This window comes from Anastrepha obliqua, chromosome 4, assembly GCF_027943255.1.
Source record: "Anastrepha obliqua isolate idAnaObli1 chromosome 4, idAnaObli1_1.0, whole genome shotgun sequence".
Classification (NCBI taxonomy): Eukaryota; Metazoa; Arthropoda; class Insecta; order Diptera; family Tephritidae; genus Anastrepha; species Anastrepha obliqua.
This window is the reverse complement of record NC_072895.1, coordinates 9353478-9476488: the sequence shown is the minus strand read 5'-3', so window position 1 is coordinate 9476488 and position 123011 is coordinate 9353478. Positions and strand designations below refer to the sequence as shown.

The 123011-nt window shown below is 38.1% G+C and overlaps 6 protein-coding genes across 8 annotated transcripts; 4 read left to right on the top strand and 2 right to left on the bottom strand.

Moving 5' to 3' along the window:
* Positions 1 to 10233: 10233 nt before the first annotated feature.
* LOC129245518 (TGF-beta receptor type-1) lies at positions 10234 to 67098 on the bottom strand. 3 transcript variants are annotated; one of them, XM_054883717.1, is made up of 8 exons: positions 66121 to 67098; positions 65745 to 66065; positions 51012 to 51126; positions 50594 to 50787; positions 18815 to 19042; positions 18500 to 18733; positions 11598 to 12121; positions 10234 to 11532 (listed from the first exon to the last, which is right to left on the bottom strand). In XM_054883717.1, the coding sequence occupies exons 1-8, from the start codon at positions 66296 to 66298 to the stop codon at positions 11350 to 11352; spliced, it is 1977 nt and encodes a 658-aa protein (XP_054739692.1). In that variant the 5' UTR covers positions 66299 to 67098; the 3' UTR covers positions 10234 to 11349. The 3 variants fall into 3 exon arrangements, with proteins under 3 accessions (XP_054739692.1, XP_054739693.1, XP_054739694.1); XM_054883718.1 differs by lacking the exon at positions 50594 to 50787 and adding an exon at positions 46224 to 46366 and having other exon boundaries at positions 66121 to 67097; XM_054883719.1 differs by lacking the exon at positions 50594 to 50787 and adding an exon at positions 38777 to 38916 and having other exon boundaries at positions 66121 to 67097.
* A 6261-nt stretch (positions 67099 to 73359) lies between these two features.
* LOC129245117 (mitochondrial import receptor subunit TOM7 homolog) lies at positions 73360 to 73953 on the bottom strand. The gene is made up of 2 exons (XM_054883105.1): positions 73724 to 73953; positions 73360 to 73580 (listed from the first exon to the last, which is right to left on the bottom strand). Exons 1-2 carry the CDS (start codon positions 73821 to 73823, stop codon positions 73516 to 73518), a joined length of 165 nt encoding a protein of 54 aa, XP_054739080.1. The 5' UTR covers positions 73824 to 73953; the 3' UTR covers positions 73360 to 73515.
* Positions 73954 to 75339: 1386 nt separating this feature from the next.
* LOC129244431 (uncharacterized) lies at positions 75340 to 93390 on the top strand. The gene is made up of 3 exons (XM_054882053.1): positions 75340 to 75480; positions 75931 to 76045; positions 91551 to 93390. The coding sequence occupies exons 2-3, from the start codon at positions 75995 to 75997 to the stop codon at positions 91731 to 91733; spliced, it is 234 nt and encodes a 77-aa protein (XP_054738028.1). The 5' UTR covers positions 75340 to 75480; positions 75931 to 75994; the 3' UTR covers positions 91734 to 93390.
* Positions 77921 to 79730, top strand: LOC129244430 (uncharacterized). The gene has a single exon (XM_054882052.1). The coding sequence runs from the start codon at positions 78090 to 78092 to the stop codon at positions 79245 to 79247; it is 1158 nt and encodes a 385-aa protein (XP_054738027.1). The 5' UTR covers positions 77921 to 78089; the 3' UTR covers positions 79248 to 79730.
* A 2043-nt stretch (positions 93391 to 95433) lies between the features above and the next one.
* Positions 95434 to 96147, top strand: LOC129246147 (uncharacterized). Its single transcript, XM_054884717.1, has 2 exons — positions 95434 to 95766; positions 95823 to 96147. Exons 1-2 carry the CDS (start codon positions 95541 to 95543, stop codon positions 96044 to 96046), a joined length of 450 nt encoding a protein of 149 aa, XP_054740692.1. The 5' UTR covers positions 95434 to 95540; the 3' UTR covers positions 96047 to 96147.
* A 7217-nt stretch (positions 96148 to 103364) lies between these two features.
* LOC129244741 (dymeclin) lies at positions 103365 to 108669 on the top strand. The gene is made up of 7 exons (XM_054882550.1): positions 103365 to 103841; positions 103934 to 104368; positions 104433 to 104537; positions 104600 to 105230; positions 105299 to 105796; positions 105886 to 106008; positions 108208 to 108669. The coding sequence occupies exons 1-7, from the start codon at positions 103699 to 103701 to the stop codon at positions 108355 to 108357; spliced, it is 2085 nt and encodes a 694-aa protein (XP_054738525.1). The 5' UTR covers positions 103365 to 103698; the 3' UTR covers positions 108358 to 108669.
* The last annotated feature ends 14342 nt before the right edge of the window (positions 108670 to 123011 follow it).

Sequence of the window (123011 nt, the reverse complement as noted above, 5' to 3'; positions counted from 1 at the left end):
TCGGATAGCGACCGGTTGCCTCCTGCTGTCCCCTCTTCAACACCTTCACAACGAGGGACAGCTGCTCCCTGTAATGGAGCACAATAAACTGCTCAGCAAGCAGTTCCTGTTAGAGTGCTACGGCAGGTTGCACCCTTGCAAACACTTGCTTGAGCTAGAGCCGCCTCCTAGGCACGTCAGGAGAAACATAATAAATTACGCCGACGAGATCCAGAAAAAAACTAACAGACATTTACTGGACTAAACAGTGTTTAGAGAGACAATAAACGGCATTCATCGGGAGACCATCACCACCTTCTTAAACTCCCGACCACCGAATGCCGTAATCGGAGTTCAACCACCACCTACAGCAGATAAAGAGCTCCAGCTCAATTACGTTCTGGATACTGTAGCAGGTTAAACTCTTACTTATTCAGAATCGCCCCCAACATACCAAACACATGTCCGTCATGTGAAGGCACCCCGCACGACACTAACCACCTTTTCACATGCCCTTTAAAGCCGACTCATCTAACACCCCTCTCCCTCTGCACACAACCCGTCGAAACAGCATGTTTCCTGGGTCTACCTTTAGATGAGCTAGACGAAGACGACCGGTGATATGCCCTAACTGGCGAAGTTTCTCTTACTTTAAACAAACAATATCCGATGAGGCGACGGTTGGAGTGTTTGAGAGAAAGATTCTGCGGAAAATGTTTGATCTTTGCAAGTTAGTGACGGCGAACAACGCAGACGATGGAACGATGAGCTGTATGAGCTTTACGACGACATAGACTTGGTGCAGCGAATAAAGATCCAGCGGCTACGTTGGCTGGGTGATGTCGTCCGAATGGATACAAACGCTCCGGCTCTGAAAGTATTCGATGCGGTACCAGCTGGTGGCAACAGAGGAAGAGGAAGGTCTCCTCTGCGTTGGAAGGATCAGGTGGAGGACTTGGCTTCACTTGGTGTGTCCAATTGGCGCCGGTTAGCACGAGAAAGAAACGACTGGCGCGCTTTGTTAAACTCGGCCGAAATCGCGTAAGCGGTTATCGTCCCAATTAAGAAGAAGTTGCGTGAGTTAGCTGAGATCGAAAAGGCATCAAAAAAGAAAAGTTTTGACTATATATTGCATGAGCATTTGACTATAAGAAAGCTCTGTTCAAAGTAGGTGTCGCGTTTGCTTACTGTTACTCACAACGCACCGTGTCACAAGTCAATCAAAACAATGGCAATGCTACATGAATTGAACTTTGAATTGTTCCCACATCCACCGAATGCACCAGATTGCATTCCCAGCGACTGCAAATATGCTAGCCGGTAAGAAATTTCGCTCGAATGAAGAAGTTATCGCTGAAACTGAGGCAAATTTGCCTATTTTGAGGCAAAAGATAAATCGTTCTACAAAAGTGGTATTGAAATGTTAAAGCGGCACTGGAATGATTATTGTGGTTCTTGATGGAAATTACGTTAATGAATAAAAACTAATTTTGAACAAAAAACACCTGTTTTCTCTGTTGGTCCCAGAACATTTCGGCCCATATGTTATTTATTATTTTGACCGCAGCTCACTGACATTGATTAATAAGACTTTTCGATTTTTTTTCTTTTTGATTTTTTTATTTAAAGTGCCAGTAAAAACGCCACTTAACACTAACATTAGACTCTTTTATCATTTATCTTCAATATAATCAGTTGCCTTTGCATACAATTTTTTAATTGATTTTTACATACACTTTTAATCGTTTCCCTTTAGTTGTGTTTGTTTTTTTCCTGGTTTTTTGTCACATTTTACACCGCCGACATTCTCGGCTGTATACGTATAGCATTGTTTCTTTTATTTTCTTTAACGGAAATAATTAGGTATGCAATTTTTGTGTTATTTACCTAGCAAAAATTTATGCACAAACACTTTTTTACCTGCGTACATTTTGTCAATTAATTAATATATAATTTTTATTAATGTAGTAGAAATCTTAAAACAAAATTCCCTTATTTTAAGTTGTTAAAAAAATGCATTTTAGCAGTTTGAATTCTAACAACCATATTTTTTCGCGCTATTTCTTTACACGTAGCTACACTTACAACTGTTTTTAGTAAGAAAAATTACAAAATAAAAACGACTTTTTTTTGAATAGAGCTAGCAAAGAATTTAAGAGAATAGTATCAAGTTTTACTCCATAAGTAAATTAAGGGGGTATTCTGGTCTAGAAATTTGAAAAAATCGATATTTTTTTGCATATTTTCAAAGTTTAGACCTTCAAAAATATTCCCTTCAACGGATTTTTCAAAATTCGAATTACTTTCGGAGATACAGCGGATTTTGTGACGTGACGTCTAAGCCGGCCGAGTGGAGCGAAACGCACAATGAACGACAGATGTTACCGGACGACTTGAGGACTCGTTCTTTCCAGAAAATCTGTTGTATCCCACACAACCTTTATTTATTGTATACATATATATATACTTTATACTTCTATAATATATACCTGGAAATATATCGCCGATTAATCCAGAGCGAGTACTAAATATTATGATCTAAGTCATTCTATTGGAATTGTTGCTTAAACTTCAAGCGCGATTTTCTCAAAACTACTTTTCTTGAGATGTTCGTCATGATATTCCAAGTTCTACTTGACCGATCGCTTTGAAGTTTGATAAGAATTTTTTATTATACCATACATCTGTCTATCGCGCCTGCCTCGGATTTTGAAAAATTTAAGTTTGAAGTATTTTTAAAAAATTGGAAAAAAAGACGGTAAACAAATTTTCTTCGTTTCAAGTTGACGCCATTTTGTGATTTTTTTTATATTTTTTCTTTGATTTGGCGTAATCCGATAGCGACTTCCTAACTAATGAAGAAAGGAAAAAGAAGGTGCTGTTTCACCACGATAACGCACCAGCACATTCATCCGAAGTTGTCGTTATGAATTGCCAGGCACGCCTCATATTCGCCTGATCGGGCTCCCTGCGACTTTTTCCTGTTGCCTAAAATGAAGAATTGGTTCGCGGCAAAGAAAAAATTTAGTTCAAACGATAAAGTCATCGCCGAGACAGAGGCGTATTTTGGAGAGTTCGACAAATCCTTTTTTTTTTTTTTGAAGAATTTTTTTTGTAATTTGTTTGTTTTAGATCACTACAAGGGTTGGAATCATGTCAACCATGGAGCACCGTTTTTTATGTAGCCCCCACTCCGCCGGCCTGTAATTCCACGATTTTTTTTTTATCAATTTTTTTTTTATACTTTTCCAATATTAATAAAAAACCATAAAAAAATGGATAGTAAAAAAATATGTTCCATTCTTTTTTTATCTTAGTTTTAAAAATACCTAAAACTAAGGCGTCTAGACCAGAATACACCCTTTAGATACAAAGAAAATTCGGTAACTCATAAGCACCAAAACACGAAGTGAATTTCACATAGTTGCCTTTTTTACAATATTTTCAAACTATTTGATATTCGCGTGTTATTTAGCTTGCGAGACCGTGCACATTATTTCTTTATATGTACAGTGGAGCAATTATTGTAACATTGAAAAACTTTTTTTTTTATTTCAAAAGCATTAGAGAGGTCAGTGAAAGTCATAAAGTCATTTATAGCACAAATCAACAACAAAGATGCGGTTATATTTTCAACAAAAGGGAAAATATATTACAACATATTTTTATGCACAATGGCAATGGATTATTTCAAAAACATAAATAAACACACTTTTCATTGCTATCCTATTTTTGTGTATCGTTTTTAGAAAACACACACAAACATAAAACCGAATACAATAAAAACACGGAATGCACACACACACAATATTTGTAGTTGTAACAACAAACACACAGACATGCACAAAAATGCAGGCTTAAAACTGAATTAAATTAATTAAACCTAAGTATTTTTTTCATTATCGTAATTTACAAGCCTTAAACGATTGAAATCTGCAAAGGATCTTAAATCAACTTAATAAAATAGAATAGTTGGTATTAAGTTTAGGAATACAAATTAATAACAACATACTTAAAAGTAAAGGATGATGATGTTCACGCGATAAAAACATTTTTATTTTTACAGTTATACATATACAACAAAATAGGTGACAAGTTGTTTGTGTAGGATTTAATTTATATTTGTTAGCATGCCTAAATGTAATAGGAGTTTGATGTTCTTAGTACAAATTTTAGCGTTTTTTATTAGTGTTTTTGTTTTTCCTGTTTTTTTTATTTTTTTTTTTGTTTTTTTTTTGTTTTTTATTTATTTTGTTTTTTTTTTTTGCGGCCAAAGAAATAGATTATTAGCGTTTCAAAAAATTATGCTACCACATTTTCTTCTTCTTATTTTAGATATCCAAAAAAGTGTATATAAGGAATTTTTTACCCAAAGCGTTCAAGCAAAATTTGTGCACAAAATTGAAGTTAGTAGTTTACATTAATTTTCCATAATAAGTTCAAGAAACTGGTAAAAAAAAAAGAAACAAAAAATTTAGCAACGAATTTAGGATTTGAAATTTCACTTTAAACCTTTTGCATCATTCGACGGAATAATCTGCGCGAACAAAAACTCTCTCGCATCACAAAGAGCAATATGGTACGAGCGAACAAAAACTCTCTCTTAACATCAAGAACGGAGTGATCCGCGCGAAGGAAAACTCTCTCTTAACAACAAGAACGAAATAATCCGCGCGAACGAAAGCTGTCTTTCATCACCGAGAGCAAAATAATCCGCGCGAACAAAAACTCTCTCTTAACACCAAGAACGGAGTGATCCGCGTGAAGGAAAACTATCTCTTAACACCAAAAACGAAATAATCCGCGCGAAAGAAAACTCTCTCTTAACACCAAGAACTCTCTGTTAACACCAAGAACGGAATAAACCACAATAAATTATTTGTTTGTTAAAGTTTGAGTAAAATAAATAATTTTGGTAATCCTGTAACATTCTTTTCCAAGAGAACAAACAGTAAAAGTCTTGCCGAGCCAAAGTATTTTGAGTACATCGCGCGTTTCGAGCGGTGATGCAAAAAGGTTAAGTAAAAGTTAAGATTTTTTTTCAGCAGCGTTTCGGTAGGTAAGTGGTAAAATTTTTAATGGATTCAATATTTCGTGTATATATAATTATATGTATTGCTTTTACTATGTAGTTGTGGCTTGGAATTACTTTTACAGAGTTCGTTTGTTGTTTTTTTTACATACAAAACTACTATTGCATTTCTTTACATACGGATATGTCTGTCATGTTATATATTGATAGTTGTTGTTGTTTTTTTTTTTTTCAAATGAAGCTTTTGTCAAGTGCAGAACTAAATGAATTACTTAAACAAATAGAAAACAGAAAATGCTTGCACTTCTATCACAACACTTATTGGTCAATGAAGCATTTAACGGGCCATTCTAGTTGAAGCTGCTGAAATTTATATTTTCGCTGTGAATAAAAAATTAAATAAACGAAAGCGCTGTTTGTTGCATTGATTTCATTTTCGCCGCACTAACATTGAGGCCAAACGCCCTTTCTCATCCGCCGATTGTGTGGTGGATGTTAGCAGAACTATGCGAATGTATAATGTGGCCAATCACTGACAACACTGACATAGGAGTACTTTATGACAGTAGCTGAAATTACATTGAGCAACTAACTTTGAGTGTCCTGCATCTGCTAGAGCAAGTCTACGAATTTTGGGTTCCGATATCATGAGAATGCGTAATATTCGTTCTCCCAAACTGGAGGATGATTTCAGATTTGCCAAAGAATCTGGAAAATTCTCACAGGAGTCGGAAAATTCTCTCTGTCTCTATGCTATCTCATCTCTTTCTTTCTGTTACTCCTCGCCCTTCCTCCTTTACTATCTTCCCGTTATTGCTTTCCAGAGCTTTGAATACAATGGGCTTTTTAGCCTGAGTGTTTTAGGAGTTACCAATTTCTAGTACTCTTGGCTCGCCTTTTTCAAATTTCAGTTTCAATTTAATTGAGAGGTGAATGGAATTTGAAAGGTCATACCAAATTTTATGATTTATAGAAATAGAAATCCCGTAGCAAGCAAACCAAAAACATGCCGTTTTGAAGGAATCAAAATAAATAGGAACGTGAAAAGATTTTAGAGATGTGTCCAAAATCAGACCGTTAACGGCAACTCAGCGAATTTGAAAGAAACTGTTGTTTTTTACGAAAAAACCGCGATTGTGTCGCTGATATACGAAAAAAATCGACACAGTTTCCGCTCATGTGGCTTCTTTGCCGTCTGAACAACGATGAAGAGGACGATTTGTGATTGCGTGTGAAATGAGAGGGCCGAATTTCACGGCGAAAAGATTTTTACAGGTGTGGTATGGCCAATATCAGACCGTTAACTGGCTCTCAGCGAATTTAAAAGAATCAGCTGGTGGGCTGACGTAACCTGTGAAATGACGGGCAGAAATCGGCTGCCGCGCACAGTAAAAATATTTATAGAAGACCTCTTTTTTCGCCAAAACTTAGCAAGTGGCGAATAGATGAAGCAAATGAATATATGTCGCCAACGCGGGAAGCGGCAGCTGCCTTCAATTACATGTGCTGGTAAGGAATGTGCGGCCTAATGAGCTATAGCCATACTCGCTAGTGACGAATCTTACTCGATTACCTTGTTGTTGTTTTCGCATGCAAATTTTTCGTTAAGTTAATCGAGCATAGAGATAGCGAGCGGGGAAGTGGCGAATAGAAGAGGCCTAGAGATGTGCTCTTTAACAGACCGTTATTCCACTCTGCGCGAATTAGACAGAAATTTACAAAAAAAAACTGAGAATGTGTTGGTGATATACGAAAAAAATCAACCAATGACACTTCGTTACCAACTGAACAATGACGACTGATTAGACGAGCATTTGAAATGATCGTGTAGAATACGGCTGCCGAATCTCTCAAGTGACGTGACAGCCGAAGTTCGCCTCACAATTTTCTTTTTCACTATAGTTAAAGAGCAAACCTTGTAAATCTATCATCCTAGGGTGCCGAGGGCCCTGCGAAGTGCCAGCCGAAGTTGCTCACGCAATTTTGCGTTTTCACCATAGCTAATGGCCTAACCTTGCAAATCTAGCATCTTTGACAGACTCCATGTGACGTGGCAGCCAAAGTTACTCGCACAATTTTGCGTTGATTCATCTTAGCTGCTAGCTAGACCTGGTAATCTATTATCCTTGGATATGAAATTTCGAAAATCCAACAACACGAGTTGCCCGAGTTGAATTGAGGTTATCGCAATGACCCCTCTTATGTAAAGGGTTTCCCAATAACAGGTGTTAGGTGTTAAACAGGAGAGATAATTGACGATTTTTTATGGCCGGAATTGGATGGTATTAATCTGGACAACTTTTATTTTCAACAAGACGGCGCAACTTGCCACACAAGCAACGAAACCATTGATCTTTTACGGGAAAAGTTTCCGGACCGCGTTATCTCTCGAGGAGGGTATCATAATTGCCCACCGAGATCTTGTGATTTAACACCCTGTGACTTTTTTCTTTGGGGTCACGTGAAAGAGGTCTGCACCAACAGCCCAGGGTCGATTCAAGACCTCAAAGATGGAATTCGTGAGGCTATCTGGACAATAACCTCTTTATAATGAAATGAACAACACCTCTATAACCTCTTTATAATGAAATGAACAACACCTCTATAACCTCTTTATAATGAAATGAACATCCGATCATTTATATTAAAAAATAGCATTTTCTTTGAATATCAAAATAACACCCCTTATTGAATAACCCTTTAGATGCATTTGTCTAAATGGCGGCGGCATTTACTGTTTACTTCTTGGTTTGTTGCTTTTTATCGACTTTTTTCTTAACATTTGGCTCATGCAAGAATTCTTTCATAGGTGTGGTAGGTAGTAAAATACGTCGTGGTGAATTTCATGTGGAAGCAACAATGAGCAAAGAGCGGATGGGAAATAATAAGTAGCGGACGCATTATGAGTAAAAGTTTGAGACATGCAATGAAGTTGTTAAAAAAATGAATAATGATGACCACGCAAATAAGACAGCCTACCAACGCAAAAAACATGGCTTCAAATGCATGCGACCGAAACATTTTTGAACGGCAAATATATTTACCATACGACTTTATTGAACTATTTTATAGCAATTCTTCCTGCACTTGCATGAGCTTCACATATTTTTGCTATTATTTATTGTTATGCTTGCGTTTTTGTAAACCATTTCATGCTAATTTAGAAAAAAAAAAACATGTAAGTTTATATGTATTTACATTATATTTACATTAAACTAACTATAACAAACACAAAATTGCATTTACTTGTGCTTTGCAAACGTAAGGAAAAAGCAAGAAATGCTAATTTCTGTGGCGTGCAACATTTCGTAGCTAAGGTGAATATTCGCTTTATTTATTTGCACACATCAACAAAGCATATGAATCAACAAGAGATATTCTTTTTTATGTACATACATTAAGACTGGCAATTCCTGAGTTTTTTTTAGTTTTTATTATTAAAAAGTGTCTTTATATAGTTGTTGTTTTTTGCTTTTTTTTTTGATTTATTTCTTTTGTTGTTTTCGTTTGTCTTAATATTATTTTCTAAAAATGGCAAAACTTTAACGCGAGTACGAAATAGGTTAAAAACAAGGAAAGAACTTTTTAAATAAGTTACAAAAAAAAAATATTAATAAGTATTTTCTTCACCCAAAAATTGTGCTAAAAATGTATTAATTAACATTATATGGCGGTTTTCACTGTAACTGTTGCTATGTATCAGTCTTTGGTCAGAGTCTTTTTTGTATTTGTTGCTAGATGTGTTCGTTGTGATCTACTAAATGCAGAAAATTTCCTATGTTTCTTATTCGCTGCCGCATTGAACACCAACGTAAATATGTATGTACGTATATGCCAACACTAGGCGCGTAAATTTGTCAGTTTTAGATATTCTCAGAGCTGCAAGTAAATTTGGATGTTACTTAAATTGCTTAGTTGACGGCAGTTGCGAATGCTTCGTAGGCAATCGAATAGGTTAAATGGCGCTTAAGCATGAAGAGTTACTAAATTTTTTTTATTTATTGAGAAAAACATTTTGCTATCCATAAAATTAAAAAAATTTTGCATTCAAACAGTTTTATTTGTACAATAGAAAGTTGAATTCTTTGGGGGGGAACGCCACTGTGAAAATTCAAAAAAATCGATTTTTTTTTTGCATAAATTGTTAGTATAACAACTCAAGAAAATGTGGTAAAAATTTTAAAGCGAAATTCGCTTTATTCCCGATTCTATGTGCACTTAAGTGAGCGCCCGTCGGTTCGGCTACGTAGCGCTTACGATACGATGCTTTATTTCAAACGCATTTTGCTCGAAACGACTATTTTTGATACAGGGGCAACGATATTTCGAAGACTAATGAACCGATTTTAATTTTCTTTTTTTCAAAATTTTTGTTATCGCATTGGCCATCGTACGTAGCCGATTTTCAAAATTTTGAAAATAACTATTTTTTTGGGTCTGTCGAAAATCAAAAAAAAATGGTGAAAAACACACATCGCAAATCAAATCACCACCATTTTGTCAAAAAAAAAAAAAAACGGCTACGTACAACGTTAGCCACGATTGTGTAGATTAATAACAATTTTGGTTTTTTGCTTTCAGATGATTATTCATTGCTGTATCGCTGCCACCAGATGACGTCATTTTTTTTAACTCGTTACGTTTATTTACATAAATTTGTCACTTTTCAATATTTTTTTATAAAAATTTACATCAACATAGTTTCTTCTTTCTTTCATAGCGTTACAACGCGGGTTGCGTCAAAGCTTTCTTCAAAATGCTCCTCCAAAGCGGTCTATCTTGAGCTGTTGCTTCGTAGTTACGTATTCCCAGCTTCTTAGGATCGTGTTCCACTGCGTCTATCCAACGGTTCCTCGGTCTTCCTTTGGCCTTCACGCCCATTAGCTTTCCTGTCAAGGCTTTCTTCACGGTACAGTCAACAGACATACGGATCACATGACCTAGCCATCTTATCCGCTGCGCTCTAACAAAACGCACAGCTGTCTCGTTCTGAGTTAGATTCTGACTATCAACATAGTTTAATACATCTATAATAAATTGCGTTTTGTCCGATCCTCGAATAATCATTCCTACTTACAAAAAAAAAATTCCCAAAAATCGATTATTTTTTGACCCGCTACAATGGCGTTCCCCCTTAACAGTTTTCCGATTTGTAGGAGCTTTAAATTGCAATTTCGAAAAATATTTAAAGATTCAGTATTTTTGTTTTTCTTGTTCACTCCTCTCGGGTGCATAGCATTGGTTTCGTTAATCTATTTTGATTTCTGACAGGGTAGGTGGTTAGCTTGCCGCTTCGAAGATTCACTAAACATTCGTAAAATTTCCATAGAAATTCCAGCTTAAAAAGCGCATGGTTTATTTTTATTTTCACGACAAAACTAATCAGCATTAATTATTTTCAATATTTTTTTGCAATACTCATAAAAATATCTGTACTTCCTAAAAATACAAGCATATTTGCTTCCTCCTTACGTTTACTCTTGTTCTTTGCTTGATTCTTGGTTTAAAGCCGTGTTGTAGTAGTAAGCCGGTAAAGCAATAAACATTTAAAAGCAAATTCTAAAGTTTTCGAAAATTAAACGACAGTTATGCGCAAACTTAAAATCTATAATAGCTAATCTCAAGATTGTTTGCATTTCTAAATTACGTATTTACATTAGTTATTTCGCACTGCATTCACATTCACAACTATTCCCTACACTTCATCAAGGTCTCTCGCTCCGCTCTTGCGGCATCTTGCTTTTCTATACACATACATATATACATGCACACAACATAGCTTAGAATTAATTTTAAATATGTAATTATTTTTCTGTTTATCATCCGCCTGTAGAGCTGATGCGTTTAATTAGTTACAATCGGCTTGCTTGTGTTGTTCACTTCACTTACGCCTAATACACATTTTACATTACTCTCTCACTTAGACAAGTTATTACAAATTATAGTTTAAAATTACAAATACAACTTTTAGTGCGTTAATAGAATGCTCTGCATCAATTATAACAGCTTTATAAATTTCTCTGTTTACCATATTTTTTCTGTTTTTTTATATTTTTTGTTTTATGTTTGTTTTTGTTTTTTTTTTTTTTGCATTAGGTATTTTAAGGTATACTCTTCTCTTTAGGTAATTTTTCCAGGCCTCTTCTACTCAATCTTTTCTCATCTTTTAGTAAATCTTCTTAAAGTTCAGTAGAAAAGTGAATAGGAGAGATATAGAGAAGGCGACAATACGCACAGTTCAATACTTGCTATGCTACAGCCTTCCCCATCGACGACTTAAATAGTTATATTTATACCCGTTGGTTTCAAGCCAAATTGGCTGTGTACTACAACTACAATCAGTTCTTCACTTTATCTTCAACTGTTATATTGGCCAAAGTCTTTTTTATGCGCAACGCCGTCAGACGTGCTACAGGATTCGGATACCAGCACTCCTTCATCACCTTCGCCATGCCGTGCAATACTTCGGAAGCATGCCAGCGATTTGGTATGTTTGGGCGCATTTTATCGATGCAAACCACCTGCAAGACAAGTTCGTTAGTCTTATGTATGTATGTGTAAATGTATAAATGTGTATTCGCCTTACCTTCTTCATCTCCTCAATACTCGGATCAGGTTGCACAACATCATAGTATGGCAACTGATATTCATCGTATATCATGCCAATGTTGCACCGGCGCGCAATCTCCCACAATATCAAGCCGAAAGCATACACATCGGCGCGCTTATATGAATCGAAATGTTGCGCATTCATACTCTCGTCTAATACTTCAGGTGCCATATAACGCTTGGTGCCGACACGATGCGTGGAAGGTATATCGACGGAATCATTCTTTTCCACATGGCGTACAGCCAAACCGAGGTCGCCTATCGCACAGCTGAGATTGGATTTAACGAGAATATTTTTTGATTTGAGGTCACGATGCGCAATCGCCGGTTTACCGCGTGTACCCACAATATCCATGTGTAGGTGAGCTAAGCCAGTTGCGATTGATAACGCCATATTGAGCATAGTTTTCGTATCCACAGTGTGCGTGGTGAGGTAATCGAATAATGAACCATTTTCGTGGTAGTCAGTGACTAGCCAAAGTTGCGTCCAGGTGCCATTATCTGTAAGCGAAAACAAAAATCAGTTGCTCATGAAGAAATAAATGTGCAACGTAAGTGAATTATTTTCAGTTGAAAAAGAAAAGAATTTCTGCTATACTTTAAACTTAAAAAGTAAATGAGACCGAGACCTTTAGTTTTCCAATGCTCTATAAATTTCATTTTTTTATTAAAGTTCGCAAATTATACAGGGCCCGCCATCTATCGTTACGGATTTGAACTAGGTATTATTTGAAGAATGGTAACACTTAGCTGTCATCTGATTTGACAGAAAATTAGTTTTATTCTTCCGCTGAACGAAAATGGTTGTGTATACGCTCAAAGAACGCTGGGAAATATTGCGACATTACTTTGAAAATCATGGTAATGTTGCAGAATGTGTACGAAAATTACGTACAGCAATGGGAAGAAGAAAAGCACCATCTCGGCGGGTATGTTAACAAGCAAAATTGCCGCATTTGGGGCTCAGAAAACCCGCACGCACTCGAAGAAAAGCCGATACATTCACAACGAGTCACTGTTTGGTGCGGATTTTGGTCGAGAGGCATCATTGGTCCAGTGGTGGCCGTAACCGTCAATGGAGAGCGTTACCGGGCCATGTTGAACGAATTTTTGTTCCGAGAAATTGAAGAGGATGACATGGACGACATTTGGTTCCAACAAGATGGCGCTACTTGCCACAGCGAATGCTACGATCAATCTTTTGCACACTGTCTTCGAAGATCGCATTATCAGCCGAAATTCTGATATCGTTTGGCCGCCTCGGAGCTGCGATTTGACGCTGTTGGATTATTATCTTTGGGGTGCCGTCAAAGACCAGTGTTATGCCAACAAACCAGCAACAATTGATGCACTGAAGACCAACATACGCGATGTCATAGCTGAAATACAGCCGCATACAATCGAAAATGTATTGAAAAATTGGACCGATCGTATGGGATGGTGCATGGCTAGCCGAGGCAGCCATATGAATGAAGCTGTGTTCCATCATTAATATAAAAACAGTTTGGAAAAATATTGAGTAGTTTCTTTTTTATATTATTATATTATTATATTAATAGCATTTTTATTTCCGTAAAGTTATATGGCGGACCCTGTATTTGTAAAATATTTGGATCGGAAGGAAACGTATAAAGAATACCAAAGTATAGATAACAAATTATTTATTGAGCATTTTTATGTGGAGTGCACTACTTATGCTACAGGTGAGAAAGCACAGGACCTAGAAGTTGGCAGCCCTAACCTCAATAGAAATCACTATTGAATGTTATTTCAATTTTGAGATTTTTCTTGAGATTTCATTTAGCCAAAGCTGCAATTAGTGGTGCCGTAGGCAACCACCATAGCCGTAACCATAGCTATACCCGCAACAGTATTTGTCGATTAGTCGTGGCGTAACTATAAACAGCTCATATTAAAGTAGAGTTAATGACGACATTTGTATTTTGTCATAAAAACATGGACAATTTTCCACACAATTAATTCCAAGTCAATTAATTTTTCGTCGCTCCTTTCTTGTATTCAAATTTTATCGCAAATATCAAAACAAATGAAAGCGTTTTCATTAAAGGTGGTGGCACTAGACCAACAACAATGTTCTGTACGTTTGATTGTCAAAGTAAAGTATTGGGAAACTAGAATACAAAAAATGAATTCGCCTTGTTTCTTTCTGAGCTGACAGCCACATGGACATGGCGAAAGAAAAAAAAAACAAATCAGCTGGTTTATCAATACCACCTTTAATAGATTCGCCTTGAAACAAATGTAAAGTATTTCACAGCTGCTTACGGTTACGGGGAAAACTAAAATTCAATAGATACATACGGCTCCGGCAATGATTGTGGCGTTTTGGTGTGGCACCTATAATCGTTTACAGTGATGTCCATAAGTTAGATCAGCACAGCTGATTGCTATGGTTACTTACGGTTATGGTTAAGGTAGAACTGTAGAAATCTCAAAAAATTGATTTTTTTTTATAAGCTTAAAAAACTCTTTGAACCTTTTAAAATACAGAACAAAAAGTTTTATACGTTACCGAAGTTTATTTCATAAATATTTTAAGCTTTTAACCAAGCGTTAGTGACTGCTACCTAACGACTTCTCCAAATTTCCAAACTTTAAACGCGTTTTTCTCAAAACACGTTTTCTGAAATTGGCACGCAGCATAACTCAAACAATTTTAAATATTTTTAATCAGGTTTTTCACTACGTCTGTATAATAACCTTCTTAAGAGAAGAGCGTAGGGGATTTTCGATAGATTAATTTAAACGATTGTTATAATTATTTAAGTGCCGTTTTTTTAGTCCAAAATAGAGTTTTTTCCTTCAAATGCTTGCTAATTCCACAAAAATAAATATTTTTTAAATCCCCTACGTGTTTCTCTAGCTATTCTTATCTAAATTAAGAAAAAAAATGTTTCTTTGTTCCAGATTAAAATTTGCACCCTCTGTGCTGCGTGCCGCGGAGCTCCTTCAAGAGAAAGCACATTACAAAAATGTCTCCAATGCCGCCATTTTGTAAAATTTTTCGATAAAACTTTGTAGTTTTATATTTTAGTATATAAGTAATAACTTCCCAAATCAGAGTGATTGTTTCCCCTTTCCTTCTATACAAAAAAATTCTTTAAAAATCGTGTTTATTTTACGCGTGTACAGTGGTGTTACCCCTTAAGGAATCCTCAGGCATTAGTGCTCGCGGTACTACACCTTTTCCAACAGTATGTCAGAAAGCGTCAAATGTGCAATACTTTAGAATAGTAAATTATACTTCAGAAGCTGTAAAATGTTTTTCAGAATTGAAATTGTATTTCAAAAAATGTTAAATATACTTCATTTATCTTATTTATTTTCATTCGATTGTGATTTGTTACGCCTAAAGCAATTATTTTGATTTTTAAGACATTTACTTGAACTACAAGGAAATCTTAGAAATGGAGGTGCAAGATAAATGCCTGAACTGACAAATCAGCACGAAGCAAAAGGGTGTAGTTCGCGCCCATTATGAAATCTAGATTTTGTCCGCTTTGCAGATAAGTTATTGCTGACAAATGGACAATCAACAATTCTGAAATACAATTTACGGTTTCTGAAGTACCATTGACTATTGCGAAGTACAATTTACAGTAACCGAAGTACATTTGACGCTTTCTGAAATACTCTTGGAAAGGGTGTAGTTATTGAAAGAGTTATTTTTCGCACAAATTAATAAAACAGAATTCTATTGTATTATAAAGGGTGGTTAAGTTTCAAGGGCCGGTGTTGATTTTGAATAAAATACAATTTTTTTAGGAAATTATTGTCATTATTGAGGCCTCGGCGGCCTCGGCGGCACACCTCCATCCGATGGTCCAAGTTTTCGATGACGCTGAGGCATAATTGAGGTTCTATGCCGTTAATGTGCCGAATTATCTCATCCTTTAGCTCTTGAATTGTTGCTGGCTTTTCGTTCAAATAACCCCAAAGAAAGAAGTCCAACGGTGTAGTTGACGTTTAGGTGTGGTTCACATTCAACATCGGCCCTTGAAATTTAACCACCCTTTATATGATTTCTATTACTGGCTTGAATACCTAACTTGTCATTAGAGCAATGAAAAACAGTCGCTTCTGAATGATTAGTGACAATTTGATTGCCCCCAGTGCTCAAAGAAAAAAATAGCCTTAGCCTCATCTTGTCATCCATCAGGCATACACTGGATCCAACGGAATATAGACCGGACCGTTCACACGACGCTCAATTCTACACTTAAGTCCGGGTTTTTATCCGGTCAAAGACTGTATCTCCCTCCAGCAGCATTCCCTAACCATTTATGGGGGATGTCAATGTTGTAGCGACAACAACAACGGATATACATACAAGCCTTAAGCGACATTCATGAGGAGTCCATTACCACTAATATGAACCCCCTGCATGCGGTTATCAGAGTCCAATAACCATCCATTTGTAGACGAAGCGTTTTAGCTGACATATAAGTCCTAGAATTGGCAGCGTCGTGCCCAACATACACATGCCCGACATGCGCAGCTACCCCGCATGGATCTGAACTAACAAACTATTCACTAAGCGGGCGAGCCTAATAATCAGGGGTGTCCCTCTCTTTGATCGCCCCTCGTCGAAGTACTACGTTCGCAAGGCCTGCCGTTAAATGAGATAGAGTGCGACGATTTTTACCTGCTATAACAACAACAAGACTAGGTTACGTTAGGTTAGCCGGGTTGCTTGTCTAAGACAAGACACTCGGTGGCCTCAAAGAACATTGCGATGCCTGGGGTTGATTTCCATCCCCTAACTAAGTTGCTTAAATCAGAAGAAGGACTAGTTGTCCACCCAGTGAGACATTTTCCAAATTTCCCAGGTCTTCAAAGAAATAATCGCCAAGATATTTGACACGGTTTCTTTGAAGTGCAGGACATTCACAGAGGAGCTGTTATACCGACTTAATTTCCTCTTCGTCAGAAGAAGTCATTGTGAGGTACACCCATTCTACTGGCTAGGATGCCAATAATGCAGTGGCCCGTTATGACAACTGTGAGGGACGCTCTTAGTTGATCTGTTGAGTCCAAGCAGACATTTTTTTCTTTTAAGATTCAGTTTTGGCAAGAGCGCTTTAGCAACTCACAGGAAGACTAAATACGAAAATTAAAATATTTTCTCTTTTTCGTAATATTTTTTCTATCCTTCACCATGATCCAAACCACTCCCTTTTTGTCCACAGACATGAGGAATAAACCACGTGACCAACATTTTTTAACACTCAAAACTAGCTATACGAGGAAATCAGCTGTTAACAATTAACTGAACATTCAAAATGGCCGAACTCCTCGGCATGAGTGAGAGACAAGAGTACCAACATATCGCTACAAAAAAATCGAAATTCGAGTATACGCAACCTGCGAAAATTCCAAATTCGCGATACTTTTTGAACACACCTCGTAAATGTATTCAAAACTCATAATTTCGAAGTAAAAATTGCTGGAATGAAAAAGGAAAATTGAAAAAAAAAACATTTCGTGGCCCATCAAAGCGAAAATTGTGAAAATAAAGGACACCCATTTTGTGTAAAATTTTTGCGTAAATGGTTTAAAACTGTTATATGGTCGATCTTTAGTTCCGCGGCGATGCTATGAACACTAACAAACGGGTCAAGCACGATTATTTCTCCGATTTTATCGACAATTTCGACATTATCGATATTTTCTTTAACATAAAAAATGAATGAATGGACTCTACTAAACGAAAATTGCACGTAATCAGCTTTTACAGTATGGGCAACATAAACTTCTTCTTCTTAATTGGCGCGATAACCGCTTACGCGATTTTGGCCAAGTTTAACAAAGCGCGCCAGTCGAGTTTAACAAAAGCGCCAAGTCCTTCTCCACCTGATCTTTCCAACACAGAGGAGGCTTTCCAACACGATGGTACCGCATCGAATACTTTCAAAGCCGGAGCGTTTGTATCCATTCGGACGATATAACCCAGCCAACGTAGCCGCTGGATCTTTATTCGCTGCGCTATGTCTATGTCGTCGTAAAGCTCATACAGCTCATCGTTCCATCGTCTGCGTTGTTCGCCGTCACTAACTCGCAAAGGTCCAAAAATCTTCCGCAGAATCTTTCTCTCAAACACTCCAAGCGACGCTTCATCGGATATTGCCTTCGTCCACGCTTCTGCGCCATACATTAGGACGGGCATAATAAGAGTCTTGTAGAGTGTTAGTTTTGTTCGTTGAGAGAGGACTTTACTACTCAATTGCCTACTTTGTCCAAAGTAGCACTTGCTGGCAAGAAAGATTCTGCGTTGGATTTCGAGGCTGACATTGTTATCGGTGTTAATGCTGGTTCCTTTACAACCTCGAAATTATAACTGTCAACAGTGACGTGGATGCCGATACGCGAGTGCGCCGACCATTCGTTTTGCTTCTTTATCCAGTTTGGAGAAGGCAGAACTAACTGCGCGGTTGTTAAGGCCGATGATGTCGATATCATCGGCATACGCCAACAATTGTACGCTCTTATAAAACATTGTGCCTGAGCGATTAAGTTCTGCGGCAACATAAACTCCATTCACAATTTCAGCGGCTTGGCTAGCATTTTCGCCTTTATCAAAAAAACTGTCTACCGAATCTTCTCTTTGTTGGCTTCCATTGTCAACACCCCGTAACTCAAAAGTGAATGGAACGTTTCTTCCACAAAACAAAGCAAACGATTTTTTTAGTGTGAAATGTCACCTTGACCACGAATATAAACTTTAAATTTTTTGATCGCTACTTTTTGAAATATCGATCACTACAGCCATCTACCGTCATCTAAATGTTGAATTTCTTTTTCCCCAAACTATTAAATTTCAAATATTTGTTTCGGTTGAAATTTATCTTCATTTCTTACCCTTGTTATCGGCCGCTATGAAACCCAAAATATTCTCATGACGCAACATCACAGTCTGATAGATTTCCGCCTCCCTAAACCAGGAACACTCTTCGCGGCTGGAGAAGATTTTTACCGCCACATTTTCACCACGCCAACGGCCGCGCCATACCTCACCAAAACGACCCTTGCCAATGACATGGCACAGCTGTATCTGACGAGCTATTGAGCGCTGCACCAGCAGTGGTAGACCGGCTGAAAACGAAGAAAAGGACAAAAAGTGATTACAAGTGAAAGGAAAAACAAATAACACAGTACACAAAAGCAGTTACTCACCCGAGCCGGAGCCAGAGGTGGTCATCTCAATAATATCTTGGATAGTGTTGCCATTTAAAATAGGATCGCAAACAGAATCATCTGGCGGGAAGGTGCGTCCATTGCTATTGCGTTTGCGACGCTGCCAGAAGCACAGCGACATTAGTACTGACAGGCATATGAAGAGCGTAGCGCCGAAAATGATGGCCACCAATACCCATTTGTTTAGAGGCTCCTCCGGCAAGAAATCTAAATTAAGCGCATTCGCCAAGCGATAAGAAAATGTGAAGTATGTGAATACATTTTTATGTATGAGTGATTTGAAAAAACGACATTTATAGTTTAAAAATTAATTGGGGCATTATTTTCCAAAGTTTCAAAGAGCCGTGCAAAGCGATAAATGTGAGATGCGTGCGTGAAGTAAGCTTCTGCTACATTTATTTACATATATACACAAGCATTTAGGAAGATGGTGAAGGGATTAAAACAACAATAAAATGCATGCAAAAGGGTGCACGTGAGTGATTATTTACAAAATAAAACACAGATACAATGACATAGCCAAAATGTGCACATACAAAAAGTGCGATCATACAAAAAAATAAGTAGTGAAAACCCTTTACCTGGTTGAATATTTCCGATCGTTCCATATTAAAAACTATTTTACATACCATTGCGTACTCGCAGCAGGGTCGTCAGCATTTAATGCTGCTTTTCTAGCGTTGCCAATAAAAGGTGTTCTATTAGAAACAATTGCTAGCAATAGCAACAACACTATGCGGCAAACCAAACTCGTCGGCTCGGTTATCAAGTGAAACCAAGCGCAAGTGATGAGGGTCTTAGGTTAGTGACTTTTTCGAGTTTAGCAGAAATAAATCTAACATCACCACCGACGTTTTTTACTGAAAACTTCCAATTTTAAGTATTTATTTAAAAAAACAAATTAACAAAATTCAATCATATTGGCCTACAGCGCCATTTAGCGCAGTGCTAATAAAAAGCACAACTCAGAAATGAATTCCTCGTACCAAAAACGGGTATATAGCATTTTCTGAGAATATTTTTTAAAAACTTAGCCTACTTATTGCCTATGTAGTGTGCCAGGATACATGTAAGGATATCATTTAGGATACCATTAGGGGGTTAGGGGTAGTCAGAATTTTCAAATAATTGGATTTCTTTTTGCATTTTCTTAAAGCAAAGAGTGGTTAAGTTTCAAGGGCCGGTGTTGATTTGAATAAAATACAATTTTTTAGGAAATTATTGTCATTTCTCTTTATTATATTAATATTGGTATGACTCAATTACGTATGAGAAAAAATATTGCCCAAATGGCCGCCGGCACACCTCCATCCGATGGTCCAAATTTTCGATGAAGCTGAGGCATAATTGAGGTTCTATGCCGTTAATGTGCCGAATTATCTCATCCTTTAGGTCTTGAATTGTTGCTGGCTTATCGACGTACACCTTTTCTTTCAAATAACCCCAAAGAAAGAAGTCCAACGGTGTAGTTGACGTTTAGGTGTGGTTCACATTCAACATCGGCCCTTGAAATTTAACCACCCTTTATAGTATCTTTAAAATGGTGTGTGAAAGTTGAAGTGAATCCGACAAATACTTTTCGAGTTATCCAACAATTAACAAAGGGCGCTCGGACGCTCCGGAGCGTTCGAGAGCTAATGGCTAGCAGCAGGTAAATAAATCGATAGCAAAACTGTAAATGCGTTTTTCTCAAAACTATGTTTTTTGAGCTAGTCATCACTGTAATTTAAAAACCGCTTGGTAGATTTCAATAAAAATTATACTCCTTTTGAAAAACAACAAAAACTCGTGCCTAATCGAAGGATTTTTTTTTTCAAAAATTTCGATTTTTTTTTTTTTTACATTTAATTGTCGGTTTTTTCTCGAAAATCTGAAAAATATTTTCTGAGGCCACCATATTGTTAATTTTGGAAAATAAGTTTCGATCAGGCACAAGATTATCGATTAATAAAACTAATTTCTCTTTTCCGATTGATTTTAGATGAATCTCCAAGGACTTGTGATGATCACCGCAAGGGATTTCTGGAGTAGCGGACTCCACACAAACACCGATAACTTTTACAATTATTAATCTTTTTTTTTTCATTTTGCTAAAGCCAAGTCGAAATATGATGCATTAAGGCTATGTTTTTATTTTTGTAAAATAAAGCAATTGACTAGGAAAGAAAAATTTATTGAAAATCATCATTTTTTCGGGCCTCTGCCTACCCCTAACCCCTTAAACTATTGACAACAAAAACCACCACTTCCGATTGGTTTCGCTCAATACAGACTTTGGCTGTCGCACTGTGCAATGGGCATCTAAAAGATTTGTTTATTTCCACTCTCGAATTCATAAATTATATCGTTTGATATTGAAAAAATTTATATTTTTGTAAGCAAGAATCGTTCACTTCACCTTCTGGTGCAAACAATATTAACAATACACCAACAAAAAAAGTATTATTTTCTAAACAAAAAAAATTAATTCGAAGCCTTTTTTTCATTCACAATGAGCTCGATGATTCGAAATTTGGTCTTGTCTCAAAAAATTTGTTAAATTAGTATCTCATCCGATTAACTTTCTTCCCCCATAATCATCCATATGAACAACCAAGCCATATTAAAATATGTTAAGCGCCAAAATACTCAAAACACGGCTGGGGTGGGGCGTGCAAGTTAGCTAAGCTGGTGATGCGGTTGTTGAGTGAGCTTGATCAAGAAAGGCGAAGAAAAGAGCGTTTTCGACAACATAAGATAGAGGAGGCTAATAGCTATGACGCCCGAGCCTGTATTCATTCAGAGACAGAAAACCAGTGGAGGTTGAATAGAGATGAACTGACGACAATCACAGATGACTGAGTGTATCACTCACAACTAAATCATATAGTGACAAGACGGTATTGGTCATGACATTACCGTATTTTCGGTGCTCCTTTTGCAGCCACCTACCGTGGAAGCATTGGGATACTATCTTCAATGTATTACCGCCATACGTCCCAAGCAGACCGCCTGGACGCAGGTTTCTATTGTGATCAATAGACACAATCACGGCTCCAACTCGATGGAACGCAAACAGGCAGTCCCGTGGAATGGAATAAGCCGAAGAGGGAAGGTTTGACGGTACCAATTGAATATTTCTGACATTTTTATCCTCCCCTCCAAATAAAAACAAATAAAACAAAAATAAAAAATAAGCGAATATACACCGATCCTCTATCGTAGATACTACATTACATGACAATACTCGTACATCTTTTTTAGTGCTTTTACTAGCAAGCCAAAATCAGAGGCATCAGATTGACTTAGGAATATTCTGTTCTTCGCTTATACCTCGAACAAACCAGCGCTGGGTGAAGGTCGGTGTGAGTAAGTAGATGAAGAAAACCGGGGGACACAGTTCCAACCCGAAGTATTTGTTTTATGGTTTATTTTACGGTAGTTCATTTGTACCTCTAATCTGTAAGATTTAACCATAGACTCAAATAAAATATAAGAAAAAACTATACAAACAGACTGAAGATTCGCTAACCGTTTCGAAGAAATTAAGGATGACAAAAAAAACATAACTTTGAAAGAACAAATCTGTTTGAAAGTTTTTTTCCTATTTACTCGCACTTATTTCTTTTTTTTTAAGGCGCGAAGCATGCTCTCTCCAAAAAAAAAGTCAACTTAGGACCAATTTACAAGATAACTTTTCACACTGGGTGAAAAGTCATGCGTGTCGAGCTTGGTGGCAAAAAATTTAGAGAAGTCAATGGGAGAGGCACGCACGGTCAGCGATATCGAAGGCTTTTTTTGACATTTTGCGTTCATCGTATTTAAATTTCCGTATTTTTATTCAAATGCACTTTGAGCTCGCATTCGAACGAACGAATGGCCAAAGAAAATTATTCGCTTAAATGTCAGAAATACGAAAGGAAAGTCGCAAGCAAAGACATCGTGTAAATGCACGAAGATTTTTGAAGACTTATTTAAAAGAGAATGTAAAAAAAACGCAGGATGAAAAGTCATCGTGTCAATAAGCCATGCTACATCTGGTTCGTTGCGGTTTGAATATTACTTAATGCTTTAAGTGTTGGAGCTCAAATCCAACCCCTAATATGGGTTTGGGGATATTTTTTGTCTTGTGGTGTTTGTAATGGGAACAGAAACTTGACACACTACTCAAAAAATTTTCAACTTTTGAGTTCACCTGGGGTCGTACTTTGTGATAGTTATTCCATGGTAAAGGTGTGTAAGTCCTTATTAGGAGGGCATAATCAAAAGAGATTTAAGCATCTCATAAGACTCCCTTAAGATAAAGTGAGAATGTTCACTGGCATTCTTGCAGGCCAAGCAGCGATCTACGCAGGCTCCTTTCGTTTCAGCGACCAATCCCCGGACACTCCAACACATCTTCTTCTCGAATGCGATGCCATAGCTAGAAAAGAGAGTAGACATCACGACACATATGCCCAGCCCAATCCTAAATTCACTGAGGCAACTGGTTTGGATGAGGTACTGTGATGAGTAGACCTTAAATTCAAAATAAAAACCTCTCCATTTTTCATTGCACTTGATTTTCTCACAACTCAGTTCCCAGATAAAAAGCCAAGTCTAAAATCGCGATTTTCTTACAAACTACGATTTTCTTACTAACTCTGACTTGCATTAATGTTTTTATTGAGACGGCAATGTTATCTTTGGTACAACTGGCTTTCCTCATGAATCGAAATTCAAAAGCATCTCTCGTGAGATAGAGATCACGTAATAGAGATCTGCCAGCATAGTGGCCTTCCCTTTTCTTCGCTAACGCATTTCGTTTGCAGCGACATCTTTATGAATGGATTCTTCGTGTTCGTCATTAATTCAATCCATATTTTCGAGGAAAAAGCTCAAATGTAAGTGAAAAAAACATTGTGTTTGAAAGACATATGGCATCACATTTCATAATAGCAGCCCAACAACAATATTGATTTTTCGCGAAAGCCTGCTAATTTTTAGTTACCAAGAAAAATATGACGTTAATAAAATCGTTTCAGACTTTTTTAACTCAAATTAGAAATCACATACAAATAAATTAAAAAAAAAATATTTGAAAAATCTAAAAAGAACTCAGTGATGCCATTTTACGAGTTACGAATTTGCATCGTAGAGATGTGTTGCCTTTTCCACAGAATCCAGAAAAATCGTGCTACGATTGATTCAGGCCGTACACCTCGTTTTGATTTTTCAGAGAACCTAAGAAAAAATAGCATGGACGTCATTATTACATGGCCCTTTTTTTCTTTTTTCGGATTCCCTTTTAATTTTCTTTAAACCTACCCGACTTCCGAAGAAATCTGAGTAGATCTTGTGGTGCCAAGGAGCCAAGGTGGTCGCTACTTAACATATCAGTGCCAAAGACCTCAAGCCTGATTCGAGCGAAGGCCGAGCAGACGCACAGAATGTGGTCCGCAGTCTTATCCTCCTCCACCCACATGCTGGGCAGAGTCCACTGTCTAAGATGCTCACGTTTTCCATGTACTTTGCCCATAGAAAGTGCCCCGTCATCAGTCCAATCAGCTGTCTATACTGTCTTCTGCTTAGTGACAGGAGGAACATCAGTTTTGTCCATCTGCAGACTCTCTCAGCCTGCCAAGCTCGCTTGTGGGTTGGAGTAATCCGTTTGCTAACTGTGGCTTTGATAATTGCAGAAGGGAATGGCATAATTCTGGCTAAAGAGTCAGAGATCTGATTACCCGCGATACCCACATCTCCGCCTGAAACGCAGATGCATGCATTCCAAGGGCGAAGTGTAGTTTAGTCCCGCTTGATTCCACGTAGTGAAAGTGCGAGAACAGTGTTTGCCAGGCTAATTTTCTGAAATTCAGTTCACCATGAAATTTGTTTTATTTTCTTATATTTATTTCATAAATTTGTTTCTTGGACCCATCAGTCAAATTTGTACAACACCTTAAACATCACCCTTTAGGAGCCCACGACGACCTAGCTGGATTTCTTGCAGCACAGTCAAAAAATGCTAAACAACACCTTTCGATTAAGTCAGAATGTAGACTTTACCGATTTTGGCAAAAATATATTTCAGCATAAGCTATTAAACTAAAGAATGCGGCACTTTTTGTTTGAATAGAACAGTATTTTTCAACTATCCGCATTTTAATAATCGAACGAAAGGAGATGTCATCTGAGATCCTGAAAGAGTCACTATCACTATTCAGGAATCATGACTTCCAACGAACGGAATTTGGCTATCATTTATTGTTCATCCAAATGACGCACTGGATTGTCTGAACTGTCATCCCGGAATTTGGCTATTATTCGTTGCACTCTTCAATGACGTATTAAACTGTCTGAATTGTCATCTTGGTATCTTGTTATTATTCGTTACATTTACCAATTTTATATCAGATTGCCTTGCCTTGTTATCATTCATTGCACCCTCCAGTGACGTACCAATTTGGCTGAACTGTCATCCTGGAATTTGGTTATCAGTTATTCCTCTCCCAAAATGACACACTAGGCTGTCTGAACTGTCATCCTGGAAATTGATTATCATTTATTGTTCTTCCCAATGACGCACTAGGCTGTCTGAACTGTCATCCTGGAATTTGGTTATCATTTATTGTTCTCCCTAATGACGCACTAGATTGTCTGAACTGTCATCCCGGAATCTTTTTGTCATACGTTGCACTCCTGAATGACGTACTAGATTGTCTGCACAGTCATCCTGAAGTTTGGTTATCATTCATTGAACCCTCCATTGGCGTACCAATTTGTCTGAACTGTCATCCTGGAATTTGGTTACCCTTCATTGCGCCTAAAATAAGTTTAAATATGACGAGTGAATCACGTAGCTTAAGTGTCATCTGTCATAAGTTCGCATGATGCTAGATAAATAGTAAACAAAATGGCAAAAGGTGAAAACACCAGATTCCGGTGCACGGTATTTCAGTCACCTGAGGCAATGATTCACCAAGGTATGCGCATATCAAAACATGAGAAGCTGAATAGGCTGACATTTTGATTGAGTGCATGCAAATGCTTTGAACTTGGCCAGTATATCTGAATTCCTACGCTCTGGTATGTGAATGTAGAAGTTGAAAATTGAAAATTGAAAACATATTGTAAATATAAAATACCTACGTAGGCAAAGAAATATAATATGCGCTGTATGCATGTGTCTATATGAAAGATTTACCGAGGAGAATGAGCGATTTAGAAGGAATAATTAAGACGTCCCCATCCACTAATGTATGTAGGCCGATAGTGTGGAACGCATGGTGGTTGACACTTTTATTGTTTCCAAACAGCCAGACTGCTCCTCGTCATAGGCACAAACCGACTTACTTACCACCGGCTGTTTCACGTGACGCTTTCGCCCAGACAGCCTTGTAGACAGTTTTAGAAAGGGGTGCCGTCGCAGTCGCCGCGGCCAACGCATTCGCCATTGAGGCGCACTTAAGGCACAGCAAAAGATGTCTGCTCCACTTGCTGAAGTTGTTGAGCAACAACAAAAGCGACAAATGCGATGGCGGCGACACACCATTGATGGTTTTAAACACACCACAACAGCGGCAACAACAACAGCCGGCACATACTTAGTACAACGACAGCACTCCTTTTTAAATAAAACAGTGTCTGACTTCTTTATCCGTCAAGCCAAATAGCCGGTTGGTAAGCGGAAAAAATTGCTGACGAACTGTCTGCTGAAAGTAGAAAAGAGGGAAAGAAGCGAGCGAGTGCAGTGTGAAAGGAAAGCGCAAACACTCACAAGCACAGCAAAGTTCATTAGAATTTTAAAAAGGCGAGAAATAAGCAACAAACAACATTACAAACAAGTCTATGAAGTGAATTGAAAAGGCGCCAGAGCACTATTTGAAGAAGCAGCTGAGCGCCATCCACCAACGCGCATACATGGGTAGGAAGAGTTGGGGTTAGGAGAAAGCACAGCTGATGAATGAAGAAATGAAGCGGCGCGTCATGAAAAACGTCCGCAAATATACTAGAGGAATTGATGGAAGAGGAAAACGCACTGGAATTGGAATGAAGTGCAACACGAAGGAAGCCTTACAAAAATCCAGGTGGCATCAAGTTGTGTGCGTGCATATGTGTGTTGACTGCCTTTGAGGGCTTTTATATAATTTGCTGTTTGTTGAGCTCTTTTGAGGAATGACGTGCACAGCAGACAGAAATGATGACTGATAGAAAGGAAAATATTTGTGGATGAAAAGGTCAGCAGTCGACTGTCAACTGTTAGCTGTCACCTACCACCTGACAGCTATCAGCTGTAATTCATAACACCTGTTTTTCCATATATTTTTTTAGGAATATTCCATACAAAAGATAATCAGATTGAATATGCTTATTTCAATAAGGTTCTTTGACAGATCACGCGTGACTACTGTCAAACTAAACACCATATTTTTTCAGTATTCATTGACATTTCATCGTTACGAAGATCGACGCTCTGTGAAAAGTGTTCATCGCGCGCTGAGGCCTACTTATGGTATACATAGACGTTCAGCGATGAGACCCATTTTCGGCTTAATGGCTATGTCAAGAAGCAAAGTTGCCGTATTTGGGTTGAAGAGCCCCCGAAGCCATTCAAGAACAGTCATTACATCCGTTGACAACAAAACGTTTGGTGCGGCCTATGGGCTGCAGGAATCATCGGTCCATATCTCTTCAAAGACGAGGCTGGTTTCAATGTAACAGTGAATGGCGAACGTTATCCCGTTATCTCCATAGCATCTGCCAACACGGTTCCAAAAAGACGGCGCTATTCGCCATACAGCCCGTGAGACAATAGATTTATTGTGTAGTCGTTTCGGTGAGCAATTTATCTCTCGTCTCGGACCAGTGGATTGACCACCAAGATCGTATGATATCACACCTTTAGACGTTTATTTGTGGGGGTACGTAAAGTCTTAATGATATGTGGATAAACCAGCTTCGATTGAGGCATTGGATGTCAACATTACTAAAGTTATTCACGAGATACCAAAATTGGTGTTTACGGATGGCCGAGTTGTGGCGCAGTTGCGGTCAACATTTGAAAGGGATTATCTTTGAAAAATAAATGTCATGTCTTTAAAAAATAAATGGCATGCCTTTAAAAAACAATTCATAAAGATTTCCTATTAATTTGAATTTTCGTTATTGTATTCGACACCTTTAAATTGATCACCAAAATGGCATAATCCAGCATCCTTCGATCTTCTCGTATCGCAAGCTTAACGGCATTATTGGTGTAACTAAAAATGCTATTGCAGAGCCTGTATACTCATGGAACTTTGAACATACATAGCAAAAAAAAATGGTTCTTATCAAAAACACTTAGTCATCATATTTCGGTATTGTAGTGCTTTCCTTAGCAACAATATTACAGAGTAAGCATTGCAAAAATTTAGAAAACATCATTACATTTGAACAAAGAAATATTTGTTTTCCCTTTACACTTCCACATTTAATCAGAAGTAAAATATACAACTATTTAATAATAGGCACTTTTAGTTAAAAAAATACATTTATATAGTAAATAGTCAACTTTATTGCTTTGCTGATGAATTCACTACACGCCCAACAATCGGTCTGATAAGCGCGATCAGGCTAGGGGGACTTTCTTTGTTATCGCCCGCTTGAACGTCACAGCAAAATCCAATGCAATGATAAGTGAACCATTAAATATTATTGGAGTAGAAAAGGTGGTGGTAGTAGTAGCAGTAGTAGTAGAGGTAGTAGTAGTACAGTCTCAACTAGACAGATTAAGCAACTGAAAGTTTTACGAAGAGTTAGCACAAAAGATATTCTAGAAGATGTATGAGTAAGAGTGTGCGTTCGCATGTCTGTACATACATATGTACATACCGTAGTAGTAGTCGTCGATGACCATACGTGTGGAATATTTATTTATAAATAATTTATTTGATATTGATTTAGATTTGTGAACGAGACAAGTGACACTTTAGTGAGGTTAATCACTAGACGAAGGAGCTTAGACTTCTCATAGAACAAAAGCAAAAAATAAACAACATGAAATATGTCCATATGCACTACAAATTTCAATATAATGACTGACAAATTTTAATATAATAACTAACTTTAAAAACATGTGCATATTAATTAAAAAAAAAAAAACAAATAACTGAATACTGCAAATAGAAGAGGCAGCAATACAATGAAAAATATGCACATATTTTTGCAAATAGTAAAAATAATAAACACTACGTCGAAAACTATAGCTCAGGGACTTATTTACAAGCTGTGTCATTTTATTTGTTTCTCAGTTAATTTTATTAATCTTTTTATGCAAATATGTTATAGTTCATTCTCCTACAAAAACCATATACAGCTGCGAGCTTTTTAATTGGAGTGCATACTCCAAGTTTCTCGAAATGTTCATAAAAACTGTTTGGTCTACGAAATCAGTATTTTTATATTCATACTTTTTTTATCACAACCTAAAGAACAGTTGCTGGCATACAGCAATTATTCAGTTTAGTGGATATTTTAATAAAAAAATACATATTTTTGGTTGTTGTTCTTGGAGATAAAGTTTCGGTCTGCAGCAATCATACTGTCTGCCCCACATACACACATACAATTTATAAATGAGAAAAATATGATTTGCAACAAAACAAGGCTTTGGAGCTATAGAGCTTTTAAAATTTAAAAACGTAAGCAAATTTTTTAATAAAAAAACTAGATTTTCACGATTTTTTACAACAACAAAAATTATTTTACAAATTATATTTTATAAAACGAATTATATTAAATTATAAATATTTTATGAAACAATTTTATCTTGTAAAAAAACTTTTGTAAAACGAAATATCTTATAAAAACATTTCACAAAAAATATTTCTAAAATAAAAAAATATTTTGCAAACACCCCATTCTGTAAAAAAAAACATTATATACAAACAAACATTTTATAAAAATATTTTACACAAAATAATTCACAAAAAAAATTTTTATAAAAAACTTCATAAAAACATTTCAAATTATTTTGTAAAAACTCCCATTTTGTAAAAAACAAAAACATTTTATAAAACCAAAAATTTTATAAAAATATTTTGTACAAAATACTTCATAAAAAAAAATTTTATAAAAAATTTCATAAAAAAATTTCAAATTATTTTGTAAACCCCTCATTTTGTAAAAAAAATCATTTTATAAAAATATTTTTTACAAAATAATTCATAAAAAAAATTTTTATAAAACACTTTTCATAAAAAAATTTCAAATTATTTTGTAAAAACCCCCAATTAAAAAAAAATCATTTTATAATATAAATCCATATATTTTATAAAAACATTTTACACAAACTTATTCATAAAACAAAATGTTTATAAAAAACTTTTCATAAAAAAAATGTATAAAAAATAATACCTTTGGTTGGTTGGTTGGTTTAAGGGTGACCCCGCGTCGGAGTGCCACATAGACCGCAAATTGGGTCCGTTGTGTTGTCATAGAGCTCATTATTTTATATGATTTCCCCACCTAACCGAGATTTTTATTATAGATTTTGGTCCAAAATATTAATTCGTTTCGAGAATTTGATGAGAGATTCGATTTTCAGGTCCGAGAGTACTGAAAGATTGTCAATTGTTGGAGAGTCTAGAAGAGCGACTTCTGGCTAGACCGGGACAACTGCACATCAAATGCCTGCTCGATACTTCCTCATCTTCGTCCTCGCAGTATCTGCACAGGTCGTTTTGAGGAACCCCAAGCCGACGTGCGTGTGCGCCCAAAAGGCAGTGGCCGGTGATAAGAGATATTATATGCCTTAGTTCATGTTTCGAAAAACTCATAAGGGTTTTTGTCTGTTTCCGATGGTAGGGTGGCCAGATTTGTCTGGTCGTAATGCAAGTAGTTCCCACTCGCCACCTCCGATCAGCAATTCTCGATCAATAATCATTTCACATGTTGAGAGCGGAAAGTGGATTGTGGGTAAGCTACCAACATTTGATTGCGCAGCTCCAGCTCTTGCGAGCTCATCAGCTTTGCAGTTACCTTCGAATCCACTGTTACCCGGTATCCAGATAACTTGGACAGAATTCTGAACACTTATCTCGTTAAGAGACAGAATCGAACCACATCTGAGTGGGTATAAGAGGAGGTGAGTGCTCGAACGGCCGCTTGACTGTCGGTGAAAAAGCGGATATCCTCTAGTGATATTCTATTTTCTAAGAGAGTTTTCGCAGCATACCAGATAGCGCATACTTCCGCTTGGAATACACTACAGTAGTCGGGTAATCTAAATAATAGATTGATGTGAGGGGAATTGGAAAAGATTCCAAATCCCACTTTACCGTCTTTTTTTGAACCATCTGTATATATAATCAGAGGGCCATCGATTTCGGTAAGATTTGTCTTCCATTCTTCCCTAGTTGGGAGTGAACAGGAGAATAGCAAGGGTTATTTGGTTAAAAAATATAATTTTGATTCAATTTTGTTTTTTTAAATTAATTATGTATTTTGTAAAAAAATATTCTGTAAAAAAAAAATTATTTTGTAAAAGAAAATTTTGTTAAAAAACATTATTTTGTAAAAAAATATTTTCTAAGAAAAAAAATATTTTGTAAAAACCATATATTTTCTAAAAAAAAAATATTTTGTAAAAACAATATATTGTGTTAGCTATTTAAAAAGAAACCGGTTTTGTAAAAATAATATTTTACAAAAACATTTTATAAGAGATTTTTATAAAAAACGTATTTTGTAAAACGACATTTTTTGCAAAAACAAATATTTTGTAAAACAAAAAAAAAATTACTTTGACGATTATATTGCAGTGAAAGCAAGAAAACGCTCGTATGTCATTAATTGAATATTTTAGCTTTACACACAGCATTTCGCTGTCGGTTTTTGCGATAAAAATATGCTAATTTGCAGGAAACAGGTCCAAAACAAATTCTTTTTTTCGTGCCAATTTTTTACAAAATTTTAATCGTGAAATAAAAATATCTGATTTCCGAGTTCAGTGACACAAAACCACCTCTTGTCGATAAGCATCTCTTGTCGATAAGGCAGTGATGGTATAAATATTAAACATTTATAAACAAATATATTCCTAAGTTTATATTTCCCTTGGGCCACTGTAGAAATTTCGAAAGATTCGATTGTTTTTTTTTTTCTTTTGGTTTTCTTAAAAAAATCTTTAACACACCTCGTAGGATTAAACTGTGAAAATCATCTAAATATGTACTTCTATTTTAAAAGTTAGTGCAGTCCCCTCTCAATCCGATTTGTGCGGTAATTTTAAACGCGTTTTCCCCGAAACTACATTTTCAAGTCGGCCGTACTCTTAACTTCTTGACACATTGACGTGAAATTTTAATTATATATTCACAATTATATTCTGCTTGAGACGGATTGTTCAGTATATTAAATTGCTTTTTTATAAAAAAAACTTTCATACGAGTTTTTTTTTTAGAAAATTATGATCTTTAAAAAAAACCGAGACATTAATAAATTCCCATGTATATAGTATGTTTACCTCTATAGCTATTCACACGTACTTTATAATCGAAAGAAACGTTTGTTTCGTTCATTGTAAATTGAAAATATCACGTGAGCTTATTCCAGTTATTCCCAAAATATAAAGTTGGTATAATATGCAGCTGGTTTTCCGAATGTTTTGGGCTGCATAAGTGACAGTTTCAACTCAAGTAGAAAACCAAAGTTATGCCCACAGACACGATTGCCTATCTATCACTTTACAAGGCATTTCCAAAGCGAAACTACGTTTTTTTGATATTTTTACTGGAGTGCCCAGCAAAACACTTGGCTCAAGATTACTAAGACTATCATCCTTCATTGAAAAGAATTGACAAAACGCATGTGCGCCCAAAAATTTCTCCGTAATAGCAAAACAAAAAGTCAAACAGCTGAGTAGAATTGAGCTTTTCTTGTTCTTTTCTCGTATCAAATTGATATACAACATTTTCGCAGGGTGTACGGCAATATGAAATTTTTCCTTATAATGAGATGACAATTTTTTCGAGAAAAGAAAACACTAATTGTTGTGCAAGTACGTGAGTACCAAGGCACACTGAGTAGAGTAAAAACAACAAAATCAATGTATTTTGTTTTTGCTTTTAATCTATAGAAGGTTAGAATTTATAACCAAAGATTGACTGCGACAATTTAGAGACCAAATAAATAGGAAACAAGCAAAACAGCTACCACCTGTTCAATGTGGGCTTGGTAAAGTATGCACTTATGTTGCTGCTATGGCTTCAATAAGTCACAATGTAAAAATTTAGAATAACAGCATTCTCACATGCGTTTTTTTTTTTTTACAGAGTATTTTTACTGAATTTTCTAACATCGAGTTTTCGCGTGAAACATTTTTAGGTTTTCGAGTTCAGCGATAGGGTGTTTAAAGTTTTTTTCTTACAATTCCCGCTCTAAGGGTAGCGAGTGCGCCTGAACCCTAAGCTTTAAATACAAAATTAATGAACCGCAAAAGCAGGTGTTATTTTGAATAGCCCGCTATTTCGGTAGATGTCACTTTTGAAGCTGTCATTTTTTGGTATTCCACAAGTAGAAACTACGTCATTAAGAAAAATGGAGCAATACACTCTTAAACAACGCATTAGAATTAATAAGATTCACTATAAAAATGATGAAAATTTGGCAGAGACAGTTCGTAAAACTCGAGCATTTTTGGGTCACCTTGTCGGGCCGTAATGTAGAAATTGGTGAAGAATAAAACCCGTGCACGTCGCTCAAGAACAGCCGAAAATCGAAACTATTGGGTCTTAAACCTTATAAAGTCCAGTTAACACAAGAACTCAAGCCAGCCGATCATTGAAATGCATGAAAATGATCCGGAATTCCATCGAAGAATCAACTTGAGTGATGAGGCCCATTCCAACTCGGTGGCTTCGTCAACAAGCAAAATTGTCGGATCTGGGCCTCAAAAAATCCAAGAGTTATTGTTGAAAAGTCTCTCTATCCTCAGCGTGTGACTTTTTTGTGCAGTTTATGGTTCGACGGAGTCATTGGACCATACTTTTTCGAAAATGAAGCTGGAGCAACAGTTACGGTGAATGAATTGCGCTATCGAGAGATGATTAACGATTTTTTATGGCCGGAATGGAAGGGTATTGATCTGGACAATGTTTATTTTCACCAATACGGCGCTACGTGCCTTCACAAGCAATGAAACCATTGATATTTTACGGGAATAACACCTCTTATTGGAAAACCTTGTATAATCGATGTGATTGCAATTTTTTGCTGTGGAACATTAAAAAAATATTTATATAGGCATATTTTTCATACTATAGTTTTTCTAGAAATCATTTAGTTTTACAGTATACACAACTTTATAAAAAAAAAATTAGAAAAATTCCACAAACTTTTCATCCCAATTCCACGGTTTTAATTAGAATTTTAGTACGCAGTTTATCGGTTGTTAAATTTTTCGCTATAATAAAGGGCAAAAACGCCGTCGAACTTGAACAATTTTTTTTCTTGAAGATGTTGCGCATTTTCTTCGTGTAAGGAAGCGAATTTTTTTTTATATAAACTTTTCAAAATGTATGTTTTGTATAATATTTAAAACTTGGATGTACATTAAAAAAACAGATGAAATAGTCAAAGTTGGACAAAATATTGTTGTTGTTACACATATACGGGGAATGCTGCTGAAGTGACAGTCCTTGGCCGGATATAAATCCGGCTCGTTCCGGTTACATAGAACCGACTGTCGTGGGAACGCACAAAATGCTAAAAATGTGCTATCATTTGTCGCGAGTTGTAAGTTAAAAATAAAAAAAAGACAAAATACGACCACTACAAAGTACATATAAAAAAGGCAGAAGGGTAAACTGAATAATAGCAGCCCTCAAATGATCTATAAATAACACAAATTACAAGGAAATCAGGACTACACACGAAAAAAGAATGCGAGAAACCAAAAAGTACGACAAATGTGTGTGACAGACAAGACGTGAGGTATTGAAATTTTATTTTCAAAATAAAATACAAGTAATTGTATACCACTGCAAGAGAATAAATAGTAAAAACGTATGTAGTGGTCGCTTCTGAAGAAATTCAAGTGGTGTAAAAATAATGCAAAAATGATAAGCTCATAAACACAGTCAGTGAGGAGCTGAGCATATGTTTCGTGAATATATGGGAACGCACAGTAGAAGAGCTATTTTTGTAAGCATACTTTTTTCACCCTCTGTACGATGGTATGTTGTTGCTCTTTCTTTGCGTGTATTTTTGACTTTTCTTTATTCCTCTGTTTTCCCTTTTTCATTTTGTATAAATTAGAACACAATATAACGAATTCGGCGTGGAAACAGTAACAACAACATAAAAAAAACACTCACCAAACCAAAGATATGTAAACGAAACACAAAGGACATGAGACCGCGTGACAACAAATAATACATACAAAAATTATAACTAGGACTACTACAACAAAAAATGCGCTATTACGAAAACACAATAAAATGTAATGAAATGAACTTAGCTGAATTTGTGCGGAGAACTAAATGGGGAGATAGTAATGTTATGAGTCAGTTTATAATGTGCGCCGAATAGTGGAGAGGTGCGATATGGAATATGGGGTTCAGTGTCAAAGACAAATTGGACTAAAGTTAACACAAAAATTAGAGAAAATGAGCGCGGGAGCAACAACATTACGTGGCAAAAAATAATATAATCAGTTGCTGCTTGACTGATGACACATTTTCATGACTTGCTTTGGAAATAACTATGGAAATAAAAAAGATGTAGTAAAAGAAACAAGCAAATGGTGAGTTCTTGATGAAAGTACACAAAATACTACATATAATTAAATCCTAAAGGAAGTAAGTAACGCTATGAAGGAACAATTTGGTATGCAAATGATTGTTAGAGTCGCACGCGTTACTTGAAAATGAGCCAATCTCCATGAAATCACCAAACTTTCACGACATACTGAGCGTTTTAGGTGAAAGCTCAATGGAACAAATTCACGAAACAAATGATTTAGTGAACCCAGAATGTCAATGAAACCGGATTTATTGAAAGCTTTCAGCAAAGCTTTCATAATACACTAAGCTTTAGGTGAAAGCTCAACGAAACAAAATTGGTATATAAAATCCACGTATGATTTAGTGGACATAGAATGTCAATGAAACCAGATTTATTGAAAGCTTTCAGCAAAGCTTTCATAATACACTTAGCTTTAGGTGAAAGTTCAGCGCGAAACAAAATTGGTGTATAAAATCCACGCATGATTCAGTGAAAATATAATGTCAATGAAACCAGATTTATTGAAGGCTTTCAGCAAAGCTTTCATAATACATTTAGTTTTAGGTGAAAGTTCAGCGAAACAAAATTGGTCAACATAGAATTTCAAGCTGAATAAGTTGATGATGGATTAAAAAAAAGTACACAAACAAACAAATGATGGAGTAGTATATACAAAAAATATATTATGGAATGGAGTTTATGCAATAAAAAAACAAACATACCTATGAGTGACACTAGAAAATTAAAATTTGCTGATTACCAAGTTTGGTGCCAACTTGTGAGAGTTTTTGACAGAGAGTGAGTGAATGCGAGAGAAATATAGAGTTTATGTATACCAAAGCTTTCAGTGCAAATTCAGCTATTGTTATAACACTGAGGCAATTTTTCACCCAAATGTGTACCTTTGAATAAGAACTATTTAATAAAAAAATACAAAAATTTTATTCAAAGCGCTGACAAGCGTGGATACATATTTTTACAAATTTTTTAGGCAATTTTCGAAGACCTCGCCGGAACAATTTTCCGTTTTCTGAACGAAAAACCAGTCTGATAGAAAAGTTTTTCACATTTTCATAAGTAACGAAGTGCTGCCCATGAATGAAAATGGGCGCGCAACGAATGCAGCAAAGTATGGTGAATCAGCTGCATCTCATGTGTACGCTTAGGGGACAGATACCTGTAAAATTTCGAAAAATTCTTTTTTTTCATAAAATGTTAATATAAAGGATTCTTTAAGAATATTTCAAAAAAATTTTAGAACATAAATTTAAGTATTTCTTATATTATAGATCGTCAACCGTGACGACTCTATTCTTTGCGTTTGAGCGCTGGGAGAGGTTGAATTTTCATGTATTCAAATTTTAGACGCGTTTTTCTCAAAACTATACTTTTCGAATTGGCGTACACGATAACTCGAAAAGTTATTGACCGATCTCGCTGAAATTTTGCACACATCTTTTTTATGACATCACTTTCTATGTGAATTTAAAGTTTTCGAAAATTTTTCGAAAAAATAATTCTTTTGAAGCAAAAATAGTAGGAAAATTTAACCCAAAATTATTTTATTTTTTAAGCATTTTATTTCGCGAATTTTGTTTAATTCATATACAAATTATGACATTAATAAATAAAAAAAAAATTTGGGTTTTTTGTATTCAGATCCCTGACGCCGATGCTACAATGCCCGCCGATTGAGAAGCCTTGCTGCGACCTTCCTGGAAGAATTGAGTGTACATCCGCCATTTTAAATGATTAAAATAAAAAAAAAACATTATTATATAATATTATTTTAATGTATAAATAAACTGTATGCCAATTTTGGAAAAAAATATATTGACTTCTTTATTTTAAGTAATTTTAATGACAGGTATCTGTCCCCTTAAGCTGGCGTGAAAGTGTATTTTCGCCTAGGAACAACATTTTGTGTTGCTTCTTTTAATTATGGGCACTTTTTTGGAGCAAATCAAAGTTCAATTCGTTTAACTGTTGTTGATAAAAACAAATATGGTGGCAAATCTGAACAAACAACTGAGGTTTTTGTTTTGCGTACACTAGAAAACTAGTGAAGGAACATTGCACTAACTCTCTTAAAATGCAAAAGGAAAAATTCTTCAATACCAAACAGAAGAAAACAGAAGCCTTAAAGTCGCTGATAGGCAGTGAACAAGTGTTTGAAAAATATAGAAAATAAGAAATTAGCTAATTTGCGGTTATGAACTAAAAAATATCCGCATTGATTAAATGAAAACGACTGATAATGCGCATTTCATCACAATTCGCGAACAACATAGTTTTTGAGTGACTAAGTTGCAAGCACCAGCAACGCGTCTTACAAACGTGTTTGTGTGAAATACATGTATGTATATATGCATGTATATAGATGATAATAAGCAAAATGAGAATTTTATAAACGCAGAAGCGGAATCCAGATATGGTACAAAATACATATTAAGCCGCGAACAACAAAACAAACGGCTGACGACGACGACGACCACAATGACGGTGCGCGCATGAAAAGCAAAAGTTGGTAAAATCGACTTTCCTACTATTTGCTTTACACCTGTTGGCGGTGTGTAAAGCAGTGACATGACAAGAAATTTCAACGCTTTCAAATTCAACAGAATTTTTGGTTATGTATGTAAATGCGTGTTGGTGTATGCGGATAAACAAAGGATTCACAGGAAAGGCACTGGGGCATACAACAGTTAAATCTTGAGGTGGGACTTATGTAGAGGAGGACAGACATGTGGAGGACGGACAAATTAGCGAGTAGCTTTTGGTGTGTATGTATCGAATGTATGTGTGTAACTACATAAATATGTATGCAAGTACGAAATAATTCATTTTGGTTAAGTTTTCGTGAATGTGATGATTTATTGTGACATCAACATTTTACTCAATACGCAGAGACATACATGGTAAATTGGGTTTCGTTTGTTTGTATGAATGTGTCAGTATTTGTATGTATGTAGCTAATGTAATAATTGCGTGGAATGAACATGGTTTTGCGTCACGAGTTTTTCTTTTATGCTGAAGTTAGACATTTTTGAACGTTGATATTTTGCATATAAATTTGGTTTTTTTTTTAATTTTTTTTAATTTGTTTTTTATTAATTTTTTTTTATTTATTTTTTATCTTTATTTTTTATTTTTTTACAAATTTTTTTTATTTTTTTTTTTTTTTTGCATTTACACTTTATTTTTAAGTCCTCTCACCTGCACTTGGCATGATTGCGCTAAAATTTGCTCTCGTATTGCAAAGGTCCTCATGGCAACACTGCATCGAATAGGTTGAGGTAATCTCATGACACCAAGCCGGATAATCGGGCGGTATGTGATTCTCTAAACCAATACATCTATAGTGGTGGAGGTGCAGCAGATGCAGTATGGCCAAAAAAAATTGTGCCATTTATGCCAGGAGGTGGTTGATAATAGCAGTGGTGGTGGTGGTGGAGGTGGTAGTGGTGTTGCGGTGGCGGGCGATGGCATTAGCGTTGTTAAACGTTGTTAAAGTGGGCGTGGAGCGTGTACATACGTGCAAAGGTGGCAGTTTTAATTAATACAAACGTGCAAATTTTTGTTTAAAATTAAAAAAAAAAACAATTTTTAGTTTATTTTTAGTTAGTTAATACAGCGTAATTGCGAATTGGTAACAAAAGGGGATGGCAGCAATAAGAAAAAATTACTAAAATATTAAGTCTAAAAATTCAGCAACTACAACGGCAACAGCAGAAGCGCGCAAGACCTAAAGTAGGGAAGGCAAATCAAAGCGGTAACTATTGCTGTAGTCTACACCAAATACAAAATGCATTACATATTCAATCGCATACTCGCATTATAAACGCAGCAAGCACTTCTTCGCTGTACATTTCACTTTCGCCCTTTCACAACCTACGGTGCGCCATATCTACTTTGGCGTCAACTTCGATTTCAATTTGCACAACACAACAAAGCAGGTAAATAAAATGCCATACGTAAGTAAATATATGAATACCCGACGAAGACGTAGCTTGTAGGCATGCGTGTGTATGTATATGTTTAGAGCAAAAAACCCGTTATGCAAGATTTCAATTACAGCGCAAGGCAAGAAAATCGATATACATCATACTTCATTTACATATATAAGGCCGGCCGCAGCGAGCCTACCCCAATGCTAAAAATGTTACGCATACGCGACGTATGCCAGGTCGTACGATGCCATGGCAGGCCGGCAAACGAAAACGACTAACGACTACAACGACGCTTGCAGCCACAATTGCACAAACACACACAGGTAACATAGACCCAGACAGCAACATACATAGATGAAGCAGCCTTGGAGGCAACAACGCACAGTGCCAAGACCACGACTGACTAACTGACTGACTGACTGATTGTCTGAGTGACTGAATAACTGACTGAGTAACTAACTCGTTCTAAACGAGGGTTGTTTGACCGCAACAGCTAACATATATATGTATGTGTACATATGTATGCAGCACTAAGCTGACGACGACGGCGACAAAGGCAGTGGGGATGCAAGCAAAACGGCAATGTTGGTAATGCGGATGAAGCCGTTGGTGGTGTCCAGCGTAGCTTTAGTGGTGGTGGTGGCGAGTTAGTGCACTCTTGCTAGCAGCAATTCAAGCACTCGCAGCGTTTAGATAGTCTGAAGTGGTCGACGGTGCTTCGTAATGTCGACTTATCAATTCGTACCGTAGCTTTTATTCAGAGATACCAACGTGAGTAGATCGCACGAGTCTGAGTATTGCATATTTTTGAGAATTGATATGTATTTTGTTTTTTTCCTTTTTGTAATGAAATTAATCCAATGTCTACTCTAAAATTGTACTTGTATTTATCGCTATATGCGAAAGGTAAGTAATTCACATATAAAATTTTACACGCGCGCATTTATACTAAATAAATAACAATTCAAATCAAAATTTCTATTTTTAGAATAAATTTCATTGCAAAACAAATTACATAACAAAATTTAAATTATCAGTTGGATGGCTTTTGTACATATATGTCGGTTCGAAATGTTTTTTGTTTTGAAATTCAAGTATTCATACAGATATCGCTGCAGTATTTAATTTACCCTCCGTTGGACATCTTTTTAAAACCTTGGGTTGGGAACTTTTATAAGGTTATATCCATAAATCATTAGAAAATTAAATTTAACGAAGCTACCTGGAAGCTCAAGGCGTTAGCTATAACAGAAATACATTAAATTCCCACCCAAGTTTTAAAAGGTCTGGCCAGAGCCGGGTGCTCAACGGAGCGTTAATGGTTTTTTCCTACGTTATAATAATTGGTATGTGCGTCGAGGTGTTAACAACGCTGGTTTGTGTTTCAGGATTCCGCAAACCTTTACTAAAAGGCGCATAGGCCGATTTGTTTGTAGGCCAACAGGTTACCATCATGTCAACAGAGAATAAGATCATGGGCAGGGCTGACTGGTAATGTAGAGCTCGAATGTAGAGATCCAAAAATATATTAGCTATGTTTACTCATACTCAGCTGATATTTATATTAAGTCCATTTTTTTGCAAAATACAATAATATCAGCACACACTGAAACGGGGACTTTTGAATATTGCTTCAAATTTACTTAAGCCATTTTCAGGCCGAGTTCGGTAATACTGTCCATTTATAAAATTTCCCGAATACCGAAAAAACTAATATCTAGTTACCGACGTGAGGCGGCCAAAATCAATGGAGGCAGTTATACAGGCTTGCCCATATTCGACGGACCCGACGGATTTCGATGACTCTTTGGGTCCATTCCAATCGACGAGGCTTGTCCGCAGGCAACAATCTTTGCGTCAATTGAATCTTATACGGGAATAAATGCAAATCAATGCGGATAATTCGTTGTAAAGTGGTCCGAGCAATACCCAACTGCTGAGAACGGCGATTTTGGGATGTCCTTGGCGACGCCTTAGTCGGTTTTGGTTTGGCCTCTTTGGATTAGAAAGAGCATCACCAGTCGCAAACCTCTCGTACAAACGTTTAATGGTGTTCTTAGAAGGCGCACCTTTCACATTATTTAATTTTTTATACGCACGTTGAGTTTTCACAATTGACTTCTTTTGTTGAATGTAAATTTCAACAATTTGGGAGCGCTCGCGTGGCGTGTACTGTTCCATGTTAAAAATCTGCTAGGACTCACGCTTCCAACGCGGTATGTCATTAAGCGATCTGACGTCTCTGTCAAAAGATACAGGGTTGCCAGATGGGTCCGTCGAATATTGGCAACCCTGTACTAAGCTCGAAGGTTGCTCAGAAAGGCGTGGCAGCTCTAAATGATATTAGCACCGTCTTCAAGGTCAGCCTTATATGGGATATTGGCGGAAATTGCAAGGCCGATGAGCTAGTCACAAAGGGTACTAATCTTCACTGCTTGAAAACAGAGGCAATTTTGGAACTTCTATGGCATCTTGCAAATTAAAAATAAAAAATAATATTCTCCAGGGGGGCATAGGTCATGGAGAGAAGAAAATACGTGTGTTGCAACGAGGCTAATTTGACCGCAAACAGCCAAGAAAAGGTGAGAACTGATCAACCACTCAAGGGAGAACATCTCGGATGTCGTGGCCTGTGTCACCGGTCATTGGCTGTTAAGTGGCACTCTTCTAAGCTACGAGTAGTTTCTCATGAATACTTCAGAAGTTCTAGAGACGAGGAATAAACAGAAGTACACTTCCACTATAACTGTCCAGCCTTAGCTAGGAGTAGTAAGGTTGTTAGGGAAATACCATTTTGACTCTCTTACGGAACTAGCCGTAGTTGGGATAAAACCTATACTTCGCTTCATAAGAGTCTAAATGGTTCCATGAGAAATAAGCAGTAAGGTTTCCGTTTTCCACAATGGTACCACAACGGACCTACAGGTCTAAGTGAGTTCGCTACTCTAGCCGACTGCCACAAATACCTAACCTACTGAGTCGGGACGGGCTTGCTAAAGTTTCAAAGCAGCTCGGTATTGCATCAGCCGTTTTGTGTTGGCATTAATTTCATTTACGTATTTGTTTCCTGAAACTCCCTAAAATTCCTTGAAGGTAACTTAAATGGCTTGAGTAGTTAAATCAGCTTATTCATCATGGTACTGAGAAAAAGAGGAAAATAAATGCTTTCAGACCAAGTTTGCCGGGTTATCGAATGCTGAATGCGGTCACTTAGATAGCAGGTAAAACCGAATCTAGGAGATTTTTCCAAGTGCCAGGAACTTTCCCTCCCTTTCCCCGCTACAGGGCTCTGAAAGTGCATTTTCCTTGCTTTATAATGGAAAATCTTCATTTAAATGTAAATCGTACATTTACAAATCGTACAATTCTAAAATTTGTATTACGAAAATCAACGTTCGAAAATCGAAAAAATCGAAAAGTTTTCATCACACGCTCAGGCCAACTTATGGTGTACATAGACGTTAAGCGATGAGGCCCATCTTCGGCTTAATGGCTACGTCAATAAGCAAAATTGCCGAATTTGGGCTGAAGAGCAACCCGAAGCCATTCAAGAACAGTCATTACATCCATTGAAAATATCGTATCGTTTGGTTCGGCCTATGGCCTGCAAGAATCATCGATCTATATTTCTTCAAAGACGAGGCAGGCGCTAATGTAACAGTGAATGGCGAACGCTGTCGCGCCGGGATAAATGGATAAACGACTTTTTGAAGTCGGAGGCCTGCAATTAAAGCTCCACAATATTTGGTTGCAACAAGAAGGCGTTACCCGCCATACAGGATTTACTTCGTCGTCGTTTCAGCGAGCAATTTATATCTCGTCTCGTACCAGTGGATTGGCCACCAAGATCGTGTGATATCATAACTTGGGACTTTTATTTGTGGGGGTACGTAAAGTCTAAATGATTTGTGGATAAACTAGCTTCGATTGAGGCATTGGAAGTCAACATTACAAAAGACATCACGAGACGGTATCTCGTTCGTCCGATGTCCTCCAGCGGGTCATTCGAAACTGGTGTTTACAGATGGCCGCATTACGGCGCAGTTGCGGCCAACATTTGAAAGGGATTATCTTTAAAAAATAAATGTCATGAATGGTTCTACACAAAAATAATAAAGAATGCGCAATCAATTTGAATTTTCGTTGTTTTATTTGAATTAAAAATCCGATACCTATAAATTGATCACCATTTAGTATATACAAAAGGGAAATAAATTTAAAAAAATCAACGAGAATTTTGAACTAGTTCAAATTTGCACTTCATTGTACTAAAAGTTAATGGGCTACGTGAATTTGAAAAAGAAACTGAAACTTGAAAGACCCTGTGTATGAATTTACATTAATCGGCATAGTTCAGCACGCAGAAATCTAATGACTCCGCAGACTAAGTCAAGTTATACAAATCACGGTATGCTCCTCAGCCTGGAAAGTGGTCAATTTGATACCTGCTAGAGATGGAAAAGGCAGATATCAGGTTTCTTTACGTCAGAAAACTCAATCCGATAATAACTTGGTTTCATTTGTAGGTTTTGGCATTAACTTGTGTATAAAAGAAAAACTGACAAGTAATCAGTTACTAAAAGTCCTGCAGGCGTCTGGAGTCATAATGAGAGTTATAAAGAGGAGAAAACTTGCTTTCTTTGTACAATAAATTGCTTGGAAGCGCCAGATGTCGAACTTTTGGTTGTCTAGGAGATTTAAAAATTAAAAAAAAATAATTTTGAAGATAAATTCAATTTAATTATAAAGAGAAAAAAAAAATACTTTCTTTATAGAAAAAAAGGCCTGCTTTCTACGAAAGAAAAAATCATTTTGAAGATAAATTCAATTCAATTATAAAGAGAAAAAAAACTTGCTTTGTAAAAAAAATTGCTTTGAATCACCAGGTGTTGAAGTTTTGGTTGTCTACGAGATTTAAAAATTAAAAAAAAATCATTTTGAAGATAAATTCAATTTAATTTAAAGAGAAAAAAATTTACTTTCGTTGTACGAAAAAAATTGCTTTCTTTCTACGAAAGAAAAAATTATTTTGAAGATAAATTCAATTCAATTATAAAGAGAAAAAAATTGGCTTTTTTTGTACAAAAAATTGCTTTGAAGCACCAGGTGTTGAAGTTTTGGTTGTCTAAGAAATTTAAAAATTAAAAAAGAAAAACATTTTGAAGATAAATTCAATTCAATTCAATTATAAAGACAAAAATATGTACTTTCTTGTACAAAAAAAATTGCTTTCTTTCTACGAATTTCAATTATAAAGACAAAAAAATGTACTTTGTACAAAAAAAATTGCTTTCTTTCTACGAAATTCAAAAATAAAAAAAATTCATTTTGTAGGTATGCAGATGCATTTATAACTAAATCGAATACCAGCGAATTCTGGTAATATCTGTACTTTTTTTATAAACTCACTTGCAGACATTTTTTTTCTATTTAGTTTAACTTTGTTATTGTTTTTTGTACTATAAAATTAAGACCACAACCAGATATTTAAATGTGTATATAATCAGATACATTCTACTTATATGTAGGTACTACAGAGGTTATATGCCAGAGCAATGCAACAGCTAATAAGTTTTGAAAAATCGGTTATCGGTTATAGCCAAGTCAAACCAAATAGAGGAAATCAAATGGATGCAATAAGTGAAATATTTGGTAAATACGTATATTTTTGCATAACATATGTATATATATAGAATATGTATGTATTGGTTATAAATATATTTTCAATTGCGTTTATTATTTGGATAAGAAACGGAGCATGCAAAAAACTGCATTACCATTACGAAACTACAGTGCGACAATGACGGCAGTTCTCAAAAAAACCAAAAAATGTTAAGGGTAAAATTTAAGTGTATGTGTGCTTGTTGGTGTGCGCAAAAACGGTAGAAAATAAAGTTACTTAAATAAATAACTCAAAACTTGTATTAAAAATCAACTTAAAAAAATAAACTAAAATACAAAAGAGGCGTTAGCACAAACCCAAGTGGCAGAAAACGCTATGCAAGTGCAAAATTAGGAGGTTGCCAGCAGCAACTGTGCATAAAAAAATAACAGCAGTGTAGTGTAGGTGTTGGAGTAGGTGCAACTAAAAAAAAATAAACGTTTGCTTGCTTGTAAGTGGAAAGCAATCAAAAGTTCAACTTAATACAAAAACCAAGTGTCGGCGTGGTAGTTACTGGCAATCAATTGGATATTAAATAATAGTTAAAGGAAAAATCAATATTTATTCTAAAAAAGTATTTATTAATAAAAAGTTAGAGAAAGTGCTTGCGTGCGTGCTTGTGTGTATGTGTGTAAACGTGTGCGTGTGCATAGTGGCTGCATGTGGGCTTGTAAATGCAATACAACAGAAAATTGCAAAAGTATAAAAAAATATTCAACTAAAAATATCTAGCGTATAATAGTAAAAAAACAAAAAATAATAAAAATTATTTAATCAATGTGGCGTTAAGAAAAACTTGCTATTATTACAGAACTAAATGCTTGGAATTGGCAAAGTAAGTAGTGACAGTGTACTAAATAGTATTTATTGAGAAAACAAAGTGGTGAGGTGTATTTTTTTTTTTTTGTTTTTTCTTTTTTTTTTGCTTTTCGAGTACCAAAATACTTTAGGTCAAATACTAAAAAAAAACGTTAAATAGTAGTAAATGTAGTATAGTATTAACTAAATAACTAAGTAATAGAAAGAAGTGAGTGATGTAGCCTTGCCGTACCTGTCCCAAAACTCACTCTCAGTATCTCGTCTTTATTGCAGAAGTCTTTACTACAACACTTAATTTTATAGACCTTCTCTTTCTCACGGCTAGTCAGGCATTCCAGCGGTTCACGCTGCAGATCATACTTCTTTTCTAGGCACCTGCGTATGCGTTTTACAAATACAAAAACGCATTTTTGGTCATACAAAATTTAGCATTTTTTTGTATTTTTTTTTTTAGCGGGGATTAAAAATTATGTCGAAAATAAAATAATTAGTGCTAGTAAACAATAAACTTCATCAAATACAATTTTAATTTAATTTCGGTTTTTAGTAGAGAAAATTTCGAGCAATGAGAACTTGGTTAGTCAGGTAATTTCAAACAAATAAAATAAAAACAAAAAAAATTAAACGCATATTATTAAAAAAAAACGTTTCAATTAACTGAGTTTCCGGTTTAGTATTTCAGCGAATGCAAACAAAAAATAAAGTTCAGAAAACGTAATCAAACAGGTTTTATAGAGAAAACGTAACGATTCTAAACGCAGAAACGCAGCAGAGTAAATTTACTTGTTTAGTGGGCGCTTGGGCGGGCGAACGTTCAAAACAGAGGACATAAACAATTTTCTGTGGGATATATTGAAATGGACATCACAAAACAGGCATGAATGTAATTAAAAGCAGCAGCCAGTAAAAATTCAATTTCGGATTTGATGTATCATCTTGGAATAAGTGAAGAGAGCAGCAGCGTGAAAAACTCCCACGGTTTATCGGAAATGCCCCAATTTTCTTCAATCTCTTTTTTTTTGTTTTTGTTTTCTTTGTTCACTCCTCTCGGGAGCATAGGGACTCGATAAGACTCAGTCTTGCGTTGGTTTCGTTAATCTCTTTATGCCTGACTTATTCGTAATTCAACGCTCTAAACTAAGTTCATATGTACACTGAAATGGCATACAAATGAAAAATAAAATGTATTTTACTAGAATAATACGCCCTAAACACACTTTATATTGCCATTGAAAGTAATTTAGTGTGGCAGAATGTTAGGTTATGACACAACATAACCTCAAAGGTAGCATGAAATCGTGTATATTTCTAATAAAACGCGTCTCGTTGAAGTAACTTCTTGTTAAACTTCTATTCTGAATAATATGTAAATAAGCAATAGGGGCCGTGCGCCAACCTAAATCCCTTCAATATTCTACATTAGATCAACAGCTCTCGCTGGCTGTAGATATCTGCCTGTTGGGGGTCTCCTAATGGTATCAAAACGGCATAAAGTTCTATTCTATTTTAGGCATTTGGAAATCAAACAGGGAATATAAAATTTGTATACCTCGTTTAAAAAATTTCAAATTGTAGCACGAAAAAAGGGTTTTATTTCCTCGTTATCTAAAAAATAGGGCTAATCGTAGCGCTCACTGCAAGGATAACCGTGGAAATCATTGAAATGAAATAGTGTTTCATAACTAACCTTAATCGATGGTACTGTCAAATAAAAAAAGGCCGCATTGGAAAAAACATCATTATTTTCCTACTTAAAACTATTTCAAGTTTCAGACGTTAGATGGCCCACCCTGTATAAGTTAAAGCCTATTTCTTAATATAACAGAAAAATATGGCTGATCCTAATATTGGTTAAAATTTTTTGTAAATTTCGAATTTTTGTAAATTTTGCGCGTAAAAACTACCATTAATCTTCTTCTTCTTCTCTTCTTGATTGGCGCGATAACCGGAAAAAAATCATTATTTTCTGACTTAAAACTATTTCAAATTTCGTTATATGCGAGTAATCGATTGGCCACCAGGAGGCAGCATCCGCCACAGGTAATTGTTTGGGCCGCTGTAACCGCAGATGGGCGCTCTCCAATCGTTTTCATCGAGCCTGGCGTCAAGGTAAATGCAAAATATTATCGGGAAAGTACTCTGGAGGTTACTTTGAAGCCGGGAGCAGACAAACATTTCGTTGACAGACCATGAACGTTTCAACAGAACTCGGCACGGTCGCACAAAGCTCGAGTGAACCAAGAATGACTAAAAAAACAATGTTCCGAACTTCATAACGTCCACACAATGGCTCTCAAATTCACCAGACGCGAGTCCGATGGATTATTCTCTTTGGGCCATTTTGGAGCGCAAGGTCCGAACTAAAAGATTCACCAGGCTCAAAGCGCTGAAAAAAGCCATTGTCCGCGAGTGGCCCAAAATACCTGCAAGTCACATTCGGGTAGCTTGCGATACATTTCTGGACCGTCTCAAGGCCATAGTTAAGGCAAAAGGTAAGGCAAAGGTAGTTATTTTCACATATTTTTTACTTTGAATTGAATAAAAGTAATTTTCCAAACAAAATGTATGGCCTTTTAATTGGTTACACTTCGAGTGCCGGATCCTGAATGTGTAAATATCAGCTGCTCATGACACATGGCACCAATAATTGATGGTATAAGTGTCGTTATGGTCAATACTATGGTTAAGGTTATGACGTTACGGTATGGCTCATCTACTTTAAGCTTAAAACTCTGAGTGTACTTAAGTTGACTTAACTTAACTTGGCGTACCTTAGCTTAAAAATTGTGAGTCTACTACTCTACACTTAATAGTCCGGGAGCCAGGGGTCCATTTTGGACTGCTTTTTTATACCGTTAAATTCTTGACTATACTTGTGATTTAGCTTTCATGAATAACGAAAGTGAACGTGTCGAAAAAAAATTTCTACCACCTCTGTTTATACCGGCTGAAATTTTTTTCATGTATTGTTGACATTTAGTAGAATAAAAAAAATAGTCAGCTGCGCGGTAGAGGGGGGAAAAACGTCAGCTGAAAAGGTGAACTTGTAAAAAAAATTGAAAAGTATGCCGATTGAAATTTTTTAACATAATTTTGGACACATATGAAAATATAATAATGATGGTCAGCTGTGTTTATAGCGGTGGAAAGACCGTCAGCCGAAGCATGATGCGTTCAGCTGACGTATTTTCCCCCCTCTACGGCCCAGCTGACTATTTTTTTTTTATTCTACTAAATGTCAACAATACACAAAAAAAATTTCAGCCGGTAATAAATGAGTTGTTAAAAAAATGCTGACGGTTGGGTTCGTCATCCATTGGATGGCGTCTGCTTTCAGTATTAAAATCAGTCGGCATGAAATGATGGGGTCAAAATGACCCCTGGCTCCCGGACCATAATGTTTGGGTTTTGTATACTCTATTACAGCTGCTTAACTGTTTGCTTCCTTTAATGTCACATCAAATAAATTATTCTCAAAAATAAGTACATTTTTACAGTACAGAGTAGTAGTTTTAAAAATACGAAGCTATGGCGCGCTCAATTCGGTCACTGCTCACTCAATTTGTGTAGGTGGCTCGGGAAGCCAACTATTACACGAATTTTCTTGTTTGTTAAGGGGGAGCCTGCTTTAGAGGCTTCAAAAAATCGATTTTTTGTTTTTGTATAAATGTCTTCCCAAACTATCCAAGAATGTGTCCTCAAAATTTCAGAAGCAAATTGAAAATATTTTCGCAGTTACAGAAGAAATTGCGAGCAAGCGTCGAGCAGGTACTCGTATACGAGCGGATTTTTTATATACAAAAACTTTGACGCGCGATTTCTCGGTTTTTTATTTTAACGATTTTTCCTAATTGGCGGGAAATATAAGGAAAAAGTTAAACGTCCTATCGAAACGAGATAACATTGATTGTATTCGGAATTAAATTCTCTTCTAGTTGAACCTAAAAAACCTTACGAAAGTTATGATTAACCCACTTTTTAAGCAATCTAAAGTGAATTTGATTTTCCAAAAAAATTAATTTTTTTTTTAATTAGCGAAAAATTTTGGAATTTCTCACTTTTTGTTTACTTTTCTTGGTTTAACTAGAAGCTAACTATACTAAAATAAAAAAATTTTTGGGGTTTTGGTTTCAGATGAAAATTGCGACTTGCATCTCGGCAAAATGCTTGTACCAGGCATAATATGACATATATTTTAATGAAAAAATTTGAGAAGACTGCTGAAATACATAACAATAACACCTTTTCATTTCGTTTCAACCGAATATTTCTTTCCTTCCCAAAAAAATCCACGAAAAAATCGATTTTTTGAAGCCTCTAAAGCAGGCTCCCCCCTTAAGGCAAGACACTGAAAATCAAAGATCCTTGGATGTAGTACATCAGTTCACATTTGGTATATTTGGATCAAGTTAAGTTTCGAAAAATAGTCTAAACTAACTAAGTTCTTAACAGTGAGCGGTACCTACATACATACAAATATTTCTAAAAACCATGAAATGTAACCTCCGAAATTCTATTCACCTTAAACTGCTGCTCTCTAACACAGAAAATTTGGAAAACTGTTTTATATACTTTTTTTGGACTTTTAAATATTTTGCGCACCTTCGAAAGTCTGCTGCGAATTTGTGGCATAATATTTGATAATGGGGCGCAAGTCTAAATTGCAAAAATCGCGATCCTTACAGCAGCCATGTCCGCCGCTTGGAGCAGCTGGACGCGCTGTAGGCCCACCGCGACTGCCATCGTTGCACCAAATAGAACGACCAGGCGGAAAACTCTGAGACATATTAAGACACCTGAACAAAACGCGAAAAAGTAAAGTAAAAGTACAAGTCATTTAGACGCGCCGTAAACAAATGGAGAACGCATACAAGTTGAGCCAATCAGTACAATATAAATACAATTTAAAAAAATAAAATAATAATCATAATAAAGTTGTATATTCCATATACATAAACAAAAATGTATGTATATTTTTACTCCAAGCAAGTTGCAACATTGGAAATACGTAAGAATTTACCTGTAACTGAATATGATTTGGTCCTCATCCTTCACCACTGATGTAAAGCAATAGCCATCTGTTTCGCATATGTAATTGTTGTCCTTGCAAATATCGCAGTGGCATTTCAGCGGCCCTGTAGTGTGAATATGAAGAGGGGAATAAAGGTTAGATTGCTCATTGATTATGATGAAGTTCGCAATGGAAACAAAAATAATGCACACACACACACATACATGTGTATATGTGTGGGGGGAAAAAACAGAAGCAAATATTTTTGTGATTTTAGCAGACGACGCGACGATTAAAAAATACTTGATTGTGCTGTGTGAAAAAATGAAACCAACCAAATGCGTATGTATGTATGCATGTATGTATGTATGTGCAAGGGTATGATTGTAAACAAATGCAATGACGTAAACGATTGTTAAACAGCTGTTACTGCTGCCTGCTGCACTCACAGCGCCACAGTTGATGTTGATGTTGGTGGGCGAGTGAGGGCGAAGTACAGTGATTTCCGCAAAAATAAAAATATAATTTCAAACAGTCAAGCTATGTACCTACACATGTACATATACACACGTATGCACTTATACTTAAATTAGTTTCCTTTTAAATTAAATGTGCATATAAAATCTTTAGGGATACTTTTTTTACAAAATATAATTTTATCAGTATGGACTTACAGTGTCGAACAAAACATATTGAACTCATTCATACTTCGATGTAATTAAATTTTGCTAACGGGAAATGTCATTTCAAATATTAATGAAATACCCAGAAATTAAAACGAACTATTTATTTCTTGAATGCATAAAAAAACTTAACAAATAATTTACTTCATAAAATTATATGCGTAAAAAGCAAAACATATGCGCTATTCAGAGCGACAAAACATATTGGAAAAACAATAATTAACTAATATTTTATAGCATAACCATTATTTTTTTATAACTTCACTAAATCTTTTTGGGCGTCATAAACAAGAAAAGCAAATAAACAACAAAAGGACATAGGAAGGACAAAGGAATTGCTTAGCCTCTCAAGAGCAGATATCTCGAAGGTCGTGGCTTGTGTCACCGGTCACTGGCTATTTGGAAGGCATTCCTTGAGACTAGGAGTATTCTCCCATGAATATTGTAGAAGCTGTAGAGATGAGGAGGAGGAAGAAACAGTAGAGCACTTCCTTGGCAATTGTCCAGCCTTAGCTATAATAAAATCAGAGCAGGTTGTCTAGGTAAACACTTTTTCAATTTTCTTACAGAACTATCTGGCGCGGGCATTAGACCAACCGTGCGTTTTATAAGAGCCTCAAAATGGTTTCATGAAAGTAAATAAACAAGGTTCCCGTGTCGCACAGTGATATCAAAACGGACCTGTGAGGTCTAAGTGAGTTGGTGATGCGGATCGACTGCCACCATAACCTAACCTAACCTACGCCTTTTTGGCATGAAAGCTATTAGATTGTTGATAACGTCGAGTATACCTATATCCAACCAGGCTTGTTTGGCAGCTTCAAATAGCTTCTTTTTGTCCCCATTTACTCCTTGCCTGTCTATCCTCTCCTATTGAGTATCTCCCAAAGGTTCTCAATTGAGGATTGAGGTCCGGAGATTGTGCTGGTCACTCGAGCACATTGATTTTTTTCGATGCGATCCAATTTGCTATAATAAGCATCACGCTCTCTAGTATATTTTGGTATACAAACCTATCCATGTTGTTGTTGTAGCAACATAAACATTCCCCATACTTACATACGGGGAATGACAGTCCTTGGCCGGATATAAATTCGGGTCGTTTCGGTAACATAAAACCGACTGTCGTGGGAAACCTATCCATAATTCCATCTATTAAATGGAGCGGTGAAACACCAAACCCAGAAAAACAACCCCACACCATAATACTACCTCCGTCATGCTTAACCGTACCTTTGCAGTATCGAGGATCTAAACGTTTATTTTTTGGCCGGCGTAGTCTTCTCATTCCGTCTGAGTATCTCAACTTGAATTTTGATTCATCAGAAAAAAGTATAGTTCTCCATTGTTTCACTGACCAGTTAATGTGCTCCCGCGCGAATTTCAACTGCTTTAGCCGATTTTTTGTGGAAATAAATAGCTTTTTTGCTGCTCTATAACTGTTCAGTCCACCTGCACATGCTCTGCGTTGTACAGTTCCGTTGCAAATTTTTAAGTTCAGCTCTTTAACTATACCTGGTGCCGACTTCTCTGGATCTTTCTTCAATTCTATCAATATTTTCGAGTCTTCGTGCTGTGTAGTACCTTTGGGTCATCCTCCACGGTGTAGAGTTTCAATACTTAAAGTTTCTCGGCATTTTTTTATAATGAAACTGACTGTTGATTTTTTCATTGCGAACTTTTGACAAATATCCTTTTGCGATAAACCGTGATTGTAGTCGTTTATAATTAGTTTTTTCAATTGAACTGAATGTTTTTTTCCCGCTATTAGCACGTTTTTTTAATAAAAGTACAGATTTCTAGAATTTTCAATAGGAAACTACTATTGACTCTTATTCCAACGCTCACATTGACCACAATAAAAAAAATATCTTAGTACACATAGCTTCGATAAACTGAGACGAGTCCAATGTGTTTTGTCGCACTGGATATTGTATATGTTTGTCTTCCTTCGCATATAAGGTAATACAGTCGTATCTTAGAAAATATTCATATAACATTTTCATTTCTGTGATATTTTTTCTTATTTAAAATAATATTTGCAAGAGTAAAAAGAAATAGCTTCACTTATCAGTCCAATATGTTTTGTCCGACACTGTATGAAAGCACAACAAAAGATTATAATGTTTGAGATCATAGAAACAGAATACAAAAAACTTTCTACATTTGTAAATAAAATATTTGTAATATTGTAGTAAAATAATAACAATAATGCAAAAATGCAATACTAATAATAATACCAATAATATTAATTTTTTAATAATAATGAATGTAGCGGCAGGCTAATCACCTACTCTGCCAGAAATCAAATAGATTAACGTAAACAACCCAAGACAAATGTCTTGTCGAGGTCATATGCTCCCATGAGGAGTGAACAAGGAAAAAAAAAAAATAATAATAATGAAAGTAGGTTTCTCTTGTAATTTCAGAAGCAGGCTGTTGACAGATGGGCCGACACCGATACCTGCAAAATAGCGAAGGAAACGAACTGGTTACGGACAGCCCGGAGCTGAGTTACAACAAGCCCGGAACTGACGAGTTGTTAAGAAAGCCAAGAACAGACATCTGCAGATTTAACAATAACCAGTCATTGGCCTATCGGAGACGACGCTAGGAAGATGGGGTGGGCGTATAACGATATATGGAGAAGCTACAATCAAGAAGATTCTAGGAAGATACTCTTCCACTATCTGTATGAACGAACAGACTGGAGAACTAACTCTATCACTTTCAAACCTGGCTCCCAGCTATGGTTTACTGATGGGTCCAAATTGGAAAATGGTAGAACAGGGGCAAGAATCAATGGGCCCAAATTCAAAAAATCGATTCCGATGGGATCCTACCCAACAATATTCCAGGCAGAAATACATGCCATTGAAATATGTGTGAGAGAATGCCTCAGAAGGAAAATAAGAGGTACTCACATCTACATACTTTCAGATAGCCAAGCGGCTCTAAAAGCCCTTCTATCAACAACTATCACCTCTAAATTGGTAAATGATTGCCTAAACCTTCTAAACACGTTAGGAAACCTCAACAGAGTAACACTATGCTGGATTCCGGGACATGAAGGACATGAGGGAAATGAAATGGCTGACGACCTTGCAAAACAAGGAGCAAATATGCAAGAAAAATAAAGAAAACTTGCCGCACACTGGCTAAACTGTGCCGGTCAGCGTCAAGCCAAACTATTCCTAAGTCCCAACAAAGGAATATCTGACAAACTTCTCTCACTAAACAGAGTAGACCTGCGTCTTTTAACAGGATACCTTACAGGTCACTGTAGCCTGAGGTATCATCTAAATAATATTGGTCTATCCGAGACCAATGTCTGCCGCTTTTGCAAAACGGACATAGAACGCTCAGAACATGTGCTTTGTGAATGTCCTGCGTTGGGCAGACAGAGACTTCACCACCTTGGTGGTATCGTAGTATCTCCATGCAATCTTTGGAACAACAAACCCAAAACTGTGCTAAAATTTTTAAAAAGCCTACAACTCTAGGGTTACAAAATAGGCCTTTCACAATAGATCAGCTCTGGTCGCAGTGCGTAATGGCCTTCTAATAATAATAATAATAATCTGTATGGGTGGCCAAGTCTGGGTGCTCTACGCCACAGAATGCTGGGCGAATTCTCAAAGAACAACTTGGTAGAAATTACAGGAAAGAAAATAGATGTCCTAGGCAGATTTACAAGGTTAAGTCCAAAATAAACAAAACTGGCGTAATAAAACTTGTTTTGATGGCGCCATCTGTTTAATGAGTTAGTGCGTTGGAAGTTACATCCCTAGCAGTTTTCCAGTGAAAGCTTGGTGACATTCGGTTCAGTGGAAGTGACGTTATTACGTCTAAAGTGTCAGTATGTTGGTGTCATCGGTACAAAAATGAGTTTCGAACAAAGAGCTTATATCAAATTTTGTTTTAAAATCGGTAAAACATTTAGCGAAACATTCGAATTGATGAAGAAAGTTTATGGCGATGATTTTATATTTCGTGCCAGAGTTATGAGTACATGAGTGCACGTTTCAGAGATGGTTGCGAGGACTTAAATGACAATAAAGATACGGGCCGCCCAAAATCAGTAATCACCGAAAACTCCATGGAAATTGTTCGTAAATTTAGCAAAAATTAACCGAAAACATCGTTGAAATTCATGGAATCGGAGTTGAATATCTTCAAACCATCGATTTATCGCATTTTAACCAATTATTTGAGCTTATGAAAGGTCTGTGCACGTTTCCATCGATATATTGAGATGTTTCAAACATAAACCCGAAAGTAAGCGTCAAAGTGCAGAATGGAAGACTCCAGACGAGCCTCCCCCCTGTTAGATCCCGTAAAACCGTGTATCGAGGCCAGCAGAGACAATTTTTAATCGAAGTTATCAGAACAAAGCTCATGTCGTTTCTATTTCAGCTCAGTCTTGTTTATTTAGGACTTCACCTAGTATAGTCAAATCAAGCTTTGGTTTGACTAAATAACGGCAATGGTTCTACTAGTGGTGTACCAAAATGGCAACTTTTGTGATAATTCAGTCTGGGATATGTCACTCAGATACCAACCAACCAAATTTCTCTTGTCATAGAAAAAAATGCCTGCTCCCCTTTTTATTAGCATTCCTCATAAATGTTTGTGAAATGTCGACGGATTTCCAGACCTTGTAGGGACATACATGTACCCGGATCGTTCCGTTAACGTAGACTACAATGCCAAGAACAAGAAGAAGAAGAATTAAGCCGCGAAAAAACAGTCTGTCAAACTACAATATTAATCAGAATTAACCATGATTCAATAATAAAAGGTTTGCTCAGTAAGCAGCTTTCTCATTTCCCCTCGGCAAATCGGCTCACTTAGCAAGGCACTGGGTTGCTTACTCTAGAAATTTGTATCAAAAGTAAAATTTGTAGTAAAAACATTTTGCTTTCAAAAGGGTTTTTAAGCACAAGAACTTGCTCGGTATGTCCATATCCAAAACGATATGGAAAACATCCTGAAATACCGCTTCAATCAGGATATCATAGCGCATCTTTTTGGGGCAATGGACGTGAAAGATGGACGTTTTGACAACATTTTCTATCGTTTGGTGTTTCAGGTGTTTAGTGTTGAATCCTTTCACTTCCAAATGGTAGCCACGCAGCAAGCTATTCGTCTACGGCAGCTGCCGTCGATATAATAATTAGTTTAAATAAGTGCAGGTCGTTTGTTAAGTATTTATGAATGTAAGAATATTCTTGACTGGGTGGTCAAAACTCCAAACTTACTTGGGCAAGGCATGGTAAAGTAAAGCGCCGTGAGTATGTTCAAAGTTTGTTTTTAGTCAACCAAATTCACGATGAATTCGCTTCTTCTATGCCAAAAAAGGGGCAGAAGGATTATTAATTGGACCAACCTCAGTTTTTCGGCTTTAATAAAAATAATGTAAAACAGAAAACCAAAAAATGGATCCAAACTAAAATCAGGGAACGCTGAAACGGCACAAGCGGCCTTAAACACTCCAAAAGGTTTTTGAACTTCAATGCCAACAGAGCAAAATCTGCTCTAACCCTAGATAAAAAGGGCCTCGAATTACTCTGTGGAGCACTTTCAGATCAGTTTGCCTGTAAGGAACACTTTAACACAAGATTATGCCGGTTCTGCTGTGATGAAGAGGAGTCTATGGAACACATAATCACCAACTGTGAGGCAATACGCCACAGGAGACACAGAATCCTGGGCTCGTACCTACTAGAGAAGGAATACCTACAATTGCGCTCTCCTAAGGAGCTGGTTCGATTTCTCGGTATACTAAATAATTATAACGGGTGATTTTTTAGCTATTATCTTTTTCGTTTCGGGTTTTGTTTCACTGTCAAACATCTTCAGTTTGGTCTATAATTTAACCATGAATCGTCTTACAAACGAACAACGCTTGCAAATCATTGAATTTTATTATAAAAATTTGTGTTCTGTTAAGAAAGTTTATCGCGCACTTCTTCCATTTTATGGCCAGTTTAATCGACCCACTGAAGCGGCTATTCAAGCTATTGTGACTAAATTTAAAACCAGATTTACATTATTGGACATCAAACCACCAACACGCTTACGTAGAGTGCGAACTGAAGAAAATATCGCAGCTGTATCGGCCAGTGTTAATGATGACCATCAATTATCGATTCGTCGCCGTTCGCAGCTGTTGGGCCTATGTTACTCAACAACGTGAAAAATTTTGCGAAAGGATTTAAGTGTGAAGCCTTTCAAAATACAGCTGGTGCAAGAATTGAAGCGCAACGCAGAATTTTTGGTGAATGGACTCTTGGAAAGCTTCCCCGAGGATCCACTTTTTTTATCGAAAAATTGTGTTCAGCGACGATGGGTACGTAAATAAACATAATTGTCGATTTTGGAGTGAAGATCAGCCAGAAGAATTGCAAGAGCTACAAATGTATCCAGAAAAGGTCAAAGTTTGGTGCGGTTTATGGGCTGGAGGTATCATTGGACCGTAATTCTTCAAAGATGCTGCGAGTCGTAACGTAACTGTGAATGGTGAGCGCTACCGTGAAATGATATCTAACTTTTACCCAAAATGCAAGAGCTTGACTTGCATGACATGTGGTTTCAGCAAGACGGTGCCACATGCCACACAGCACGCGTAACAGTGGACTTGTTGAGAGGCGAGTTCGGTGAACATTTTAATTCACGTTCCGGACTTGTCAATTGGCCACTCAGATCGTGCGATATAACGCCTTTAGATTATTTTTTGTGGGGCTATGTTAAAGCTCATGTCTATTCAGACGAGCCTGCTTCAATTAACGCATTATAAGACAACATTAAAGCATTTATATGTGAGATACCGGCCGAAACATTGGGAAGAGTATGCCAAAATTGTACTAAGCGGATGGACCATTTGAAGCGCAGTCGCGGTCAACATTTGCATGAAATAATCTTCAAACATTAAATGGGATGGGCTGTACTATCGATTTAAATAAAAATGTCATGCATTTTTCTCAATTTTACGTGTGTTTTTTTGAAAAACTTTCCTATAGCTCTTAAAAAATCACTCTTTAGTTAAGTAGTTAGGGGCGCATACTAGCTCAATCTGGTCGCAGTGCGTAAAGGTCTTAGCCTAACCCGTACAACCATTACCATTATCATTCCCCGTACACATATAGGCAATGTTTGTGCTGGTACAACAACAAACGGTGTATTTCTGCCATGAAAGTATATCTATGGCAAACCTCCAAGTGTATTTCTGCCTAATAAAGTATGTCGGCCATTCGGAATCGGCTTTAAACTGTAGGTCTCTCCGTTTGTGGAGCAACAACAAGACGCATGCCAGAAATAGGAGGAGGAGCTCGGCCTAACACTTAACAGAAGTGTACGAGGAAATTAGTTATAAAGGGTTTTTCAATAAGGGCGGGTAGATGTTGAAATGGAATAAAATGGTGTTTGCTGTGTGGCACGTAGCGCCGTCCTGCTGGACCCACTTGTCGTCTAGGTCCATATGGTTCAATATGGGCCATAAGAAATTGGAAGGGCCACGACGTCTACCGAAAAATGGGCGCAATGCGAGCAACGTTTGCGTTAATGAACACTCATTTTGATAATAAAGTTTTATCATTTGAACGTGCTGTTCAATCGTGTAACTTGCCATGATGATTTGGCATAAACAACTGAATAATAAACAAAAGATTTGACAGATGTCACCAAAACAAAAAGGCTGCCACAGGGCGCCAATTGGCGACCCGCGCCAATTGAAAAACCCTTTATTTTATTTTTCAAAAGCTACAACTTCTAAAAACAAAGGATTTCTGTTTTGCTATATCTTTTTCGGGACTGCTTGCCCGCCATCACAACACTATTTCTTAATAGCAATACATTGTCATGTTCTGGCGCTTGTGCCGTTTGTTTGTTAGCTGCTGAATAGCTGAGTGATGCGCGTGTGTTGGGTTTGTTATTCGAAAAGTTGCAGTTGCGATGGGAGCGGTGCGCGCCGGACTTAGTCGCTGCCACTATCGCCACTTCTTTTATTTTTGTTACTGTTGTTTTCATAGCTCAAAAAAAATATTAACGATTCAGCAAATAGACGGGATTTACAATAATTGAAATTAAAACAATTACAACAACAAATGTAGCAACACCAGCAAGTGTCAAGAGTGGAAACAAAGCATTTTAAATCGAATAATAAAAACATATTTATGTACATACACACCATTACATACATATAGTATGTACATATGTAAGTGCATGGAATTGATTGTGTGCTTAAAATTCAAAATAAACAAAAACAAGCACAGTAGAACTTGGAATCTAATGAACACCCGATTGACACTGCATTTACACGCACACTCGCACACTCGTACATATGCAGCAAAATACTTGAAGTGCATGCACACATACATATGCACATACATACTAGTGCACTTTACAATGAAAAGCATGTGAAAGCCACTATGCATGCGAGGTAATAGTGTGCGTATTTTGAGGCTTTTCAGACTTAACATTTTAATATGCAACTGCATATCAGATATACAAACAAATAATTAGGTAACGCTTGAATTCTCGCTACACTAAATCAACTTTAAGTGTGAATTTGCTTTTAATTGCAAAATAAAGCAATATTCCACTAAACATTAAATAAAGAAAAGAATTGAAGAGCGTGTACAAAGTTAACGGCACGAAGCTATACAAACACACCAAAAACAAAACAAAAACTACAACAGGTATCTGGATACATCGTGAAATTCATTGCACTATTGCTGATTGTCAAGGCTTGATGATGGTACTATTTGTACCACCCGCCGCAAGAGCTCCTTTAGATCAACGAATAATGCTTTCGCCCTGGAAGCAAACCCTCAGGATAGCCGGCTGGCGTGCACGAAAATGCTAATATCTCATAGATACTTTAGGCAAACATGAATCGCTTTTCCAAAAATGTGCACACAAAGAATAGGAGGAAATCGCCAAAACAGTATTTTTTCTGATTAATTCAGCGTTTGATGTGGTTTGAGTGGAGGATGTAATGAATCCAATAAACTGAAGCTTTATAAATATTTTTTTAAGGTTTTGTGTTGCTATTATTAGATTTCTATTGAATTCGTGACCTAACGTATGTTGGTAAAATTTTTTTTATTATTATGGGAGTTATAACGTGTTAAGGGAGGAGCCTGGTTTATGAGGTCTAAAAATTGGATCTCTTTGCGATTTTTTTTTTAAGGAAAAAATTAATTTAGCACTGCAAAGTTTTTTCTATCTTTTAATGAACATTTAAAAAGTATAAAAAATTTTTGTACTGGTTAAAATAAGTTGAAAAAAATGTTTAGCATAGAAATTAGTAGAGCGCTTCAACGCTGGAGTTTCCATCTGGCGTACAAGATACAGCTCGTAATTATTATCTAAAGCAAATGGATTCAAATGGATTTCTAATTATCATGATTTTTTATTCTAGATGAACTAAGAAAACTGAGAGAAATTCCAAAATTTCAACTTTTTGGAGGTTTTAAAGAAAAAATACCTTTCTATAAAAGAAAAAATTCACTTCAACGTGGCATAAAAATCTTGAAAAATTTTGTTTATCTATTTTGTTAGTTCAAATAGAGGAGAATTTAATACTGAAGGGAACAAGCTATGATTCATTTCAAAAAATTCATTAGTTTTTTTTTTTCATTCATGTACGCCAATTCAAAGAAATCATAAAAATTAAAAGTCGAGAAAAGAAGATAAAGTTTGTACTACGAGTATAGCTGTCCGGTCACAGCGTGACTACCTAACGCTCACCTACCTTTGGCTTTGTATCTACGGAAATATTGAGAATTAGGCTCTGTAACTTTGTGTGAATATTCTGAAATATATTAGGAATCGCTGAAAACGTAAAAAAAAAATTGATTTTTTTTACCTTATAAACCAGGCTCCCCCCTTAAGTGTATGCTATGGGTGCGAAGTGTGGTTAGCACTAAATTGCAGATGTGCTAGCAATAAATGTAACTTCACTGGTCGCGCGAAGTAAGCAGATAGTTTTGTATCTGGTTCGACAAAAGCAGTACAAGAGTTTTTTTATGTGCAATTTACACTCTCTTTGGCAGACACCTAAGGGACTGAAAAATTTGACCGCTTATCGGAGGTGTTCGCTTATGAAAAAAAAAAAAAATATATATATATATAATTGGCGCGTACACCCTTTTTGGGTGTTTGGCCGAGCTCCTCCTCCTATTTGTGGTGTGCGTCTTGATGTTGTTCCACAAATGGAGGGACCTACAGTTTCAAGCCGACTCCGAACGGCAGATATTTTTATGAGGGGCTTTTTCATGGCAGAAATACACTCGGAGCTTTGCCATTGCCTGCCGAGGGGCGACCGCTATTAGAAAAATGTTTTTCTTAATTTTGGTGTTTCACCGAGATTCGAACCAACGTTCTCTCTGTGAATTCCGAATGGTAGTTACGCACCAACCCATTCGGCTGCGGCGGCCGCTTGAGAAAAATATAAAGAAAATTAATAATAGGTATGTTATAAAAGGGTTGTCCGCTCATAAGTAAAATATTTTTTTTTAATTCTTAAGGATTGTGATATGTACTGAAAAAAGTGTTCGCTTATGGGAGGGGTCCGTTAGGAGAGAGTACACTGTATATACAGGGTAGGCCATTTAAAGCGGGCCCATCGGGCAACCCTATAACTTTTGACAGGAACGTCAGATCGACTAATGACATAGCGCGTTGGAAGCGTCAGTCCAAGACAATTTTTACCATGGAGCAGTACACTCCAAAAGAACGCGCTGAAATAATTCAGCTTTACATCCAAAATAACTTCTCAATTGTGAAAACTCAACGTGCGTTTAAAAAAAAAAATAAAGTTAAAAGTGCGCCATCCAAAAGCACTTTACAGCGTTTATACGCAAAATTTATTAACCACGGTAGTCTCAGCAATACCAGCCACGCATCCAGACAACGTACACGACGTTCTGCTGAAAGTATCGAGGCTGTACGAGCCAGTGTTGAGGAGGCTCCGCGAACATCGAGTTATCGTGCCATGATACGCGATTTTGTTATGCCAATCATCGAAGAAAATGACATGGAAGGCTACTGGTTCCAACAGGACGGGGCTACATGCCACACTTCACGCGCTACAATCGATTTTTTGAAGCCATTGTTCCCTGGAAGGTTGATTTCGAAAAATGGTGATTTTCCGTGGCCACCGAGATCACCAGATTTGACGCCACCGGACTTTTATTTGTGGGGTTATCTGAAATCCAAGGTATACATCAACAAGCCAAGGACTCTAACTCAACTTAAAAACAATATCCGACGCGAAATCGCCGCCATACCGGCCGAAATATTGGCCAAAACGATGGAAAACGCCGAAAAAAGGACACATTTGGCCATCAAGGCCAGAGGCAAACATTTGAAGGATATCATTTTCAAAAACTAGCTGGAACAAATCTCCTTGAATCAAAATAAATGATTTTTCATATCAACACAAAAAAAAATGTTTTTTTCAATGTTTTTTTTTTCAGAAACAAATGGGCCCGCTTTAAATGGCCTACCCTGTATTTATATACTATCAAAGTGCTGCAAATTTTGTAATTCTTTTACGGCTCACATACATGTAAAGATAAAAAAAAAACTATAAATTTAATTTACATAGTTGCTGCTTGTACCGAAAACTAGCAAATGGCCACATGGAACTGAATTATTACTTTACAAGTTTACAAAAGAAGGAAAATATTGAATGCAAATTCAACTTTTATATATAAAGGGTTTTCCAATAACAGGTGTTAACATGCGCTATCGAGAGATGATTATTGATTTTTTATGGCCGGAATTGGATGATATTTATCTGGACAACGTTTATTTTCAACAAGACGGCGCTACTTGCCACACAAGCAACGAAACCATTGATCTTTTATGGGAAAAGTTGCCGGACCGTGTTATCTCTCGAAGAGGTGATCACAATTGGCCACTGAGATCTTGTGATTTAACACCTTGTGACTTTTTTCTTTGTCTTTGGGGCCACGGGAAAGAGAAGGTCTGCACCAACAGCCCAGGGTCGATTCAAGACCTTAAAGATGGAATTCATGAGGCTATCGAGGACATAGGGCAGCCACTTTGCAATTCGGTTATGGAAAATTTCATGAAAAGGATACTGTCCTGTAAGCGTGGTCGTGATGATCTTTTGCACGATGTTATTTTCCACTATTAACGGCATAGCTTCCTCTTTATAATGAATACACATCCGATCATTTATACAGGGTGGGCCATATAGCGTTTGCTTTTTGAACCACCTATTTTCTGAGAATGGTAACACAAATGACATGTCAAATGTGTTCATAATTCACTTAAAGGTTTGACATTTACGAAATGGGACGCTATACGCTTGAACAAAATTGGGAAATATTGAAAACCCATTTCCAAAGTGGTGAGTCTTCTTCTTCTTTTCTGATTTTCACATCGGTGGCTAAGCAAAATTGTCAGATTTGGGGCTCAGAAAATCCACACGTTACTGTAGAGAAGCAAATGCATCCACAACGAGTCACTGGCGGCTGGGGCCATCATCGGGCCATTTTTTTTTTCGAAAATGAGCGAGGAGCCGCGGTTACAGTAAATGGCGAGCGTTACCGTGACATGCTCAACGAGTTGTTTCCAAAAATTGAAGAGGATGACATGGACAACATTTGGTTTCAACAGGACGGTGCAACTTGTCACACTGCCAAAGTTACACTCGAACTTTTGGCTACCGTTTTTGAAAACCGAATAATCAGCCGAAATTCCGATATCAATTGGCCCCCTCGGAGCTGTGATTTAAGCCCGTTGAACTATTTTTTGTGGGGAGCCGTTAAGGACAAATGCTATGCGAACCATCCCGAGACGATTGATGCTTTAAAACACGAAATCGAAGTTGCCATTCATGAAATTGGAGCCCAAACAATCGAAAATGTGCTTAAAAATTGGGTTGATCGAATGGCCTACTGTAAAGCCAGTCATGGCAGTCATTTGAACGATATTATTTTTTATTCATAAATGACAATGTTTAATCTTCAAAATAAAAAAAAGTTTGAAAAAATATTGATTAGTTTTTTTTTATAGCCGATTCAAAAAGCAAATTTTACATGGCCCACCCTGTATTAAAAAATAGCATTTTTCTTTGAATATCAAAATAACGCCTCTTATTAAATACCCTTTGTATTTACATATAATTGACGCGTACACCCTTTTTTGGGTGTTTGGTAGAGCTCCTTCGCCTATTTGTGCGTCTTGATGTTGTTCTACAAAGGGAGGGACCTACAGTTTGAAGCTGACTTCGAGCGCCGATATTTTTTATGAAGAGCTTTTTCATGGGAGAAATACACTCGGAGGTTTGCCATTCTCTGCCGAGGGGCGACCGCACTATATATTCAACCTTGATTAGTTAGGATTTTTTTCAAGACTTGTATTATCATTAATTTCCATAGATACTAAATTTCTTTTTTCTTTTCTTCTTTAGTGAGAGTGTGTTTAGAAGCTATGCACCAAAATGCGTTAAAGTATCGATTTGGTAAAAATGTGGGTGAGGGTATTTCTATATTAAGGTAACTATCCTGTATCTTTCTCTGATACTTTTCTCCTTTCCTCCTTGACTATCCACCCCCTTTCCAGAGCTTTAAATACAATGGGCTTTTTAGCCTGAGTGTTTTAGGAGCCACCAAATCTCCTGGTGCTCCTTGGCTCGACTTTTTCAAATTTCAATTTCAGGGTAACGCTATTTAAATCCAACATTTAAAGAAGGCCTATATGACACCAACCACCCCAACACATGATGTTCCGGCCACAGTCAGCTCTACGCAAAGGACTGTCACTTCAGCAGCATTCCCCGTATATGCATGGAAAATATTTATGCTGCTACAATAACAACAAATCTACGTGCATGTGTTGAAAAGACTATGAACTTTAAGGTAACAAAATATAGGGCTTAGGTATAGCAAGTCCTACTGAGCACTTGAGCACTGCTGTTCCTAGACAAACTTAAAGTGCCGATTTGAGGACATTTCCCAAAATATATGTAAATTACTTGCAAATAATTAGAAAATAAATTTTGACTCCAACTTTTGCTTACTCTCTCGCTTGTTACTATTACTGTTGTGTCCAGTGAGCATGTGTAGCGGTGGTGTTGCTGCCGTAGTTTGCTGTGGCATCACCAACAATGGCAATGCATTCCCGTGGCTTGGACTGTTGTTTGCTATACTCAAACCACCTGATGCCATGGATGGCTCTATCGTGTTGTCATCGTGACGGCCGTATCCTTTTCGAGTACTTCCAACAGCGCCGTTATTATTAATATTAGTATGCGTTAAAACAGGTGACATCCACTTATTTCCTGCAGCATCCACATATTGTGAGTTGCGCGTAGTATTGAGCACATATTCGATGGGTGTGGCTAGAAGGAATGCTATTTAAAGTACTGAAATTGTTGCGATCGACACTGTACATACCATGAACTGGCGTCAGTTGGAAGTCCAGCAATAACAGCAAAGTTAATGAAACCGTTACAACAAATAGTGGCCACCAAATTGGTGACTTTTTGTGCCGTTGCGCTGGTGCTGTCGTTGTAATGGCCAATGTGGCTAGTGTGAGGGGTAAATGGTTGTGTCGTCGATGCAGTTCGGACATGTTTTCTTTTTTTTGTGAATTAAGTTTGTTGTTTACTCAAAATTATATTTCTTCCCCCACTTTTTAGACCACACATACAGTGAACTCCAGCACAAAATACTCCACCTTTATAAAGTTGTAGTATATTTTAATTTTTCATTGACCGCTGTTGATGCGTTTGTAGCTTACAATTGCTGCTAGTATTACTAACGATTTTGCTGATGCTTGTGCCGCTTTTATTGCACTGCTCTTGGCATGTGTATATACGATGAGCCGTTGGAGTTGGTGGCGCTCCACCAAAAAGGGAGGCGGCTCAAGCAGCGGCAACAAGCAGGTTATGTACATTTAAAATTTTCCAATCAGTTTACAAAGGTCGCGGTTCACAGATAACTGTTGTCATTGAAATAATATAAAAGTTTACACTACATTTGTATTAAATCTGGCCGAGTAGTTATACACTCGCATTTTGCGACTTCTTACACTTTGACCGATTATTATTATTGCAATAATTACAGATTCTCCATTGCTTTATCACTTTCTTCCCATTTTTCACATTCTCAGTAGCAACGATTTGCCTACCTTGCTCCTACTTCTAATTAAGGAAAAATTTGCTCGACCCTTCGCCAATGCGGCCTTGCAACAATTTTGTCACGTGATATTCACTTATTGCATATAATAAAACTTTCAATATTGCAAGCGGCCGAATTATAAATTTTCCAATAAGAAATTTGTCTTAAATTTTAGCATGTTTACGCGAAATTTTACGTGAACTGTTTGCGCGAAAACCACCGAACGACGGAATCACTACCGTAGCCGAAACAAACTCGATAAATGAATGGTGTTGCCGGACTGAACTTTCTATATAGTCCACACTGTTTTCAAGATGAAATAATAGAAAACATACGAGTTTTAAGTTTTCCGTGCATATTAATTATGAGTTTTTTTTTATATATGATATTCCTTATAGATTTTAGACAAAATTTATGTTTTTTTTATGAAATGATTTGAGTCTAAAAATCTTTAAGCAGACTTTTGCAATATGGGAGCATCATTGAATATGATAACAATTTTTGACATTTTCCTTTATGCAACGTTTTCACTAGTGTTACCATATCAATATTTTCAGAATTTGTATACGAGTTTGTTTGAATGGTTAGAGGAGTAGGAGAGGATATTTTTGACAGTTGTTATGTTTTTTGCAAAAGTAACGTCAGTAGAGTTAAGAATGATAGAATACAGGTTTGCGCCAACCCAAACCTTGATGCCACCACAGATGAGTGTAAAAAAGCTGGAAGCATGGAAATAAAAATGCACTTGAAGATTTATTAACATTCGTAACTTCATATTTTACAACGGGGCACTTCTTTTGTATTATTTCGTTCAATTTAAAACTCAAAATACTACGGATTGATTCACTTACAATGCAAAGGTTTGTGTATTTGCTGTGCCGACTTTGCCATTAATCAGGGAATCCCGTGATTAGCTTGTATTAATTTCGGTATCCCAAAAAAAAAATTTAAAGCGATATGCAAAGTGTTTATTAGAAAATTAATTAATTAATTTAATATATGGAAAATAACAATAAATTATTATTTTACAATAAAAAAAAGAAGCACTAGCTGCCAGGGCTTACGGCTCAAACATGAAAATATCACTTGTAATTTACTTGCACACAAATTAATTTACATTTTTACATTCCGCCCCCATCCTCGTAATCCGCAGCATCAGTTGGCTGTATTTTTCGCGATTTTCGTGATGTCACCTCGTCTTCCTCCGAGCTGTACGCGCTCAATTCATCCGACATATCATTGTTAGCATCTAAATCGTTGTAGTTGTGGTTGCTTTTATGAGTATTTGTACTCGTATTGCTTTTCGTTGTTTTACTCATTTTTTTAATTTAATTTTAATTCAATTTCCTATATTTGAAAAATTTAATAAAACGAGAATGCTCCCTCTACGCCTACTATATTAGAAAATTGTTCTACAATAATGTAAACGAAGCAGGTTTTTATTAAAAGTTGCATAATTCATTAAAACAATCTACGAAACCTTCTTTAAATCGAGCAAGTTGAAATATTTTAGACTACCGAGAATGGAGAGTAAAATTTCAAAGCCATGCAACGTTTTGGACATTTTCGTTCCGCGAGTGAGAAAAAAGATATAACGTAGAGGAAAAGGAGAGAGAGAGCTATACCTTATATATATTTTACATACACTTCAGGTTATTTTTCCTTGTGGTTGCTAATTTCTAGTGTGAAATAACACTGCCTACTTTTTGGCGCTTGTTTGTTGGTGCAAACTTCCAGGAAATATATTTTTGGAGCCTACTTTTTGGCGTTATATTTCCTTGGCGCCTACTGTTTGGGGCGGCTTTGGATTTATTTGTATTTACCTTTGTGCCGTTGCTGCGGTCCTGGAATCGCTGCGTTTGTGCGGGTGATTAACTCTCGGAGTAGTGCGTGTTGTTGCCACGGTTTGTGTCCGGCGTTTACCTACACCGGTCGACCCTTCTCCGTTTTTTGTAAATTTTGTCTATTTGTATACTCTGCAAATGTTGTGAATTTATTGAGATATATATTATTTCTCTCTCTATCTCTCATTCTCTCTCGGGTCTCTCCCTCTTTCTGTGTCTGCCTTGAAAATTTCACTTTTATTATGTGTACTACGCTACACGCACTTGTTTAATAGACGATGATTGAAACGATCTTCTTCAAATGAGTAATGACTACGATCAGATGGCAAGATGGCTCTACGGCGACACTGCCCTCAGTGCCGGCACACCACACTGCCGCCACTAACAACACCTCAACGGCCAGGAGCCCCCAAGAGCAACACGACTCCCTTTCCAACCCACAACCCTCCTGCTCCTACCCCAGTGCGGGGACAAACCAGCAGCTCTTGGTCCCCCGCACAGTCTGCTCCGTGTGCCAGACCGTAGTACCTCGGAACCTGACAACTGTCCAATGCAGTTCTTGCAGTGGCTGGTGTCACTTTCGGAGGTGCTCCGGCCTGCACACCACCCGTGAGTGGACACGCGACTACGTTGCCCCCTGCTGCAGAGCTCTGCACCCGCAACCGCCCCCCGTGGCGCGGCCTCCCGACAACATCAGGCCACTCCCCATTTTGCGGAACGCACAGCAGGTCCAACGCAGACAACATCACGCATCCCTCACCCCCCGAATTACGACGACCCTCCCGCGAAGCTTCAAGCTTTTGCAACTGAACTGCAACGGACTAACGAGCAAGATTGACGAAATAGTCGACTTCATGAATCGGTTCGGAATTAAGATAGCTGCGGTCCAAGAGACAAAACTGCACGCTAGCTCCCCCCTGATTACCAGGGACGGCTATAACGTGCACCGAAAGGACCGCGAGCGAGACAACGGTGGTGGCCTAGCGTTCATAGTACACCATTCAGTGCAGTATCGTCTTATTGATGAAGGCATCGACCGCAGGGACAGCACCTTAGAACGTCAAGGTATAGCTGTCCGGTCAGGCGATGCCGAGCTCGAAATTTATAATATTTATATACCCCCTGTCACCTGCTGCCCGGCAGGATATCTCCCCGATATTGGTGCGCTCATCAGGGGAGAAAACCGATTGGTAGTAGGTGACTTTAACGCGCATCACGATCTTTGGCATTCAAGCCTGCCAAATGATCGTAGGGGATAGCTATTGGCAGAGCAGATAGACGATTCGACGTTCAGCACTGTAAACGACGACGCCCCCACTAGGGTAGTGGGCAATTGTAGCAGCTCGCCTGACATAACAATTGCTAGCGCTGGTCTGATAAATAGCATAACCTGGCGACCTATGCTATCGCTTGCATCAGACCACTTGCCCATTATCATCTCGATCGAAAGACCCGCCGATTTTGTTTCCGCGGATCACCGGTCATATATCAACTTTAACAAAGCTGATTGGACCAGATTCGCGGAATTTACTGAGAACATCTTCGCAGCCCTACCCACTCCCACCGATGTGCGCGCAGGCGAACGCGCATTCCGCAAGGCGATTACAGCCGCCGCGGCTCGCTTCATACCTGCTGGACGGATCCGGGAATTACGTCCCAATTTCCCAGCCGAAGCAGCCGTTATGGCAAACGAGCGTGACCGTCTACGCCAGGCCGATCCCGGGGATCCTCGTATAAAGGATCTCAATTTGGAGATCCGGCAACTGGTCACTCAACATAAGCGGACCAAATGGGTAGAGCATCTGAAGTCCTGTAACTTCACCTCTGGTGTGAGCAAGCTCTGGTCCACCGTAAGGTCCCTGTCGAACCCGACGAAGCACAACGACAAGGTGGATATCACCTTCAACGGTCGTACTTCGTCGGACCCGAAGAGATGCGCGAGCTACTTTAGCCGGCAATTTATATTGCATCCTCCGGTCGACAGATCCAAGCGTTGTGCCACCAGACGGCTGCACAAACTGCCCTACAACAGTGCACCGCTTACTTTCACCAGCGACGAGGTTCAGGGGGCCATCAAACACATGAAACCATCAAAAGCCATTGGCCCCGACGGACTAAACATGCTGATGCTGAAAAAGCTGGGTCCATTGGGAGTAGAATATCTCACAAAGGTCTTCAACCTGTCTATGGCCACTCTCATCATTCCTGATAAGTGGAAATTAGGGAGAGTGGTCCCACTGCTGAAGCCTGGGAAACCCGCCAACCAAGGGGAGTCTTATCGTCCGATAACTCTCCTTTCCCCAGTAGTGAAGACACTTGAGGCCCTTCTACTCCCACTCCTCACTCAACACCTGACTCCAGCCCCACACCAGCATGGTTTCCGTAGAGTGCACAGTACCACCACGGCACTCACCGCCATAAACACCCAGGTAAACCGCGGCCTTAACCAAAACCGCCCCTGCGAGAGGACTGTCCTAGTAGCGTTGGACCTACAAAAGGCTTTCGACACAGTCAGCCACGCCACGCTACTAGATGACATTTTACAGTCGACACTCCCGCCAGGACTGAAGAGGTGGACCGCGAACTACCTGAGTGGTCGTCACTCGTCGGTAGTATTTCGAGACCAAACCTCAAAACAAAGAAAAATAAAGCAAGGAGTACCGCAGGGTGGTGTCCTTTCACCCTTGCTTTTTAATTTCTATATTTCGAAACTCCCCCAGCCACCAGAGGGAGTCTCACTGGTCTCATATGCCGACGACTGCACGATAATGGCGTCGGGCAATGACATTGATGGCCTATGCTCAAAAGTAAACGACTACCTCGCCAGCCTTTCTCGCTTCTTCACTGCGAGAAACTTAAAACTTTCTCCCACGAAATCCACGGCGACCCTATTTACCACCTGGACAAAGGAGGTCAAGCTGCCACTTCAGGTTCACGTCGATGATACCCCAATTCCGACGATAAACAACCCCAGAATTTTGGGAGTCACCTTTGACAGCTTGCTCTCCTTCTCGGCGCACACAACCGCTATTGCAACGAGAGTACAGAATCGCAACAAGGTCCTCAAGTCGCTTGCCGGCAGCACTTGGGGCAAAGACAAAGAAATGTTGCTGTCGACTTTCAAAGCAATAGGCCGACCGGTTCTGAACTATGCCGCGCCTGTCTGGTCGCCTGGAACCAGTGATACGCAGTGGACGAAGCTTCAGACCTGCCAGAATACTGCCATCAGGACCGCGACAGGATGTCTCCTGATGACCCCTATTCACCACCTACATGACGAGGCGCACATGCTCCCGGTTAAGGAGCATAACAAAATGCTCGGCAAGCAGTTTCTGGTTGGGTGTCACCGTAGGCCTCACCCATGCAGACACCTGCTCGAGCCTGAGCCACCTCCCAGGCACATCAGGAGACACTTCCTCAATTACGTGGAAGAGATCCAGGACAAAACGGACAGACCTCTCCAGGATCAGACAGTATACAGACAGGCTATTAACGACATTCATCGGGAGACACTTACCACCTTCCTAAGCTCCCGACCCCCGAATGCCGTTATCGGAGTCCAACCACCACCTATCGCAGACGAAGAGCTCCAGCTTCCTCGAGAGTCCCGCGTAATCTTGGCACAACTACGTTCTGGATATTGTAGCAGGTTAAACTCCTACCTATCCAGAATCGACCCCGACATACTAAACATATGTCCTGCATGTGAAGGTACCCCGCACGACACTAACCACCTCTTCACATGCCCCATCAAACCCACTCATCTAACACCTCTCTCCCTCTGGACCCAACCCGTCGAAACTGCCAGTTTCCTGGGCCTACCGTTAGATGAGCTAGACGAAGACGACCGGTAATTTACACTACACTGACAGGGCGAAGATACTGCTACAACAACAACAACAACATCAGATGGCAAGAGCTGAGCCTCTTCTATCACCGGGATTTGTATGCAACAGGTTCAGGTCAAGATTGGAATATTCCACTTTAAATGCTTTAAGTTCTTACCTACACATTTTAATTCAATAATGAAAGTTAATTGCGTTCTTTTAAATATGCCTTTAGTTACATACGATTATTTATGTTTTTTTTTTATGGAGTGGAGTATGTATGTTTAAGTTTGTTTTTATATATTTTTGTTTCATGTTTTTATATTATTTAAGATTTGTTTTTAATTGAATATGGAATTTTTAAAATCATTTTAAATGCTTTCAGTTATTGGTTTTTACGCATATTAAAATAGTTATAGGTAAGTCCGCATAAAAATATCCCGAAATTCCGGGATCAAAATTTTCCGTTTCTGGAGGCATCACTTTTAAATGCATGAACCTGCCGAAAACTTGGAAGAAGGGCTACGTCAAATGCCTACAAAAGGATGTGAGTCCCCGATATATTTTTAATTTTAGACATACAAAAAACAACGAATATTTAGACTGAAGGAGAGAAAGCTAATGATTAATGATGACGATTTGAACCTTCTCATTTCATTTACATTCTCTCCCATTTTTTCCTGTCGGAACAGACAGAATTGTTGGATCTATCGGGTTGATAAAATAGACGACGAAGACCGATAACTTCTCCGTACTTGATACAGTTACAGTTTGGCAAACTGCTATAACAAGAATAATCAAACGGGATCTCAACTGCCGCTGCTAGATAAAACATTACAGGATTTTATGAATAACTTCAAAATTTTATTTGAAACATATAATCCTATATTGCAATGCGAGTATAACAATCAATGTCAACAGTGAGACATTTTCATTTCGCAAGGCTTTGAATTATGAAACCCGCCCGTAATATGTACACATAATTTCTGTCGATAATTTTATTGCCAAAGTAAGCTTAGCACAGACAGAGGTGGCATGCCGGGTTCAGCGCCTTTTCGGAAACCTAAAATAAAAAGAAACAAATATTTTATTATAAGAATTCAAAAATGGTTGAGGGTATTTTCCAATTCATATAAATAAAAGACTGGTTCGAAGTTTCATAATGTAGAAATCAATACTTTTTGCCAAATAAAGCGTGCAAATTACCCAAATAGAGCACCATCGGAATAAATCCCCAGTGAAATGTGGTCTTCGCTATATCGTAAACAGTTTCTAAACGTTCTTTTACGCCAGGTGCTAGTGCCATAGTTATGAATTTTAGTTAGATATCGTATAAACGTCGCAAATTTTTAAAATATACGTCAATCAGATAATTTTGTACAACACGAGTTTTGTACAAAATTTTACAGACCGAAAACAGCTGAGTTTCGGACAAAGTTAGCTGCAGTTTCGCGTTGCCAACAATAAAATAAATTTGTGAAGTGTAGTTAACCAAGTATGCATTTGAGTGGCAATTTTAACATTAAAGCCCCTCGTGCAAGTATATAGTTCGCAAGACACTCGGAACGACTAGAAATAGCCTCTAAGTTGCTTGTGGCAAGTGCAAGTTCATTTCAAAAATTTCTGCTAACGCATAAGTTGTTGCCACTTTCGCTATTCAATAAGAAATAAGAGCGACTTGTTCAATGCATACATTTCGGTTGACGTTTTTGTAATTTACTTGTGGCACGTTCTGGAATCTATTGCCTTCGGGTCTTTGTTGTCAGTAGCCTTACAAATTCTTGTACTAAGGGTCAATATGCGCTAACTAATGGCAAAATGAAAAACAGAAAACTTCTTATATGTGATATTTTGAAGGTATATTAAGCAAAGAACAACAATGAAGTATTTATCCCTAAAATTATTGACCGATATAGTCACACTTTCGGAAACTGAATATTAAGTTGAATTCCAGACGCATTTCAACTTGATGGTCAAGTTAAACATCTGATTTCATTTCGAAAATTTTCGGGTTTCGTAGAACTACACAAAACTCATGAAGTTAGTAAATATTTACAACAGTTACCATTTTTGATAAGTTAACAAACTTATAGACGTCAATGCGAGTAAAATTTCTATGGTCACTGTCAAAGTCTTCTCTTGCTAAATCCTTTAGTAAATGCGTCTTTAAATCATCTTCCACCCTTAAATGAAATCATAACAAATTGTTGCGATAAAATTAGTGACAATTTACCAACCTTGTTACTATTTCATTTGCTTTATGTTGCTGTCACATTCAAAATCGAATTTTAACATTTGTCGCCTAATACTCTAAATATTTATGATAATAATATTTCGTTCAATAAGACACGATGGCACTCCACCAATTTTAATATTTAATTTTTTCTCCAACTCAAACTGGACAGAGCACTTCTTTTAGTGACTTAGTTTCAATATAACAATGCATTTTTAAGTCGAAAATAAGTCTATCTTAACCAACTCCTTTTTGAACAAAACTTAACTTCCGATTAAGGTCAACTTAGTAGTATATACACATTGGCCTATAATTGTAATTGAAAATAAGTATGATCCATATTTGGTAAAGAGGTAAGAAAAACTATAGTTTATTTTAATCATAATCGAATTAGTAGCTGATTTTTAGCTTAGAACCGGGTTTAAATTTAAAGCCACATTAATTGCGAAACGTAAATTTTAAAGATATCTTAAGTTGTACATATTAGGATTTAGCATAAGTAAAAAAAGTTTCGTTTGTAAAACCGAAATATGAAGTATCATCCCTGCACACCGAGTGCTGTTTATTGCAACCGTGCATGGATTCGTTTCTTTTCTCTAGAAGATTTTCTAATAGCTGCACGCGAACTCCGCGACTGTCTTCTATAAGTTTAATTTTCAATATATTGTTAAACGCATAGTGCCAGTTGCAGTAGAGTAAACGCATCCGAGCAATAACATAAACAAAAACCGTAAGTGCTAATGAAGAAAATTTATAGATTGCAATTGAGTTTGAGTCGTGAGTTTTTTTTTTCTACACACGCACGCGCTCACACCTGCCTACCTCCTACACAGCGGTCTTTGCTAAAAATTTTCTTTGTTATGTAAGTGAGGAAGTTAAATGAGGAAGTGGTTGAACAAGAGCGTGTGGGTGATTTTTTTAAAATGTAATGGTGTGTCTGATGTCTGCTCAGGATAGTGTATGAATCAAGATAGTACGACATTACTGCAGACATATATCGATTAACTGTCGAAAGTGCATGCGGTCATTAATTTTTCCCCCTCCTTTTGATGGCTATTCAAGTCAGTTGCCTCACAATTTGCATAACTGTAGTTGTAAAATTAATGTTATTTACAAAAAATTTAAATCTCCGTTGTTTTTGTTAGTGTTATTAATATATATTTTTCTTACCACATTTCAGTTAAGTAAATCGATTTTGCCAACCAGTGCGGACTAAAGTTATTATCTTGGAATATTTGCAGAAAATGAGAACTTCAAGTGTGGTTCAATATGCGCTTCGTATGAGTTTTGGACAGGTGAGTGTGGTGATAGTCTAGACGTAAAAGTAAATTGTGGAGGGAGATGCGAGCACAAATTCCCAAGTAAAATTTTAAAATTGATTTAAAGTGATCGCATTACCCTCTTTTTCATTTTAATTTTTGTAACAGTGATTTGATGAATTGAAAGGTGTTTAGAATTTTATATTGTACCGCTGTTGCTTACCATGAACCAATTATACTTATTTTTATGGGTCCGAGTGGGATTTACTTTAAGACCAGAATTAATGTCGCTCACAAGCACGTGTAATATCAATTAATTTTACATTCAAAGTTACGTGGAAATTTTATAAATCGCTAGTAATAAAGTGATGCTGCCGTTTTTTACGCTTAGAAAACGTTGCTAAAGGTTAAAGCTTTTGTTTGAAAGTGTTTTTATTATTTACGATTAACTAATTTTGCCAAAATAGGCATGTTTAAATACCATTGCTTTGAAAAAAAAAGAAGTAGATGGGCGATAGATAGCTGCATCCCCATCCTGAAACTGAAAACCGTACTCTCCGGAGGCTCACAGTTTATAAGTAATTTGTTGTTAAAACCCCTCAGCATTCCAACTTGGGCATTCCACTTGCACACTTTTGGCGAATCGAAGAGGCCTATGATAACTTACAACCACCCTTGTGCCACTATTTTGATTCTCATATTAACCCTTTAAGTGGTAATGTCGTATAGGTACATATATGCGTAAAAAATTTCCCTGTTATTTTGACATTATAAAGTAAGCATGAACACTGAATTTCCTGATAATCGTTATCATAATCGTTCAGCCAATAAAATCCAATATTTGGCTGAAAACCGGTTTTGCACCGACAGTCTTCGCTTGAAATTAATTCAGCACAGTAAATCGAGCTGTCTAAGAAAAACTAATCGCGTAACAGGTTAAAAGTTTTTATAAAAACACATTGTTTTTGCTAACATGCAGTGAAGTTTTGTGTTTTTCAATAGAAAAGTAATAACTTTGCAAATTCATTTACGATTTAATTAGGGTTTACAATATTAGCTAAAACAATAGGATTCCCAGACGGTAGCGTTTACTAATTAAATATTAAAAAAAAAATTAAAATAATAAATTGTTTTCAATATCATGAAAGTAGTGTGGTTCTCTGATGGAATCACAGATTTCAGTGACTTCAGATGGTTCCACTTATTTTGTTTGATTGACAACGGAGCAGTATGTAAAGCTTGGTGAGTCCGCGTTCTAGAGCGAAAGTAACCTTGAATATAAACTCTCCATGTGGAATATATTTAAGTGATCTTTGTTGGAAAACAGTAGGATAATGGGTTAGACCAGATCTAATACAGCTTAGCTTCGTTATAATTTTGTAGATGAGTCGTTTTGCATTCACAAGGAAAAAATTGTTTTGCAGATGACTCAAAAATTTTAGTGCAAAAAGTACGCTGACTAAGCAGCCGTAATAACGGAACACACAAAAACGGGTTTATGACAAAAAAAAAAAAAAAAAATCCTTAAACTGATTGAAACTTATTATGAAGATAGCCGACGCTTAAAAACAACATATCGCAAAATTCGTGAATCGATTAATTTCGAGTAATGGTGACATAAAGTGGCCACCTAGAAGAAAATGGGATCTAACTGCGCTAAACTACTTTTTGTGGAGGTTTTTTGAGAAGTAATGTCTAAGCGAATAAGCCAACAACACTATGCGTTCATATGTGAGCTAGTTCTTGAACATTTTAATACTTGCAATAGAGCCTTTCACATAAAATTGCTAAGAGCCGTATTTCGAAAAAAAATAGTGAAACCTAAAAGAATCTAAATTGTTACACGTTTTGCTTTAAAAAAGCATGTTTGCGCGTCTTTTGGCAGACCCTTTACATGCATTTTCAATTGCTTCTTCAATTTATACTGATACCAGGTGGAAATGTGCTCGTCCTCTCCATCTCTACTTTCACATTTAGTGACTGCATAAAACCAAATACCGAAACGATTTCCAATATTATTTTTAAACAGGCAGAAATGTAAAAAAACGCCCGCGTACGTTACCGCTTCCACATTACTAACATGGAACCGAGCATATTTCAACCTGGAGATATCTGCCCGAATTGCCAGCAGAATGGCATGCATCATCGATTACGCAGCTTTTATATTGACATAAATGAGCAAATAGTTAAATGTGAAAGCGTCTCTTGCCTGTATCCGTATATAAATGACTTTTCTGATTCTGAGGACGATGGAATGATCGAAGAAAAGCATATAAACGCTTCAAAATCAGCTTCCACACCATCTTTTGCTGCAAGTTCCAATGCCAACGATAATCTGGATGATACGGAAAGTGTGCGCTTTGTGGAGGCACTACTTTGTATTAATGGCAGCAATAATGGTGCTGAGGCATTAAGTGCGTTAGGGAGCACTGTAGAGAACAACTCATCGCCGTCGTTCTTCACACTGCAACCTGCTAGTTGTGTTCCGCCAATGGACGACCATGTCGAAAGCACTTCGCCAATGGCCGACCATGTCGACAGTGCGCCGCCATCTTTTTCAGTGAAGTTTGACACTTTCAAGTCCATGTCACATCCTAATGACAAAATGACTGAACAGGAAGGTATAAGCTTTATTGACTCACTGTTCAGTAATTCTGAAACGCATGCGTCAGTTGTATCTAACAAAAATGTTTTAGAAAATCAACTACCTACACAAGCAAGCACTGCATCTGTTGATATGCCAGTATTAAATTTCGATTTTACGGATATGCAACCTCCAAATGCTGAAGAATTCTTACCGGCTAAGAAAAAACAAAAATCACAAATTGAAATTCAGTGTATACAAACTGTGAAAGCAGGATTTACCAATAGGAATATTGAAAGTATTATTAAATGCGAAAGGAAGCCAGAAATTGCAAAAGAAGAAAAATCTATAGAGCAAACTACTAAACCTAGGTGCATTACAAAAGAAGTAGGTGTAACAACAGAAACCACTACGGTAACGCCAAAGGTGGCAGACTCGAATAGCGAAATGCGCATATCGCGTTACTTTGAGGCCTTGCAAATGAAGCTAGGCAATCTGCAAAAATCACAAACAAAAGAAGAAACGTCACTGGAGCGTAAGAAGCGTAAGAAGCAGCCTCCTCGTTCCAATGTGCAGCAACCAAAGCCAGACAATGCAGCTGGGCGTAGATTAGTCAACGTGCTGCAGGTGCTACAGAGTAAAAAGCAGAAATGAGCGGGCAATTTTTGGTTGCGATAGGCCAGTTGCGGAAATGATGCAGTTAGGCGTATTTAGCTGCAGTTAAAATTATATCAGGCAATGGCAAAACTCCGAGTGTACGAGTATTTCTGCCATGAAAAAGCTCCTCATAAAAACCATTTGCCGTTTGGAGTCGACTTGAAACTGTAGCTGCCGCGATTTGTAAAAATCATCAAGACAAGAACAACAAATAGGAGGAAGAGCTCGACCGAACAACTAACTGAAGTGTGCGCACCAATTATTTACTTTATTTTTAGATTTATAATAAGTCTATATGTATGCATGGTAGATATGTACATACGACAGGCAAATACATACATACATCCACTCATATGAATTCCCACGGTTTGTTTATCAATTCAAACAATTTGTTGACCAAACAAAACGTTATTTGTTATTACTGATAATTTAACATCTTTTATTGCTATTATCTTCTATAAATAATTTTTATTATAAATGAACTGATAAACATATGATTTTTTAATTTTTTTTATTTTTATATTGATAAGAAAACTAATGTAATTTTTTAACACTACAATAAATTTTTTCTTAATACTTGATATTACTTTTTCAATTCCAAAAAATAAAACTTAAATCACTGCATTCGTAATTCTTTTAATTGCAAAGTCCAATAAAGCCTGACACGCGTCCAGTGTATGATTTTTACGACGCGCCACTTCTTCATTGCACTTTTTGTAAGATAATGAAGTATTTAAAAACGAAAAAATCGCTCTGATGCTGTGCAATCAGTACAGAGTATATTGTGCTCTTTGATTTGGTTAATCGGCAGTCAATGCTATCGAAATTCGTTGACATTTTGTAAGTGGAACATTTTGTGAATGTGCACACCTTTATTGACGCACGATTCGGTTCAAAATGTGTTAACGTGCCAATGAAATAAAAAAAACAAATAAAAATATTTATGCGCCAGCAAAGTTTGTGTTTATTCAATTGGTTCCATTATCGAAACGCACGCAGAGCACATCTTACATATTTTAATTAATTTTCTTAAAATTAGGCATACATTTTTTGGGCCAATGCACTCTTATTTGGTGTATTCTTGCTTGAGATGGCCGCCGGAGTCATTTGCGTACGCGTTAGCGCACGTGTCGCGAAAAAACAAAAATTTCAAAACACCATCTTTTTTTAGAATTTTTATTTATAATATAATTTGTTTACCAAGCAAAGTACAAAACAAAAATTGTCTAAAAAATACCACAATCATCTGACATTTCTCTACAAAATGTAGCTATCTTCTAATCTTTTTTATTCTATGATACTTTCACTTGGCCATTCCATTATTTAGCAGTGTTTTTGCTTTGCCTTTTGGTGCTGTTCCATTGAACCAAGATTAAACGCTTATTTATTGACAAAATCAATCCCAGTAACAAAGTGGGAAAATACGGCGTATTAAAAGTTGCAATTACATTAGCAGAAAAAAAAATAAAAATTTGTTGATATTATATAATATTCAGAATTTTCAGCTTTATCAACACTTGTGATTGGTGTCAGCTGCTTTAACGTCACACACTTGTATGCGATTGGCTGCGTTACGCTTCGTCGTCATGCCAGTCAATTGTTATCGGAAGCCTTTTATTCATTTGCATTATTTTAGCGCCTTTTCTTTTTCTATTTGCATGCTTTGGCATTTTTGTTAGGCGATAGTAGGATGCTCTAGCAAACGGGCATTGAAATAAATACAAAAATAATTGATTGTGAGTGCATTATCGAGCGTAATTATCGCAGTTTTTACTTAGAAAAATTAGTCATGTACGAACTTGCTCGAATTGCAATCTTATCTGCTAAATCCGCTTAGCCTTTACATTAGACAAATGACCCTGCGTTCCCACGACAGTGGGTTCTACGTTACCGGAACGACCCGGATTTATATCCGGCCAAGGACTGTCACTTCAGCTGCATTCCCCATATACTATATGTATGCATGTATGGGGCATGTTTATGCTGCTACAACAACAACAACAACCCTGGGAGGTGGAGCATTTAAGTCAATTCCGAACGTGAATAACCCAAAGTTGTTAGTAATTGTCTCCAGCACCTCGCTCTTGTGGTTGGAGAAATATTAAACTTTGCCAATAAATTTTGGTAGAATTCTCTTGGGTGAATGCATACTTGTAAAAAATACTAAACATGAGTAAAAAGTACCCGCTAGCCAAACATAAAAAATAGAATACAATTTTTTTAAGTTGATTATAATGATATAATTGCCACATACCCATGCTCCCACTACCAACAACACAACTCCTTACTCAGTCTCTCCTTACCCCTGCTATAGGCTCGTCTTCTTGCGTCTCTATCTGCGCGGCTTCGCCTTGTTGTACCGTGTCGAGGTCAATCTTTTTTCCGTAGTACGTTCTCGATGTATTTCTTTACTGCGTTCCAGCAGTCCTCGCGTTCGATTGCTGATTATGTTGCTTGACGCGATGTCGCCAATCAGAGCATTTCTTTCCGCGAGCCATCTATCGCAACTAAAAACCGTGTGTTCAGCGTCATTGCTCAGTGCTCCGCAGCATATGCACTTCGAATCGGATACCTTGCCCATGCGGTATAGGTATCTCCCGAAGTATCTGTGGTCCGAGAGGAATTAAGTTAAGAAGTAGTTCACTTCCCCGAAGTTCCTTTGGACCCATTTGTCAATTGATGGAGTAGGTTTCGCCGTCCATCTGCCACTCGATTCAGTGTCCCATCGGCTTTGCCACTGCGGCATGGTTGGCATCTCCGTTCTGAGAAGCTAGTGATGACGTATTTCTTCTTGGAGTACCACGCATCCATTTGTTCGCGGATCATGAGGTCGACGGCTGCGCCTGAGACAGTACGGTAGGCTGAGGCAACTCTGAGTGCCGCTGTTTGTTGCCCTGCCTCCACAGTGCTTTGCGCTTGGCTTTGCAGTTTAGCGCAATTCCCAATACTTCCCTGCCGTATAGGAGAATTGAGTTTGTGGCGGCCATAATTAGCTTTCTTTTGCTTTGTGTTGGCCCACCGATGTTTTCCATTAATCTACTTAGCATACCTGTGACCTTTGCTGCTTTGGTAGCCGCATCCCGTATCTGGATCCAGAAAGTAAGCCTGCAGTCAAGTTGAATACCTAAGTATTTCACTACTTTTTGGGTCACTAAGGACGTGCCGCCTATTTGCATGCTGACCTCACGTGGGATGTGACCTCGTGTCATAAGGATGACTTCGTTTTTATGTTTGGCGAGTTCCAGGCCGTGATCCTCAGCCATTAGTATTATTAGAAGGCCATTACGCACTGCGACCAGAGCTGATCTATTGTGAAAAAGTCCTCAGCCATATTTGCGTCCTTATCATGACTTGGTTCAGCTTCCTTCTAGCGTTCGCGTATCCCACAATATCTCGTCGTAGTTCAGATTCCAGTGATCGAGGCCCCGAGAATAGATCCTTGAGCTGCGCCAGACGTTACCGCTTTTGTTTTCTGATCATCTGGTGTGTCGTACAGCAGTTCACGCTCACTCTGGTAGCTCTGGAGAATTATAACATTGTTATTCGGACAAAAGGACTTTAATATGTCGAATCGTTTAGCTTAACCCTATAGAGGATAAACAATACACCTGTGCTCAAAATAATAGGAGCACGACGACGAATTAGCAAGTTCTAATTATTATTTTTGTATTAAATTTTTTGTGTATTATTTTTATAAGGTATTTTTCAAAAAAAAATCTTTTATTTTAAGCGCCAAACCTTATTAAAAACTCACAAAAATTTAACACATTAAAATAAAATAAAACATCTAAATTTCTACCCATTTATTCAGAATTTTTCGAAAAATTCTGGGCATGTAGTTTTATAGCCCATTTAATAAAGTGTAAGTTTTAAGTCGGTGAAAAATCGCATTGATTTTTGACAATGTTTTTTTAAATACGATGTTGAGAATTTTCTTACATATGTATAAAAATTCTTCCGCATATATGTATGTAGGTATGCATGAAAAATATTACGAATATTGTAAAAGTATAAAGTGTCTTAATTATCTAAGTACAAGTCTATGTACTGATAAACTTAGTAAAGCAAAATAACTAAATCAAATGTGAAATATCCAAAAAATTAAGGCGAACAAATTTAATTAAAAAGTGGAAAGAAATTACATATCTGTATGTAATGTATGTAGCACAGGAACTGCCACCCAAAAGCACAGCGCTGCTCCTACAACAAAAATCCTATCATATTGTTATCCGTTTCAAGGTCACACAGACGGGGGTTTAGTCTGTCCTCAAAAAGTTTCGAAAATGCGCATTTAATGCGAGTACAGTTTTCTTCGTAGTACATATGTATTTCTTTAGTATTTGCATATTAATTTGCTATTTTTAGAATAAATTATGCGAGATAAGACTTTGCTGCTGGAAATAAATAAAATGCACTTTAGTATAATGATAGTGAAGCTATAATTATACATATACATGCACACGTACGTGTTTATGGCGTTTTTGCAAACAATTTATAATTCATAAAGATATACAAATATTTATTCTTTCATGTCTAATTTATAGTATTGTGAAAAACGCAATTGTTTGCACGTAACAACACCACCTCTGGCCATATCTGGTCATTCATTCAACTTAAGGCATTCGCATACGTAATTCCGTGTGCTTAGAAACATACACGCGCACAAGATAACAACGACGTCAGCGGCAAAGCGCCTTCGCCGTCAAGTGACGAACCCCTTTTTTTAGCAGACGCGCAGAATTCACAAGTTCATGAATACTATCGTTGTTGAGTTTTGTTGCTGTTGTTGCTGATTGTTTTGAGTATACGACTTACCAGTTCAATGAACGGCCACCGCCTATACAGTTAACCGTGCTATGGGGTGGTTAGAACTCGTATATAGTACACACACACTTGTTAAAGAATTCGGCTTGCATTGTTGCAATTTTATCTTGAATTTTTATACTAACTTGATTTTTAGTAATAAAAATCATTTGAAATTTGCATTGCGACGCCGTGCGGCGTAAATTCTTTTGCGTCTTTCTTCGTCTATTTTTATTCTGGCGTCAACGCATTAGTTATGTGCATACATATACATACATATTTTTCTATACAAGCACACACAGCTGCAAGAGTAGAAAATGCCTATAGGAAAAGCCAAGCATTAAATGTTAGTAATATGCGCGGTTAAGATCACAACCATCCTGTTGCTGTTGTTGTTTTTTTTATCATTTTCATTCTGGTTGATTGTTTTCACTTTTGGCAATTTTTCAAACTTCATTAAACCCACATTTTTCATGTGTAATTTTTTTCATATTTTACTCGCATTTCACAGATGCCTTGGTGCTGCTACAACTTCTTTCGATAGTGAAGGGGGTGGTCACAATGCGCATTTATTAAAGGTGGTCGTACTAGACCAACAACAATGTTTTGTACGTTTGATTGCCACGGTAACGTATTGGAAAAGTAGAAAACTTAAAATTAATTCGCCTTGTTTTATTCTGTGCTGACAGCCACATGGACTAAGCGAAAAAAAAAAACAAATCAGCTGATTTACCAACACCACTTTAATTAGATTCGCCTTGGGGGGCCATGCATTGAACAACGTATTTTATTTTTTTTTTACTGAAACGAACGATAGTCTATTACGATTCACATAGAATAACAAACAAAAAGCAAGAACGTAGCAATGGATCTTTGATAACGTAACAACAACAACAGAATGGTATTCATAGACAAACTCACTTGGCTATGGTAGTACGTTGACGTTAGGATATTCTCTACACATTTTTGTTTCTGAAGTGACAGAAACGATGGGCCCAAGAAACATGCTGTTTGGACGAGCTGAGTCCAGAGGGAGAGTGGTGTTAGGTGAGTGGGTTTAAGAGGGCATGCCAATAGGAGGTGGTTAGTGTTGTGTGGTGTGCCTTCACATGCTGGGCATACATGTGTATGTATATTGGGTATGCCGGGACAATTCTGGATAAGTAGGAGTTTAACCTAGAAGAATATCAGAACGTAATTGAGTCAAAGTTAAACGGGTCTTATGAGGCAGCTGAAGCTGTTCGTCTGCGATGGGTGGTGATTAGACTCTGGGTGGGTCGGTAGTTTATTAAGGGGGGAAGTCCAAGTAAAATAAAAAAAAATCGATTTTTTCCCCGATATTTCGAAAGTATAGTATCTTAAGAATATACTGTGAAATGTTCATGCGAAAATTCCTAATATTATAGCTTCTATAGCCCATTAACTATGTAGAGAGCGGTCCGCGCGCTCCTGCACCTCAAACTTTAACCTCGTTTATCTCGAAACTGTATTTTTAAAAACTGCTCGTGTTGTAACTCAAGTTTAGTGAGGCCTTTCTGTACATTACTATCGGATGGATAAACATAAAATTTAAGATATTTCGCGTTGATAAATTACTTTTTGGGGATTAAAAATGTCAATAAAATAGCCCTAAATTCTGAATTTTTTTTCAAAGGCTTATTTTATAATTAATTTTTTACTTGGTTTTTAATTTTATAGGTTCATCCTTTCCGTTAATATGTTATAAAAAAAAACCAAGTTAATTTTTTTTGTTCCACATCGATAGATTAAGAGTAATAAATAGAGCAGTTTGGGACCTCGCGCCATAGGCAGCCGACAAGAAATGATACTGAGCCGCCATTTTCGAAAAAAATGAAAAAATTTTTTTTTGTACTTTCCAAAGGGTAAATAAAGTTGTGTTAAAGCTTCAAAATGATATCATTATTTTATCACCTTAAAAAATATTTAAAAAAAAATGACCGATTTTGAGGCTTCTACATGGACTTCCCCCTTAATACCCTATTTATGCTAGATTGGGTTGAACTGATTGACTAGCAGTCACGCATATACCGGTTTGGTCCATAGTGCAATCAGATGAAGTTCATTAGTTATACGTTTTGAATTTAGTGATACAGTTCCAACCCACTGCTGAGATGTTTTCCTATGCGTGGGACTATGATGGCCCCAAATATTTTATTTCAAGCTTGTTTTGAATAACGCAGGACATCCGCAAAGGAGTTGCTCTACATTTCCTGCATTTCTCGCTGTCAGAGATTCTTATCTTATAAGCGTACGCTGCTACTGGACTATATCCCATCAGGACGCCTATCATAGCTCCACAATCTCTATGTGTTAGTGATAGTATAAATCGAGTCGACAAATTCTACCATCTTGTCCTGAATTTTCTGATCTTGCCTTCATCTATTTCGTTGTATAATGTTCGTATTGACTTTGGTATTTCGTTAACAGGATCCGAAGATAGAATCGGGGTCTTTTCGCTATATCATCTACTATCTCATTCCCTTAAGCATTCCTTTTTTTTCGTCGTGTTCGAGGATCCTTTTAAAAAAGTTATATCCATTAATCGATAGAAAATTAAATTTTAGGAAGCTATATGGAAGCTCAAGTCATTAGCTATAATCGAAATATATTAAATTCAATTCGGAAGTATGTTAAAAATGAAAATGCCAGGTTGAATTCACACAAATTATCTATCGAATTAAGATCTGTCAACTATGCAGGCCAATCCATGACATTAAACCTATTCACGCCTTCAACAACTGTTTTCCACTTTCTTCGTGTGTCTAGAAAACCGAGAAGAGTGACAATTCTACACGGGTCTATGTGAGCATGCATACATAATTTCCTTGATCCAGTAAATCGTTCCAATTTTGCGAAAAGAAGCGCACGTCCAGATAATTTTTGCAAAACTCATTCTGTTTAATAAAAATATTAAATTATATTTGTAAATTTTAGGTTAACTTTAGAGTTTCGTTTGACGAATTGGCGTGAACGTCTTAAGAAACAAATACAATAATAAAGAAAAATATTTGCTTGCCTGCAACTGCATGTGTACATACATGTACTCGTACATATGTATGTAGGTATATAGTACACATATACAGATATTTATTTTATTTGAGCAAGCGCTTATTGGGCACGCTGCCTGTCTGTGCTCTCTTTTCGGTTAGTTGTTTGCGTTTATTTTTATATGCGATTTTTTTTTACTATAATAAACCGACCACTTGCTAAAAGTTGGGTGGGCCTTCTGTGCCTGTGGCCTTGCCTGTATTTTGGAAACTTGTTTCCTTTTGCGTGGCAATAAATGAAAGAAAGACGGAGATAGTAGAGCACAGTGTTGGCTTGAATTTTAAATGCGTAGAACTATTTTTAAAAAGATAAACAAGCCAATTTTCGATAATTTATTATTCACTTCAAATAAATATTTGCCTTCCAAATTAGTTTCGCGTGCTACCAATTACCTTATCTTATCTATTCGTTGATAATCGTTTGATTAAGTCTGTTCATGTAAAAATTATCCAGTAACTTGCCCATAACTTAATTTCCGAGAATTCGCTCTCAAAGAGAAAAATATCAAAAAAAGTGCACGAACGCAAAACCAGTAACAATTTGCCAGTTTTACGAACAACTGATTGAATTGTTGGCGGGAAAAAACACAAAAGTTAAAAAAATTAAGCAAATAGAAATTAAAATAACGATCTTAGCATCACATGATTTTATTTTGTCCACAATAATTTGTTCCATTTCATCTTCGCTGTCAGATGAAGAAAACATTCCATTAGCAATTGTATTGTGGCAATCACAGTTTCCTTCATATTTTCCTTGCTTCCGTCTATGCATCTTACATATGTATGTATAATATGTATGTATATTGCCAAATTAGTTAAGGGGTCCCGGTGGTCTAGAGCTCGAAAATTTAGGGCATTTTCGGGAATTTTTTGTTACAATAAAAAAAATGAAAAAACGATATTTAATTTTTTTAAGCTTTACATACTTTTACATACAGAAAGGAAAAAAAAAGAATTTGACACTCTAAAAATCGTTTTTTTTTTTTAATTTCAAAAACATATGAAATAATTGAAATAATATGATTTTAGTACAGGCGATAGCCATTGATGTTGTGAGGAGCAACATATTAAATGTCAGAATATTCAACCGAATCTTTTTTTTTTGACAACACCAGGCCGAAAAAAGTCGTTTCGAGATACAGTATGCAAAATTCATATTAGTACACCCTCTTATAAATAAAAAAAACCACGAATATTTTCAAATAAATATTAAAACAAATGCTTAAAACCGTTTTATTTTATAGATAATTAACTAAAATAAGGCCAAATAACAAAACCGCTCACAAAGTGTATTGAATTGCAAAAAAAAAATAAGAAAGAAAAAAATTAACACTTTTCACAGAAGCAAAATTCGTATTAGTACACATGTATTTTTAATGATTTAAAAAGTAAATAAAAGGTAGTTCAGAAAATTAATATTTTGTAGGATACCCTCGTTGCCTTAGAACAGCAGACAATCTCTTCGGCATAGATTCCACCAATTTGTTTGTGAGATTTGGAGAAATCTTCGTCCACTCTGATTTGAGAACTTTTTTTAAATGTTCTCGGTTCCTTATTTGATGATGTTTCAGTTGCTTTTTGAAAATCGATCATAATTTTTCTATGTTCGGGCTTTGTGGTGGTGTTTTGAGATAATTTGGACAGTTATAAAGGATCCATAACCTTGTATCCAACGCCGTGTGCTTAGGGTCGTTATCTTGTTCGAATATAAATTTTTTTTTGCAACCCAATTTTTTGGCACTTTTGCGTAGATACTATTATAAAATATCAATATATTGCCTCGCAGTCATAATTCTATCAATAAAATGCAACTTTCTACTCCGCTTGCCCCGAAACATCCCCATACCATCAGAGAACCACCACCGTGCTTGAAAGAAGGCTGCAGATTTCGTTTTTGAAGGTTAGTATTTCACTCTCTCCAAATTTTTATGCGTCCATCGGACATTTTTATATTAAATTTACATTAGTCCGAAAAAATTACCCTTTTCCAAAACCGATTATTTTGGTTTAAATATTGCCTGGCGAATATAACACACTTTCTTCTATTGACTGAGCTTACATACGGTTTTCTAACCGCAGTTCTGCTTCTAAATCCCAATTTTTTTACATAATTGCGCACTGTTTGAGGTGTAACTTTGATAGAAAAGTATTTTTCTAGTTCTGCAGGTAGTGAAACTCCACTGACGGTGGGATCTTTCCTGATAAGGCGTTCCAAATAAGTCTTGTGCCTCTGTCCAAGCTTTGCCCTGTTCACCTTTCGAAGTCTTTTGTCAATCCTTCCACTGTCTCTATAAATTTTGACTATGTTTTGTATTCTAGACACGCTTTTCTGCAATGTTCTCGCAATTTCGCGTAAAGACTTTCCGTTTTTGTTCATATTTATTATTAATCTCCTAGTTTCGTTTGATAATTCACTTACTTTAGGCGACATTGCAAACTAACTCCGCGAACTTCAACAAATGGCTACTAAAACGCAACTGCCCAAGGTTAAACATTGAATGTTTAACACAATCGTTTCGAAAATAATGGTAAATACCAACAAATTGTTTACAAATTCAACGCATACTAAATGTACTAATACGAATTTTGCCTGCAGTAGAAATATCTACACTGCCACTAAAGCTATTTTTTTCAATTCTATGCAAATGTTTCGGAGTTTTTGTTATTATTCTATTTTTTTATGAATTATACAATACCGCACTACGATTGAAATCAATTGTTTTAAAGTAAATTTGAAAATATACGTGATATTTTTATTTGTAAGAGGGTGTACTAATACGAACTTTGCATGAGTGGAAAGTTTGAGGTACAGGAGTGCCCGGGAAACTTTCTACCTAGTTAATGGGCTATAATATTGGGAATTTCCGCATGCAAATTTCACAGTTAAGTTACTATACTTTCGAAATATCGAAAAAACAAAAAAATTCGTTTTTTGGAAATTTATAGCCCTTCGGGGGTGCCCTTAATAACCAAAAAGTACAGGCACAAAATGCAAAAAATACGATACCTGCAATGCTTTCGATTTGAAACTTCTGAAACTGCAGCCACGGCGACTGGAAGCTGTGGTTCAGAACTACATATTTACCTCTATATCAGTGACTGATTCCTATTTTACTTCTTCTCAAATATGAACGAGACGTTATCAATAAAACGGTCCGCGGATGACGTATGGTAGGACTGTTATAAGCTTACATGGCAAATTTCAGCGTGCTATGTCACATAGTTTGCTTTCTGTGCTACTGTAAACAAGTCAAGCTCGAGTGTGTTCTTCGAATTCTCTTTTATGACTTCAATTGTCTCAAAATGTTTTCCACGGAGCGGCAACTTGAGCTTGGAAAACAGGAAAAAGTCACATGGAATATCAGGCGAATACTGTGCTTGCGGAACGATATTAACATTATTTTTGTTCAAATAATCGCGAACAAGACGTGATGTGTGAGCTGGTGCATTATCGTGATGCAAGAACCATGACTTGTTGTCCCACAATTCCTTCCTTTTAAGACGAATGTTCTCGCGCAAACGCTTTAGAACGTCTAAATAATATTCAGCGTTAACCGATCGGCCTTGCGGAAGGAACTCCGAGTGCACCACACCTTCGTAATCGAAAAAAAACAGTCAGCATAACCTTAATTTTTGAGCGACTTTGGCGTGGTTTTTTGGGTTGATGTACGGCCCTCTTTGAACGATTTGTACCACTGGATAACACGTGCACGCGATAGAGCAGAGTCCCCATAGGTTGTCTGCAACATTTTTAAGGCGTCTGAAGCCGAAATTTTGTTAGAATAACAAAATTTCAAACAAATTCTTTGTTCAACTTGAATTTCCATCGTTAAATTCGAAGAACACACTCGAGCTTGACTTGTTTACAGTAGCACAGAAAACAAACTATGTGACATATCACGCTGAAATTTGCCATGTAAGCTTATAACAGTCCTACCAAAAAACAAAAAATTTATTTTTGTCATATGTCATCCGCGGACCGTTTTATTGATAACGTCTCGTTCATATTTGAGTAGAAGGTATATATGACTTCAATTAAACTTTATAAATTTCATCTAAAATATGTTCATAAAATATACACTCTCAATTTTAATCACCATTTTTATTAAAATTTATAACTTTGATTCAATTCGCTGATTTGAATTCGTGTTTATTTTTACTTTGCGATCAGCTGTTTTTCTCACATGCATTCTTATATAATAAGTTAAACTTCATTAAGTAAAACCTTGCAACTTCCCCTCAAAATGAAATGTCATTTTGCGCTCTCACTTTCCCCTACTTTGCAAGTGTTTTGTGTACATAAACACCAAAACTTGGTGATTTGTAACAATTGTCACAATAACAATAACATAACATAACAATATTAAATTTAAAATTAATTACTTAATCGTATTTTTTCTTAAATATTTCTTATCTTTCTAAATTGCAGGCTTCATCACAGTCTTCGAGCAGTGTCTTTTCCACAGCCACACCGGACCGTGTTGTGTCACGTTCAGCTACAATGATGGCTGTATTTGGAATCGCAATATCCTCGTTTAGCTTGAAGCAGATGTTGGCCAGCAGCGGAGCCAATAAGTCTTCAAATGCTGCTCTTACATTACGCAAACTTTAAATAAAAATATGCATAAGATGGCACTTCGTTTAAAAATTTTTATCAATTTGGAACAGAAGCGGAAGGAAGTACCACGAAGGTTGAAGTATGAGGGGGATGCAAAAGCATAAACAAATTAAAACCAAACCTGTATAAGAAAATAACAAAAAACAAAAAAAAAAAAAGATTTAAACAATCTAATCCACAACTGATGAGTCGACGATGTACGAATTGTAGTTAACAGACTAAATTTGTATTGCAAGCAACGTAGAACTGATAAAACAAAAACAACAAAGGAAGTATGTGGAGGAAGATAGACGCTGGGAGATCAACACAAGTCCCAAATGCAATGCAGCAATAAACAAAATGAAAATGTAAAAATAGCAAAAGAGTAGAAAAGTGCCTACGTTGTGTAAAATTATAAATTTTGTGAGTTAAAAGCGCAAATGTGGCCGGCCGTTCGAGCGTTTGTTGGTGAAATATTTCAACATTTGGGGCGATTGCAGCAAAATTTCATAAGAGTGTAGTTCTAGCATATATTACTAACTATGTTATGTATAGTAACTCTCATCGTTTCACCTATTGAACTATTCAGCTATGATTGATTTTTGAATTGTAGTCGTTTGGTATTCATTGCAATCATCTATGTATGCGTACAACCCCAATCACTAGCCCTTAAACACAATTAGTTTATAGTTGTATATAATTTTGAATGTTATTTTTTATATACATTATACATTTCACTTTAAATAACTATTTAGCTTTAGGTGACACTTTTGACGCGATTGGTAACCACAATCAAAACTTAAAATTTTGCTTAAATGCATTATATGGCACATATACATTAATTTTGAATGCACTCCATGATTTTTTGACGCAGCCCTCATCAAATAGGAAACCAACAAACGCACCAAACGTTTTAAATGCCATGGCTCGCTAAATTAATGGATGGTTCATAAAACTTATTAACGGAAAAAATTTATAATTCAACACAACGAAAACACTTTTATGAACAAATCAACAAAAAAAAAAAAGAAAAAAGCTTGCAAGTGATGTTTGCAAGATTAGTAAAATTAACCCAATAAATAGTTGTGCGTATTTTTGGGAATTTAAATTTCTTTAGAAAATGTAATATGTCTGAAACTGTAACTGGAAGTGATAGCAAGTTCTCGTGCAACATGCCGCACTTTGAAATTATGTGATACTAATGTAATCGTCTTGCGTCACACATAACGAAAGAAAAAACACGCATGCAATAAAAAGCCAACATATGTTTAAAAGCTACTACAAATGCTTACACAAACATATTTTTTGCCAATTTATTAACTATTTGTTTTTTATTATTTTTGCACTTCAACACCTGCATGCATGTACCGGTAGGCGAACGCGTATGTTCATGAATGTGCATATGTAATTGTGTTTTTGTGGTTTTGTTTACATTTACTCTTGCACAAGAGTATTTATGTGCCCATGATTTAGTTTCCAAATATCTAATAATACTATTTCCGAAAAATATAATTTAAAAAGCCATATGTTACATATACAGAATTCTGCAAATGTGCGCGACGTAGGGCGAGAATATTATAAATAACACTTGCAAGTAAACTGTAGTTAAATTGATGATTATAACTTGAACGAAATACATGATATACATAGTTTTATTTAAAATTGCTGACAATTATGTTTGTGTTTTTATTGAACGAGATTTGGAAGTGGGAAATTGCTTTAAAAGGTACAAAACTCTCACTTCGGATAGTAAGGGACGATTTGGGGAATTAGTTGTTGTAGCAGCATAAACATTCCCAATATTTACATACGGGGAATGCTGCTTGAGTGACAGTCCTTGGCCGGATATAAATCTGGGTCGTTTCGGTAACGTAGAACCTGTCGTGGAAACGTGGGGAATTAGTCTATTGCATCGTTATTATTCAACTGCTATGATTAATATCACCAGTAGTGCACTAAAATGTGATGGAGAATTAATCTATTACAGATCAATGTCAGAATGTACATATGTGGTAAGGTTGGAATGGTTGCCCAAGGAAAGGACGAAGATAAACGGATTTGCCCTTTGTGATACCATTGTGAAGGAGGTAAGGTGAAGGAGAAAATCGATGGGTTGAAAGGAGAGGGCGGTGAGAGGTGGTGGTGGGATGGTTAGGAAGATGGATATAGAGTGTGTGGGTTGTGAACGATGAGTGTGCTGCGTTTGCGTCAACCGCTTTGTGCTGCTTATGGAATTCATCAGATTTTTTATGTCAATGCCAGCTATATCAGCAGGCGTAGCAAAGAAGTAAGAGCCAAGATCTTAGCCCCGGCAGAGCAGACCTTGTAAGGAGAAGGTGCTGAGATGATTTCACCTCATCCTCCATACATCCGACACAAAAAGAACTCGAGGTAATTCCAAGTCTCACAGCATGCATTCCTCGCGCATAGTGCGCTATGAGAAAACCCATGAGATTCGAGAGCTGAGAATTTGCCAACTGTAGAAGCTCGCCCGAGCGCCCCCGATCCAAGGTATACAATGATTCGTTGGTAGGGGATGAACTCAAAATTTCTGAGGATGCTTGGGTGCCCAAAAATGAGGTTGAGTCTATAGCCCGATCCCCTCAGTCTGATTGCGGTACGTGCAGCGGCAATTCTGCCTGGTATGTCTATGGATACCACATTTAACATTGCGTTGAGCGCCAGAGTAGGAGTCGTTCGAAGCGCCTCCAATGAGTGCCGACCTCTGAACTCTGCAATTTCTTCCCCAATGTCGTCCTCTTTAGTGAGTTCCACCAGATTATGACTCTATATAACAAGATTGGCTTTACAATGGTATTATTTAGCCAAAAAACAACTGTAGGCGAAAGGTCCTATATTTTGCCAAACGAATGTGAAGTTTTATTTCAATCTGTCAATTGATTCTTTGTTTACAAGCCATTTAGTATCGACGTGTCAAAGCATTTTCTACAATGGAAAAAATCAAATATCGTGCAGTGATTGAATTTTTATTTTTGGAAGGTTTAAAAGCAAAGGAAATTTATGAACGAATGTTGAAAGTGTATCTGGACTTTTTGCCATCAATTAGTACAGTAGAAAGATGGGTTGTTGAATTTAAAGCTCTAGGACATGTAAAATCATGTGAGAAAACTAAATACATGATTTGATTACCCAACAATACTACACGCGATGATCTAACTACAAACTTTGTTTTCGAAAATATCACTAGAATCTAAATATTTAGGTCTTTAAACTATCGGCTGACGAAGACTCGGCCGGCGCTAGCTATTAACGACAGAATCCAGGGGTGGCTTTCTGTAATTCGATAGTCGACACTCGTTTGCTCGACACTTTAATTCGATATCGAATGCGCGACGATCCCATTTTGGTTCCCGTATTTCGATACTTGTACTATCGTTTTCATATTTTCGGAAGTGTTTGGAAAGTGGTTTATAGTTGTCAAAAAGTGCACGAAAGCAATAAAAATTAAAAGTAAATATGTACAATTGGCGCTATTTTTTAATATTGGAAGATTTTAATGAAGAAAACTCTTCAATAAATAGAAGGAGAATACGCGATGCGTCGAATCCAATGGAATTGCCCGATTTATAGTAAGATTAATACAAATTTCATTAAGTAAATATCAAAGTATTTCTTTTGCACAGCTTCCAAACAAAATACCGCCTAACCAAGGAGGTTTTTATGTACGTCCTTTGTGAAATAAACCTTACAGAAGGACTTAGGAGTACATATATACCTCCAATTTTGAGGCTAGCTACAACGCTGGAGATATTAGCAGGTGGCGGTTACCAGTGGCAAACTGGCGGCGCACACACAGCAGCAATGGGGCATAGTACTCTGTCGAAGATATTTCGCAGCACATTATCGTCGATGGAAGAAACTCTATGCAACCAATGGATATCTTTCGAAAAAAAACTTCCAGCCGTGCAAAGAGTGGTTCCACAGTACGGAGGGGCTGCGCACGATTCCTTTGTTTGGAAAGCCTCAAATGAGAGGAAGGTAATAGAGCCGCGTTATAATAATGGAGATACAAGTTCGTGGCTATTAGGTGAGTAATTAAATAGGAAAAAATTAAGTGATGGGAATAAATATGTATATTTTTAGGGGATTCTGGATACCCTCTTGAGCCATGGCTTATGACCCCGTATCGATTACGCGAAAATAAGACCGACGTAGGCAAATGTATTTTCAACGACATTCACAGTAAGGCTAGAATCATTGTCGAAAGAGGCATTGGCGTATACAAAGGTTCCTGTATTAAAGGTAAATATACTAATATTAATTGCATTGTTCACTTTAGGCCGCTGGAGAATATTATCGGACGATAGAAAGCCAAGGTACAACCCAACATTGGTTGCAAAAATTGCAAACGTGTGCGCCGCTCTTCACAATGTATGCATCAATAGAAATATTCCATATCAATTCAGCAACGAAAGGAAAGACTGTTCGAATGTACACAATTAGACATAAACAATAGATTGTCAGAGAGGATAACAAATAGAATAAAAGACCATCTTTCCCAATCAGCAATGTAAAGATTTCATTTTATTGCTGTTAAATTAAATAAAAATTTTTAAGTATAACAAAAAATTGTACTTCATTTCTCAGATATAAGTCTTTCTTTTTATAAAAGGTAAAAAACTAAGCTTAAAGTTATCATATACATAAAGTAACTCATTATTAATTTATTTTTCGTTTTAGCAATGCGATTTCACATTTCAGTTGAAGAAATAAACAGCTGAGAAAATGAAAACGAGAGCAAAAGTGATGTCGAGCTGTATCTATCGAACGTTCGATGTAACGCTACGACATTTTTTGTTACAGAAAGCAAAAACGATACTTCGACTATCGTTTTTGCTCGATATCGAATTACAGAAAGCCACCCCAGACTGCAAATCGAGCTTCGAGGTTAAACCCAGGCCTTTCAGGTGGTCATAAACAGTTGAATTCGATAAATTTAACCCTTCACCAATTTTACGTGTTGTTATTCGCCGGTTTGCATCAACTAATGCCTTTATCGCGTCTTTATCAGCTTCAACTGGCCTTCCAGAGCGGGGTGCATCTTCGACATCAAAATTGCCGGATCGAAATTTTGTAAACCAGTTCTGCCACCGGCGTATTGTCAACACATCTGCTCCATTTTTTTTTTTTTTTTTTTTTTTTTTTTGTCGGGACAACTAGCAAGTGCAGCACTCAGACATTAATTGAGTCCATTGTACTACACTTGGATTCCCTTTTAATTTTCTTTAAATCTACCCGATCTCCGAAGAAATCTGAGTAGATCTTGTGGTGCCAAGGAGCCAAGATGGTCGCTTCTTAACACATCAGTGCCAAAGACCTCAAACCTGATTCGGGCGAAGGCGGGGCAGACACACAGGAAGTGGTCCGCCGTCTCATCCTCCTCTTCACAGGCTGGGCAGAGTACACTGTCTGAGATGCCCAACCTTTCCATGTGCTTTGCCCACAGAAAGTGGCCCGTCATTAGTCCAACCAGCCGTCTGCACTCCCCTCTGCTTAATGACAGAAGGGTTTGCGACAGTTGATCGGACATGACAGGTAACATCAGTTTTGTCCATCTGCAGCCTCTCTCAGCCTGCCAAGCTCGCTTGTGGGTAGTAGTTACCCATTTGCTAACCGTGGCCGTGATGGCCGCAGAGGGGAGTGGCAAAGCGGGCTCTGGGCCAAAGAAGTTGGCTTCAGAGCCCATCTTAGCTAAGGAGTCAGAGGTCTCGTTACCCGCGATACCCACGTGTCCCGGGACCCATGTTAGCATCAGGCTGTTATGCCTGCCGACATAGTTCAGCCTGGATTTACAGGACTTCACTACCCCTGATGTGGTTTGAGGGCTGTCTAAGGCCATAAGCGCTGCTTGGCTGTCGCTGCAGACACATATAGATCTGCCTCTCCATCGTTTTTCCACAACAAAGTTCATCGCTTCTTGAACTGCATACACCTCCGCTTGAAACACAGATGCATGCATTCCAAGAGCAAAGTGCAGTTTTGTCCCGCTGGATTCCACGTAGACCCCAGAGCCGGAGCCATGCTCGGTCCTGGAGCCATCCGTAAAAATGCGAAAACAGTGTTTGTCGGGCTCATTTTCTGAGTCTCCCCACAACTGAGCCTCTGGTAACACTACACTGTATCTCTTTTCAAGTACGACTCTTGATGGCATTGAGTCAAGGGGCATGGAGAGAATCGTTGGATCGATGTCCATGCCTTCTCTGTGTTCCAATGCTGGACAAGGGCCGTACCAGTTCCCACTGTGTTTCAGTCTGCAGATGGCCTTCAGGGTCTCTCCTCGGATGAAAGCATCAAGTGGTGGTAAACCAATCAGAGCATCTAGTGCCGGGCCTGAAGTAGTCGGAAAAGCTCCGGTGCAACAGATGGCCACAGTGCGTTGTAGTCTCGATAAGGTCCTCCTGACTCCCACTAGGGATAGTCTACTCATCCAGACCACTGATGCATAGGTGATAATGGGTCTTATCATAGCTGTGTAGATCCATAGGACCTTGCTAGGAGAGAGACCCCACGTTTTCCCAAAGACACCTTTGCACTGCCAGAAGGCTGTCAGCGCTTTGGATGCCTTTGTCTCAACGTGTGATTTCCATAGGAGCTTACTATCGAGGATTACTCCTAGATATTTAATTTCCTTGGATAGCTGGATTGTGACTCCTTTTAGCTTTGGCAGAACTATTCCGTCAAGCTTCCTCCTTCTGGTAAAGAGGACAATACCAGTCTTGGCGGGATTTGCCGACAGCCCGTTCGCACAGCACCAAGTGTCAATCCGATCCAGAGTTTTCTGCACTTTCCTGCAGATGTTCATAAGCGAAGAGCCTGTTACTAAACAAGCAACGTCGTCCGCATATGCTTGTTCGTAGACTCCCGAATCGCTTAAGGTGGTGAGTAGAGGATCGATTACCATGCACCAGAGTAACGGAGACAGCACGCCGCCTTGGGGGCAGCCTCTGTTAACCCCAGATGACACCAGCAGATCTTCCTCTGCTCGCACCGAAACGATTCTTTGGGCCAGCATCGAACGAATCCAATTTACTAGCACCCGGTCTACGCCGTGCCTACTAGCAGAGTTACACATACTATCAAAAGTGGCATTATCAAACGCCCCCTCTATGTCTAAAAAGATACCCATAGCGTAGTCCCTCCTGTCGATGGCCAGCTCTATCCTAGCAACAAGGTTTTGCAGTGCCGACTCGCAGGATTTTCCACTCTGATAGGCATGCTGAAATAGAGACAGAGGGTGAGCCTTCAGCGACTTCTGACGTATGCGCAGTTCCACCAGTCGTTCGAGACTTTTCAGCATGAAAGAGGTCATGCTGATTGGTCTAAAGCTTTTGGGGCTGGTGTAGTCGTCTTTTCCAACCTTTGGGATGAAAGCGACCCTCACCATCCTCCAAGAGCGTGGTATGTAAGCCAGTGCCAGGCATGCCGAGAAGATTTTCTTCAGGGCTGCTGTCACGAACTCTGCACCCTCCTTCAGCATGGCAGGAAATATGCCATCTGGTCCGGGCGACTTGTAGTCGCCAAAAGATTTGATGGCAAATCGAATGGCGGCCTCATTCACCACAGATCTGGCAACGAACCAGTCATGCCAAGAAGGTGTAGCAGCTCTGACAACTGCCTCTATCAATAAGGGCTGTTGCCGGCTGATGCTTATCTGATTACCAGGAAAGTGAGACTCCATCAGCAAGCTGAGTGTCTCACTTTTCCGCTCCGTGAAGGGGCCATCAGATTTCCTAAGTGATCCCAGCTTTGCCGTTGGGTCCCTTTTCAGGATCCTAACCAACTTCGCCGTGTCACTCAGAGATTCAATACCGCTGCAGAATTCCCTATATGAGGCTTTTTTCGATTCCCGAATAAGCCTCTTGTAGTTCTTCTGAACATCACGGTATCGCTCCCAGTCCTCTGCAAGGTTAGTCTTGAGGGCCCGGTTTAGAAGTTTTCTCGACTCACGCCTCAACATCTGGAGCTCTTGGTTCCACCACGGAACGGGAGTCCGGCTCGGGAGAGGTCGAGTTGGACAGGCTGACTCAAAACAGTCGGTTAGGGCAGCGTTAAGTTTCTCAACAGCCGCCTCAATGGCCTGTTCTTTTCGAAGTCTTGGTGGCGCAACGTCAAGGTCCCGCAACGCCTCCCTAAACTTCTGCCAGTCTGTTTTTCTTGGGTTTCTAGAGGGCAATGGCATATGTGCCTCCTCGCCACACTGAAACTCAATGTACCTGTGGTCCGAGCACGAATCTTCGGCAAGGACTCTCCAGTTCTTGATTGACCACCCAAGTTTTGAGTTTGATAGGGTTAGATCAATCACCTTCTGTCTTCTAGACGTTACAAACGTTGGCTGTGAGCCCTTGTTTTGTATGTCTAGGCAGGAGGACGCGATAAATTCGAATAGTCGAGAGCCCCGTCCATTGCACTTGCTGCTGCCCCAGATTGTATGCTGGGCATTAGCATCGCAACATAGGATGAGGCCCAGACTGCGCCGCTCACAGAACCTCACGAGACTAGTGGCCTTCCCGGGTGGTAGCCAGAGCATCGTAAGGAAAGTAAGCAGATGCAATCACAAACTTCGACCATCCGCGTCTAGGATTCGGTTAATTTCTTTCCGGCTTGAACAGCATTTTTACTATATTTTCTATAGTAAAAAAGTAAAATATGACGAAAAGGCTGCTTGTTGCTCTCCATATTTAAAAGGGCACCGACCAAAAACTACTACGTAAAATCAATTGAACTTATTCACAGACAAGCCTTGCAATATCAGCTGTCGAAACATATAATGTCAATGCGACTTAAGTGTGAAGTTAGCTGTGAAAAAAATCCTCTGTCGGGAAAGTAATCTCGTACTTTCCGAACAACCCAATATTTAAATCGAAAGATTTGTCCAGAGCACAGAAAATAGAATGTACAAAACACTGACACGGCCCGTCCTTACATTTGGCGTAGAAATATGGAGGCTGGAAACTGATGATATTCATCAATTGATGTGCTTCGAAAGGCGCGTTATAAGGAAAATATATGGTCCCGCGAATGGGAATAAGGAAAATATATGGTTCGATTCAAACAGTAGACGACACTCACCGCATTCGCTACAAACATGAAATCTAAGAAATTCTTCAAACACAAACTGTAATACGTTTTATCAAAGCCCAACGGATTAGATGAATCGGATGAATGCTGAAAGTGCGAAATGCTAGGAAAGTTTTTTTTTTAACTCCCATTAGATGAAGAAAAAGAGGGCGAACACGAAAGACGTGGTTAGGTGACGTTGAATGAAGCATGAAGCTATGGTCCACCACGGATTGAAGCTAAGAAGAAGAATTTAAATATAGTCGTACAAGCTATGAAGACGATCCACGTCAAGGATGTCCAAAAACAGCAACAGCAACAACACCAGAAATCGTAGAAAAAGTACAGGATATCGTATTGGAAAATCGTCGAGTGACGGAAAGAGATTTTTTAGTAGTAGCTCTATGCATCTCATTGGGCAGTGCAGTAATATTTTGACTGTAGTATTTAGTTTCAGAAAGCTGTGTGCACAATGGGGGATCAAACACATTTGAATGCGACTTGCTCAACAACAACTAGAGCGTTTTCAAAGGATAAAGTTGATTTTGTGTGTCGATCCATCACTATGGAAGAGGCTTAGGTCTATCACCATGATTCTAAATCAAAACAAGGGGCTAAAGAGGGGTGTGAATTTGGTTCTTTGGTTCCGAAATGAGTTCGTGTCCAGAAATCGGTCACAAGGTGTTCGCATCCGTTTTTGTTTGCGATGCGAAAGGAGTTTTGTTTGTGGATTACTTGGTAAACTGGTAAAATAATGAATTCGGAATATTATTGTAATCTTTTAGACCAACTGAAGGAACAAATTTGTGAAAAAAGGCCCGGTTGTAAAGTTTCTTTTTCATCCGGACAGTGTACTGTGTCACAAGAGCATTTTGACAATGACTAAAATTCATGAATAAAAGTTCGAATTGTTGGAGCATCCACCGGATTCACCAGATTTGGTCCTTAGCGATTTCCATCTCTTTCCGAACGTTAAAAAATGTATGCATGGAAAGCGTGTTTCATCAAATGATAAGGTCATAACAACTGTAAAAGCGTATTTTGCAGCCCTTGCAGATGCTCACTTCAGGGACGGAATTCATAAGTTGGAAGCTCGTCGGAACAAGTGTATTCAAGTTCAGGGAGACTATACTGAATAATAAAGTGTATTTCATTCAATCGATAAAATTGTGTTTTTCTTACCGAACCGCAAAACTTATTGAACAACCTAGTAAACTAACTCCATACATTTTTGAAAAGTGCTGTTGGAGTGACAGTATTTTAGTTATTAGAAGAATTTTCTCGAGGGCTCGTGAAACGTTGTAATGCCGTCACACCTACATTTTTTACGGGTTAAACGCGTACTGATCAAGAGTAGACTTAACTAACATACAAGACGGCACAAAATTAATCATCCTATCGGAAGATTTATATTTTTTGCGAATGGTGTCGTACGTCAATCATATTTGACACTCGTGACCCAGATAGCTGCAGTATACAAACGGACACTTTCGATTACCACCTGCTTCATAACGCAAGTAATGGAGACTATCAGCGACGTATAACCTCCATATGTCATAAGTGGAGAGACTGGACGCAAGTTTCTTTTGTGGTTGATAAACGCTGCCGAATCTCTAAAGACGTGACACCCCAACTTAGATTAGATTAGATTCTTTATGAGGTTGCACTTCGACCTCCTGGCCTTTTGTGCCCTCTACTCATCACAGTACCTCATCTAGACCCAGTTCCCCTTATTAAACTCAGGATGGAGCTGCAATTCCTGCAATTCCTATTGAGCTGTAAGCAGTTCACTAGAAACGCCTTACATTTTCCTGCCTGTTCCATATTTGAATTTGTTTAAAATTCCGTCAATCAATTAGAAAAGATCCACAAATAAGCTGACAACAGCCCTGTAGAATAAATTATGGCTGCCACGGAATAGCTCCGAGTTTTTTATCAACAATTTCACCATTGCTTCCAAACTGCTTTACCACATTTTCAGAAAGGAAATAGTTGTGATTATATTGTCTGGGGTAACGTGCAATAATTTCAATTTATTTCAAATAACGCTGAAGTCCCTAGTAGCCAGTGTGCTAATTAAATTAGGGGTATATTGTATATATCCCGTATAAATAATAATAATATTTCAAATATGGTACACCTGCAGTCAATTCAATTTGTCCAACTTGATGTGTAATTTCCGTTTCCTTTTGCACAGCCCACACGAACAGATGATTCTTGTTCCACAAGTTCGTTCCACAGCTCAGCAAATGTTCGAACCATCGTAATCTACCTCGCGTTAAATTTTCTTATCTCCATATGGAATGAAGTGACTGATTTTCTTTGTCCTCCAGAGCGATTTATTTTCTATGAGAAGTGTGGCCAGACTAAATTTTTCGCCCACTTCAATAATTTCATTAGGCGAATAAAGATTGTTGATTGATTAGCTGGTATAAATAAACTTCTTTGTTTTAATAAATATTCTTCTTTGTTTCAATAAATATACTGTAGCGATTAATTTAATCAGACTACAATGCTTTTATACGCTATTTACATAATTGTTTGAAATTATTGCCATCTGGTACCACAGTTCATCAATCGACTCATCAGTTGTTCTGAAATTCGCCGACAAGTCAAAATAGGTACAAAAATAGTGTGAAAAATTCGAAAATTTCTGTGTAAAACACAAATTCTCGACGCAGAGCAAACAGACAAATGTCCCAGTAAACGCTCGAGGGTGAATAGCAGTGGAAATTCGTGAGAATTGCAAGAATATTGCGTTTGCATTGCAAGTGGCTGTTGGCGACGTTGACTTTGACGTTAGCGTTTTAGGGTGACGGCGAGAGCGACTGCGAAAATAGATCAACAACGACAACGTCGACGTTGACAGCATTTCTGCTCTGTGCGTAAAACAAACAAAACCATGGGGATCAACGTCAGCAGGCAAGCTAATCTCTCCGAGAATGAACTATTGCGTCGTTTTGTTGGACGTGCACATATTCCACACGAGGACACCTCGTACTGGAATGGACTGTTGAACTATCACATCACAATGCCGGAGGATAGGTAAGTCAGCGGTTGAATGAAAAGCTGACGTGTGCACTCCACCTCGTACCACACTTACACTCGAATCAAACACGTTTTCTTTTGTTTTGCAGTCAAGACCAGTTAAGTTTGGACTCGCGTCTGGAGACACTTTGCCAGTCGTTCATCAGCAACAATCTTATGACGGGCAACTTTGGTTCACTGATATCGGTTTTTCTGGAAAAAGCAGCCGAGTTGCTATCTCTATCAGATAAAGAGAGTAACCTGCACATATGGCATACCTTCAATGCACTCTTCATTATACGTTCGTTAATTAAGTATATCATTGAAACTGGGTCTGAGTTCCAACTGTTGCAACATTTCGAAGCGATACCTAATGAGGAGTTTTTGCGTGCAGAAGGCGAGACAGCGCTGCCTATTGCTGTCGAGGCCGTCGAGGATGGGGCTGCTGGTGTTGCACACGCCAAGACAGTACTGGTGGTGGATGGCGCAAAGTTTGAGTCATTCATCGATGCGCTTGTAAATCTGATTGTAGTGATTCCAGTCAAGTAAGAGGGCGTCGGAAATAGTTTGCCATAAATATTTCAAATATCTGCTTTCACGCTTTTCCAGGGAATTCACATATCACTTGCATTTGGAGGCGGTGAATACCTTCATTACTCTGCTCTCCGTACACCTATTCACCGAACAACCCACAGAGAAATCGATAATTTTTAGGTAAATGCGTAATGGCCTTTTAATTAAAGCGTTACTATAATTTTGTTTATTTCCTTTACTAGAACTATTTTTAAATGTCAGCATGCAAATGTGCTCGTGTCTGCGCTGCTACATTTTGTTGCGCGCATGGTTGAAGTACCACACAATATGTTCGGCTCTTCGTCATCCGGTTCGTTCGTTTTTGGCATAGCCGAGTCATTGCTTTCCATTTTCACCTTCCGCAAACAACAGGATGTTCTAAAAGCAACTGGCGCTACAGGCGCTGAGCTTTCACAACAATTTCGTGATCACTACCCACTTGCCAATCAAAGTCTTCTGCTCATTCTCATATTGACAAATCACTGCACCACTAAGGATAACCCATACCGCGCCAGCCTATTTGGTTGTGCCGACTCGAAAGACTCACCAAAAGAGAGCGCCAGCTTCCAGATCGACTTCTCCTCCGTTTATGAGACATTGTGTCGCATTGTGACTATCGACCAGGCAACACTGTTGCTTTACCTCTTGCTACATCGAAATGAACGCTTCTACCGCTTTGTAATGGCACAAAATGATCTGGAGGACTTGGTTATACCAATATTGCAGACCTTGTATCACGCACCCGATAGCACTTCGCATCACATCTACATGTCGCTGATTGTGCTGCTAATCCTGAGCGAGGATGACGGATTCAACAAAAATGTGCATAATATTGTGAGTGTACTTCGTGTGCGCCAACTCGATTTAAACTAATAAACTTCTACTACTTTGCTTTGTTTTAGATGCTGAAAAATATTCATTGGTACACAGAGCGCACCATATCGGAAATATCGCTGGGCGGTCTTCTTATCCTGGTTGTCATACGTACTATACAATATAATATGTTGAAGATGCGCGATAAATATTTGCATACCAACTGTCTGGCGGCGTTGGCGAATATGTCGGGACAATTTCGTGCATTACATCCGTATGTGGCGCAACGATTGATATCGCTTTTCGAGACTTTAGCGCGAAAGCATACACGCCTCGATGCGCAACTGAAGGAGCCGGTAAATAATGGAGTTTTCGTGAACGTGACCACAACGCCCGAAGATATGCTGCAAGATCTCACAGTGTTGGAGGAGGTGTTACGGATGGTATTGGAAATACTTAACTCTTGTCTCTCCAATCAGTTGGTTTATTGTCCGAACCTGGTCTATACATTGCTGTATAAACGAAGTGTTTTCGAAAGCTTCCGTAGTCATCATGCGTTTCAAGATATAATACAGAACATCGATATGGTATGCGAATAAGAAATGCGACAATGCGATATTTTGTTATGTTTCAGCACTTGTTGCATGTAAAGCTAAATATTTTGAACACTTCTTAGGTTGTTGGTTTCTTTTCGTCACGTCTACAACGAGTGCAGGACCAACGTGGTGAGCTCAGCGTCAATGAGGTGTTTGAGGTGATATCAAAAGGAGCCAGTCAGTGGTCGAGCGACCGTCTGAGGGTAAAACATTCATTTTATTATAATTATTTGTAGGGGATATACAAGGGGAAGTCCAAAATGAACAAGACTGGCGTCATAAAAATGTTTTTGAAGGCGTGACCTTTCTAATGAGTTAGTGATTTGGAATTTACATCCCTAGCTGACTGCCAGTGAAAGCTTGATGACATTCGGTTCAGTGGAAGCGAAGTTATTGCGTCTAAAGTGTCAATATGTTTGTGTCACCGATACCAAAGGGAGTTTCGAACGAAGAGTTAATATCAAATTTTGTTTAATAAAACGTAAAACGTTTTACCGAAACATTTGAATTGATGAAAAAAGTATATATGTAGCGATGATCAAGGCACATTCATTGAAGGTGGTGGCACCAGACCAACAACAATGTTCTGTATGTTTGATTGTCAAAGCAAAGTATTGAGAAACTAGAAAACAATAAACGAATTCGCTTTGATTCGTTCTGAGCTGACAGCCATATGGACACGGCGGAAAAAAAACTCAGCTGATTTACCAATTCCAAATTAATAGATTCGCCTTTGCGGTGATTCTCTATCTCGTGTCAGAGTTCGTGAGTGGTTTACACGTTTCAGAGATGGTTACGAGGACATAAATGACAATGAACATACGGGCCGACCAAAATCAGTAATCAGATTCAGCAAAAATGATTCGAAATCATCGTTGAAATGCATGGAATCGGAGTTGATCGTCTCCAAAACATCGATTTATCGCATTTTAACTGATCATTTGGGCTTACGAAAGGCCTATGCACGTTTCATTCCGCTCAAGTTAACTGAGGACAAAAAATTGCTCAGAATTCAACATTCGAAAGACCTCATTAAAGAGACGAGAAAAGACGCGAACATCCTTTACAATATTGTAACTGGTGATGAAACGTGGTGTTTCCAACATGAACCTGAAACAAAGCGTCAAATTGCCGAATGGACGGCCCCAGACGAGCTACCATCCAAAACAGCGCGTTTGGAGAAGTCAAAAATCAAGTCGATGCTCATTTGTTTTTACGATTCCAAGGGAATTGCGCACAAGGAGTTCGTGCCAACGGACCAAACCGTTAATGCAATTTTCTATCTTGGCGTTTGTTGCATCGCAATCGTCGCTGGCGTTTTTTGCATGATAATGCACCATCTCATCGATCCACTCTTGTGACTGAAATCGCATTTTAACCATCACACTTGGGCGGCCGCCGTGGCCGAATGGGAATTCAGAGAGTGAACGTCGGTTCGAATTTCGGTGAAAGATTAAAAAATTAAGAACAAGTTTTTTCTAATAGCGGTCGCCCCTCGGCAGGCAATGGCAAACCTCCGAGTGTATTTCAGCCATGAAACAGCTGCTCATAAAAAATATCTGCCGTTCGGAGTCGGCTTGAAACTGTAGGTACCTCCATTTGTGGAACAACATCAAAACGCACACCACAAATAGGAGGAGGAGCTCGGCCAAACACCCAAAAAGGGCGTATGCGCCAATTATATATGTATATGTATATATATATATATATACTCACCGTATTTGGCTGATATGACTCCCCGTGACTTCCACCTATTCGGAAAATTGCATTTGGCCTTGAAAGGAAAACGTTTTGCGTCCGTAGAGACCATCCAAAAGGCTTGTACCGACATGCTGCAGGACATTGTGGTCAATGACCACGACTGTCGGTTTTACGTTATCGAAACGATCCGGATTTATATCCGGCTAAGGACTGTCACTCCAGCAGCATTCCCCGTATGGAAATATGGGGAATGTTTATGCTGCTACAACAACAACAACAACAACAACAACCTGAAACATTCTTTCGAAAAGCTTTTAGATCGCGCAAAACAGTGTATCAAGGCCGGAGGAGACTATTTTGAATAAATAAACTCGAAGTTATCAGAACAAACCATTCTACGTTTTGTCAAAACTCAGTATAGTTCAATATGGAAAGGGAAATGTAGCCCAGCAACAGCGGCTCACAACGGACCCATTTCGTGGTCTAAGCGGCATCGCTGTCTCTATGTGCGATGCGGCTGCCAAACCTAACCTAACCTATAAGAAAAAAGCTACTGTCGTTGCTAGTTTAGCTCAGTCTTGTTTATTTTGGAACTCATCTTCACACTGGCTACTAGGGCTTTCGGCCAATTTATTTTACTGTATTTTATTTCAATAAATACTCTAGCTTTATGTATTGCAATATTTTTATGTACTTTACAGAAATTTCCCGACCTGAAATTCAAATATGTTGAAGAGGATGCGCCTGAAGAATTTTTCATTCCTTACGTATGGACTTTAGTATGCAAATACGGCTGCGTACACTTTAGCTCGGAGAGTATCAAAGGTGTGACCACAGACATACAATGCTAATACAATATGGCAGTAGATGAAAAGTATGCTTAGCGACAACAACACATACAAAACACTGACTGTCTGACAGAGTTTTGTAGCAGTGAGATGCAACTGGTAATAATGCTGACGCTGGTGGTTTTGTAAAAATGGTCATGCATCAGCTTAGCGTGGAGTTAGTTTAGCATAAGTCGACCTATCCAATTTTCTTTTGTGCTAGTTTCTTAAGCGTTGAACTACAAACATTGACGCTACACTTTTTCTTGAAGAAAGAAGAATGTAGGAAAAACTATTTCCTCGGGTACAGTAGAAAATAAAATAATTTACTTTTAAGTATGTATTTTTATTATGAATGTTGCTAGTTATTTTATTAACTTAAAGCTTGCACTCGTTTCCCCTTTTATGCCTGTACAAAATGATATCGACTCAATGAATGAAAAAATACAATTTGGATGTGCGCGCAATCTAGGCGATAACCTGCAATTGCTTTTGTATCTGTGCGACAATTACTACTTATTCATAAAATTATCGGTTTTGGCGCGTTCTACGATCATTGGCAAATCCATTTGGGAATTACTACGTGCATCTAAATTCAAAAAAAATTTAAATAATTTATTAAATAAAAGAATTCTAAGCAATTTCAATATTCAGATGAAATTACGCAACTGTATCGGCCATCAGCAATAAAATTGTACATTTGAAATTTTAAAGTGCAAATAAAGCAAAAACAACAATTTCTGCATACACAAATATCTGAAGAACTGCGTGGCGCAGCAATTTTGTGACAAATTCAACTAAAGTAACGAAAATAATTCGCAACTAATTGCAGTCCAGTGGCAGGAGTTTAGAGCATTTGGTTTTTCGAGCAAAAAATCTAAAGGATTAAAAAGTAAAATATATAGAAGATATATACATTGAAACTTGATATTTACATTCTATGTATGTTGAAAATTATAGATTATAGATTATATATACACAATATAAATAAATTTAAAGAGAACATAAATGGATGAAAACTAAATTGGTAACATTTTACTCTACACCAGACCGGCAATGAATGTTAAATGCATACATACACACACACACACACACGTAATATGTGCGTAGGTTAGGAAGATAACCCATAATAGCACTATTTATGTATGTTCACGTATAACCAAAAATACAAAAACAAAACAACAAATAAATAAAAATGGAAAGTGTTTGTGTTGTGTGCTATTTGGTGAAATGGACGCATGGCAATGCATTGTAAATTAAAATTAAAAAAAAAAAAAACGTAAGACATATATTATATTTAAATTTAAATTAATAAATAATAATTAATGATAATAAAACAGATGCTATATACAAATGAAACCATATACTGAATTGTTACTTATTTATTGGTACTGTCTCGGCAGGCAATGGCAAACATCCCAGTGTATTTGTGCCATGAAAAAGCTCCTAAAAAAACATTTGTCGTGCGTAGTCGGCTTTAAACTGTAGGTCCCTCCATTTGTTGAACAACATCAGGACGCGCGCCACAAATAGGAGGAGAAGCTCAGTCAAACACCTAACAGCCAAACACCCGAGGCAGCCGGTTCTACGTTACCGGAATGACTCGGGTTTTTCCTGACCAAGAGCTGCCGCCCCAGTAAACTAGCCCTGTCTAGTGAACAGTATATCACCCCACCCCTTACGTCACAGGAGAAACTCCTCGCAGCAACCTTGCTCCAAATATGTCTCCTCAGGGCTGGAATCGAATCCAACCCTGGACCAGAAGTATTCTACTGCTGCGTCTGCCACAAACGGTTTCACCCGAACTCCACCTCGGTTAGGTGTAACAAGTCCAACGGGTGGAGCCACCTTAAGACCTGTTCAGGCCTTAAGTCGCATAGGGAGTGGTCCACACGGTATGTGGCCTCGTGTTGCTCCCGCCAGCAGGCGTCAAATGCCTCTACGGCTACTACCCCCCCTGATAGGCCGGCACTACCAACCGCCACCACCTCTACGGTAAGCAGACCATACCTCTACGGTAAGCAGACTATCGGAACAACACAGTGGCCTAGCGTTTATAGCCCACCACACAGTGCAGTATAGTCTCATTGATGAAGGGATCGACCGCAGGGACAGCACCTTAGAATGTCAAGGCATAGCTGTCCGGACAGGCGAATCCGAGCTCGAAATTTTAAACGTTTATATAATACCCCCTGCCACCTGCTGCGCGGCAGATATCACCCTGATATAGGTGCGCTCATCAGAGGTGAAAACCGATTGGTTGTAGGTGACTTCAATGCGTATCACGATCTTTGGCATTCAAGCCTGCCAAACGATCGGTGGGGCAGCAATTGGCAGAGCAAATAGCCGATTCGACATTCAGCACTGTGATCGACGAATCCCCCACTTAGACTACGCTGACGAAATCCAGGACAAAACTGACCGCAATCTACTGGACCTGACAGTGTTTAGACAGTCAATAAACGACATTCACCGGGAGGCCGTTACCACCTTCTTAAGCTCCCGTCCTGTGAATGCCGTAATCCAACCACCACCTACAGCAGATGAAGAGCTACAGCTTTTTCGTGAGACCCGTGTAACACTGTCACAATTACGTTCTGAATATTGTAGCACGTTCAACTCCTACCAATCCAGAATCGACCCCGACATACCAAACATATGACCGGCATGTGAAAGCATCCGCACGATACTAACCACCTTCTCACATGTCCCCTAAAACCGACTCATCTAACACCCCGGACCCACCCCGTCGAAACAGCATGTTTCCTGGGCCTACCCCTAGATGAGCTTGACGAAGTCGACAATCACTTAACAAACAAATAAACAAAAACCTAACAGAAGTGTTATTGTTGTTGTAGTGTTTGATTATTCCCCCTGAAATATTCGTAATTTGCGACTAGCGCCGTTTTACCAGCACTGTTCGCGTGAGATGATGTCTTTTTTTTGTAAGTCAGATCCATTGCGTTAGATCTAGGCATAACGGCAAACTTTTTATCTCTACGTCTGAGATTTCATTGATTTACTGTAAGAAGGGCTTGCCGATAGAGCGAAGTATTGCTAGACCTAGACATTCGCATAGATATTGGAAGAGACTTTCTTTCACCCTTTCCGCTCCACAACTTCTGCAGATGGGATTGAAGGTGAAGTTAAGTCTGGTTGAGTTACTCTTAATAGTACAGCATTTGTAAATGTAGTTTTACTATGGTGTGAGGTGAAGGGCCGGATTAAGTTGTCATGCGACCCGTGCCGAGGATTAGCCTGGCTGGGGGTCCTTTTTCAAATATAGCCCAGTCGTTAACGTGAGCTTACGGATACCTGGCGCACTCCGTAATAACTAGCCTTGCCTGTTTAGTTCGGAGCTATGCACAGGTGGACATCTCTTCTCCGACACTCGTGGAACCAACTATGAACCTAAAGAATAACAAAAAACAAAAACTAAGACAAACAAACAAACTAGAAGAGGCAGCAACCTCCGAGAAACGAGCCCTCAATCTGCCACCGCGATGACTGAAGTCAAACTTAGTCAGAGTGGACCGGCGGCAAGCGCTGGCTCTGGGACTGAGGTTAAGCCTAGCTCCAGTACATCGGCACCTCCTGTGACAGTCGTCGGAACCAAACCAAATAGTCGATATCCTGTGGCTATGCGAAGAGCTGGGGAAGATACTGCCACAGGTAGCACCGAGGCCAGTGCTCTCGCCGGAAGATGGCCGACAGTAAGGATCACTAATCCAATCAAAGCAGGGTACTTGGAGAGGCGTAATGCCGTCAAGATACTTAAAAGACTGCACGAAACACCACCAACAACGGAGGAGCTGACGAAGGAGGTAAGCGAGTCGATAGAGTGAAGAGCGAAGAAGGTACTACCTAACTTCACCCTCGAAAGGCCAACCACATCGTCAGTTGCCACCAAGAGACAGAGGTCCATTGAAGAGGTAAAACCGTCAGCAAAAAGACCGAAAAATCGAGGCGTAATAAAACGTTTGCAGAAGTGGCCCGCAATCGCATCATCATTGGCATCCCGGATGAGGGTGATCCCGCAGGAAGAATTCCCAGGGCCCAATGGAAATGGGCGCAGGCTGCTCTAAATAATGTAACGTAGGAAGTGCTACTAGGCAATCCAGGTCCACCACCATCATGTACTGACGCTGGCTGGTATCAAGGCCAAATTCAAATTATAGCCTGCGACGACGAAAGGTCGGTAGAGCTATATAAAGCAGCAATAGCGAAGATCGGTTAAGTCTACCCTGGAGTGAAGCTCGTGGTATTAGACAAACAAGATATCCTGTCTCGACCGAGGGCACGATCCACAGCAAATCATGCAAATAACAAGTACATGCAATCCAGGCCTTCCAATGGCGGGCTGCAAATTTGTCAAGGTTTTGAGGTTTTTGAAGTGAAACTTCTTTTGTCTCGAAGGATGAAACGCTGTGAGGAGTAAAACCATAGCGTTTCATCGACTGTGACGCTACGCCAGCGCCATCTGTTGCGTAGCGTGGATGAAACGCTGTGAGGAGTAAAACTACGCTAAACTACGTAAAACTCACGCTATGCCAGCGCCATCTGTTAAAAGACTGGCGTGGCGTGTCGTCGTGAATGTAATGCGGTCGTTTATTATTGCATTCTTATCGAATGTAATTTGTAAATATGACATTTGATTGACGGCCGCCGTAGCCGAGTGGGTTGGTGCGTGATCACCATTCGGAATTCACAGAGAGGTCGTTGGTTCGAATCTCGGTGAAAGCAAAATTAATGAAAACATTTGTCTAATAGCGGTCGCCCCTCGGCAGGCAATGGCAAACCTCCGAGTGTATTTCTGCCATGAAAAAAATCTGCTCATAAACATATCATAAAACAAAATGAAATAAATGTATAAAAAAAAAAAAAAAAAATTTTCTTGTGATTCGAACCAAGGATTTCGGATCGGAAGCCCACATTGCTAGCCGCTGGGCTATCGCGCTGTGCTGTCGCCGCAAAATAATGTATCATAAATCTGTTTACCATACCAAAGACCATACACTTTGCGAACGCATTTCGGTGGAAACAGTTGACAGTTATCCCAAACACAATATTATTAGTAACGCGAGACGCGTCATAGAGTGTGTGTGTAGTTTTGAGCAAATCTTACAAACATATTTTGTTTTGTTGATTGATTTCTGTTAAATATGGCATCAAATCAACAAAAACGGAAACCGAAAACAGGTGCTGAACGGCAACGTGAGTATTTGGAGCGTAAAAAATTAAGAGCTACTGTTGAACACCGTGACAGTGAATCCTCCGGTTGTACGATAAGTGATAATTTGTAGTACCAACAACAAGATGCGGAACTACCATTGATGCAGTATTTCATCGATACCTTGATAGATTAGAATGTAGATCATTTTTTACGTATTTCAGTTACCATAAAGCCCTTGTTTCATTTTTGGAAAACGAATCCAATAATGATAATGACAATGCCGAGAACCAAATGTAATTGAGTACAATAAATTCATTTCTTTTTATATTAAAATAAATAAATAATTCTGTTTAATAAAATTCCATTCCATGCTTTCCATGACTTCTGCATGCATTATATTGAAATAATAGTTAAATTATTGATTTGTTGATAAAAGAAGTTTCACTTCAATCGTGCGGGTTCCGTGAACTACCACACACTTTCTTTTTTTTTAGTTTCAATTAAAACTCTCCTCTTTGTTTTTCCAGTGCAGTTTGGCATCAAGTGTAAGGTCGAATTGGCATTATCGACGCATCGTTGCTCAGATTGACTTGCAAGTAGCGTTTTTTAGGGATTGCATTGCTTTTGTTCCGCTTTATTCTTTATTTGTTTGCTCACGTAGCAATAAGGCAAACAGCTTCTTGTAGCTTATTCGTTGCTTTTTCAACAGTGTTATCGACTGGCGGTATGGCAGTGTCATCAGCAAATGTTGAAGTTGCTTGCTGATTTGCCGATAGAATAGAAGGTCGTGACTCTCTGGTTTGAGTTTTTGCTTTAAATACAGCTTTCGTTGATGTGGAGTTTTCGAAAAGCTAAATCTTGAACAAATATGGCACAAATATTTGCTAATACCGTTAGTTGTGTTTCTAATATTTGTTTTCCCGTAAATGGGTGGATTTTTGCAGAAAAAAAGATGACTTTTGAAATAAAAAAAAAATATTGTGTTAAAAAATAAGTTTGCCTTGAGTTTCATATTTCAAAGAAATTAATGAAAATATTTATTTATAAGACCATGAAAAATGATAAATTTCCACAACAGAATCAATTGCTTTGTCCGCACTTTTCTACAAAACATTTTTTTAAAGAATTTTTAACCGATTATACTTGCCCTTCAGAAGTTAGGGGTAGTCAGAGGCTCGAAAAAATGATGATTTTCAACAATTTTTGTTTGCTAGTCAATTGCTAATATATATTTTACAAAAATAAAAACATAGCATTAATACATCATGTTTTAACTTGACTTTAGCAAAATTTCCAAAAAAAGATTAATCATTGTTAAAGTTATCGCTGTTTGTGTGGAGCCCGTTTCTCCAGGAGTGCCTTGCGGTGATCATCACAAGTCCTTGGAGATTCATCTAAAATCAATCGGACAAGAGAAATTAGTTTTATTAATAAACTAGCTGTACCCGGCACGCGTTGCTACGACAACAACTAAAATAAGTTTAAGAAAAAATAACTTTAAAGAAAAATCAGTACACAAATATTCAATTCATTCTAAACCATTTTATTGATTTTGTTTATTTCGAAAAAATTGTGACAATACAAGGTTTAGTTTCAATTCGATGTTTATTGAAGTGCTGTGGGATACACAATATTTCTTGTTTTTCCATCTGGTGCGTAGACGAATAAATCAGAAGGTTTTCCGACACGTACATAAGCAAGCCACATAGAGCTGTCCATGTGAGAAGCATGGAATCTCAAAATTTAATCCACACACTTGTAACGATTGCCCTTGTGCTTCGTTAATAGTCATTGCGAAAGCGAGTCACACCGGGAACTGTAAACGTTTGAGTTCGAATGGCATATCTGTCGGGATCATTGGGATACGTGGCAACAGTACTATACGTCTTCACCTTTGAATTTTCTAGTCAAAATTGTTGCCTCGATCACCGTTTTCTTGACTGAGAGCCTGGTTCCGTTGCAAAGTCCTGGTGGATTTATGTTTCGAAGAAGAATTATGGGTACACCAATCTCAGAAGAGATGGATTAGTATGTATTCGATTAGTTTCTAACCTTACTTCTCGTTGTTTAGACGATTCAGACGTCAACGGGTACTTTTTCCCCCGGGCCCGGAGTTTTCAGAGGGGCCCGGACTCGAGATTATACGTATTTATATGAATTAGACATCAAGGGAAAGGGCCCGCATTTGCAATTTTCCCCCGGGGCCCGGGTATGCTCTCTACGGCCCTGTATCTATCTGCATCAATTAGACATAACAACAGCATACCTTAACTGTGAATCAAACCAAATGTGCCCTGTCTCTACAAAAAATTAAACCAAGGCAAGTTAAATTTAATTGTTTTTATGTTGATTTATGTTTTATGTTATATTAATGAGTCGTCTCCCGATCACAGTTCTTTTTCAGGTTTCCCTTGACCTGCCAGGCGCTTTTCCTTCTGTAAGTGGGTTCCATTCCATTGCCTTCCTCGATATGTTAACGTCTTCCTTGCGTAAAGTATGACTAATCGAATTCCATTTCTGTCTTCTAATCCAAGCGGCTATAACGGCTCCTTGTTTACTTTTTTCGAGCAATTCCTTGTTTGGACAGAAAACTCAGAATATAATCTTTAGACAGCAGTTGACAAAAACTTTTAAGCGACTGGATATAGCGGTGGTGATTTTCCAGGTGGAGCCACTGTACAGCAGTACCGATAGCACATTCGACTTGAAGAGCCTAACCTTTAAACTGTAACTCAGGTTGTTGTCTCACTATACAAGGTAAAACATCCCGAATTACCCCTGACTTTTTTGATTCGGGAGCTTATGTCTACATCCGTGCCAGCGCCCGGGGCTACTTTGCTGCCGAGGTATGTAATTTCCTCCACTGTGTCGATAGGGTTACCTGCAAACTCCACACACACACCCATCTTATTTGCCTGACGAAGTCCAGGACAAAACACATTTAGAACTACTGGACCGGACCGTACACAGACAAACACTAAACGACATTCATCGAGAGACACTTATCTCCTTCACAAACTCCCGACCTCTGAATGACGTTATATGAATCCAACCACCACCTATTGCAGACAAACAACTTCAGCTGCCCAGAGAGACCTGCGTAACTTTGGCTCAATTACGTTCTGGATAGTGTAGTCGGTTAAACTCCTACTTATCCAGAATCGCTCCAACGCCCCCAATATATGTCCAGCATGTGAAGGCACATCACACAACATTAACCATCTTTTCACATGCCCCACCAAACCTACTCACCTAACACCCCTCTCTATCTGGACCCAACCTGTCGAAACAGTACGTTTCCTGAGCCTACCGTTAGATGCGCTAGACGAAGTCGACCAGGAGCTACATCGCACTGACAGGGTTTAGTAAGCTGTTATAACAACAACATGCCGCAAAACAACTTGGGCTCCACAGCATGTCAACATCCGCCGGTCTCTATTAGAACACCCTATGTAAGTCATGCTATTATCATGCCTATAAAGGGCAGAGTTTGCATTCGACTTATTTTTCGCTCGACAGTTGCTTTTGTAAGGAATTTATTCAGGGTCGTAGAGAGCATATCCGGTGCCCGGGGGAAAATTGCTAATGCCGGCCCTTTCCAATTATAATTCATATAATTCGTATTATACTCGAGTCCGGGCCCCTCTGAGAACTCCGGGCCCAGGGTAAAAAGTCCTTCTCGTGGGGCCTGAATTTATTATTATTTTAGAAGCTCCTGATCAGTGGAAATTTTCTTTACAACTTTTTCATTGCAAAGATTTTTTCATGTATTTATTTTTATTTTTTATTTTTTGTCGGGACAACTAGCAAGTACAGCACTCACACAATTAAGTCCATTGTACTTCACTCGGATTCCCTTTTAATTTTCTTTAAATCTACCCGACATCCGAAGAAAACTGAGTAGATCTCAAGTCTGATTCGAGCGAAGGCAGGACAGACGCATAGGAAGTGGTCCGCCGTCTCATCCTCCTTTCCATATGCTGGGCAGAGTGCATTGTCTGAGATGCCCACCTCATCAGTCCAACCAGCCTCCTACAGTCCCCTCTGCTTAGTGACAGTAGGAACTGCGACAGTCGCTTGGACATCACAGATAACATCAGTTTTATCCATTTGCAGCCTATCTCAGCCTACCAGGCTTGCTTGTGGGTTATCTGTTTCCTAAGCGTGGCTTTGATGGCTGCAGAAGGGAGTGGCAGAACGGGCTCCGTGTCAAAGAAGTTGGCCTCAGAGCCCATCTTAGCTAAGGATGGATTTACAGGATTTACAGGACTCGACTACCCTTGAAGTGGTTGAGTGGCTGTCTAAGGCCATGAGCGCAGCTTGGCTGTCGCTACAGATATACATGTATAGATCTGCCTCTCCATCGGTTTTCCTTACCAAAGTTTATCGCTTCTTGAACAGCATACACCTCCGCTTGAAACACAGATGCATGCATTCCAAGAGTAAAGTACAGTTCTGTCCAGCTGGATTCCACGTAGACCCCAGAGCCGGAGCCATGCGCGGACCTGGAGCCATCCTTGTAAATGCGAAAACAATCACTTTCCGAGTTTGACCACAATTGAGCCTCTGGCAGCACCACACTGTATCTCTTTTCAAGTACGACTCCCAATGGCATGGAGTCAAGGGGCATGACGAGAATTGTTGGATCGAAGTCCATGCCTACTCTGTTTTCCAATGCCGGACAGGAGCTGTACCAGTTCCCATTGTGTTTCAGCCTGCAGATGGCCTTCAAGGCCTCTCCTTAGATGAAAGCATCAAGTGGTGATAGACCAACCGGAGCATCTAATGCCGGGCCTGAAGTAGTCATATCGTATTTATGTTTGAATATTATTTGTTTTCTAATTATTCTAACCACCTTTTTTATGAAAATTTGCTGTACATTGCGGCAAATTGAACAATTTCCACTGGACGTGCCAATTTTTCTTTGCTGCTGCTGTTCACTGTTGACATGCAAAAAACGTTGCTCATGCGCATAATTGCTATTTCTCATTTTGCTCATTTTTTTCGTTACACATAATATTGTTTTATTGTATTTATTTTATATGTACATACGTAGACATTTTTCAATTTATTTGCTCTTCGAAACCACAACAAAGGAAAGGCGGGTGCGATCGGCGACCGTTCACTGAGGGTTCAATGGCTTTTTGGCTTGCATTTTGTGACGTTCAGTTGTCTAGAAGTGTGTGTCTGTGTGTGCACATTTATACTGACTAATGTAAGGAAAATGTATTGTATTGCAACCATTTTTTGCTACCACTTTTTCTAGAGTTAGTTTTTATCCACTACATTAGCTTTTTGTGTTCAACGATCGTTTAGCTAGTTTTTATCTCTGCGAGCACACTTTGAATTTATATTCATTTTTGCGGTGACATTTCATAAATTAAGGCGGCACATCTTTTGCCTTTGCCCTTTTTCTTGTCTTCTTCAAGCGTATGGCTTATCTGTTGTTTATTGTTGTTACCGCTGTTGGCAGCAATTATGAGTTGGTCTATTGAATACGGGCTAACACAGTGAGCTGTAGTTCGATATCCAGTAATTATGGCTTTGGGAGCAAAGCATCACAGCGATTGACTGCCTGTAAAATAAATGCTCGGTAAGGTTTTTTAGAACACTTTGTATTTGAATACTCTGCGTTAAACAATTATAGCATAGGGCTCTATATAGGGCTAATTAAAAAGTCTCGACAATTTGTTTCTTTCTCACTTAGGTTAGGTTAGCCTGGTTGGCAAGAAGCCAGGCATAGACCTTTTGGTCCCTAGCGATACCAGATGGAGACCGACCTCTATGAATACTGAAAGTAGACATCATGTAGGATGTCAGCGCTTTTGGCGAATTTAAGTAGAGCTGGGAGCTCCGCTTTTGAGACGTCCTCCAGCATACCTATAATACGAGGGGTGCCTTTTATATGTCGGGATTAGAGAACAAAACCAAATTTTAATCATCGAAAATCACTTTATTGTTTTTCAAAATATTCTCCATGAAGATCTATACACTTTTGCATGCGTTTGAACCAATTGTCGAAGCACTTTTGCCACTCTGAATGAGGTACCTCCAAAACATGCATTCTGAATGCCGCAAACGCTTCTTCAGGTGTCGAAAAACGTTTACCTCTCCGATGTGTGAGAGCTCGCATTGTCCTGGTGAAGAGTGATCCGTCTTTGGCGATTGGTTTTCCAAATTTCTTGGAAGACAACTGGCATGCGACATGTCCAGTTTTTCCGAAAAAACAGGCGACCATTTGCTTGGAAGTGCTTCGTGCGCGAACAACTTTTGTTGGATTTGGCTCATATGGAAACACCCATACAGTCGACTGCTGTTTACTCTCGGGCTCATACGCGTAAATCCATGATTCATCACCTGTAACGATGTCATAGACGTGTTTCGAAGCCCCGCGATCGTATTTTTTGAGCATTTCCTTCGACCAATCGACACGAGCCTTTTTTTGAGCGATTGACAAACTGTGTGGGATCCAACGCGAACAAATTTTTTTGGCAGTCAAATGTTTATGCAATATTGAATGTATGCTGGTCCCACTAATGCCTAAGATTGTCTCAATCTCACGATAGGTCACATGACGATCTTGCAATATCAGTTCGCGCACAGCATCAATGGTTTTCGGAACAACAACTGATTTTGGACGACCTTCACGAAATTCGTCTTGGAGTGAACTACGACCACGATTGAATTCACCACACCATCGATAAACACTGATCCTTGATGGAGCTTCATCGCCAAAAAATGAATTAAGTTCATCCATGCAATGTTGCTGAGTTAATCCACGTCGAAAGTTGTAAAAAATAATCGCACAAAAATGTTCACCATTTAATTCCATTTTTGGACCGAGATGAATCTTTTAAGTTACTGTAAACAATACAAATAGTGCTGGTATTTCAAAACGTTCTGGGTACGTAAAAGCCAAAAAATGTCAAACTTTGCGATACAGCTGTCAGTTGCCAGATTGCAATACCAGGGTTGCCAAATCTCGAAATATGAAAGGCACCCCTCGTAGTTCTGTCAGTTTTTTGTCGTTCATTCTACATATAACTTTTGCTGTTTTGCATGTGGTTAGATTAGTCCACCTAGCTTCCACTCGCTTTTTCATGAAGTCGTCCATTTCTAGCAGCTTGATAGGCTGCCTTATCCCTAGTTTTGAGCAGTAAATGCCCGCTCCCACTCCATCTAAAGTTTTAGAGCCGTCTGTGTATGTAGATATGGAAAGTCGTATGGCCAGGCTTTATGTCTTTGTGTCATCCCTCCTCTTCAATTGTAGTACGAAACCTTCACTCCTAATTAAAGTACGGAGTCATGTAGTCTGTGCAACCTGAGCTCCACTTTGCCATTGAGCTATGTCCGAAAGTTCTGCAGGTGAATACTCCAGCAGCCACTAACCTCCGCGCGTATTTCACTGTCAGGTTTTCAAGGTCAATAGGTGACATGCTGAATATCATTTCCAGCGCCGCCGTGTGGAGACTGTTATGCACAGAGTAGCGAGTGTTTCGCACTTAATCTGAACAATTTTTTTCTCCTAAAGATCATATAAAATCTAGCAAATGAAAAAAACTTTAAAAATTTTCATGAAATTCACACTTTTTTAATTCGAGTTCTTATAGCTCATTGAATTTTGGTGCAACAAAGTCAAAGTTTCAAGTGGCTTGAAGATCGCATTTAATTTTGATAATTTTTTTGCTGACGGTGCTGGGTGTCTTCTTCCCTGGAGGTTAGTTTAGGTTAGGTTTGGCAGCCGCATCGCACATAGAGACATCGATGCCACTTAGACCACGAAATGGGTCCGCGGTGGCTGGGCTACATTTCCCCTGATCCAGATTGAAGCATCCTGAGCTTTTGACAAAGCATAAAAGGTTGTTGATACCTAAAGTGTATAGATTCTCTAAATTCGTTAAGCAGTAGGATCTTAAATATTGGTTCCTGCTTCTGGCTAGAGCAGGGCATGCGCAAAAAAGGTGTTGAATTGTTTCCAACTCCTCCTCATACCTGCAGCTACGACAGGAATCATGCATGTAAACGCCTATACCCTATACCCATAATTTCACTTTTGTACGATTTTTGCATGCAAAAAATATTCGCGGAATATAACGGAACTATTTATATTTTCTTTGATATATTGTGCATTCAAGAAGTGATTTTAATCGCTGGAATCTTCGAACGCATATAAGAGGCATATTTTGTATTTTTTTTATAAAAGTAGTAAAAATGCAACAACTTTTGCTGCAGAAATTAACACTGTTCACGGAGAGGATACCGTGAGTGTAAGGACTGCGCAAAACTGCGACGTGGAGGATGCCCCGCGCGCTGGTCGTCCTGAAGTCTTTAACTCCGACGCCTTGCTCGAACTCGCGAAAGCTGAGTCAAATTTGACAGTCGATTTGATAGATCAGAGGTTAAATTCATCGCATGGAACAATTCACAGACACCTGGTTCAGTTGGGAAAGGTTTCAAAACTGGGAAAATGGGTTCCGCATAGACTTTCCGTCGCCAACAGAGACTGAATGTGTGTTCTCAGCTGCTGCAACGGCGTGAAAATGAAAGTTTTTTGAACCGCATCGTTACTGGTGATGAAAAATGGGTCTTTTACAATAATCCTGTTCGCAAACGCCAATGGTTAGATAAAGATGAAACACCAGAACCGACCCCTAGAGATGGCCTTCACCCCAAGAAGATTCCACTGTCTATTTGGTGGGATATGGCCGGTATTGTTTATTATGAACTTCTGGAACCAAACCAAACGATAACTGCTGATTATTATTCCCATCAGCTATCAAACCTGAATGAGGCACTTAAAAAAAATCGACCGTCTTTAGTGAATAGACGCAAAGTTTTGTTTCACCACGACAACGCAAGACTTCATACCGCAAGGCAAACATTAGGCAAGCTGAACGAGCTCGGATGGGAGCTAATGCCGCATCCACCATACGCTCCGGATATTGCGGGATTTCCATCCCATATGAGTAACAAGAACTACTCCTCAAAAGAGGCTATAAAAAGGAATATTGAAGCGTATTTTGGCTTCAAGGACAAACAATTTTTTGAGCAGAGAATTAAAAATTTGCCAAACTTTGGAAAGACATTGTAAATAATGAAGGAAAATATATTATTGATTACTAAATACTTTAAACATCTTTTTTATTAATTTTAAAACCATCTTTAAGAAACGTACGAACTTATGGACTGATCTGATATTTAGCGCACTGTAGTAGGGACTCCAACTGAAGTCTGTCAACATCTTCAGCCAATAAAATTACGGTAGTGTGGGTATCATATCGGCCTTGACTCTGCTCTTCATCCGAAACTATGAAAGAAAGAAAGCAAAAACTCTCTGTGCAAACTCTACTCGTATATTGTACCTACGCACAACGATTACCTATGAAGTATTTGGTGCTAATTTCGGTTTTGAGCTTATTGAAGAAGCACTTAAAAAGAAAAAGAAAAACCATTTAAATTTTTTTCATGATTATATGCGAAATAATCATTAGCCTTTAGCGTCTGT

Bases quoted from the DNA above. Each gene is read 5' to 3' on its own strand.
- LOC129245117 (XM_054883105.1), bottom strand. From the start codon at position 73,823: ATGGCACTAGCACCTGGCGTAAAAGAACGTTTAGAAACTGTTTACGAT. The intron at 73,581-73,723 runs GTAATTTGCACG...TTTTTATTTTAG, and splicing joins TCCGATGGTGCTCTATTTGG to GTTTCCGAAAAGGCGCTGAA.
- LOC129246147 (XM_054884717.1), top strand. From the start codon at position 95,541: ATGGGGCATAGTACTCTGTCGAAGATATTTCGCAGCACATTATCGTCG. The intron at 95,767-95,822 runs GTGAGTAATTAA...GTATATTTTTAG, and splicing joins TACAAGTTCGTGGCTATTAG to GGGATTCTGGATACCCTCTT.
- LOC129244741 (XM_054882550.1), top strand. From the start codon at position 103,699: ATGGGGATCAACGTCAGCAGGCAAGCTAATCTCTCCGAGAATGAACTA. The intron at 105,231-105,298 runs GTGAGTGTACTT...GCTTTGTTTTAG, and splicing joins ACAAAAATGTGCATAATATT to ATGCTGAAAAATATTCATTG. The intron at 106,009-108,207 runs GTAAAACATTCA...TGTACTTTACAG, and splicing joins GGTCGAGCGACCGTCTGAGG to AAATTTCCCGACCTGAAATT.
- LOC129244431 (XM_054882053.1), top strand. From the start codon at position 75,995: ATGAGAACTTCAAGTGTGGTTCAATATGCGCTTCGTATGAGTTTTGGA. The intron at 76,046-91,550 runs GTGAGTGTGGTG...TCTAAATTGCAG, and splicing joins TTCGTATGAGTTTTGGACAG to GCTTCATCACAGTCTTCGAG.
- LOC129245518 (XM_054883717.1), bottom strand. From the start codon at position 66,298: ATGTCCGAACTGCATCGACGACACAACCATTTACCCCTCACACTAGCC. The intron at 51,127-65,744 runs GTAAGCAAAAGT...TTCACACTACAG, and splicing joins TAATAGTAACAAGCGAGAGA to GGCCGCTGAAATGCCACTGC. The intron at 11,533-11,597 runs GTAAGGCGAATA...CTTGTCTTGCAG, and splicing joins GTATTGAGGAGATGAAGAAG to GTGGTTTGCATCGATAAAAT.
- LOC129244430 (XM_054882052.1), top strand. From the start codon at position 78,090: ATGGAACCGAGCATATTTCAACCTGGAGATATCTGCCCGAATTGCCAG.